General features: G+C 30.4%; 5 protein-coding genes and 3 long non-coding RNA genes across 29 annotated transcripts; 4 read left to right on the top strand and 4 right to left on the bottom strand.

The window, feature by feature from the left end:
• Positions 1-10,479: 10,479 nt before the first annotated feature.
• Positions 10,480-19,462, top strand: LOC100650465 (zinc finger protein Elbow). The gene is made up of 2 exons (XM_003402282.4): positions 10,480-10,930; positions 16,151-19,462. Exons 1-2 carry the CDS (start codon positions 10,868-10,870, stop codon positions 17,570-17,572), a joined length of 1,485 nt encoding a protein of 494 aa, XP_003402330.1. The 5' UTR covers positions 10,480-10,867; the 3' UTR covers positions 17,573-19,462.
• An 883-nt stretch (positions 19,463-20,345) lies between these two features.
• Positions 20,346-29,889, top strand: LOC125387234. Its single transcript, XR_007227815.1, has 3 exons — positions 20,346-23,748; positions 27,322-27,439; positions 29,662-29,889. It is a non-coding gene; the product is annotated as an uncharacterized LOC125387234 (long non-coding RNA).
• Positions 29,890-36,508: 6,619 nt separating this feature from the next.
• Positions 36,509-111,448, bottom strand: LOC100650584 (syntaxin-binding protein 5). 10 transcript variants are annotated; one of them, XM_012318515.3, is made up of 23 exons: positions 110,830-111,448; positions 96,791-96,888; positions 94,579-94,761; positions 94,096-94,230; positions 88,858-88,921; positions 83,684-83,888; positions 79,987-80,062; positions 76,781-76,935; positions 75,333-75,624; positions 74,036-74,279; positions 73,295-73,548; positions 71,375-71,564; positions 65,624-65,908; positions 60,842-61,325; positions 50,996-51,121; positions 50,804-50,923; positions 50,573-50,698; positions 49,412-49,621; positions 48,725-48,833; positions 43,225-43,308; positions 42,802-42,897; positions 41,495-41,619; positions 36,509-40,105 (listed from the first exon to the last, which is right to left on the bottom strand). In XM_012318515.3, exons 1-23 carry the CDS (start codon positions 110,947-110,949, stop codon positions 39,843-39,845), a joined length of 4,044 nt encoding a protein of 1,347 aa, XP_012173905.1. In that variant the 5' UTR covers positions 110,950-111,448; the 3' UTR covers positions 36,509-39,842. The 10 variants fall into 10 exon arrangements, with proteins under 10 accessions (XP_012173905.1, XP_012173906.1, XP_048260566.1 ...); XM_012318516.3 differs by having other exon boundaries at positions 50,996-51,112; XM_048404609.1 differs by lacking the exons at positions 60,842-61,325; positions 65,624-65,908 and adding exons at positions 53,953-54,445; positions 69,433-69,462 and having other exon boundaries at positions 50,996-51,112; positions 110,830-111,447.
• Positions 99,740-100,547, bottom strand: LOC125384751. The gene is made up of 2 exons (XR_007223513.1): positions 100,249-100,547; positions 99,740-100,179 (listed from the first exon to the last, which is right to left on the bottom strand). It is a non-coding gene; the product is annotated as an uncharacterized LOC125384751 (long non-coding RNA).
• A 1,258-nt stretch (positions 111,449-112,706) lies between the features above and the next one.
• LOC100650707 (phosphatidylglycerophosphatase and protein-tyrosine phosphatase 1) lies at positions 112,707-116,396 on the top strand. Of its 5 annotated transcripts, none has more exons than XM_012318524.3 (6): positions 112,729-112,763; positions 113,073-113,126; positions 115,429-115,571; positions 115,667-115,747; positions 115,908-116,141; positions 116,235-116,396. In XM_012318524.3, the coding sequence occupies exons 2-6, from the start codon at positions 113,114-113,116 to the stop codon at positions 116,355-116,357; spliced, it is 594 nt and encodes a 197-aa protein (XP_012173914.1). In that variant the 5' UTR covers positions 112,729-112,763; positions 113,073-113,113; the 3' UTR covers positions 116,358-116,396. The 5 variants fall into 5 exon arrangements, with proteins under 5 accessions (XP_012173913.1, XP_012173914.1, XP_012173912.1 ...); XM_003402284.4 differs by lacking the exon at positions 112,729-112,763 and adding an exon at positions 112,781-112,936; XM_020867637.2 differs by lacking the exon at positions 112,729-112,763 and adding an exon at positions 112,781-112,936 and having other exon boundaries at positions 113,073-113,204.
• Positions 116,397-116,587: 191 nt separating this feature from the next.
• On the bottom strand, positions 116,588-123,103 carry LOC100650828 (alanine--tRNA ligase, mitochondrial). 4 transcript variants are annotated; one of them, XM_048414591.1, is made up of 11 exons: positions 122,996-123,103; positions 122,290-122,463; positions 121,848-122,188; positions 121,454-121,732; positions 121,215-121,359; positions 120,935-121,107; positions 119,206-119,534; positions 118,829-119,090; positions 118,341-118,736; positions 117,847-118,200; positions 116,588-116,907 (listed from the first exon to the last, which is right to left on the bottom strand). In XM_048414591.1, the coding sequence occupies exons 2-11, from the start codon at positions 122,422-122,424 to the stop codon at positions 116,877-116,879; spliced, it is 2,445 nt and encodes an 814-aa protein (XP_048270548.1). In that variant the 5' UTR covers positions 122,425-122,463; positions 122,996-123,103; the 3' UTR covers positions 116,588-116,876. The 4 variants fall into 4 exon arrangements, with proteins under 4 accessions (XP_048270548.1, XP_048270550.1, XP_048270547.1 ...); XM_048414593.1 differs by having other exon boundaries at positions 122,290-122,444; positions 122,996-123,098; XM_048414590.1 differs by lacking the exon at positions 122,996-123,103 and adding an exon at positions 122,593-122,989.
• A 686-nt stretch (positions 123,104-123,789) lies between these two features.
• On the top strand, positions 123,790-137,346 carry LOC100650942 (RNA-binding protein 4.1). 6 transcript variants are annotated; one of them, XR_001099560.3, is made up of 9 exons: positions 123,790-123,997; positions 125,462-125,485; positions 125,979-126,321; positions 126,654-126,968; positions 127,733-127,952; positions 128,458-128,712; positions 129,182-129,238; positions 135,230-135,433; positions 136,588-137,346. XR_001099560.3 is itself a non-coding variant. In XM_012318525.3 (8 exons), the coding sequence occupies exons 2-8, from the start codon at positions 125,465-125,467 to the stop codon at positions 132,286-132,288; spliced, it is 1,209 nt and encodes a 402-aa protein (XP_012173915.1). In that variant the 5' UTR covers positions 123,790-123,997; positions 125,462-125,464; the 3' UTR covers positions 132,289-133,032. The 6 variants fall into 6 exon arrangements, 5 of the variants coding, with proteins under 5 accessions (XP_012173915.1, XP_012173916.1, XP_012173917.1 ...); XM_012318525.3 differs by lacking the exons at positions 135,230-135,433; positions 136,588-137,346 and adding an exon at positions 132,249-133,032 and having other exon boundaries at positions 126,696-126,968; XM_012318526.3 differs by lacking the exons at positions 135,230-135,433; positions 136,588-137,346 and adding an exon at positions 132,249-133,032 and having other exon boundaries at positions 123,791-123,997; positions 125,979-126,261; positions 126,696-126,968.
• Positions 129,397-131,414, bottom strand: LOC125384808. Its single transcript, XR_007223594.1, has 2 exons — positions 130,949-131,414; positions 129,397-129,469 (listed from the first exon to the last, which is right to left on the bottom strand). It is a non-coding gene; the product is annotated as an uncharacterized LOC125384808 (long non-coding RNA).
• Positions 137,347-144,179: the final 6,833 nt, after the last annotated feature.

Genomic DNA, 144,179 nt, shown 5'->3' with positions numbered 1-144,179 from the left:
TAATTATGTTTAATCATTATGTTTAATCATAACCCACTGTAGCTATAAAATATCGTTTTATGTCATATGCAAATGTGAGTCAAGACATATTTAACAATATGCAATACGATATTCTTCGAGGTCAAAAAAATGAGGAAACGTAACTTGCTTTTATTAAAAGATTATCATCGTTAATACTTGTATCGTGAAAGTTGGAATTAATATTTTCACTTAACTGTAATTTTCCTACTTTAAAACTTAGATATAAACTAGACATAAACTTTAAATATAAAATAGGCAAATTAATACATTTTGGTTGTTGATTATACATAGAATGTCCTACTATATAAAATATTGCTTGTTACAAGAATATTTTTAAATTTGTTTACATATTTTTTCATATAAGACGCAATAACATGTTTGGTGTTTCTATCATATGAATTAAAAAGACATATAGAAATTATTTTCTTCTATAAGAGCATCGTAAGTATTTATGTTATAAGTATCAACAAGTATCTGGCAACACATTTCATTACTTATATCGTATATTATGAACCCAGAAAATGTGAAACTTGTTAAGAAAAATATGTATTTAAATTATTCTTGTCATGACTTATATAGCATGCTGCGTAGCTAAGTATGTGGATATTTACTATCGAAGACCGATAACGATAATGTTCATGCGAACCATTTGCTATGTACATATTCGCTATACTTTAAATATGATTGTTCAGTAATTTCAGCGTTTTTATCGATAAGTGAAACAATCTTTTCGTTTTAAAATATCATTACTCTTTCTATTAGAAACGTAATTATTTAATATAACGTTATTTGTATTCTTTGAAGTGTAGAATAATGTTAGTTATTCACATATATATGTATATGTATTATATATCTGAATTTAAAGTACTAGGATGGGTCACAAACACTCATATGCTGCATATTGACTTTATAAATATTGACTATTGTGTTCTATGATCCTAAATACCGTTTCTGTTAATGTCTTGTCTAGCCTGAATAATATTATTTAAATAAAACGATCAATCAAGATTATGTAAATTGAGTAAGATCGTAGGTATGACTTATCTCGGTGAATGTGTAATTTCATGTTTCTGACATACAATAACTACTCGTATCTTACGAAAGTTATCAAAATAAATGGAAAAATTTGGAAGAAGTAATTTTCTAAAAAAAAAAAAAATAAATAACAAAAGCGCAGTAACCGCGTTTATAGTGAATAGGAAGATGAGGAATATACGAGGATATAAATAAATTTTACGGACTAGATATGAGTAAACAATCTACTGGAAGTTATTACACATGTGAAGATATGTGTCCGGAATTAGATAAATTTAAAATATTTATTATATACTTGTCAAATCCTCAAAGTTTGTTTCTAAACTTCGGATGAGAAAAGCATTACAGCAAATCTTTTTCTTATATTTTCACGTAAAATTATCTTCTGCCCGATTGTATTACGACTACTGCTTCATCCTGTATATTGTGAAACATTTATTAACGTAATATATGTTATATATATAATATTTAATAAATGTTATATGACTGTCACTTAAGTGTTATATGATTTTTTCTAAAATGCGTTGTTTGGTATATACGTGTGTGTGTGTTAACAATCTCAAGTTCATACGTTACAATGAATGCTTTATTCTGTATTATAACGTAAGACGGTTGATTTATAGATGGTATTAACATAAATTATTTATTACTTTATTGTATCTACTGCAATATAACATTTAGTACACGCATCCTGTTGATGCAATATTATGATGCATACTTGTATAAATCATTCAACAGGTAGCATAGTTAAGCGATGATCAGGTATACGCCGTTTATATCTGTAACATTTTTAGCAATCCAATAAAAAGTGTCTTCACTGTAAATTAATTATTGTAATAAGCTTTACATAATTGCGCAAAACAAATACGAAAATAACTATTACGAATGTAATTGAGTTAATATATATGAATGTAAGGAATAAATATACTTGTTACAGATCCCATTTCTTATGGGTAAATTTACCGTACGTAATCGTATTATGTATTACTAAACTTATCTTCGTTTGTTATTATATATTACTAAATTTAACTTGTCAACGAAATAATTACTCGCGAGAATGTTTACAATTAATTGTTCAAAAAACATTGATTAATATTATCGACGAATTTTGAAATCAAATAATGCGTGCATGCAGAACTATGGGATTATAAAGTTTGCTTGTTATATAATTGTATAATATTATAGTATAATTATGTTCTATGAACCAGAAGTGGAATTTATCACAGTAATAACAAGTTTACTGTTTACATTCACTTACGAAGTACATACATATTAACGAATCGCGAGTTTATCTTATTTTTCTAAGCAAGTTATTACAAAAACAATTTAATCTGATATTGCGGTGTTTATCTCGATATTACCTACAACGTAGGTACAACCGTATACAAAATTAGATTAAGAAGATTCTATTATACTTCACTTCGATGAAATGAAAATGACCTTGATTTTTATTGAAAACAAGTTGTTTAGTAATTTTTTACATTGTAGTTTCTTATTTGATATGTACTGACTAAATTTTGTTCAGTACATTTCTTACTCTTTTCATCAAGTACAATCCTTTAGGGCTCATTAGCTACGTGATTGATATAAATTCCGTTCGCTCGCAACAATAGTAATGACAATTCACAAATAAATGATAACATCGAGTCGCTATACTTTAAAATATAGATATAAATATAATTAAATTATAGATATTTATATCGTGTGGCATTAAATTTTTAACTTTTCTTTCAAATTGTATTTAAAACTTCCATTGTAGCATTATTATCAAACTTTTTGAATTTTCAAGCTGCACGTTTCAATATCCGTTTTCCTATTTTGGATAAAAAAAATATCGTATGTTATTAAAAAACAGAGATTATAAGTGGTTTTGAAATCGTTAAAACCCTTCATCAACGATGCACAGTCTTATTATAGTTTTGAAAATAATGGACTTTAATAAATGTAATTACACATGTATTTTGATGTTTTATACTTATACGTATTAGAAAATATTTCAAATTTTATTGATCTCTTAATATTTAAACGAATAGTCTCCCTCTATCTTTGTTTGTCTGTCTATCTGTCTGTATCTTTGTCTGTCTGTCTGTTTGTTTGTCTGTCTCTTCCTCTTTCTCTATCAAATTTCGTGCTGATTCAATCGCTTACACACTTCTCTGTACGCATTTATTGTTCATATATATTGAAATATGTTACAATCAACATACATGAAATCTAAAATGAAGAATGACATATGGTAAAAATGTTAGTTTAACACTTTTTTAAATTTCAATATTCATTACGATAGTTATAGATTTTGACTAAAATTATCTTCAAAAATGAAATTTTATCTATGAAATCATAATATATAATTTCCCTTACTTTTTTTATAATCGTGAAAGAAGGCTTCTAGACGAGTTTTTCTTGTATTTCGGAAATTCTTTTAGAGTGCAAAAATAGTAGAATAGTAGTAAAGATTTCCATTAATCGTATAACAAATAACATAGGATAATTAGTATAGTATTTACAGTAATTGTAATAAATATTGCATGTTGTATATTCCTTTTATTATTAGATATTATATTATTATTAGATAGGGAGTTTATTTTATTATTTCTCTTAATAGATGATCCATCAATCGATTATTTTTATCAAGTTTGTAAAATAAGAAAGAATAATTACGATCATATACATCTCTTTAACAAACTGAAAAATTGGAAAATTTTTTACGTATAAAATATATAATTCTGTGTATATATATGTATAATATATGGGAGTATAAAAATGTACAAAATTATAAAATCTGATCCCAATAATATTCAATATAACAGTTTATAAATTATTATGTATCTTTATGACAAGACTAAATGTATCCTCGTAATACCTATGAAAATAAGTATTAATATCGAGTGAGGAAAATAAGTACATATTAATTGCAAGATTAATTATTCGCTGTAATACACTTTGTGGTACAAATGGGAATGGAAAATTTTTACATAAATGAATACATTGAAATTTAGAGTAATATTTTCTCGTTTATACTTTTAGTCTGCAAAAGAATAGAATTTAAAAATCCATTAGTTACATATATAAAATGGAGTGTAAATTGTGGCATAAACCAGGGAAATGACCCATTAATTAGCTACAAAAGTTTGCGATAGTGCAGAATTTTTAAGCGAATCAATTCTAAAGATGTCTAAGTAAATATATCATTTAATGTGATTTGGATATCGTAACATCGTTCCCACTTTCGGTACTATTTACAAGTACTTATGCACATACACAATTTACAGAAACCATTTTGTTACATTTTATACAATTTTAATGCCAGAAATTTGATAAAAGAAGAGGAAGGCTATTTGCTGGTAAAAGACTAAAAACTCTCAAGAAAGAAGAATTAATTTAATAGATCTGTTGGTTTTAAATCGCATTTTTATCTAAAAAGAAGTATCAAGTTATAAACTACTGTCGTTATTTCCATTTTATCTTTGTGGTGGAGAAGGTAACGGAGTGGTTGTTAGGTACGAGCAGTTTCCATGGAAGAGCATTAGCGGCGTTATTAGCGCTAGTTAGAGGATACGCTTTGGTGAGAGATGAGAGCGCTGTATAATTATCCGAGCCTTCCCCTTCTGTCTATGCGGAAGAGGACATGTTTATGTGGCGCCGACTGCCGACTGAAGAAACTCATGGCTCTCTTTTACCATTCGTGACACCAGACAAGACAACGATGACGCGTTCCAACTATGTACATATTTAGCGCACGCCTTTAAATTTAAACGAGCAATCGATAATTTATAATTCTCAAATAGTCGTCTTGTTCTCCATTTCTATTCCTTCTTCGTGATTAACATTTTTTCATAAGGAATTTTTGATCAAATACAGATAATAATATAGCAAAACCATTTGTCAATTAGATAACTCGTTTGTTTATTCGTCTATATCTACTATATCTGTTTACTTTCATTTTTTTCGTATACATTAAATAAAAAAAGGAAACGAATTATACAAAAAGTCAAAAGTACTTAAATTGTAGTATAGATAATCGTAGATACTTTAAAATATTTATATATATATATGTGAATGTACATATTTTTAAAAGATACTCGTGTGGTATATGTATTTGTATAATGTACAATTATATATTTCTCTTTTATCTATTTTTCTATTTTACGACTTTATTACGAATGTTAGTATCTATAAAAATTTGTACGAAAATCACATTTGAAAGACAGATCAAATTAACTCACCTAATAACGCACAATTTCGTGATCGATACGAATTATGTAAATCAACTTGTCTGCATTGCACATGTACGTGCGGTACAATCATATAATTCTGTGAATAGTAATGAAGGGAAGTAACACTCGAATTTCCATGAAACAATTGATATGCATTTCGATGCAGCACGAACCCATCCACGTCCGTGAACATATATACCAGTGCCATTACCACCTCAATCTATTTCAGCCAAATTCATTAATCGCTACAATATGCATTCGACCTGGAGTTACGTATGCATTTAAAACATATTTGCCATAAATTTATTCCAGAATCAGTCTTCCACGTATATGAGATACGTATGTTAATAACATTCAAACAGTATAATTTTGTTTTTTACTTACTGATATTCGAATAAACATATATATGATGAAAAGAAGTTATTGTTGCTTATAAACAATTGAATAAATTTTGATTTGAATATTACTATTAAAAAACACCCGAATCAAATGTTTAAAAATATACTTTAATATAACTGATTTACATGTCATTACCTTCACTGATAATAAGCTAAAAGAAAAATTAGGAAGTTTGTGCCTTCCCCGTTTTCCACAACGCATACAATACACTAATTATAAGAAAATGTTTTAACGTAACATAAGAAAATTCTGTAATTTATGCTGGAAATAAACCATATCACTGTCGTAAAAAATAAAAGAGTTATGAACAGACATAAACTGCTAAATAATGTGCAGAAAGAAACATATATACGCAACGAACATGTTCGAATATTTTGAAACATACCTGCTTTCCGCAGGTAATGTAACATTCAAGATTTTGGATTTTATTACCTACTTTCACCATAAATAGCGGTCATCATTCAAAACCTTCGTGTCGAAAGAGATTGTAAAAGGAAATTGTTTTTATAATGGTCATAAAGCTATAAACTCGACATCTGGATCATTAGAACTATGCCAAACTTGTAAAATATATTGTTTGACCATTTGTCCTTCCTCTTTCTTTTTGATAGACAATCAAAATCACTTAGATATTGAACTATTAAGTGCTGCTATTTATTACCGTGGATAGCAAGTGAGAAACTTCTCATAATTCATACTTATAGTATATTTCTTGTACCAAAAATTAAATTTTAGAGCTGTCTCTAGATATTCCATATTTTTCCAAAGGAAATGTGCATTCTCCTAAACGTAAGGAACGAAACCTATCTCGACCTGTGGCTATATTTTCAGTTATGTCTATTGTTACTTTTTATAATGTTCGGAAACGTTATAGATTTTATTTATTAGACTCGAAATCAAAGATTGTAAACCGCTGGGATTTGCAAAGTGCTTTTTAGTAGAATCTTTTAGAATACTTCAAAATAATCATAAATCTGACAAACTATTTGCTCAGTGTTTTGTTCAAATTAACTGAATCCTGTAAAACCATGGCAATAAATCACGTGAAAAACAATCCAGTTATCACGACTAACGCATGGTATAATAACCATCCTTATGTAAACAGAAGAAAATAAAATTATTACGTGTCATGATAACCTTCATTATAAGTAACTAAAATGAAATAGATTAATATTAGATTACTCTATATTAATGACCAATCGCACTCCATTACGAAAATGTATAGGTATTAACAAATATTTTAACTACGTACTGTTTTATGTACAATTTTGGTGTATGTAAAATGGTAATTTTGTTGTTTCTAAAATGTTTCAAGTAACATAGATTACATTTAATATTTTGTTAGGAGATAATAATTATTAACTTCTTGTATGTTTATTACAATTTTTAAAAGATCGATTCAGGACGTAACAAAATAATCTCTTTTATATCACTGCATTTATATACATATATGAGTGTTTTATAATACGTAAATACGTCGAAAATAAAACGCAAGATAAGGCAAGGCAACAAATATTTATGGAGAGCTCGCACGCGTGCGTTGCACCTTAATTGTATATTTTATGATTTATCACAGAAAGATAATATGTGAAGAACAGAAATTTTAGTGACCTGTTAGTTCTCGTGCTTTTTACATGAAACTTTAGTAAAACCTTAAAGTTCAACTAATTATTATTCCCATATATACTATCCTGGAAGTTCTAGGACCTATTTAAACTTGAAGTAAGAGAACAATCGTAACGGAACAATCGGATTAATACTGTTAACTTCCCAACCACATGATATGATATAGTATATCGTGATACTTTGTATGTATTAATAGCATCTATTATTCACTTGTGTGAAAGGAATCGCGAAAATAATCGCGTTTATAAAACAAGGAATTCGTTCAGTTACTGTATGCTGTATATGCATTAGGCTGTGACGTATTTCATGATATCTTCAGTTGAGTTTTCTTAACAATACTTTTATGTTGCAAAAATTGTACGCAAAAATATTTAATTACATATATTCGCATTAGACAGTAAAAAAGAAATTTCAATGAAAATAATTTATAATATTTTTATATATGTCATGAATCGAAATCGAAATATTAAAAAAGATTAATATTAAAATTTAATAAATTCATGAAATCGTAAAAATTATAAACACTGCACTAATTTGTATATCAATTCGAGTATGTATCCATTCTGAGATTTTTTAAAATATCATTTAAAAAAAAAAGGAGAAGAAATTTCAATAACAAAGAGCAATCGAAATTTAAAAAGGAACTCTTATAGACTCTTATGAAAGGTTATAAGTCTATTCATTATCACCCAATGTGGAACGTGGGAATATTTTCAATTTGCGCATAAATTGCATTATTCCTAACAAAAAGAAATCCGTTAAGCGAGTAGGAGCTGCTAGTAAAAACTATGCACCTAAAAATATTTGATTCGTATGACGGTGTACTTTGTAAACTATTTAATACTTAATGAATTGAAAATTCTGGACATCGGCATAAGCTTACAGTGATTTTAAGGTATATACGTGTACAGATGTTCGTGAGGTGATAACAAACGAAAATATAGATTTCGTTAGTGTTAAAACGTTTGCGGGAGAAAGGTACTAGTAAAAGGAGGTAGGAAGAGAGTAGAGGAGAATGGTGGTGGTAGCGGGGTAGGTCGACGTCGAAGTCGTGGGGGCACCTGCGCAAGTTGACACGTCGTTGGTCGGGTCGCTTGCACCCAGCAAAAGTGTCGGCACAGCGCGAACCGACAACGACCACCGTGTCGCGAACGCCACCGCTGCCGCCGCCACCATCACCACCATCGCCACCACCGCCACTACCGCCAACTCCACGTCACCTTCGTCTCTTTCGTTCGTATTGGTTGGTTGCGCCGTTCTTCCTATTCGCTCTGTCTTTGTCGCTGTCGTACCGATACCTCTCACTAGGGTGGGGAAACCTACGATCCTTTGACTAGCGATGGCTGCGAGTTCAATCTAATAATGAATTTTATAGCAGTTCCATATTTCATCTGCGTTTCAATTGACGAATTTCGTGTTTCAATTGAACAATTTTAAGCTTACGCATATTAGGAATATAATTATCAAAATAGAGATGATGACTATTGTTGTAGCGTGATTGGATCCTTGTAGCATAATAGTATTAGGTTGTCCGAGAAGTATCTTTCTTTCCCAAACGTGTTTTTTACAACAGTGCACTTTCATACAAATGTGAAACCAAGTTTGTGAAATGTCGCGGTGTTTATCTCAAGAGAACAAAATGGATCGTACGTAACTCGACAAAATAATATAAAACAAAAGACGTGCGTCTATTATTTCCTCATAAAACGAAAGAAACTTTTCGGACAATCTAATAGTTACTACCTATACCACAATTAATGTAATAATAGCAAGATAAATAGGATAGCTTCTTAATTTCATCGTGTACAGCTTTACAATAAGTATACTTTTTAATAAATATACAGTAATCAGGTATAATAAGCATATTTGTCATCTATACAAACAGTGTACTAAATGAGGAAAAGGTAATTGTAAATTTAAGGAATAATATAATACCGTTTTAAGTAAGCGCCATTGTAAGCTTTACACAAAATTCTTAAACGATAACAAAATGCTATTTTCTCTCATATTATTAATAAAATAGCTGATAATACGTCAATCATTGTGAAACTTGTAAATAAATACAGGTAGTTAATCATAGTTACATTTAATAATATTTTATTTTGGATTCAAGAAAAGAAATCTTTTAAAAAGTTGCAAACACGAATGTGTTTTGTATTTCATACCTATTCATACAGAATACATATCTAGAAATTGCAATAAAGTTTTAAGTTATTAATGAAATACTTATTACGTATAATAAATATCTATAACACAGTCGATATAGCAAATATAATATATAAAAAATGTAATAGATAATATGTAGACCTGCTAGGAATATATCAATTTAACAAATAATAAACTAAAATCAAAAATAATTAAAAATATTTCCTTAAACACGTTATCCAATTTTAAAAATAACATAAATTATCAATGCTCACGTTATAACAAATTTTGGAAATGCAACAATTACATATAAACATATTTATAACTAAATTTATAAGCTACCTCACAATTTGAGAAAATTATATACAAAGAAAACAAATAATTATAGCTAAAAAAATATTCTTAGGGGAAAGAAATAAACACAAAAAATGTTTTAATTAAGAAAGCAAAATTATTGTGTACAGATTTAGTGTTACTTTTGAATATTCTAACACTTTAATTTATTAAACGCCTAATGAATATTACTATTATTTCATTTATTAAATGTTTGTATTACATATTTACATATACACGATTCATTAAGTATGGTATTACGGATAATACTCTGCTTTAAATAAGGTCAGATCTATTTTTAATATCATGCAATAATATTAAAACACTACTTTCCAAATGGTTACAATTGAGATTGAAATGTTAATGTTATATAATATAAAATAAAGATAGAAATAACCTGAGATTTTCATTTCCTAATTGATCGATAAAACAGGACAAATTAAAACGCGTCGTAGATGGCATTAAATGGGATAGATATCGATATGAATATCGAAAAATTGATCGGAATGAGGTCTTTTTCATGAGAGAGTGTTACTTTCATCGCTAGAAAATCTGGCAAGATATATGGTGGGGGAAACTAGGATGTACCGACAGAGCGGCGAAGGGGTAAGCTTTCCCGGGGGAGCATAGTGTGGCGGGGTAAGTCAGCTGAACGGTCATCGATAGAGAGCGCTGGTGGGGGGACGGGGAGGCTCGGTCGAGGGAACAGTAAGCGATGCGACTCAGTCGCGATTCGAAGCCGGCCGTGGTAACTTGGTATTATATCTTGTGTGCCGTATAGTGTAACGTGTGTCTCTTTTATTTCGTTTCTCGCCATATCACTGTGTGTTGTGTTTCTCATACATCGAAAGAGAGTTGTGTTTACGTTGGAATGAAGCGTTTTAGAAGCCAAATGGCTTCATCTACGTACACTTTCGTTTTTTTGCCTCGACAGATGTAAGGAAGAGAACGACGTATAGCAGTGTTACCAGTTTCCACGGTGTGGTCGAACTTTCGTTCGTCAGTCCTCCGCGGACTGTCGCGAGTGATCACAGTGGTATCTGTTACAAGGAGAATAGTTGTGGACAGAAAGAGGGCGAATATCGTTTAAAATGCTGACTTCCAGCGCAAATCAGTACCTCCGTCCGGAATATCTTACGCCTCTACCTACTACGGTTAGTGTCGTGTTCCTTATTTCTTTCCTCCATTTTTTCTTTGCTCCGACTATATATAGTGATGATTTAGTGTGTCCGCGACATAAATAAACGTGTTGAAAATACCTTATCGGACTTCAACGTAACTTTTCACGCGAAACAAATTACCAATCTGTCTCCTGAATTTGTTTTTGCTCTTTTTTAAACCGTTTTAAAATTACTCCCATGTTTTACATTGTTTTAGATCGTTTTAGACATACTTTGGTCTAAACATGTCAACATATGTGCAAAAGATATGTAGATAATATACGAATGCCAAAATTATTTAATCCATGTGAGATTTTATGAAAGTTGTATGCGATCAAAATGTAGATACTTGAAAAGAAAATTGCATATGATTAAATCGTTAAAATTCTTTGCCCACAAATTAAACGGTTATAAGATACGCTAAAACTGATTGCGTTGAACGATTTAGCGAAGCAGTGACAATGTTACAATAGCCACCAACTTATTGTGATTAAGTTGATATAAGATGAACACATACCACGAAGGACAATAGTTTCGACAGTTCATTAATTCTAGTTGTCGGCCTCTCGTTAATCGCGACGGGAATGTATTTCACGTCTTACGCTTTAACTCCTGTAAACTATTTTGAGGACAGCGAGTGCTGGCAAAGTTTCTGCTTGAACGTTCTCTGATTTACGAGCAATCGTAAATCAAAACACGGTTCGGTAATATGTACAATGCTGCGAGGATAGACATGAAAGAGCATGTAGCATTTACATGTGTGTATAAGTATAAATATGATCGGGAGCTCGATTCCTTTTCCTTCATCTACATTTTTTCTTTCTATTTTTTATGCACGTTATAACCCTGACTATTTACGTCGTCTGTAAGTACGCACTTAATAGTAATAAACCTTTATTTTTTTTATTCTTTTTTTTTTTACTTCGTGTTCCTTTAAGCATAACCCTGACGGTTTAAAATCGTTTCTACAAATACATTATTTATTAAATTCCTTTCGTCTTCCTTCTGCCTTTGTACTTTATGTCGTATTATAATCATCAGACAGGTAACATGCAATAATATTTCAATGAGTTTTCAAACAAACGATTCGTTGTAGACATCATCGTGCATTCTCTCGAGTGCATGATAAAGAGCATGCGTATTATGTTTCAATTGGTATCACGGGTAAAAAGCAACAAGTACTTACCTAATTGGCTCTATGGTGTTACCTGAATAAGTCCCGCGTTTTTATGAAATTTTCTGCAATGCTGCGAATAATCGATGGTACAGAATGTGAGTGTAACAAACGAACCCGATGAATGTTCTATAAACGTTTTTTCCAGTCGGAATTATGTTCCAATAAGTTGATATTTAACGTAGTAATTTTAAAAACTAGATAATTTTTCTGTATTTTCATATTTTCGTAACCACTAACGCACTGTATATACGGTAACATATTTTTGAGCATGAAAGATGTGTTTTATGTTTTATATGTCAAAGTTGAAATGAATCAAACGAAATGAAACGTCGAATGCAACTAGGTTAAGAGGAACTTAAATTTCTGTATTTTTCGTTCTATCGTCGTGAAACTATTACCTACCGATCGATTGTTCGTGTTCTTCGAATAAAAATATAAAAATAAATAAGTCTTTATATGAATTAAGTATTTTGAATTATATCAAAGAAAAAGTAATCTAACTAGACGATAATTTTAAAGAATTAAGGCATGTACAGCGTATAATAATTATCGGTGTTATAAACAAGAAACGAAACAGAAGTGTATAGGAGATATTTGGATTTATTTTCGTTGGAAAAATTTTGTTAGCAATCCTTCGCTGGTAGAGTACGTGGAACAAAGTCCAGTGTAATATTTAAAATTGAGATTTTCTTTATTAAATGAACTTTGCATTATTGAGTGACTTACCGGTTATATGAGATACATCATTACTTGCATTTGTCACCGAGCTACAACGCAAACTGCTTACAGTTGAGGCTAATGCAACATTAAAAGTGATTGGCTGACTTTATAAACATTCGGAAGAAATATAAAACCATTTACTTGGCTAATATATACATACTGCATTATTAAATTTAATATGGTAACGCAGAATTTTGTTGAGATTTAAGTAAAAAGTTTTCGATAGATAGATTTACAATTTGGCGATTATTGCTTGATCTTTAATCGTTATTTTATTACATTATTATATATTACACTACAATATGGAGAGTAGGCATAACGCAAAGATGCAATTTACAGCGGAGAATCTTCTAAAATTTCTTGTATAGACTGATTTAAGAGGTATCCTGTCGGCTTCGTACAAACACTACAATATACCTAAACGAACAAAATTTAGATGTACAAATATTTAAAAAGATAATTTAACCTTCGCATACTAATGGATAGATTATGGAAGATCCAGAATTTGTGGACTATAACGCTCGAAATGTTTATATTTCTTACTAAATAGCTAAGATCATTTCAATATTACGTCTTACATGCCCCGAAGAACTGTTAAAAATATAACTAGAATTATTGGAAAATATGCTACTAAATCTGGAACACGTGAGATAACACGTCACAAACATGTGAAACATGTAACAGAGACGGCCAAGACAAAATTAATAAAGACGGTATCACAGATAAATTAACAAATAATTTCAAAATTTTACTTGTATAGGAAACGAAATGGGTACAAGTCTGGGCAGATGCAAAAGATTATGTTTACAGCTTTTTGTGTCAGAAACATCGAACAACGATGAATGTGTTTTCTTTGATAATACACATTAGGTACACTTTTTTTTTTACAACCATGAAAAACCACGTAAAAGGGAAATTTTTAAATAGTTTGGTTGTATATGATTAATGAGTTGAGGTTGACGATAAAAATATTACTATCGGATGTTCCGTTAACTTGTACCAGAGCAATTAACATATAGCTTTAACCGTAATGCTGTAATAGTCTGTTGCAATTCATGACATTAATATCTGTCGGCATCGCACCATTAGCAGGAGCAACCGCAAACGATGGGTTAGTTGCATGAACGTTGCATTTTAATTACGGTGAACATCTGTTCGATGGACGTATCAACCGCGAGAAATATTGTTCCTCTATACGCTAATTATACCAACTGCATCATCCTAGGCTACTTCCAAGCGAACACTCACCCGGCGCCAATATTAAATTCTCGCACTCGTTCTCCCACTAATCGCGTCTACGCTACGTCGAGAACTACTTATTAATTGGCTACGGTCCTATAGTAAACAGCCATTTTAATTCTCTGCTGTTTTAACAACTTGATCACTGTAGATGAAACAGCCGTAATTCTCAGCGATGCGTTAATAATATATAATTGATGCTTGGCATTTTTGCTGACACTGAACGATTTAAATAAGGATAATTAAATCCTTTACGAAAATATCTCCAGATCTTTACTCAATCATTAATATGACAATTGCAAAATTCAAATTATGTACACGTCACATTTTCATTTTCAAGCGTATTCAGAAAAGAATTTTGCTTTTAGATAATAAACGTTAATGGTATAGAATAATGATGTAACATATAGGTTAATATAAGGATAAATTGAATTGCTGTTAAAGATTGATGCACAGTATACATAAAATAATGTATTTAAAAATACTTTCACTGCAGCTTTTACTTATATAACATATAAATAATTTTTTGTAGTGATCTTCGTATTGCATTGAATGCTGCACACATATTTAAAAATATATACGTATCTAAATGCACAATCAGTATTAGTAATGATTAGATTGTAGATTTTCGTGCAAATCCAAGGTTTCCTTTTAAGGGTATAAATATAAACGTAGAACTACGGTAGAGGGTTGTCTTACTTATCAAGCTTTGTCGAAAGCACTACCTTTTCGGTATTTTTTTTTCTTTCCTTTTTTTCGTACTATGTACATTCTGTACAATTTTGCGCTTTCGAATTTTCTACCTGCCTAAATCCATGAAAATCCGCAGTTTAATATCTCATAAGAGATAACAATTTCTTAAGAACGATTATTTTACGATACTTGCAAAAGGAATATAGGAAGATTAAAGCACAATATCTTATATTTGACAACAAATTTATCTTGTAGCTGAGTAGTATTTGAAAGTAATAGGTGTTATGTTTTAGCATTACAAATTCGTTACGTATATATGTATGTATGTATTATTTGCATATATTGTTCATTTCGTTGTATGTATATTATTTAGCACGAAATACGTGAGAATTATAGAGAAATAAGTAATGACCGCCTAATTGTCGCTAGCATTTACCAGACGTGATTCAGAAATTGATCGTTTTTATCTCAATGTTATTTATTTATCGATACCGCGTTACAGAAACCACAGTAAGAAACAAGGTAATAAATAATTTGATGGTTGATGTTGGTTTGGCTTGATCGTTTGATGAATCATTACGTCGTGACAACTACATATTTCTGTATTTACAGTGTAAATGTTCGTATATATCTGATTGTAATTCAACTTAAAAATAACGTTGTTTCAGAGCGATAAAGAAGATTCTCAATGAAATAACAGCTTAATACGTGCGTAATACGTACGTCTTACAGATATATGTAATTTTATAAGACTTATGTTAGAATATAAAATGATATGTGATAGTTTGATTACTTGACTTTTGATATTGTACTCATCAACCATTACTTTTTATCAGTCGTAAGATTACACGTATGAACGTAACATATTGTCCATGGTTACTTTTCAATCTAAAGCCTCAAGCGAACACGTTATAACATAAATGGAAAATGATCGAAATATAGGTGATATTAAATTATCTTTGAACAATTAAATTACGGACGTAACATTTAATTTAGTAACGGTGCAAATGTATTAAACGTATTCAATATTTATCAAACTCAAAATATATATGGTTTTAATAAATATTTGTTGCAAATGGCGCTAAAAGTACATTATGGCACAGTTACGTGTAAATTCTATGTGATCGTGCATATACATATTTACAAAATATCAATAAAATTAGAAAAGCGATGTATCGCAGCTTTTAAAAGATACATACAAATTATCCGATTATTATAATATAAACATATAAAATATAATAATTATATTTTATAATAATTATAATAAATTAAATTTTATATTAAATATAATAATTATATTAATTATATTCTATATGTTTATATTATATATTCAGTAATTTTTTATATATTTAATAATTATACTAATAAACTATCTGTATTTCCAGCTGGATGCGAAGAAGAGTCCGCTCGCGCTCCTCGCACAGACTTGCAGTCAAATAGGAGCTGACACGCCGTCCAATAAATCTCTGCTGGGCTCGTTGGACAAAGGGTCGAACAACAAATCGTCCAAGTCCGCGGATCAGTTGCGTGAAAAATCGTCACCGACGATCGCGGCGACATCCACAGAATCAACCAAGGCAAACTTTAAGCCTTACGAATCGTGTTTAGGTCGTGAGAAAGCGTCAAGCCCGGACGAACAACGATCCGCCTCTAGTCATTCGACGTCCGGCCGATCGAGAACACCTGGTAGCAATAACAAACGATGTCCGAGCAATCAGAGCGCCTCGTCAGTCCGAGCGGTGACACCGCAAGGTCGTAAAACATCAACGCCGAATGGGGATACAGCTCGGGAGTCACCCGCCTCGAGAACATCAATGACGAATCTTTCATCGACTCAACTCGACTCGTCGAGTTCTTCTCAGCCGGCAGTCGTCAGCAGTCCGTCGTTACAAGCAAAACCTTCTTATAGCCCAGCCGGTGTTCTAGCGATAACGGATCCGTCCATCAAGGATCTTCCGTTGGGAACTTTCAAACCTGGTGTCAGTTTAGCCTCCTCGAGCTCTGGCTATTTAGGTTACAGTCCACAATTACCCATCGATGTGACAGCCACTTCCTTGATGTCTCAGCAGCAGGCGGCGCTAAAGAATAGCTTAGTGGCCGGTAATCCGTATCTGAGTTACGCAAGGTTGAAGAGTTCTTCCGGTCCCGATGCTCTGATGCCCGTTTGCAGGGATCCGTATTGCACTGGTTGTCAGTTGAACTCTCATCTGCTTGCCAGTTCCGCGAGTGCAGTGGTGGCGAATGGAAAGTTAGCGAGCAGTACGAGTGGCGCGGCAGGTTCCTGTCCTGCTGGATGTGCTCAGTGCGATCACAAACCCGGTACAACGGCTTACGGAGCGCTGGGTGTAGCCGCATACGCACACGCACAACTGGCAGCTTTGGCAGCGGCCTCGCAACTCCCGTACGTGTGCAACTGGATAGCAGGCGATACGGCTTACTGTGGCAAAAGATTTTCCACGTCGGACGAATTGTTGCAACATCTGAGGAGTCACACGAGCGTGTCGAATAGCAGCGGAGTTACGGATCCGTCAGCCGCGTTGTCTCTGCTGTCGCCCTCCGTTGGACTACCACCGACACATCCTTTGTTTTCCAGGACTTATCCCACGCCACCTTTGAGTCCACTCGCAACCGCGCGTTATCACCCTTACGGGAAACCTTCACCGTTGTTGCCGCCGTCTCTATCGTCGTTGGGTTTACCGCTTCCACCGCCACATCCGCACACACCTGCAGGATTACCACCGTATTTCTCCCCATACTCGCTGTACGGAGCTCCTCGCCTTGGTGCTGCATCCGGCTTGCCTCAATGAGTCCTTGACCACGGACCTTGCCGAGCAACGACGTCGAAGAATATCAACCGTTCAACTGTGATCCTCGTGCGAGTATAGGGAAGTGTTTGATACGTAAATATGCAAAAAGAACCGAATAAACCGAAGATACGGAATAAAAAAACAGACCAAGCGAGCTGACCTCGTTGAAGTAACCTCGCAATTACGTTAAACAAACAAATTAGTTGCTTACTCTTGTCAACATTTTAGTATCGTAGAATTTCCTTTCTTTTTATATATTTTTCTTATTTTTTCGTTCCCTTACCTCCTTATTATCTTATCTTCATGCTTAAATTTGTTATTTTAATTTATTAGTCCGAAAAATAAGAGACGCTACGAATGATTATTTAACGTGCTTGCTGGAAGGTTGGTGTCATCATCGAGATAAAGAGCCGTACCTTCACACATGTTGAGTCTTCGGTAGGAAGTGCTAAAAAGATTGCAAGTATTATAGTGTACCAATCATTTAACTGTGATTCTTGTGCAAGAATAACGAAGCGTGTAGTGAAGGGGAGCAAATCTGAAAATAACGTGTGCCTGAAAGAACCACTTAAGGCTACTGCATAATTATTAACTGTCGACGCGCGTTTAACCGGCTGTTATGTATTACGATGTGTTACGATGTACCCCGGTACTTGATCTTAATATCACGTTCGCGTACAGTACTATTTTGTTTACATCGCGTTTCAAATATTCCAACGTTCGTTCGTTTTGTATTTCGTATTGTTAACAATACGTCTTCGACACGTTTGAACACGTATCCGCGTGCACGAGTGTATACCTTTATACGGCTTTTTATTATTGTACGATTTCCTTTTCTATGTTACGCTGTCGATGAATTTTTGTTCCCCGGTACGATGGTAATTTCCGATTGAAAATCATTTCCTGTCACATAGTGAACTGAAATATTTGGCTGCACGGTGGCCCGTTCGCTGCACCTGACGTGAACCTCTTAATTTCGAAAAATAAAACAAACGAGTGCCACGGGTAACGTCGAAAAACCAATGTTCAACTGTGATTTCCGAGTGAGAAAGCTACCATGTGCATGAGTGAGATATGCTGCGCTTCCGCTACAGATATGTGTATGCGTGGTTCTAGAATTTATCGATACATACGCGATCACGGATCTTTAACTCCAACTATCAACAGGCGATTATTTTTAATATCGAATATTTCCTCGTGAATCTTATCGTCGACGAGACAGTATTTTTTTCGCGCTACACCTACCCACCTAATATAATTACTCACAAATAGCCTGGAATGTTAAAATCGAATAGATCGGAAATGTTGCGTAACTTTGAAAATAGTACAAAATATGATGATAAAGGATAAACGTTTATAACGTTAACGAGTAAGTTGATCGTTTATCGGCGCAGAATTCCAATGTAAATTTGCAAACCACGTTTTTCATGCTTTAAGTTCCAAGCCTATGAAAATACATAGCTTGAAACGACGCAATAAATTCTCGTCGATCGCGATGTTCCAATTGTACCATGTCCTCCATTATTGCGAACATTCGAATGAATATAACGTAACGAATCTATGTGTAGTATTTATGGATTAATATTCATCACTAATCTTTATTGTAACTATTGTACATTTGTTCATAGGTACGTAGACAGCGCGGCGAATCTAAAAAGGGAAAAGGAAAAGCACTTTTCGTCGGACCGATGGAGCTTAGTGATAGTAAACGCGTGAACGTAAATTCGACAAATCCTCGACTAGCTGACGAATATTGCGTCTATATTTTTGCGTAACCAAAGTTTTAGTGATTGATCGATAATTTAGTACTGTTACGAATTCTTGTATAACGACTTTATGTACCGAAGAAAAACAAATGTATTACAAAATATACAATTTAAGTTACGAATAGATTTATTTTCTTCTATATCAGATATGTACATATATACAAGTGTAAATGTACGTATGTATAAATATATATGTCGGATTGAAGTCAGGATTATGGAGAGGGGCGTTTAATGAATTCTCATTAGAATTAGCCATTGCCGTGATACAATGAAGAGTTTATTAGCACAGGCTTATTAACAAGATTAGGCACTCGTAGCACTAGTGACAATGACCTTAGGTTCGAAACGAATCCGCGATCACGGGATGATAAACGTATGTTCTCGCACAGTTCAAGTCTAACTCTTTGTTAACTAGACGTGAGGTATTCACTGGTTGTAAGATAGTACTGTCACTCGTCAATGAGATCGCACGAAAGAATGACTCTCCGTCTCGATGATGCCGTCGAGGAAAACTATAATGGGTGTGTCTAAGGACATGAGATCCTCGGATTCGTCAAAGAAAGCTTTCGTTCCAAAAGTGAGGAAAATTAGCGCTGTTGCTAATTGGTCGATCTCCATATCGGCGTTTTGAAAGAGATACTGGCCGCCCTTGAGGAGAGGTTGTTGACGGGGGGCATCGTTCGTGGAAGATAGGTTTCTCCTATCTTCCCGTAGTTGCAACAAAGTCTATTTGAATAACTTCGCTTGACTAAATCTTAAGATTTATAGCGGGTCCTCACGTTAGCTAAACATACACTGCAAAGGCATGCCGACACCCGGCGATCATCTTACCCGGAGGACAAACTATTGAAACTATTGAAGTATTTACTGCCACGTGTCGCTACGACTATTTCTTTTAAGGAGAGGTATAGAGTTACTCTGTGCCTTTGTTAGATAAGACGTTCATCCCTTTGACCGCGGCTACGTTCGGCGACTGATTGTCGCCTCGAGCCCAAGCTCATGATCATAAATCTCGAACAATCGGAGCGGCATTTGTTTAATCTAAGTTACAACGTTACGGTATTTCCGCAAATCCAAGGAGGGGTTCCGGTGTTCTTTCATCTCCGACATATACATATATACATATATACGTAAGTATAGATGTGTACACATGTAGCAATTATTACTATTATTAATATTATTATTGTATAATTCTTATCGTTACGATCAATGACTATTTGAATGTGTGGAGAAAATTTGACTAAGAGTACGTAGTCGGTGAATATGTACTAATTAATTTGTATTTGAATCGAAATTTTGTACGTTTTATCTCCCTTATTTTTGGAGCGAACCCCACGTTGACTTGTTGATTCTATTATTATTGTTATTTCGCATTACGTAACGCTGTTTGATACCCTATTGAAGTGAAATATATTAGAACTTATTTCTTAACGGAAAAATGCTTTTGTCTTTAATTGAATTACCTGATAATAACGAAATTTGTAAAATCGAAATACGGTTTACCGTTTCAGAGAGATAGCAATGCGATACTTTTTAAAATTAATTTTGTACGCGTATATAAATTACCTGGGGATAATTATATTCTATATATAAACAAATTTTATGTACGCATAATAACTTTTCACTTGTCTGATATAGTTCTTTTTAAAGATGTTATTACTTTAATACCACGGCAGAATATTTTCCAATTAGAATTTTACGTTACGACCGTTTGATATAATTCGTTTTTATACGATGATTATGTATTTAAGAAAAAGGCTATATAATTAATTTAACTATACCAAACATATTCGTTAATTAACAATTATGTGTCACGTGCAGTAAAATCGAGGAACTAAAATGGTAATATCAAAAATGATAATGATATAGAATGGCTCTCATGATTATTCGTACATCCTTTAAAACGGAGTAACTTTTTTAAAATTAGACAAAACGTCTCGATCTTTTTCTTAAAAGATAAAAGGATTAATTTACTACATGTTGTGTAGACAAATTTTGAAATATAGCAATTGATCGGAAACGCGAAGAAAAAAAGTAAAAGTCGCTTTTTACAAGCTTCTTACTTAGTTTTGTAAAGAAAATTTAAACAACACATGTTGAAGATTCATCTAATCAAAAAAAAATTCAGTTTTAAAGGGATTTTGAATATTCATTTAAGCCACTATATGTACCTATAGTTATAGGTTCCTGTTCTTAATTCTTACATTTTTACTAGTATAAAGAGATAATGATTTTTGATTACTAATTATATATGAAGATAGTTTTTCGAAATTTCGCGTCCTTTTCTAATTCAAAATAAATTTCAAGATATTATATGTCTTTTTAGTTTTTTTACATTGTACGTTCATAATAGGCTACGTGTATCTTCAATAGTATTTGCGAACAACAATGTGTTTAAAACTTGTTTATGCATACCTATGATCAAAAATTGTTTCGTTTCAAGCACTATAAATATTATCGAAAAATAGCAATGAAAAAGATCGTAGAAAATAGAATACGTACTATCCACCGTCGCCAAACTTAAAATTACTGTGTAATTTTATAGGAAATTCGAGTTATCAATCTCAGGGATTGCACATTTATCAATTTTTTCATTATAACCATGTTACGGTATAATTTCAAACTGTATAAATAGATAATATTATTTGATCATATTTAAATACTTGATACTTAGGGAATACACGTGTACAGAAGTCAAATAGATTATTAGCAAATTAACAAACTTCTAAATAAAACTTTGACCTAAACTTTTAATGATTATAACATTTAATATAGATATAGGAAATATATAGTATACGTAAATTTGCCACCACAGACACCCAAAGAAAAATAATTTTCCTCATTGAATATTTATGAATTTTATGACGCATTGTAAAAAGACATCGTCAACTTTAAATAAAATAAATGTTTGTGAAATACAGCAGCGGGTGATGTAAATACGTACCTCTATCTGCAATCTAAAATAAGCGTAATAGTCATGGTTGCTATTACGTACAAATTTGGTAGGATTTTCAAAGTTGAAGAGAACGCTATCGCGATAAGTCGTAAGACGGTAGAGTGTGTGACGGCTGGTAATTTTACAGTCGAATGAAAGAGCACTTCCTTGCGGCTGGGGTACTGGGGAAAAAAATGGAAACTGATGCGGGAGTGTTCAAGCGGCATCGTATACGTTGCGTCCTGTCGGCTCGGGCTTGTCCTTTGAGTGATTTATGGACAGACTACTGTGACTCCGTCTACTTCACCTATTCACCTCGTTAGAAAGGATAATGTATTCATGAACGATCAGACTCGTTCCGGCGTAATATCGTGAGCTTCTAAACTCGACTGCGAAGGTATACTTATAACCGATTGGAACAACCTTTAAATCGAATCGGCCTAGATCTTCCGTGCCTGCTATTAACCTAAGCGAAATTGTAATTTTTCTTCTTTTCATCAAATTCAGATTTCGATTAAAAATCGTGGCAGTTACGTTTGTATGAAACAAAGGGCGAGAATCTTTGTTTGGAATTACGCGTAACAGAGAAACTGTTATAAAGCGTTGTACATGTTTCAAATAGGCGAGAAAAAAAAACGATATAAAGTTATTTTTCAATAATTATTTAAAAACAGTACATCCGTTTCTTTTTTACCTTCGACGGACATAAGAGGCACGATATGCTTTAATATGAAATATGTAGTTAATTACTCTCCTGTATAGGATAGTTTGATAAATAAATATTAATTCTTTTACAGATTGTTATCTATTTTTCTTTTAAGGTCAGGCATTTTTAACAGTAATCCTCAACTATGCACAATTACGACGAAGTACGTAAATAAGTAGAAATAATTAATCAAGAGAATATTACTTAAGATTTTCCATTTTCATCCACTTCTGTCTTGTTATGGAATTTTATATCCGTTTTAACATTGTTATTTTATCTACTATTTTATCATTGAAAAGTTTTATATTTCGGTAACGCTTAACCATCTGACGAACATCGTATTTAACCACTATGTTTGACCAATCGAATAAGTATTTCAACATAAATATAAACTAGGGCTAGAGTCGAATATAGAAAAAAAATAACATTCGTTTGAAAAGCAAAATTTGTTACGCGTTCGATATTAGTTATCGTAGATCAGACGGGCGGTGTTTTCTTTTTATCGTCGAACGAGCGAGCGTTGTTTCCTGTTTGTCAGTGTCTGTCGATTAGTCGCGTCTAATAGCTACGCGTAACGTCCCATTCTGAACGCAACAAGAAAGAGGCTTTGGACGTAACGTAAGGCGAGTGGCTTGTCAAGAGCTTCCTTCCGGCGCTGCAGTATGTTAGAAAGGCATGAACGTCGACGAAGGAGACCAATGCTTGCCGAAGAGTGCTTCAAACGAATTACTTGGCGCCAGAAAATTCACCGACTTTTATTCAGTATACCGTAAGCCACTTACTCTGTTGCTTATTGTCGCTACTAGAGAGCGGATATCTATACAAATACATAAGTACGTGTACTTTCTTTGTTTAACATATGTTTTTCATATTTGACGGAAATAACAGATAAATACGAATATGTTGCACGTTTCGTACATTTTTACATATTTTTATTTTTGCAATAATCTATGAATCGTGACTATAGTCTGCAGGCTATGGTCAATTTACAAGAAGCCTGCTCGGTATAATCTAAATTTGATAGTATCCTAGAACCTCGGTTTGATTAGTAAATATCAAAAATATACTGAGTGGAATGTTCTTAAAAGCTTCTTATGCATTTCCTTATCATGAATTTTCATTATTTTACAGTGAGAAAGCTCGCAAGTATTTTCCTTTTACCACAGCTGATTACAAGATAAGAAAGTTAACTAGAAATGGCATTATCCTGCACAAAGACGCTATTTTCTATCTACTCAGCTTTACAACTTATAAGAAAAGTATTTGTGTATTTGTGATTATTTATCTAACTTGGTGAGCTAAATTGTTGCTTCCGGATATGATATCGTTTCCAAAATAACAGAATCGTTTGATGACGAAGAATACGGTATCGATCATAGTCGAAAAAGAAATTTTCCGTTCTAGCGTACATTCAAGTCCATTTAAAAACCTTTTTAGTTAACATGGCAACATAAGAAGATGGATAAATGTCTTAAAAAATGTGCGTCGATAGAAATAATTACTGAAATTATCGAGAAACTGGTCTTTTAGTGAGAAATTAAAGAGAAAAGTTAAAGAAAAGTTTAAAGAAAATTGCCTATTACCATATAATTTTGAAAATTGCAACAATTTTGAGTGCTAGGTATCCTACACGTACAAACACTAAAAGAAATTCCAACTCGATATTGGAACAATTAAATACGTTCCCATTCTGACCTACGATATGGGGGATGGTCTTTCTAGGCCAATAAATTCATTTTTCAAACCAGTGATATCGGATTACTATCGAAAATCGTAAAGAGACCATTATTCTATATACCTACGTTATAACTAAAATGATTATACGTAAAAGCATATCATAACATTATTTATAAGTATTTCGCAAACATACATATGTATTTATGTGTGCACATATTTTGCATAATTTAGCATATTGTCTACATACTATATGCTCATATTTCTTACATCTTTGCTTTTTCACTACGTAAATATCCGTAATTTATTCGTGATCATTACACGACATTGATAGTTTCTAACACTTTGATCACTTCTCGTCATTTATTAATAATATCGAGTTCTCAAATTCTTGAGTCAAAGGATTTCAAATGTTACATATTAATGTAACGAATTTTCCTAACATTTTAGAACATTAATCTTTCGCATTGGAATTAAATCAAATTGTTAAAGAGTTCAATTTACATTGCATATTTCATGCACCTCTAACAGGTACGTGGAAGACAATCTTCATTGTACAGTGTATCGTACTGATTTTTTGTATTTTTAAATTACTTGTATATTTTCCAAATTTGTCTATTCCCATCGGAAAAATAAGTTTCTAATTCGATAAAATGCATCCGCATCGTATCCTGAACTGAATTCAAGTAAACAAAATAAACGTGAAAAGAGAAAGATGAAGTTTCGTTGTTCATGGAACACAACGATGTTCATTGTTTGTTGATTATCGCACGATGATGTGACATTTGGATAATATGATTTTTCTCAAACACGGACAAAGCGCTCAAACGATAACATAGTTGAATCAATTTGATCATTTTTATCAACAATATCTTTGTTTGCAATCAGCTTAAAGATTTTATGTTATGCTGCTTGGATGACCAACGATACGTACTCGTCGATCACGCTTCGCGATAGTCCTGAGCTCAACTTTTTATCGCTAATCGTGAAAGTAATATATTACTTGCGTATTCTGTGGCTGCAACGAGCAATTTTAACAACGTAGTGCAGCTGCTTCGAAAGTCTTACCTGTCGACTACCAAGCAACTCGTTGGTTAACTCGGTGACAAGAAAGCTGGTTGTTGAAAAAGAAGATTAATCGGTATCTCGCAAAGGGCTGCCGTCGCGGTCAGCACAATAGCCTGTTTGTGCCGCGGATATTACAACAATCATCCGTAGAATGTTAAGCGTTGACGCAACGCTGCGCTGTGCGCGCGCCGTCTTACAGAAAGCAGACCTATAAACGATAATTTAGTTACTTTAATGACAAGATGTAACTCTCTATTTCTATTCGTAATAGAGGCGTTTGTGTTTCTCTCAACGCCTTCAATGACAACTCCGTTCCTGATTCGTGCCCGGTTATACCATTAGGTAATTACTGTCACGATGCAAGGAAAAGGGGAAGAAGGAAAAAGATAATCAAGGAAATCGTGAACATTGAAATAAATCGTAAAACTAAGATAGGAACGAGATATCTTGTCAGAATGTAAGTTGTTGTATCATCTAGTCGAACAAACGAGTTTATTAACCATGAAGTGGTCACAGTTTATGCGCATCATACGAACAATACATTCTACGGTTCATAATAATCCATCAGAATTCAACAAATTCATACGGTTGCAGCGAATACTCAAACTCTTTCCGATTCAGCTTCTATAACACATGTATAATACATATATATATATAATATATTATATAATACATGTATGTATAATACATATGTTATTGAAGCTGAATCGAAAAGAGTTTGCAAGAATTTTTAAAGGAGCAACAGTCAAAGGACGAAGCAAATCTTTTGGAAAGATTGCATTGCGGATACTTACACGGAACCTAGTGGCTCGTCCGTGGAACGTGGAACGCGCACGTACAGGTACAGCAAAAGGAAGACAAACGACGCGTCAGCGGAGCTCAAGTAGAAGAGATTAGTCTCGGGATGATGAACGGTCGACGAAAAACCGCGGGATGTGTCATACTGTACATTATAGGAGGACAGAAGGAAGATCGGCATGCAAGAGGAAAACAGGCAGGTCTGGTAATGGGAGGGACAGGCCAACGAAGGATATCTAGACGGAAAGGAACAGGCAGAGATGTCAGAGAGGTTTCTCGCAATTAGTCAAGTTTTCCCGTGCGCGAGCGACCGTGTCCGACACCGTACCAGCTTATTTATGGGCTGCAGGATACGTGTAAACACGAAAGTAGATGCAGAAGGGGAGGCCCGCTCGTTTCTTAACGTCCTGATGTGCTTGCCTTCGTTCCACCCCACTTCATTCTACTCTCCCGACTTCACTTCACTTCACTTCACTTGACTTCACTCAGCTTAAACCGACTCGCCTCTACTCTTTCTCTACATCCGTTTAATCGTTTATATTTTCCTCCCCTTTTCCTCTTCGTTCGCGCCATTTCATTAATTTTCACTATTAGGATTTGCTTTTCTCTTAAATGTCAATTTTTTTTTATGTTTGGGAAATGGATCGTCTTAGCGATAATCGTGCGAGAATTTTAGAATAGAATGGAAACTTATTTTCTAATTTATCTCATATACGCGATTCTATATAATCGTAATATACGTTATTTGTTTCACGTTAATTTATAGTTGATATCTTTTACATTTTTTTTTTTTTTTTTTTAGACCCTCGAATGATTCTTCATGAAATCAATTTTCTAGGATATAAAACGAACGAGAGACTAACAAAGTAAAATTTGACAAGAAATAATACATCAAATGGACTGAAAACATTTTAACCAAGGTAACTTTTAATGCTATCTTCTTGTAATGATCGTACATGTACATATATCGTAGTATATTTCAACAAACGTTTATATTGAAATTTAGTTTCTTTAGGTTGTACCAAATAAATTTATTTTAAGATGAGTTTGTTTTAATGTATACATCACGAATAAAAATACTTGACGTTATAGATTTGTTATCATTTTTCGTATTTACTACTGAAATTTATATTATCCTTTCTACGTTAGTTCAATACAAACTCATCAATTTTTGCTTGTCATATTTCACTCGGAACACATATGATACGTAAATAACGACCATTGTGGTAATTACGTATCAACTGTTTCTGCATAAATAATACGCGTATTAACTTTACAGCTTCGTGCAAAAGTGCACGTAAATATGTTTATACGAAAGTTTCTAAAATTCAAGAGCAAACTTTACACGTGTTAACATATTTTATGAAGATACTACGTTCAAAAATAATCTTGTCACATAATATCATCATCGAATATATTTGTAGTTTTATTGTTCAAAGTAGTAGAATTTATCTTATTTTATGGTCATTAGAAATCAAACAACGAGTAAACAATAAAACAACAATATTATTTATCCGTTGAGCTCGATCGTGTTATCACTCTTCGTTTTGAAAGGGCCAAAGGCACCCTACTGGCTGTCGATGATTTCACCTCTTTCAATTGTGGTAATCGATTATCACAGCGAATATTTCCGTTCGAGTCGAATGACCACGTGGCATCGTGTAGTATTGTGAGACGCGTTCAGAGCGTGAAATAAATTCTGTTGTATACACAACACAAGTATATATGCAGCCGTAACGATCGTGAACAAGTTTGAGCGAAGAATTGGTCCCAGTTGCGATAGAGGGAGAAGCCTATAGCACGCAGCGATATTGCGTGATCACTTGAAAACGTTCGCCCCGGGTAGCTAACTAGTTTTTAATTTCTTTGTTCTCTGTATACACCTCGATACGTTTCAGCTTCCTTAATGTTTGTACCGACAAATATCCAACGTCAGTCATAGAAATTGCAGATGAATAAATACCAAAGCTTAAATGAGACTTCGTAAACTGATCTGTTGCGAACAATGCTGCAGTTAAATATAGTTTGCCACGTGTACGCGATGACGCGTTATGCTTTCGAGAAGAACTAGTGTTATCTTAATTACATGTGCGTACTCTTTATGGAGAAGATCATTGTTACCAAGGATCGACCGATTTGCTCCGTAGATATGTTAGACATTAGATTTTCAATGAGAGGTTTATATTTTACTCGTTTTCAAATGAACATTAAAATTGTTTTGAGTATTTTTCTTCCGAAATTACCGCAGGCTTCAAATCAACGAACATCGATGGAGAGAGAGAGATAAGTACAAACACGAGTGTTCTAGGAAGTGGCTGTTCTCAGCTCTTTTCGACTTTCTCCTTCTCGAAATAAGACGCGAGTAGTGGAAACGACGTGCTTAATTCTATGGAATCAATTAGTTGGTCGGTTATCATCACAGATCAGGTATAGAATGATCTTCGTATTTATATCACAATTTACTAGACAGCGAGCCTTTGCCTCTTTTTCTAAAAGAAGAAGAAGAAGAAGAAGAAGGAACTAAAAATATGACAAACATCATTATTTAATTTTACAAATTACTATTATTTTTGAACTTTCAAAGTTCAAGCTCGCAGGTATTATTTGATTGTTGAAACAATTTTGAATTGGAAATTTTTAAATTTTTTCGATACTTGAGCAAATATTACTAATACAAATTTTTTGGTATGTTCGTTCTAAATTTTGTCGTACTGTAAGTCAACAACGTTTGCAAAACGTTTCCAAAGTAGTGTGTTTTTATGTTTATTTAATATTACGCTTATCTTAAACGTATATAAATATGCTTTTTAAAATCAATTTAGATATGAAACTGGTGACTAATTTTTATTTCAACTAACGATTGTAAAAAACATTAATAATATTTCGACTAAATTACTTACATGTACATACTTTCAAAACGAAGGATTATTGTAAAATACGTTTGTCGGAACAATCAGTTGGTAATACCCTTACTTTTTTAACTTGTTTACAAAACCTTTTTACAAAAATTGTCTTTTATAGGTAAATACCTTATTAAAAAGATTCAAAAAATATGTTTTATATGTTAAATATGTTATATAAATGACATAAAAATTATAAGTTCCGTATGGACGAACTTTAACTATAACTTTTTCTATGTAAGGAGGAGAAAATGCATTACGCATCGCCATCAATGCTGATCGGTGGGATATGTGGGGGATTCGCCAAAGGTGTTAAACGGCCTATCCATTAAAAATCTCTCCTCAACTTTCTCTCCGAAAAGCAGAATTTGCCTCCCTCCGGTTAGCCAACACGGCTATTACATAACAACCTTAATTATAACTAAATAAATTATATTTGACTTTTAATAATTATTCTCAATGTATTACAATACAAGACAAAAGTAAATATTACATTTATATTTTATATTTCGTTTTGATTATTATATTTAATATTTATATTTCGTACTAATACAAGCTAAAGTTATTGAATTAATATTCCGTGTGCAGTATAAATTAGATAGATAGTGTGTATATGGAAGCGTTTAATAGTTTCAACATTAATAAATAAAATACTAATTTAATTAACTCTTAGCTTGTATTAATTTAAAATATAGACGTCAATTATCTAAGTACATTTATTTCGTTTATTATTATATCGACAATAATTGTTAGCAGTAAAATTTTATATTTTTATTATAGATAATCTTTTAACGAAATATCTCGGTACTTGTACAACATTTTTGCTTTACTCTTTAAAGCACGAAAAGGCTCGGAATAAGAAGAGACAGAGACTAAGAAATTAGTTAATTTACGATCTTTTAATCAACGAAATTTCCTATTTTTAAAACAGATACTTTTTAAAATAGATCTATCCGTAAGATTAGAGTTCGCTATCGAAATGTTTAAAATTATTTATAGTTTATGATTACATATTTTTATTATTCACGTACGTTTTAACCTGTTCGACAAGAACTGCTAAAAGAGCGGAATTTTACTGTTTATGAATTATTTATTTTTTCTTTGCGTAGCGTCGCGTCGATGTAAAGTAGATTGCGGACTGAGAAATGATCACGGCAGGACGAATAATTTATTGCAACAGCGTTATAATTCTATAATCTGAGGATAATGGAGGTCATTAGCGTAATGCTTGTCTTCGAGTCGGATGATCACACTGCCCTGAAATCTGTGATCATTTCCGACAACCCTCGGTATGCTTCGACGCTGCATGATTGCACGTTTATGTGATTCCTGTTATTTTCAATCATTATTTTCACCGGGTCCCCGTTCACCCTCGCCATCCCTCCATCAGCAGGTAATTGTTATAATGAACAGGAAAATGATAGGTTTAGCCTGCCTTGCTTCGTGTTTTGTTTGAGAAACCTCCGGACAATGCAATACATCTTTACAGCAGAGTGATTTACTGAATTTACTTTAGTCTTGCAAATATTTTCTTTCATTTTTATCGTAAATGGCTGCTTAATCGCCAGAGCACTACTACTTTCCCTCTTTTCATTTATTTTATAAATTCATAACGTTCTTTATGGCGAATAACATTTTATTATAAAAAGTCTCTAAACTCGGTAAATTAGAATGTTTAACGATAAATGTCCATAATTGTTTAATCTGTATTTCAATGGCAAGTTTTGTCAATCGGAGTAAAGTATTTTTTTATTATAGTATTTCCCGTGTATTAATTATTATAATTCTCAATATGTCCAACACAGGAGAAAAAGTTTAAGAGTATAGTATGTACGTAACGAGTCACGAGAGAAGTATAATTAAGGGTCTACAAACTCTAACGTGGTAATTATATTGAAACAGGTTAAAAACAAGAAAGCGTAGCATAAAATTATTCAAAGTGATTTTTCGATGGCTAATAATTGTGGTTATGCTAATGCATTAATTTTTGCTGTAGCAACAGCATAAGATACATGTTCCTAGGGATTGAAGACCTTAGAAATCGCCAAGAATGATCAATTACTTATGTATATCATTATAATACTAATATATAATATATACAATATAAAACCAGTAATAATAATTGTTTTTAACAAATGCTAAATGTAACGTAAGATAAATTTACAAATGAAAATTTTTTATTTTATGCATTTCCTATGAACAATTATTAAATATATATATATACATAGCCTATATAACTTACTTTAAAAAGTTACTAGTTTTCTTCAAAGCGTTTAGTATTTTTATGATAGTATTGCATGTATCGATTATTGCTGACGCGTAGTCCCATAAGGAAAATTCGATAACGGTGAGGCGTATAGGTATATTATACCTACATATCTAATAACAAAATTACATTAACAGCACTCATATGATGAGAACGAAAAATACAATACTAAATATTGAATTTAGATATTTATTAAAAACCATAATTTTCTAATGAAATCTAGTCAGTACACCGATATATCGAATAATCCTAGCAACCTAATTTGTCGTAACTCTATTTCAGATAAGAGTAGAAAGTTCATAAAAATATTGTGCATAGTTTAGAAACCTCCATTATCCTGTCAAACAAATGTCACAAATGCAACTATGCATATTTTTTTTTAAAAAAAGACATACAGTTATTTTTATAGAGATTCATTCTTAAGGTGCAGTCATTCCTGTGATCGTATAAATAGTATAACATATAATTATTAAAAGCTCGACGTAATTTCTAATGCTGAATCGTCACGATATTCGTGTCACCAACATGTTATAAACGTATCTCAAAAGACTAGGTGGTAACTTAAAAGAATTCGGTTTATTCTGACAGACATAAGTATTAGGACATTAATGAAAGAATGCACAAACCTGAAAAATCGGGAAATTATTAAAATTTGTAGAAGTTATTGGTCATGTGAAATTTTAAGCTATAAACCCCTGTATTCGATATCATAAAATTAACGTTCTTTCGTATCCCATATTCGTCACTGTCTTTCGTTCGTTGTATATGCCGCGAATAATATTATGATTGGCATCCCGAAAATTTCTCATTTCATCGCAAATTTTTCGACAGACTTTAAGTCAGGAAACTACTAGAAGACCAAGATATCGCTATTAATTTATTATATATTTGTAATATTTGCAAATAATTTCAACAAATTTTTATCATGAGTTTTAGATCGTAATTTTACGTAAATATAAAAGTCTCAACGATTAATCGTTTTCTCGACTATCTAGAATAATTATCACGTTTCGTGTGGAACCAACGGATGTCGTAATACTTAGTGCATGTCGATTTCATTATTTCAGTATTAAAAAAAAAACGATAAATGAAAGCTCGATTTTTCAATCTTGTTGCAAGTAAGTGTCTTCCCGATATGCGGTGAAATAGAAATTAAAAAGAAGAGCCAAAGAGATTCGTTTAAAGAGATACGAAAGGTGTAGTAGGTGTGATATTTTGAACCAAATTCAGGACTTAAGTTAAGCTCGCGATAAAAGCTACTTTAAATAAGGCGTTCTACATATGATAATCGTGCAGATGGGTATATCGATATAGTAGTGGGGTAGGGTTGGGGTTGTGCTGGCATGGAACATATTCTATCAGTTTGATAGCTCTCGGTGGGACACTCGATGGCGGATGAAAGCTAAGGCGGATGCCTTGATATCTAATATCGGCTGTGCACCTTTATGTCGTCGGTATCGGTTTATGTTGCCCCGGGTAATCTTCACCTTTCCACACCAGACTTAAACTTTTCACGTAAGTGCAGCGCTGACTGGTAAATAAAAGTGTGAAAAGTTGCCATGAAGAAAACGCCATGAACTCTTGGGAGTACATAGTTTGTTGCGTTTGTATTCTTTTTCTCACTGTATATTATTTTATGGATGTGTTCCATGACGCGAGAACGACGATCTATACCATTAAATACTTTCATACAATTTCATGTCTCATATCCTCTCCTTCTTACTTAATTAACTATTAGTGTATTTTACTAATTTCCAATCTTTGTGGATCTTATGCGGTATATTGTTCTCTATTTCATTTCTTGATCTATTTTTACTATATGTTTATTATTATATTTTTATATTTACTATATTTTACTATATTGATCTATTTTTAATTAGCTCTTTTTTCAAGCATCGAAAAGAAACGATAATGATATTAATATTAATATCGGTTGGAAAGCCATACGATAATACATTCGTACTATACATGTATATTATTGTGGTATAAATATTAGTAAAAATTTATTTCATGTTTATGAGATTTCTTCGTGGAAGAAATTCAAATTATTAGCTGAAAGGAATGTGAAGAAAATAGAAGAAAATTGTAAGGTAAAAGTAACGAAGATAAAAGAGGTAAGAAGTTGAAGGTATAATTCAGACTAGTTGTCGCGCGAACGAGATGTATCTGGATGTTGAAAAGATAGGTAGTCGCATGGCGAATAATTCCCACGTGCAGTTTAAGGGCTACCTGAGATGACAGGCTAGGGAGAAGCTACAGCAGCTATTTAACATTCCGCCTCATTTCCTGCCGCCTCTACGGCACCGCCTCCTCCTCCTCCTCTTCCCTCTCCAGATCCCGTCCTTCTCCTATTTCTCCTTCTTCGTTCCGGAGGAAACGTTCGCGCTCGATGCGAAAATTGCTTCGCCAAGAATTATTGACTATAAATTACTCGTCTCGCTACCCTAACCTCTTGGTTCCACCGTTACTCATGCAAATGACGGCGAAGCCCGCGGGCCCGTTCGGTGCACACGTTCGCGTTCGTTCCAATACTCACCACTTACTCAGTGTTATGCCGATCCGACGAGTAAACGGAAAACTACCTTGGCAAGCTAACTCTCGATATTGGCCGCGAATTGGCACGCATTTACATTTTATTACGCGTACTCAAGACAGACTGCCGTTTCTCTCGGGCTCTTTATTCGTTTCTTCCCTTCGATCGTTCGCTAGCATCCTTTCACCACCATCCACTACCTTTCGATTGTCATTGCGATCGCGATTGCGAAGATTCTTCTTGTTCCACGAGACATCGCACAAATACCTCAACTCTCGGATATTGCTGTTTAAAGGTTACCGTAAAACGACACCGATCAATTACCAACACAAGTTAACGAATAAGCAAGTAAACGATCACTCTCTTATTTCGTAGCAGCACTTTAGTTTCTTTCTTTCTTCCTTTTCCTTTCTTTGTCTTTTACTTTCTTACAGATTTATTTTAGAGTGACATTGGTACGGCGTATACACGATTTTGATACATTCGATATTCCGCACTACCTTAAGAGAAGGAGGCACAGATAGAAAAAGGCGAGAAAGAGAGAAAGGAAGAGAAGGGTCGGCAGAAAGAGGGAAGGGAAGAGAAGGGAAAAGAATGCGGTATACTGACGCTAAATTGAATTTTTTTCAATTCATTCCACTTCCCACAAGCGAGCTCAAACTCGATGAGTATCTGTACGCGACAGCGGCACCTATTCGCAGTAAATTCTCATTATTTTTAAATTGGAAATGAGAAGTGTACGCGGCGGGTGTGGTTGAGAGCACCTTTGCCGCTGCAGAGTAAAAAAGACAGGAACTCGGCAGTGTATTATTCCAGGCCGATGCCTATCCTAACAGCGGAAGAGTCGCAGAAACTAATTTAATTACCTGGCTGGTGTCAATAACAGTAATCGTTCTCTGTTCGAACCTCAATTTCCAAGGATCTGATTAAATATCGTCCGCCTAATTTTCCATAATCTGCATTTTTAATAACCGTATCTTTCAATGTAAGTTATCTTGCTATTTCGTACACGCGCACATCGTATATGCGAGTCAGATAAATATTTTCGATACGTTGATCGAACTTTGGCAACTCGAATTAGAAGAGAAAAGCTAATCTACGAGTTGTGGAGGTTTTGTCTATTAACTTTTTCGAACACGGGAATTTTAACAGACCAAAACGACTTGAAGGGCTTTGTGAAAGAGAAATTATGTGATCAATATTTTTCGGACTGTATCGGAAAAAGACAGATTCAACTTTTAGTGGTTGATTGTTTATCCGCAAAAATAAATTTTTGTTATTGTCGATAACGGAATATAGAAGCGTTGGTACTGTTTATCAATATTCAAAAATGTTATTCGAAATCATCATTTAAACCAAGCAATTCGTTATACTGCAACTTTAAGTTTACTTATTTTTTCCTAACACAAAATTCGAAATCTCGGACGAAAATTCCTGTCAATTTCTAAAACAATTCGATCTCGTAAAGCTTAAAACTCACTGCATTCGGTAAGGGTAAAAAATAGCAGTTATTTCTAAAATTTGTCTCGAGGAAGTCATTGAGACAAAGATAATCTTTGTGTAAATGGTGAACTGTGATCACTGAATCTTAAAGAAATTTTCAAAAAATAAAATAATTCAAGAATCTTAATATTTTAGCGTTCTGATTACTAATAACCACTACAAAAGATCAGGATCTTTTTGAATACCAATAACCGATGAAGAAATTTCTTTTAGTCGCTTTCGATCATCGTCAATTTTGATTAACATTACGGATAATCAATAATTAAAAGAAAAACAGTAAAATTTGACCACACTGTAGAAGCACAATGTGTTTGATATCTCGCAGAAAACTTTACAAGAATGCTTACTTTAACTCCTGAGAGGTTTAATTGTAACTTACGAGATTAATGTTTCCGGGTTTTCTCTGTTACTTTCAGATAAAATATATTTTCCAAGCAAATAAAACCAAAGCAAAATAAATGCAAGAACTGTTATGAAGAAGTATGATCTATTTGTATATACATATATCTAACTTGTTATTTTCTCGCGTTATTTGTTTAAACATGTAACTAGTCCGGTAGCGTAATTGAACATTTTGATTTAAAACTCGAGTATCTTCGTATGATTTAGGGTGGAGTACAATTTTACTTGTAATCTATAAAATTTGGCTATCAAGCATGGTAAAAGATAAAAATACAATTTCTTATCAAAAGAATAAAGGTAAAGGCATGTGTGTGTGCATGAAGCTAATAAACGATAAGGTTTTTATAAAGAATTATTGTATTTATTAAAAGATACGAATCCTCAATTTGGTTCAAACTCATTTATTAATCGGAGCCAAGATACAGTCTGTCCTCGAGGCAGTACTTTTACAATAACATGGTATTATATTTCTTGAAAAATAAGAATTGTACTAGATTAGTAATAGTATAAATCGAGAGTATTAGATATTTCGCTGCATCTAAGGACAAAATTTCATGTACAATATTAGATTTACAGATTCAGGCCACAGCGTTGAAATAGGTTAGACAGAATAGCCGATGAACATTCGATACAAAGAGTGTAGCGAGTAGGAGAGGTAGCTACCGGTCGTTCGAACATATTCAAACAGAACGAATAAATATCTATATATGTATATGTAATGTACGTTACAAGATGATCGGGCTTACTTTCTTCTGAAAATCAAGTTCCTCAAATAGCTGAAACGTTGGATCGATTTCTAAAATTAAGTACAGATATCTGCGAAACAATGTTCCTTTCATCGAAAAGGGGAACAATCATTTTGTATCGCGAGGAGGATCTTTAACTTAATCGAGCAATAAAAAAAGTTAACTAGCCTTGCAATTGTGTTTGTGTATGAAAATAATTTGACCGATGAAGTATATGTATAGTAAATTGTATTTTCTGGTTCATCTATTGTTTGAGAAGCGGAACGAAATATTATAGATAAAGGTTAAATAGAACTTCCAATTAATAATTATCTTTACTCGTCTGTTATATTTTTCTTTGTTCTAATTTTAAATACTCCCCTTATTACAATAAATTATTTTCAAACACATCTCAACCTGTTTGATATGATAAATAATTCAGAATCACCTAAACAATAGTCTTTATACAACAAGTGTTAGAATATGTTATATTATCAAACACTTAAGTAATAATGTATCTTCTGTTTCTTGTTTGCAACTATTATACATTTAACTACTATTCTATTGTTAGAGCAGTAAACAACTTTTCGTCACTTTCACAAAAGATCCGAGAAGGATATTTTTTTATCCGCATAATACACTATTGGTTTCTCTTCTTTCTCTCTTATAGGATATCGACACACTTGTTAACTTTGTTTATATTAATATATCACCACACGATAGCGATTACTTTTTTTCTTTTTATATTTTTAGAAGATCTGTGGTGTATCGAGCTGCTTGACTTCGAATACTACCGATACTAAGACAATAAGAGCTGCCGCGAAAAAAGATATCAGTTAATAAGTTAAACGAATTAAAGTAGATTAATTCTCGGTTCTCTTGTGTACGTTATACTTGTATATATGTATATCACAATCCCAAAATTCGAAAAACTTTTTGTATGGGTGTTACAACGATATTTTCGAACAAGTCCACCCTGTTTTTTCGTGGACCACAACAGTAGTAATCATTCGATAACAGATACATCTCGTGACAAAAGGTATTATGGCGGTTTAAAAGTTTGCCAGTAAACCTCTGCTTGCGTATATTGTCCGAGGAAAATTATATCAAGAAAATGTTGACTTAACTCGAAGAAATTGCAATCTAATTAATTCTCTGCAAGACACATTATAATATAGTTTTATGCAGGTGATTAGTACCATTAACATCAACTATACAATTATTGCTATGGAAGCAGTACGACGATTCAGAGCCTCGATAAATTCAAATGAACTTATACATACATACATACATACATACATACATACAGCTCGTACGTACGTATATGTATATTATATATTGTCTTTAAGTAATCTAATCTACGTATAATTTTTAAAATTACAGTAGCTCTCTTTCGTTCTCGTCGTTATATACCATAAATTCAATTGAATTCATCATTCACGCTGAAATAGCGTAACTTACAACACGTTATTATACAAACAGCTCTTTGTTTTAACGTATAATACTTTTCCTACTGCATTTGTTCCTTTATGTACATAGCATATCTAGCGATAACTACAATTATAATAACAACTAATATACAACTTATCAACGATGTGACGACACAACAGGTCTATTATAGACGAGAATAGTACGAGCCCGAATATCTGACATCGTGGATAAATTATATATTACACTGCATTCAACGTTTATTCAGTACGCTATTATCTCAATTAATTAATTATCTTTATTGTCAATACATTCGGAACAACGTCGCTGCACCTTCAACAACAGGGTCTTGTTCAAACTTTCTGATTTGGATCTTTAGCGTTGATGAGTTATTCGTGCATCTGCCTTGGTTATTTTCTTCTAAATATGCACATGTATATAGGTACATATGTAGGTATAGTTAGTCACAAAAGCATCCGACCGTGTTACGTATTTGACATACTTTGAATAAAATTACATATTAGTAAAAAAAAGAAAATAATTCGAAGTCTACTTTCGGCACATATTTATTAGTTTATTTCATAGTAATGGACTTATTGTTTGAAAATAAAATAAAAAAAATATATATATATACTAAATAATTATATTTAAAAAATTAAATATGAGATATGTATTCCGGTGGGTAGATATTTTTGTGACATACACATATATATTTCTTGCAAAGGAGTTTTGTTTTGCAAAGTTTTGTTTTGTTTGCGAAGGAGGAACAAACAAAGACAAGGTACCGGTTCACGGGAACGATTTAATGTTACAGGACGTCCGAATGGATTAACGGAACCGATCGGTTAAAAGGCGAATTATTACATAATTATATGTATTGACTCGCATGTAGTTGAATCAGTTTCCTATATTTGCCTAAATACTTATTTTTTTATATCTTATATAACCTATATGAACTAACAATTTGTTTAATTTTAATAGTGGCCACCTCACTTTTCCTGGGTTTTACTATTTGGTTCACATGTTTCGTGCATATCATTCATTTGCCGCGTTATACGTTATGTGTATATGTATATGTATATAGAGGTTATTACACATGTTCGAAATCGCGCATATATATATATATATTTAATCTTACTTGTGTTTATACGTGTATATACGACGTTTTTTTTATATTCTTTGCTGAAAGATGTGCGTGTGTATTACCTGCTTGTAAAAGTATCTCATATATGTTTCCTTTACTCTTATTCCGCTCTCTTCCTCTCATCCTCTCTCGCTTTCTTTCTCGCCTCGTCTTTGAAGCAGACACGCACACACTCACGCATTCAAGTACTCGTTGTACACGCTTCAGTCAACTACACATACATACTTAATCGAATACAGCTCTCACTCTTTATCATGTAACATGTTTCCTGTGTGTGCGTGTAAAGTTCGCAATTACTTAATTGTCGAGTTTTAGTTACGTTCTCCTATTTGGTACGACAGAACTTATAGGTGAAATGTGAACGCTAAATTACAGTATAATTGTACGCTATTCCATATTTGGATAGAACTCGGACGACGTTCTCATAGCTGATACCATTTCTTGTCTTTGTACTTGAGCATCAATCCGTGAGCAGATTGCGAGAAACCCTCAGCTTCGGACATCATGCGTCCTGTTCGCTCCTCCAGTTGCGACAACTTTTCACCTCGCTCGAGAACCATTTGATGAGCCACGTTTACTTCTCCCGTCGCTGTTGTCACACGTTCTCGCATATTTTCCGTTGCTGCGTTCGGTCCTGGTATATGTTTTGCAACCGTACGGGAAGCTCGACCGCTTGATTCTCCAACTGAAAATAACATTAATTCGGCTACTTAATTTATTGATTCTCTGATACGTTATCGTCTTAATATAACGCATAAATATGAAATATTCTTTTTTCAAATAATATTTCTATCATATATTACATTTAATCTTATTAAAATTATATTTAATCAAAATATGGTTATTGCTATTACATACACTTCCCTAAGAAGTAACTATTTTCGTTATTTCTGATTTATAAAAATTACCAGCAATAAAATTCAAAAATTCTTCGCCTAAACCATACTTTTATAGTTTTTCATTCCAAAGCAATTTGTTCGTTCGCTGATATTCGTTTACTCGCTTGTATATACAGTAATATCTTAAATGATTGGAAAGATAGTAATATCATAATAGATAGAATGTAACACCAAATCTGATCTAATCAGATATTGTGATTGACGTATAATAAACAAAATGAATCTCAATCTCGCTAAATGCTATGTAATGAGGTAATTCCGTAACAGTCGTTCTATAATCTTTGAATATGCGCTTAATGGTCATGAATTAGTAGCTAGTGCAATTAATGGCCTTGGTATCTGCATTATACCTACATTAAGCTGAAAGCATTGCATAAAATTGTGTGCACTGCTCTTAAATCGTTAAATTCTATCGCTCGTTCTCCTACCAATTTTAAAGACATTTTCATTATGAACGTATTATATTTTCCGGTAGTTAGACCTCAATTAGAGTATGCTTTAACTGTTTCGTTTTCTCGATTCTTAACATAAAATCTGACCATTCAGACAGTTGGACATAAATTCCTTATCTATATAGCTTTTCCTATGAACAAAGCTATGTTATGTAATGATCGCAATTATGAACCATAGCTAAATACGCTTAATATGACCTCTTTGGCTGAATGTAGAATTGTTAATGATCTTTCGTTTTTATTTAAAATTGTAAATAGTCAAATCTCATTTTCTTAATTATTACAACTCATTTATTTGTACGTTTGTTCAAAAACTTCTACAATGGAATCACATATTTCATTACATTATCGTAAAATCTAAATATGGTTCAACTGATTCAATTAATCGAACACTAAAATTAGTCAATACATTTACGGATAAGATTGATTGTTCCTGTAGCTCTGTTCATCGTTTCAAGAAATCTTTATACATGGAGCTGTTTTCACACTGTTTAGATTGTGTTTTTAGTTGCAGAATTTTTGTAATTGCATTACGTGTATTTAGTTTTATACCGCTTATTATGTAGCTCATTATGTTACTGTTCTTTTACTTTTGCTCTTCTTCCTGTATTTTCTAGTTTTGTTTATTTCTTATCTTATACATAATTGCCTGTACATATTGGATTCATACCCATTCTATTAACAAATAAATAAATAAATAACAAATAACAAAATTAAACTTACATAGCTCTTCTCTATCAAGGCTTCGTGATCCTCCGCCGAAGAGGCCTTTGAAGAAACTTTCTTTAGGTGGCTCAGGCATATCGTGGCCGGTAAACAAGTCTCCCATCATTTCAGTTAATTCACCACTGGAAACAATACATTTAAAATGGTTAAAAGATTCAAATTCAATTCAAGAATTCAAATGTTTTTAAAATTATTCCTACGCGTATGTCATATAGTAAAAATACCTACATACAAAATTTTATTCTTATATTTGAGTTCTGGACATAAAGGCGAAAAAGGTAAATAAAGATTATTTCAAATATCGTTATATTTGTATTGTATCATATAAAAGAAACGATTAGATAAATGAAATTGTTTATAAATAACTGTAAAATACACATGTATTGTGGAATTAAAGCGATTCTTATTTGCTCTTCTATATCATCGTTTTAACGTCTACAAAAAGATACATTTAAAGATTTAAAAAAGCTGAAATGAATAATTTTTATTATTATATAATTTAGAAAGGCAGTTTAAAAATACGTCTCACGGAGCGGATATAGATATATAATAAATATGTACGTACAGTAGTTCTAAAGCATGAAAAGAAAATAGAAACCTACGTGATAATTACTTTAAGTGACTATTTCAACTGATTTTGTCGATATTCTTATATAAAAATATTTAAAAATTTATATTTATTGTATTTCATTATTTTGATGTAAATGATTTAAGAAAGCAACATTTCTTAATAAACAATTTTCAATACACTAATAAACAAACCATAAATAAACGATAAATACACCAATAAAAAAAGAGAATGCGCTTTTGGAATTGCTAGATAATCTAAATTTATATTGAGATATGTTATTTTTTCTATAAATAACTTTGAAATGAAAACAAAACTAGAAATCGATATCTGCAAATCTTTTTCTAAATCTAATTATATAATCTTTTAATAAATTAATTTTCTAATACACAAAAGAAAAACAGAAATTCTTTTAAATGACAAATCAAAATAAAAACACGATCGAAATGTTTTTACTGTATATGTATCATCAACATTGATTGCATGGAAAGTAGTAAAATTCTGAAGTCAAATTAATATATTTATAAGCGAAGAATATTATTTCTTGACAAGATACGAGTTAACAGACGAACTTGAAAACACCGATTTTAGATTTAACAACCTCATACCATAACATTAATTAAATACGAAGGAAGGAAATAATGAGGAATATAAATATTCAACAGGAATAATAAAATTCGATTTTTTAACTTCCCTATTAAATTCGTTGAGATATTATGATAAAATCGAATCATACCAAAATTGACTGGATACAGAAAACTTTTGGATCTCAGTGGGCGACGAGAGATATAAGCCATGGCCCCTATTGCTGAAGCAAAGTGTCTTTGCAATTCTGTAAAAAAGATATACAATAATTAGTGTGATATCTGTTGGATTCATAAAGTTTGTACGAAATATGTAGATGTACTGGGATGATAATATCGAAATTGAAAAAATGTGTGCTTACGTATATATTTAATAAGCTTTATCATATAACGAAAATACTAATAAAAATCGAAACAGCCGTCCGAACGACGTTCAAAGAAGTACCATGAGGTAAAGAAGTATAGGGATTGAGATGATTTATCGGAAAGAAATAAAATATATATGTATAGCACGCAAGGCATTGTATATTGTATAAAATACATATTGTGAAAGGTGTATTTTATAGATCACTTACTGATCGGTATCGCCATTAACAAAGAGTTGATGACCCCATATGGACAACATGGGGTCTACAATGCCATGTTTTGTAGTCTGAAAACTGTTAGAGATTACAGAGACAGGAGAAAAGTGAGCGTTAAGCCATACACGAGTAAAAAGAGATTTTTAGTTCGCATAATTAGCATTAACCCTTAAAACATTGGATCTTTTTATCTTCAAGATATTTCCAACAAATGTATTCCACTTGAATACACGATCGCTGTTTTTTCTGATATGTAAAGAGGATGATGTAAGACGAATGATAGGTAAAAAAATAATAACAGAAGTCGTTGTTTACAAAACTTGCTGCTGTCTAACAATCTTTTTTAATTTAGTGTAAACTATAGTATTAAATAGAGTGAATTTTGTGATAATACTCATATTCTGATTAGTAAGAACATGAATCCAGACTATAAATAATACATATGCAATGCAGATATTAACTTGTACATTGGAAACATGCCACGATCAAGTTTTCGAAATATCTCTAATTTTGACCATTAAATAAATATTGATTGAACAGGAGTGTTGAAACTTGGGCAATAATGTATTTTAAATTTTAAACCATTATATATTGAATATCATTAGATAATTTAACCCTCAATTGGTATCGTTAGTTCAGAAGTGATTTAATGACTAAACAAAACAATAGGCCATTTCATTCAAGAAAATGTATTACTAGCGAAATTTCAGAAGCTGTGAGTCTCAGGCGACCTTCATTCTCGTAATTTAATTTCCCTCCTGAGATAAAGTAACTTTCTCTCGAAAGATTATTTTTTATCAATTTTCAAATAAGAAAATAATTGAGGGTGACAGAGTTAAGTGGGATGTCCTGTGTATTCAAAGTACTTTACAGTACAAAAACATTAAACAAACAATGAGTGTGCCCCAGTCTTATCTCTGAGTTATGGTCAAACTATGTATTCTTCGTCTTTCGCATTTCAAAGCTGATTTCATTTGTTACAAAATATCAATGCAAAATTAGCTTGGCCATCAATCAACTACTATTTATTTTATGATATGTGGAATAGATTGTCTAGTTTTTATCGACCATAGCTTTCGAATATATTTCTTCCTGATATTCAAAGGAAATATTAAAAGTATTTCATTCGTGATAATTACATAGACAACAAATATTAATAATAGGATTTACAGTTACACTAGAAATACATATAACGATTAAATAAAACTATATAAATATATATATAAAATTATATAAATAACGATTAAAGTGGCAAAACCTTATTAAACCTAAAAATGTTACTGAAACGATAAGTTGAACAAAAAAAACTGGATGTTTTCAACAAGATAAATAATTATGTAAATTTCATAGTTTAAATTCTACAGTTTTGTAGTCTAGTATGTATAAGACCGTAGGGATAAGAACTTGCACAGTTTTTACTTTATGTAATAAGAAGTAAAGAGCGAGTACATATTTTATTTGAATTTGTAGGGAGAAAAAAATATTCGACCGATCCAATTTACTGGACTCCATCTCGAATTCGATTCCGGATCGCGTTTGCCGGGCGAGTGTTTTCCCAATTAAGCTATTCGAACTGTCGGTGAATATTTTTGCCTCAATTTTTAAGTCTTAAATTAGGCTGTTACCTACAAATATTTATTTTAAATTCTACCAGGGATTCTTCTATATTCTAAATGGTACATTTAGAAATATTTTGTATATCAGGACCAAAATTTGATACTATCAAATATTAATATCTTTAAAAGAACATCAAAATGGACCATACGATATGTATACATATGTATATGTATTATTTTACATCTTATATTAACATAGTGTACAAGATGAAGTATAATTTTAATTAAAAAATGACACCCCTTCGTGAAAAAATAAAAAATATTCGTTTAACGAAATAAACAGTATATACACGACATCTCACGCAATTGAAACAAGCTGTAACTCGAAAACGGTAAAAGATAGAAAAAGATTTCATCGGACAAAATTAAACTTTGTTTAGTGTAAATATTTTTGAATCATCATAATTTCCTCAAATAAAAGTATAATAGGCTATGAACATTTTTCTACACCAATTTATGTATATTGATTGTATTGTTTTTTTTTAATAATAATTTATATACTACAGAGAGTTTTATACAAAAAAAAAAAAAAGAAAAAAATGAAGGGTACACATATATTTATGAATATTGTATATACATGTACATCTCGAGAAATCTTTCATTCTTTTAAGTGAGTAACAGAATACACTCAATGAGTAACTATAAACATATATACAAAATACTCGAAAATGATTTGTCACAAGAATCATAGCGTTATTCTATACCTCTGGATTGGTGAAGATCTCCAAAAAAATCTTTTTGATTGCATCCAAAATCGGATATTCTAGTCACCATCAGTGTCAAAAGTCTCAAAGGAACCACAGATCTCAATTCAAAATATTGATATTGGAAAAGATGTTAAAGTATCATTAGTTTTCAGACCCATTTTATTTGTAATGTGCTTACATTCTGCAGTTGGATACAGGGGAAATGACAAATATGTTGAAAATAATGCCAATGAAAGACCGATTAAGCTTTGACATCATTTTTCAAGAGAATGGTTCAGTTACGATCCATAATTCCTTTGATAAGTTTGGTTCTCGTGACGACGATGCAGCCAAAAAATTTGTCCTTGAACTTCAAGATCAAGGTCAATCTTGCGGCTATTTTTGGCATACTTTCATTGATCCAAAGGTGTAAAATAACGCTACGTAATGCTCGTGACAAATCATTTTCGAATACCCTGTACCTACATCCAGGGACGAATTTATCTTAGCGTCAATAACAAAATATAAGCGCCAGGCCCCTAAAGTGCTTGTCAAAAAGACTAATAAACGATTATCAGAATTACACAAAATACATTTGTTAATATGCAAAGACTGGGAAATAAATTTTAGCTTGGCTGAAACGATGTCTATTGGATCAACACGTATAATCGTTCGAATATTCGAAACATTCAATGGGCCCATTCCAAAGTGTTTTGGAGAATTTTTACGTTCTATAGAATGCGTAAAAAATAATCGAATCCTCCAACAAGACTCGCTTGCCATGGGAATTTTAAACGCAGTTTTGGACTGCCATCGCATTGTACGTATTTTAATTACTACGCATGAAGTTCACTGTCTAAATGAGTATCATATTCTTACAGATTAGTTAAACAATCCCTAAACCGAAATATTAATTTTCTGTTGGTTTAACGAATATCGATTTAGCCAGGCTAAACTATTTAATATTCGGCTTAGTTTAGGGGCTCCAAAATGATTATTTTTAACTTCAAGCTCTCGAAGGTTTAAATCCACCACTGCATACATCTAATGTTTAAAAAATACATATATATGTATAAGTATATATACACCATTCATTAGTATACTGATAGTATACTAATATCAGAGAAGGAATGCGTGACGTCATTTGATAGCGTTGACGATTCAGTTACCGATTTACATTAATCTTCGGACCTAGTCTACGGCAATTTACTACATGGTATAATATCACGTGGCAAGTCGTTGTATTTGCCTTAACAAACGCTATGATATTCTAATTAAAAAGATACAGGGTCCCATTTAAAAAAATTAACTTGAATTTATATACTAAGCATGTTTGAAGTAAGAACAATTTTTTGATAACTTTAATCCCTCGTGAGGTATTCCACTGTTTCTGTTTAAACGGAACACCTTATATATAGAATATATAACATACATTTCCATCTAAATGGAAACGATGGAATACTAATACTAGCGCGGGATTGAAGTTATCAAAAAATTGTTATTACAAACACTGTTTAATATATAGAGAGACATTAGGTGTTATAATTGGTGTAAATGGATGTTATAAATAACTTTTTGTAACTATATATATATTGTATAGTATAATACATATGTATATTATATATATGTATAATTCAAATTGATATATAATAACTCAATATAAATAAGTAATATATTTCATGTTGCGTAAAACATTTTTGGATAATCATCAATTATTTTAATAATCAGAATATGAATATTCATATTAACGGAAAAGAATATTTAAGAAAACAGAAAAGAACACTATCCTAACAGAAAAGAAATATACTACGTAAGAAGAATATGAATTGAAGATGCAAATTTGCTATTATTTCAAAAGTAAACAGCTGCCAATTCAATAGAGTAAATAGTAGTAGCATAGAACTGTTTCTTGAATTAACTATATAGAAGATATTAAACAGTGCAAAAGAAGTGCTTATATAAAGAATACTACATGAAACATGCTATAAGTGTATTAAGGGTTAACGAATATACGTTAGATATAGTAAAGAAATTACATGCTATAAATATTAATATTGCTTATTATCATTTCACTAAATATACTTAATTGATTATTCTCTATTTATATTGGTGTTAGATATCAAGTAATATCTATACAACATTCACTCAGCTACATAATACATGGTGCATAACGCTATGCAACGAAAGAATGTTTAAGTTCGTATTTCAAAAATATAAAGAGATCGTGGAGTTATTATTCATTGTATATATAATTGTATATATAGATAGATAATAGTAAACATAATTTAAGTATGCCCACTATAGTTTTCACAAATATTTATATCGGTATGTTGAGAAGTACATGAAACGTAAAAAAAAATCAATTAAGTTTTTTAGTAATATATCTGCATACATATGAATAAATCAATAAATTTTCAATTTTAAATTCATAAACAAATAAACTATACTGTACATATATTTAATAAAACGTATAATTCCATTCGAAATCAATATATGCAATTAGTTACATGTTCCATACGTAATCAATTCAACGTATTCAAAAACTAATTAATAAACAAAGTTTTATATAAAAATGTTTATATAACGTTAATAATAAACAGAATATGAGAAATTCGATTATTATATTTGAAATCAAGTAGAAGTTCCCCTTGTATTAAATGATTATTCTATTCATCTCAAACAACAACAGTATTTTCTCAATATACGATCAAAGGATGCAAATATTATAATATATACTTTAATATTTACAATTGTGTACGTTATAATAATATTAGATTGTTTCTTTTTAAACAGCTGATAATGTCATGTTTTGGTGACTCATCGACGATTAATATTTCATTATATTTTGGCTATTTTTTTAAAGCTTCCACTATTTAAAAATATAAACATTTAAACAATTAGGAAATTAGTAGTTAAAGCCGTTACACGTACAATAGTTATTTAGAATAATTATTTTTTTTTACTATTATATACATATATTCCAAAAATAATCAATTAGAAGTATTAGCCAAGAAAATAATATCATTAGTATGAAATGACTTTTATGCTACATTCGACGATGTACATATATAAAATGTTGCAGTCTTGCAATGTTGCAATAATGCAATAGCATATAGTGCATTATATACCATGTGCAATTAGAATGATTATTTTGCCGCAAAGCTAATATAATGAGACAATTGTTATTCTTACCTCAAATCTATAAGCGGTAGAAAATCGACGTCTATAAGCGGCCTCAGACTTGGCAAACTATAAGTAGCTATGTGACCATTTGAAATGTAACATACAAGACAGACATTGTCTGAAACACACAGAAGATTTTGCTCTTTTATCTATATTAATCTAACTTGATTTTTACCAGATGAGTTGAATACTGATTTGCTATTTACTCAAAAATGTTAATACCGACTGAATATAATTCAACATAGAATTACACATATCGAAGTATATTCCAACGATTACATAAAAATGTTCAAAGTATGTTTGTTATACTATGATCTGCGACAACGGTGCACTACATAAGTATATATAACTAGCATAAAATTCCTTCCTTATTGACCCACAATCTTAAACAGATACTAAAATTCGAAGTTGTTGTGAATTCTCTTGATCGGGTGATTAGAAGAAAAATTAAACGTAATTCTGGCATCTTATCACACAACTTTCGGAATTTGAAGTGAAACGTTTGAAATGTGTACCAATATAAAAGCAGGAAAGGACTACATATTTTAAAGATAACTGTATATTGCACATCTATAATTATCATCAAATACCAATTAGTTAGTAATATACATATGTATACTTAATTCGAGAACTTAAGACTTTGTACAAATCTGAAATAAATTGTTTACGAAAAAAAGGGATATTTACGATACATACCTTTCAAAGACGTAATTTCTGCTTTAATCACAATATGACTTTCAGCCAGTTGTTGTCTGTACTGACAATTTTGCGAGGGTAATGCTACAACTCTCGCTTGTTTTTCTGACGCTAATACGACGAATTGGCGGTCTTCGAAGCCCTCTCCGGTAGCTACTTGAGTGTTCGTCGATGGAGAAGACGTTCGACTATTACATTTGCCTTGACTTCCTGTAACGATAAAAGGCGCATCGTGTCACTGGAAGAAAACTGTTTCTAAAAAAATATTTGTAAAAATATTTTTGCCAATGAAAATTCGAATTTACATCAAATCTCACTACTAAATACATCATACTTACAGGGTGTTACGGATAGTACAAACGAGTATAGCTGGATTCCTTGTGAACAAATAAATCAAATATATAAAATAATGATTTTCTATATGCAACTTCGTTGTCGACAGAATTAAATTTGAATATTCCTCACGCACGCTAACACTTTTCGCGTTTGCGACTTCGCCGTACTATAATGGTATAATTAACCTGCTCCTGTATTTAGCATGCTGAGGACACTAACAATATCATGCTTAATCTTGGTGATTTAATCTGCAATATCACTCAACTTACTCTATTGGATTTTTAGTTGATGTCTCATTAACGAATTTGTGTATCTAAAGATTAAATAAGTCACGAACCATTGCAAGAGAGGATTATGCAGCTATTTGAGCAAGTATAGACCCAAAATTCGTTGCCATCGGTTTATGCTTCTATGATTCGAGAAGCAACAATTTGTTTACGGCAAGATGAACGACAATTTCAATGATCTCTTCGTTAATGTAAAATTTGATTTCGCGAAGATGTAGCGTTAATAAGTATCCTTCATAGCATTATCAAAATCCTAACGTATAATGTAATCGGTTAAATTACAAAAGCAACAATTGCATAGACGAAAAATTTTCAAATTTAATTTCCTCGAAAACGAAGCCGCAAATAGAAAATCGTTATTCTGTATTTTCGGTTTATTTTTTCATACAGAGTCCATCCATGTCAGCTTGTACCACCCATTTCGAAACATCCTGTATATTACAAATTACATTATTTTATGGAATCATACTATGTAGATGTCACTAATAATGTAACAATTGCAATATATTATATTAAAAAAACAGGTATCATAACATACTATTGCGTTCTTTACTCTCCATACTGTCGTCTTTCCAGGACTCGTAAGAGTATGGAATCAGGGCACCATTACAATCTAAGAAGAACATTGATAGAATACATCCCTTTAACTTAAACGTAGATCCATCTATAAAAACAAATAGGATAATCATTACATTAGGTTATATCTTGTCTCCTGCGCACAGACACGCACATACATAGAAAGCATTTCATCGAACACAATAACACTTACTGCAGGTAGAAACAACGACTGGATGAGCGTGTCGTTCTCCACGAGCAGGTGTATTAAATATCACCGTTTGTATAGATCCTAAAGATGTACCGATCCAAAGTGTTGGCACAGGACTGGTATCTTAAGAATAGAACAAAGCATATTAATAAGAGCATCGATTAAGAAGCAATTTCGTGTGAAAATGTCACATACCGCTCTTTTTCGTGTAGGAATCTGCGAATGTAAGGCAGCTGATGGTTTCTGTGGTGATATTCTCGAGCGACGACATGCTCGAGCTTCTTGATCGTTGAAACGAACTGTCATATTTGTCTACCCGACCAGCAGTCCCGAGAATAAATGGAAAATTAAATACCGAACACGTAACATTGCCGTATAAATTATGACGAGCATGCAACATCTATCACAGTAAACATCTCTGACAAGTTAAGTTTTCTAACGTAAATTAACGAAAATCGGTAAGAGATTCGGTCAGAGTGTGAAAGGAAACTTAAACGTTTTGGATAGTGACACTAATAACAAGAATAGCAGTAATTACAACAACAACAATAATAATAATAATAACAGCGACAGCAACAACAACAACTATTATGACTAGTACCTCTCTTGATAGGACAGTTCACAAAGTAACATCTTTCATTCGTTTCAACATTCATCAAGTCGATCCGATGTATGTATATCTAGTATGTCGCAAAGTTCGTTAGAATGCCACGCAAAACGAAACGAACAGAAAATAAGGTAACATTGTAATTGTAATTAAGAGATCAGTCAATCTTAAGCGAATATATTATTGGCACTATGTGCCGATTCATCATGCGCAAATTACGTGTAGCCAAATCAACGACGTATATCCCACTTTCATTCCGTTCCCTATTAATTATCGCGTTCAACAAAATGAAATATTAGAATTTAATACTTAAGTGATGTAATTAACATAATACTTGGGTAGTATATTTAAACGGTGTTAGTAATATTAATTTTCATATTTACCTAAAATCATTAGATAAATGGTAAAAGTATAAGGTCGATGAGATTCTGTAATAAGACGCGTACATTTCTAATAAGATTTCCAACTAGGGTAGAAAGTTAAAAAATATTTTACGACATATATTATTCGTTAAAATCTTGCAAATTACAGATTGAATGGAACTTTAAATTATATTTCCATTTTAAACGCAACTAACGACCGGTTACCGTGTCAACCTTAATCGTCAAAATAGATTTTTTATTTTAATAAAAATTATTTTTCATTTGCGTCCGATACAATTCTTGCTCGATTCGTGAAAGGACATCTCGGTCGAAGTAAATTTTTGCCTCTGCATAATATTCTAGTATATGCGTTATTCAGCATTTGATCTTAATATTACCGAAATAAAACGAGTTGCGTCGCTAATCGTTTTCATGAAATTATAGCACGTTCGACACAATCCACACTCCCAAAGGCACTTGAAAGCTTGAACACAAAGAGTGACCTGGTTTTAAAAATTAAAACATGAACTTTAAATAACATATACAATTCACGCTCTAGATATAAGAAGAAACGAAATTTTAGTAGCAAGAATATGATTATGCACTAAAAAGGCATTCCGCGACATCCCTGCGAATTCTACGTTCCAAACGTACTCAGTATACATGTACGCGCGTTATATAGGTATGCACAAGATTTTAATAAAAGTTCAAGCTTTTCCAAACTCGATTTCTTACTCATCGGTATAATAAATAATTCGTTCTTTTTTTACTTGCATTATATCATTGAAATACAGCAGTAACTATATAGTCTGCATTGCTATGTAATTTGATGCGAACAAAATTCTCACATACGACAATACAAATTATGTAGATACTTGTTTTCCTAAATCATAGCTTCATAGTTATAATTTATCATGTAACATTAAACATGTATATGATATAAATCCCATATTTGATATATTTTATATACGTATATAAGACATGTATCAAGTGTACAAAAATTTTTAATTATCAGCTGTTTCCACAGATACCGTTCTCTTTATTTCGATGTAACTTTATACCATAGTAATACTAAAGAAACTATAACTATTTCATCTTTATCAACATCCTGTGCATTCGATATTTCATAAAGTGTACACTGAGCGGAAGAATTAACTCAATGTGTTATCATTAGGCAACATTTATTAGAAAAAAGCCAACTGAAAAATGAGGCAGATAGATGAAAATCGGAGAGTATAGAACGCGGAAGAGTATTTTTTTTATCAGAGGTGCAGTGTGAGAATTAGAAATCACGCAAACTGGATGATGTGCCGTTTTGTGTTTTTAGAGAAAGTGGTTTGACCAAGAGTGAGTGAATAGACCGTTAGGAAAAAAAGACGTGATGCAGAGTAATAAAGTCTGCCGAAGTAATATATATCCACACTCAAATCAGCAAAGACCAGACAGTATTTATCAGACATAGCGAAAAAGAGATACGATAACGAAGACCAATCTTAAAAACAACCATTTTTAAAAGTTACAAGTTTTTATTTATGACTATGATATTACTATAAATTCTGTACGTCGGTCGTCAAGGAAGAAGATAATATCGATTAATATAAGAGTAACGATAAGAAAAGGTACAAGAACATGTTTCAGGGTATACGTTTACGCTGTAATAAATTTGTTTGAAATTATAACGTTATAAACTGTAACACAGTATCGAAACGGTTTCATGAAATTTAAAATTTAAAGAGATTTAAATGAAAAAAAAAATTGATCTAAGGAACCCCGGAATATTAGTTAGATTTGATCTAATTTTCACAAACTACTTATAGATTATTTTATGTTATTATATATTATTACACATATATCGTTGTATCGTTGTATTGTTTTCCCAGAATTACTCACAAAAATTAGTCATTTCTCGATTTTGAACAAATTCACCTTTGAAACAGTTTACTTTTCTGTAACGGTATGGAACAAATCAGTTCAAGAAATGCTGGTCTCCATTAATCGCATTGAACCTACCATAGAAGAATCGTTCTATTAACAACGAAATCAAAGGAACAACGAAACGAGGAAAAAAGCACTCAGAGAAGAATAGACTTATCTCATTCAGTAACATAGAAAACAATCGATGATCTACATAAGTAGTATAGCAATTGTACTTATTAAAATGATAATTCATTGAATAATACTACCGAAGCTGTTATACTGTCTGGTGTTGGAGAGAATATTCTGGTAGTTGAAAGAAGCTTGCGGAGTGGTCGACGAATAGCCTCGTATCTCGGTGTTACGGTGACTAGAGAGTAACGAAGTCGTTGGAAAGTTGTTCAACGACGAAGAGTCCAGCTCATAATGGTTGGTAGTGGTACTCAGACACTTCTGGAGCTTTCTTATACCCTGAGCACGAGACTGACGTGCTTCGATCGTAAGGGATTTGCGAGAATTCGCATTCGAGCCGGCGATATCGTCGTCGCCGCTATTTACGGTATTCTGAACACCCGACCGAGGGATGCAGACACCACTAGTACTAGGTCCTCCACTACTTTCGCTATTGCAACCACCGTCACCAGTGTTACCACAGGGGCTACAGCTATTACTATCGGCGTTGTCACCTTTCTCACCGCAACCACTACCACCAACGACCACCGTACTTCTTCGCGTTACCGGCAACATGCACATCCCGTTCATCTACAAATGAGCGATAGATCAAACATGAAGAAAGTATGATAGATGTGCTCGGCTAAGCAGTCTTAAATCCCACTCTAAAACTCTAGTATTACCTTACAGTAAACGGTTTTTCTTTCACATTCTCCTCCAAGTTATCGCTATTCATCTTTTCAGCCTTTTATATTTTAATTACATGTTAATTCTATCATTAATTACGTTATTTTCTACGGTGACAGAGTAACTTCACCGGAGTCTGATTTTTAATTTACTTAAATGCAGAAATAGTATTTAGGCATGTTTGTTAAGACGTATTAGCGATGTAAACAGAATCAAAGATCGAAGGTATTTAAGAAGAAAAATGAAATTAAAACTGCTTGTTACCTGAACGAATCTTACACGTTCTAGAGGAGGAAAAGAATTCATGTTATATTCCTCGTAGGATAATAATCCAAATTACGGAATAAATAGAGTGATCTCCATACTCTATGAAAACTGGTTATACAATATGTAGTGAGAAAAGTGACATTCCTCAGAAATATTATTATCATTATTACAGCGAAATATCATTTTTATGTTAGCTGGGACAAGTAAAGATATCAAACATTTCAAAAGGCCTTAAAAACTAGTTGGTAGCCTGTGTAAAAAATTACTTTGCTTTCTTTTTATTATATCTAATATCCTGCTTTTAATTTAAAAAAAAATGGTAACAAAAAAATTATGGAATTGTAGGTCTTGTTGTTGCAGAAAGGTCTTAGGGCGATATATACCTGTGTGTTCCGCGTAATCTGAGAATAACAATAATTTGGACAATTTTTAACTAATAGACATAATAAGAGCCAAAGTGTCATAGCAGTATACATATATACATGTGTGTGTGTAAGTTGTGTAATAAATATTTTCACCTTCTTACATATATTCGATACAGACCTAAATATTCCGTACCTACCGGGTTTCATTTTTTCAAGATTTTAGTAAAAATTTATTAGTGTTTATAGAATTTCTCAAGTGAAATTACTATCTAGTACTCTAGTACTCTTTCTTATTAAGTAAAAGTAGAAGTTAGATAAATTTATTAAATAAAAAATGTTATATTTGCTATGATATTTTGACTCTGATTCCTATTTGTCGGTCAGACAATCATGATCTTAAATTTCTCAAGATCCATAAATACAATATTTCAAAAAATTGACTCACTTCTTACTATTTTCATTTGTTGTTCCTAATGGGAGAACTGCCAATCGCATATTCATTTAACAAAATAACACATCGTTCACGAAATGTTTTGTACATCTGATATCGTTCGATAAAATTCCATTAATGGATAATTATTCGGAATAGAGGCAACCTTATCGATTTCGATGACCTTGAAATGTTTTGTCAAAGTCGACATTCTGAACAATACATACTTTCTCCTATACATATAATCACCGCTCGGCTTCAGTTTACAAGCTATAAGCTAATTTATATCTGATGCAATATGTAAGTTATTTAACAATTTATTTCATAAATTATTGTTCTGTAAACAATTCTTCAATGGCGGTAGATATATTTGTTACATTTTTGGCCAATTGAAGAACTGAACAAATCGCAATATTCCATGTATCAATCGATTCATAGAAAATTATTTCACGCTAACGTTATCGGCTACCTAACGCCGATTGCATACTATTCTACCCTAAGCTATAATCCGTCAATTTTTCTTTCTTACCTATACGATACTAAAAATGGTTTTTCCTCTCGTCAATGAGTTAAATTTAGGTTGGACTAAAAAAAAATACGGCCGCCTAATCTAAAATGGAGTGTAATCAAGCTTACATTTAATTGAAGTTTTTTTCGCCAATATCTCGACAACTAAGGCCGAGCGAGGGTTATATGTATAGGAAAAAGGTGTTCAGAATGTTGACCTTGATAACATATATCAACGTCATTGAAATCGATGAGCCTCTATTCCGAATAATTATCCATTAATGTTTAATTTAGTTTCAATTGTACGTTTTCTTATTATTTTCTATAAAATTGTAGAAATTTCTACAGCTTTGTAAAAATTCAACTTAGCACGATCGAAAAATACCTTAATATTATAGATGCGTATCGAGCTAAAATTAATGAATTAAAACGGAGCATTTATAATATTTGCATTACGACAAATATTATTGGTTTACTTGTGAAATGTGAGTATTGACAAATAATTCGTAATACATCTTGAAAATTTAAGCATTAGAAACAAAAAGAATTTTAGATACTTGTAATATAAAGGATAATAAATATTTGATAGTAAACGCGTAATTAATACATAAATATGTATAATACTTATTCGCAAAATGTTCAATGGACCCATACCTGTTGTTTTACAAAAGAATCAAATAAAGAAATTAATAACATTTAATTTAGTGAAACAATGTTATTTTAACTAAATATATAATATAGATATCTTCTGGGCGCATAAAATAAAATTGCAGCAATCGTATTTCACTACGAAAACGAAAAGTTATTCCGCCTTTAACGATTCCATCAGGATTGTTATTTGAAAATAATTATAACAGATTTCTATTAACGCTAAATAAAAGAATCGACTGATCAGTGGGAAAAATGGCGGAAGATATTTGTTTCTTATATCGTGGTTATTTCTAAGATTTGCTATGTGGAATATCAGCATATATTATGCAGAGCCCTTTATAGCAGTCAGTCAATATGGAAAAAAAATTAGAGAAGCACAAGATAGTCAATGATACATTTCAAGGAGAAAAAAAATATAGCAATGATTTCGCGCCCTGTTGTCATTGATGATGCCGTAACCATCCGTGTTATTATTATTACTATTGCTATTGCGTGCAAATGATTAAAAACATATCGAAAAGCTTTGAAAGCGATGTTGTACCGAGAGAAAGGTGTAAACACAACGAATCTTGTGATATGATACCGTACCTTAAACGCATATTACAGTAAAAATAACCAATATATATATTTATATATATAGGTATATATGTGTACACATATGTATGTATGTATATACGGTGTATCAACAAAATTAAAATTGACTCGGGAGATGATTTTGAGTAGAAAATGTAGAAACTCGTTAATGTTTATCAATCGTAACGTATCTTAACTACATAGATTAATTCTTACTTATAAAATCATTAATCGCAACCACATGACTTTTTTTATTATTCATTTAAAGCTGCTTGTTGAGATTTAAAAAAGTTTCTTGAAAAACTAAAATTTTGAAATTTGAAACAAAAGAGCAGTAATTTTTGCACGATTAATGATTTCAGAAATAAGAATTCATTTCGGCTGCCAAAGACATCAAAATTAGGGGAAAGTAACTAATTAAATTAATAATATTTCACTAAATTTGTCATGTACATATGTTCCCGTAACATTTTCTATCTAGAATCTCCCTCTTATCTGCAAATCGAGTGATATGCTTTTGTTCAGCTTTGGTAATACACCCTGTATATAGAAATGAAACAACTACAGATGTTAAATTCTTCATATATATTAACTCTTAATCGATAGTGGTATTAATACAGGTAACTAACGACATACTTAAAAACATAGAAGCAAATATGTACTTGATGTTATCTAGAAATCATCGGTATAAAATTCTGGCAACAGACATACTTTTCTCTCGGTGATCAGACAACTGTCAAAATGTGAAAAACCTTTTTTTTTTTACCTGAATCAACCTTGCTGTCGGGGAAGACCGCAAAACTGATTTGAACCTGAAAAAGCGTTAAAGTAGAATCTCTTCACATTTAATTAGTAGATTGATTACGCTCAAAGATAGATTTGTAGGTTTTAAAAATTGAAGAAAGAATTGAATTTACATAATTGGTTACGGTACATTCGAACGAGTACTCTGATATTTTACAAAATCAGGGTGAATAATATTGTTAATAATGGGAAGTATCTATACAAGTTAAAACGAATTCACACAAATGGGTATTAAACACATATGCGAATATGTATGTAGTCTTAATGTACGTACACTATGCATTCCAAATACTCGTAGATGTACCTAATGTGGATATACAGATATGCTGTTACAAAAACAAATATCTTCTAGTTACGAACAAGGCATATGGGATACAAGCTGTATGTGCACTGATGAAATGTCGCAATACAACAGAATATACCGTTCTGCGATACAATGCAAAAATGTATATTTTTGCTTTTACTTTGCAAAATAGATGTCCTAAAGATATGTATATCACATTTCCCATTGATCTGCCGTTAACTCTTATACATATATCATGTATTATATGTACATACACTGTATTAGTATTAAATTTTAACGAGCATAAAAATATGCGTGCACGTAAATATTTTAATTAACTTTGTACCTTACGATGTAACGTTCTTCGATTCTAGTAGCCACAGACTTCGCAAGCTTTAGATTTTATGTAGACATTAAATTTGTAAGAAACGATTTTTTTAAATAGAAAACGTAGGCACCCTCTGAGTACAACCTGAAATCCTATTGAAGTCGGTTATGTGAAAGCAACGAGTCTGCACTCTTCCAAAACTTGGAAAATCGTTCGTCTCCTAGCAAAATTTCTTATAATCTGGTATATCTTGTAAAATATATAATGATATATCGATGAAACTGATTGACTGACTATTATATTAGACTCTACATTTTCCAATAATTAGAAAAATTCAGAAATTTATTCCACATAACTTTTTACACTAATATCGCAATATCGATGTTATTTATATTATGTAACATTAGACATCTCCTGTTTAGGCTTTATGTTACATTTACTTATGTTATTACGTTGCGTACCTATGCACTTGTATTTGAGTATTTTTAACACTTTAAATCCGTAATACGTTCATTAAATTACGAAAGATACAACAAAAATATTGTATTAAAAATATTCGATTAGCAAAGTTTCGCTGACTTTTATGTTCCAATTAAACCTTTTTACCTAATCTAGTAAGAAAATGTTTTTCACCTCTCGATGGATAACATTATAAAAATCATTCAATCTCTTATTAAACAATATCGTTAATACTATTTCTTAAATCTGTAAAACATGCATTAACGAGTTTAAAACACTTGTCATGTATTTTAAATTGTTGAATGCAGTTTACGATCTGAATTCAGAAAATTTTGCTGAAAACAAGTCGATTTATTTTAGATATTACTATTGTTACATTTAAAGCTACAAATGTCGTGTATAGAAATTTAGTAACCTAATTTATCGTACTTGTAATGGAAAAAATGAAAAAATATGATAGCTATATCGTCTAAACTTTGGGAATGAATAAAGGAAAAATTTGTTTGATCAATGTCATATAAATATATATATACACAGATACATATGTATATATAGTCCGATTGTCAAGTCAAATAATAGATGGTACATGCTCTGCAAGAAAAGGAAAGGGTACTACTTTCTTCATGTGCAGTGTCAACAAATAAAATCCTATGTGGTCACCAGAATCCTATGTGGTTTGCATAAATTACTCATGCATAAATATAAAAAATTATTTGAACCAGTACCAAAAAAAGCTTGGGGTCTAATATCGCAATTGGCTTTATTCTTGCAAGCTTTTTTATCTCGTATCTATTCTCAGATTTATGTGAGTTAATGACTGTTAGTAATTGTTTGTATAGTGAATTTTCAATTTTCAATTTTAAATTGAATCTATGTAAACTCGTTTACTACTTTTTCTTCGATTTTTCGCATTTATGATGACACGCGAATCATCGTATACATATAACGAAAAGTGAATACGGAATATAATTAACGTATAATACATAACGTATTAAGCGCGCGGTAAGCTCCACAAGAATTAAAAAATATGAATACGCGATAGAGATCTGTAAAAAAATGCAAGTAAACGCGGTAGATTGTTATATGGAGTGCGTATTTTAACAAGCAGAATAAATAATATGTTTCACATAAACCTTTGATTCCAACGATATTGTTTGGCGGAAGCTTAATTTATATATGTATATTCTTTTGTTATTTTAGTTTTACACTTATACATATATATATATATAAACACAGTTACTTGTTATTACCTCTAAAAGTTATTTTACATGAATCTACGAGCATCCTAGGCCTTCTTTTAAAACGAAAAAAAGAAAAGATAAAAGCACAGTCGAAATATAGCAGAGCTTCTTTCTATGTAATTAGTCTAGTTTTTGTAGGACACAAGTATACGCTTTCAGTCAATGACATCGCAGAGGCATCTGTCTTTTTGATCGAAGAAGTCAATTGCCAGTGAACGCAATGACGTTGCGATTAAAAGAAAATGTTGTTAGTAAACGAATAGTTCACTCACGCTCACTCTCGAACGCATATATGCTCACATTCGCATGTTACGTTAAACTCTACACGTATCACATTTCTAAATGCACACGGACAACACAAACTCTCCTCTACTCTAATTTTAAACACTTACTGAATCTTCTTATTAGATTGCAGGTGAAAGATTCGGAGGCGGTGTTTGTTTCCTCGCATCTTAGGTCACAAATTGCTGGATCGTTTTTCGCAAATTTTAAATTCGGTACAGATAATAAACGACCTTCCCTTTTCGCTTGCTTCATCTTCACGATTTTCATCAGTCTCGGTGGTTTCATTTCACAGCTCTCGGCTAACGTTAAATTAACCGGCCGTACGGCATCCGATTTCTCAATAACGTTCTCATTGTCAGTGGAAAATCGTAAAATCGATTTATTTTTATCTCCTTCGGTCACCGGACTTTTCGCTTCTTGATTGTTCCTCTTTTTATCATCGCTTAATGGACTTTCACGTCCAGGTATCGAGCCTTCTGATGACAATGAAGATTCGGACACGGTACTTTCAACTGGAGACAGCGAACTCGCGTTTTCGGGTATGTTACAGTAAAAAACGGAAGATTTCTGACTGCTACTATCAGTGCCTACCTGTTAACAATGGGGTACTTGTATATACTTTTTCATCGTAGACCTATCGAGATAAGAAACATCAGCTTTGTGCTAAACAAGCTCAGACGATTAGATCTAAAACTATCAACGACTAACGTACACCCAATTTTCAAACGTTTGTTTATTTTTTTACGTTTAGACAAACATCACGTAAAGCAATCAATAACACTGAAGAACTAACTTATTAGAATATATTAAAAACTTATTTATTATATGACGTCCATAAAAAAGGATTTCACAGTTCCTTAAACTTTTCAGTCTTTTGATTACGTCCTAGTAATAAGTAAAGTTTATGCAACATTCATTCCTAATGCATGAAATAACGCATATAATTTTTCAACCGGAGAAAATAGCTAAAGGACTTTTGAAAAAATCAACGTAAACAAAAATAGATCTCACATATTGGAATCATTAACAAATATTTGATTCGCCCAATATAAACTGTTCCCATAATATTATTTCCTCAACCTTCTGCAAGGGATGATTTCAATTTTTATATTTTCAGTAAAATGAAATTATATCAATTATAGAAAGCAATATATAATTTTGAATAGATATTTGTGTATACTTTTCGGATATTAAATATCGTTTTATTATACATATCTACCTTAAATTTGTAGCATATATTGCAATTATAATTATTCAACCTAACTCAAATTTCCTAAATAATTGAACGAACATAGGCTAGTATATTTAATCTTAGTTCGTAATATCTTTATCTCTATTTTTAGTAACTTGAAGCTAATATCTAATCTCGTAATTTATATTAATCTCAAAGAAAATTATTACTTTCAAAAAAGGAGTAACAAACTTTCTCATTAAAGTAAAAAAATATATGATATAGCTATATTAAATATAACTATAGCGAATTATTTCGAACACAACAAAAAGAAAGCAATAACAAAAGCGAAAGAAAAAAGTAGGTAGAAGGACTAAAAAAAGTAATGATACAAAGAAATAAAGCCACTTTAAGGAATGTGAAGCATATTGCTATACATTTAAAATATATAGGTCCATTTGTGGCTCATGAAAGTATTCGAACACTCTTAGAAACTTTCGTAAATATTGACAAAAGGGAATCCAGTCCCAATGGCATTGATGTTGATAGATGTTGTCAAGGACACTCTCCCGAACAACCTCAAATCGTCATCGCAAACGTCAAAGTCGGGACTAGCAACTTAGTCGCAACAAAATCATGTTTAAAACTTGTAGAATGTTTTAAATATTTTTTGGCAGATCTTGACAAAAAGAGACCCAACTCCAATGACCTTGAATTATTAACAAAAGCATATGTACCACTACTACTACTGTGTACATTGTATTTTGTCAACGTAAATATATAAATACAAACATGGAAGTAGCCGATGCAATAGTCGAATTTGTCTCCCAGCTTTTATTTGAAAGAAGCACCCGATGCGTTGCATCCTCGCTCCACTTGTTCGTAAAGATCCAGTCCAACTCAATTCCACATGCAAACGAAGGCGGCCCGATTTTCGTCTAAGAAACTTTTTTCTTAAAAATTCCTCGCCCACTCGTTTCGCTCACGTGTGGAATTAGTATTGCGTTGCAATAGATTTTTACGAGCGAGTAGAACATGCGGGCAACGCGTACGGTGTTTCCTTACTACACATGAATACATACCATACGTTGCTTTTTGCAAACCTTTTTCGGTAATAACATTTTAAAGAATAACGAGCGATAGCTCTAATCTTTTGCAAATTATTCAGAAGAGTGTCCTTGACAACATATGCAATGGTCAACCCCAATGAGGGGTTGATTTCTTTCTTTTTTTCAATATTTATCGACACTTCTTCCATATGTATTATGAAGATATTTTGAAATCTCACTAACACTGTAACGAGACATGATTATAGTGATTATATTAGTCAAATTCGAACAGATCTGAAAATGAATAGGTACAGAAACCATTAGATATTTATCAGAAGCATACGCTTCGCAAAAATCACTAAAGTATTTGAACAATCAATTACTCGCCATATCAATAAGTCACATAGTTTAGTGTAATCATGTTTAAAGCTAATTGTATTAGGTCGCCCGAAAAGTTTCTTTCGTTTTATAAGGAAATAATGGATACACACATTTTTCGTTTTATATTATTTTATCGAATTACGTATGATCCATTTTGTTCTATCAAAATAAAGATCACAACGTTCGACAGATTAGGTTTCATGTTCGTATAAAGATGCATCGTTGTAAAAGACGTGTCTGTAAAAGAAAGACACTTTTCAGACAACCTAACATGTTGGAAGGAGCGTTCAGACGATCGGATATTGTTGTCAATATTTCAGAATTCTCAACATTACAGGAACATAACCATCAGACTACCAATACATAATGTTGTTAATATAATACAGTCAATATCATTGAACATTGAGGAAACAAATTGACGTATCGTTAATATTTCGAATAAGAACGAGTTGATTCGATGAAAAATATTTTTACTCCACATATTCTACGTCTTCGAAAATAACCCAATTCATCGATAATCTTAAAATAATGGCTGCACAAGCTTTATTTTGATTAGATATTACTAACTCGAAATTGAATGTATTGCCAATAATATTAAATATGTGAGAAAAATACAGTTCTTCAATAGATATTGGCAATATATGCGATGTTAAGATAAAAGGATTCGCGACTTTAAGGGCTAGTACTCATCGAGAAGAAAAAAGATGTCCAATCAACATAGATCCTGCAATCAATCCCCTTTTTATCATTTATGAACATTCGATATTGTGAGTGAATTTTTTCGTGGAACGTAAACGAAGAGATTAACTCAGAAGCAAATTAGCTCAAGCTTGTCAACATAAAATTATTTCTAATATTAACAGAGGTTACTGCATACATATAAAGAAAAGAAGACCTTCTTCTTTATAGTAAATATACGATATGTTTTTCTTTCATTGCAATGCAAAACTCTCATCTGTGTATTATAAATCGTTTGCATTGACAACCTTGAGCTAACGTATTTCTGAGTTGGTCTTTTTGTTTATGTTAAACGAAGAAAGTTACTCACGACATTGAATATTCGTAAATGATAAAAATCGATTTTACGTCCAACTGATTGATTGCAAGATCCATGTTGATTGGACATTTTTTTGTTCCTCTTGATGAGTATTATAAGCCCTTACAGTCTTGCATGATTTTCTTTAAACACCCCATATATCGGTCATCTGGAGGGCCTCTTACATACGATTAATGTTGAAAACCCTAAAATGTGGTATACATACACAGGTATTAATCATCTGAACACTCTATAAGAACACTACCCATGCCATATACTAATTTTTCATTAAGTATATACTTGCAATAAAAGTCTTGCAATTTCTACATACATTTTCGGATTGATTTCAAATTTTGCTACTATAATATAACCACGATAGTTTTGTCATTACAATGTAAACTAAATTTCCAAAGTTTTTATCATATAATGCACATAACATGTTTAGAAAAAGATTTCCGTGTTAAGTATCCAAATACTTTTGTGAGCCTCTGTACATAATGAACCTACTTCTCATTTATGTCGATAAAATGAAATATAGTAACAAGTTTACTATGTATTTTATAAAAGATGCGAAAAACGTTCAAATAAATTTTTGACTAATATTTTACATTTATGTTTCCATAATGTTAGAACATTAATGACATAATAGTGTCTCGTAAATATCGTTATAGAATAATGATTTATTGTTAGAAGAAATGACTTTGTCTACTTTTGTTCTTTAAGGATATACAACAACTTATAAAATTTGAATCTCTGTAGAGTTTCTCATATATGTAGCTATCTTATATTACAATTAAGTTATATACTAAAATAGTTAAACGAATCATTGTAAATATCACATGTAATAATGTGTATGTATTATTTAGTAGAAAGACGTTCATATTAAAAAAGTTATTAATAGAAAAATAACTTTCTTATTAGTATAATGTATTTTGTACCGTTAAAATATATATGCAACGTTATCACCGTATAATCAGCAAATACCAAAGATACTGAAGCTAAAACGTCGAATAACGTTAAAATAAATCTATATATCGTTATAAATAAATATATCTTTCTATAAATATATGATGAAAAATATAATAAAAAGGTTGTAGTATAATTTGTTTTATAAATCTTGAAAAGTCAAATCTTTCGACATAAATGAATTAATTTCAAATGATATAAAGTAGATTATCTCAGCTTACATGTCATAATCTCTAAGAAAAACGAAAGATGTATTCGAAGGATATATCAAAAAGCATACAAGTACCCCATTCTGAGACGTCACCAAAGTCGGCGTGAAAGTACTTTTTATTTTCAGATCAACCTTGCTGAGTTGCCTCTTCAGACTGAATCCCTTCCAACCGTGATTTTTAGGACAGTCTTCTTCGTTCACTGCGCCTCCAGATTTATTGGTTTCATTTACAGATTCCTCTACTGTCCCTTTCTCATTCTTGCTTCCAGTATGAAATTCACCGCGAGGTTGCGAATGTTGAACATTGTCAGCTAGGATTGCTAATAAGCCTTCAGATTCCACGGTAGAGTCTCCATGAGTCTGACGAATTTAACATGTTGGATTTTGCACAATGTATTAATGTGTACTAAATAAACGTTAAGATTGTTTAATTCTAATTCTAAAAGCAAATTAAGTCGTGTATTATATGCATATGATACATAGCATTGTTGTAATTGTATGTTAGTAACGCTTATTCGTATGTCCCGCATTTCGTGGATTTCATAAAATATGACATAGTATAATCTTATAGATATAAACATATTATACGCTACGTTAAATATAATGTACTATATCTACAAATATTTCGTCAGGAATGTACTTTTATAAAAATGATATTAGAATTTTTAGTCACCAAACGAAGAGATATCGCAAACGCATGGTCACTTGTCACTTCCCAAATGAATGCAATTTTTGAAATGTTAAAAATGAAGAGTGCAGACAAGGGAAGGTATTATTTTCATATTTCATAGAACTCGATCTATTTGCGCACTTTAAAATTAATGCAATGAATACCTAAGATGCTCATAGAAACAATATCTCAATCAACAAAGTGCTTTCCATTTTACAAATGCAAAACCAAATGCACCACAAAGGTGCTTTCTCAGAAATTCAAATATATATATGCGGAGTATCGTCAGTATTAATTGGCAGTATCGTTTAAATAACAAGTTCAGTTAAACTTTATTGATAATAAGAAGACAAGGAATGAAACGATTTGAATTTTGTCTATTTAACAATTTAAAACTCAAAATGTGGTAGTTTCAACTTGATTTCTGAATAAGCACGCATTATCGTATAACTTATACCATAGAGGGTGTCTACAATTTTTCCGATACTAGCATAATCCTTAAAATATGCTTATTAAATATTGCATAGTTTTCAAAATAGTTAACACTAACAGACATAAACCATAGTCGATAATATAATTATTTAAATTAAATAAATTTCCGTATACATATACTATACTCAAAAATATGTAAATGTATTTAAAATGTTTCAACTAACCAGTTACGTAATGTTTGCACTATGAAATAATATACATAAAATAATAAATTTGTTTATACCGGAAATTTTAAACATGCACAATTTCAAGACATAGAGACATTTAGTACATAGAACATTATTACTAAAGCTGCTGTAGTCTACTACTTTTGAAAGTATGAAAGATACAAACTTATAACCCATCTTCAATGTGTACACGCTGTTTTATTTGTTTCAATATGATTTTATGTATTGTTTTCTAAATAAAAATGTCCATTTACCTTAAACAAAGTTGTGAGCTTTTATCTTTTATAGTTTTTGAAATATTAGCTGATAACAGCTTTAATAATATAAGATATACCATAAGGCTATCAATCAATAATTAAACTATATTAAGTAATATATTTTGTATGCATTACTTCTTCACCAAAAGTACAATAACGGGAGAAATATTAATAAGCAGAAATCTTATGTGTATAATTTATGTAGGAATCGAATCATAATAAACAAATTTTTCCCCCGAAAAGCTTCTACCAAATATACGGATTATTTGAGCAGAACTACGAAGATATAGTTAATTCTTCAAATCTATTAATGCAAGTTTGCAAATGTTTTCTTTTTTTCATCCTAAAATACGTCTAGCGTACTTAAAATAAACTGTAGCTGCAGTATATTATATGTATAATCATTACAAGCAAATTGAAACATTCCAAAGAATTCTTGATTATCTTTATCAACTGAAATAACATAACTTTTAAGAATTCTATAGAATGCTTAAATTATTTACTTTACTGATTGTATGTATACATATACATATACATGTATATATGTATTTGAAATCACCTGCTATAATCGTCATTGCTTGATTAATGCTGTCATTTATGGAGACGATATACGTACGTAACTGAAACATTTCGTAACTTTTCGTTAAAAATGTACATTTAATAGATAATAATATCATACCATAATGTTTTTTTTATCTGTCAAATAATGAAGTTAAATATTAATCAAAGAACCACTTACTGATATATGACTTGTATACACCTTACCATTCTTTCCAAACTTTCAATACATTGAATTCATGCAGATTATTTCTGCAATTAATAAAATTGTTCAGGATAACATTTTAATGGACTTAAGTGATACAATACTTGAATGTTTAATCAGTAGGCACCGATATCGTTTGTCTTATGTAAGAAAATTAAATCATAAATCGCTTACATATTGTTGTTGTACTTTCTGTTAGGTATTATAGTCTGCAATTAACTCGAATTACAATATAAGCAAGAACACAATACATAGATTAAGTACATTTATAATACTGTTCATGGTTACTACAATCTTAATGAAAAAGTTGTAGGGAAACAAAAATATAGGTACTGTGATTTTGTAGGCAGTTATCATTAAATACTATTATAGCAAGTGTCTTTAGCAATAATTCTGTGCATAAAGCTTAATGCAAATCAAAGTTTCACATAGAGCTATAAAAATAGCACTTTATGTGATGATAACAGTGTTTTATTAACAACGCTCTGAAGCTGAATATTTATTTAAACATAAAAATAAAGGAAGCCCGAACGCCCAAGACTCGAATATTTTTCAGAAACATTTTCACCTTGACTTTTAAGCATTAATATATTACAATAACGAAGGCATTTCTTTTATAAAAATATTATTTTTAAATGTAAATTTCTAAGTTCTGAAGCACAATTCTTTTCTGTATAATAGATTTAAATCGAGCAATATTAAATAGAAAATGTAGGAAATCTTAGGTAATATGAATAACAATGGAAAGAGAATTGCACGCATTTATATATGTATACAATAGTTTATCTGTTATCGGTAATTGTTTTCTATCGATAAATTTTGCAAAGCTAAAATAAAACATATATGTATGTACGTGAACAAACACGCTATAAGAGGAAAACTATTGACTGTACTATAAAAGAATGTGTATTTGCAAACGTGTGAATATAAGATAAATGCTTGAAATTGAAACTGAATCGATTCAATTTGACAAACCAGTGAAAAGTTTGTTCTATTTAATTGTACATTAGAAAAAAGGGACTTTCATTTACTCAACATTCATGTTAACAAAATATAGATTGGCATTGATTGCTCCATGCACTTTTTTAAATTCGGTATAGGAACATTGTAATATGATATGTAGTAATAAATGCATGTTTCATTTATCCATTTTGTACACCTTGTATCGTTGTAACTCTAACTTAATTACTATATAGGTACATGCACAGACTCCATCAAACGTTTATGTGAAAATCGACGCACATGTATGTTTTACTGGATCATTAAGCGGTATACACTCATAATGACAACCATTGTCTAGTAATTTAAACTACATCTTTCATCGTGTTACTTGTTTGTTTTTCGTTTCTACCTATTCGACATCAATTGAACTTCTAAATACGATTGAAAGCTAGTAGTAAAACTGAAACATTATCTACTATTTACTACCTACTTCTGTCGAGTTCGGTTATTTTCGCAATAAAATAATACCGCATATCATCAAACTAAAGTAAAAGTCTAGCTGTTTCTTTAACGAAAAATAGTATTGTTCTTACTTGTTTCAACGTAGGTAGACACATAGTTAGCTAAACATTAAATGCATAATAAGCATGAATATAATGAAGATCAAACGTTTCTTTATTTAAAAAAAAAAGAAGAGTATATATACGACCCAATTTTAAAATTATAGCGCGTTACAAGAATTTAAAAACTCATCTAGCGTCGATCATTAGACATTTTCAGATGCATAACATGAAATTACTTTTGATAAAAGTGACTTACATAAATCTGTTGCAACTAACTTTAACACTCGGCACATGGAAAATGACAAGTTTGACCACTAGTTGCCGATAACATTCTCGTTTGTTACTTAAAATTGAATAATTCGCGTCTAGATACAACTTCCCCTGCTAAACTTTTTACTTCTAAGATTCCAAGCAGAAAATACAAACATATATAGATCCAGTATATAGTTGCGATTCATTTCATTCACAAGCAATTTCTTCACCTAGAAACTCTAATCATAATTTTGAAATGCATCATATGCATATGCTATATGTAATATCATATTATTATTTATCATATCAATTTAATCGCAACAAATTCCTGCTTTTGAACTTGTAGAATTTTTAAAATATTCATTGGCAAATATTGACAAAAAAGGACCCAACTATTAGAATTGGTCCCTCTTTTGTCAATATTTACCGAATGTCTATTGTGATAATTGAAATATTTAATTTGCTGCGAAAACATCTTATCTACTAAAATAAGGTTTCTTCTGCTTACAAATTTTATATTCTTTTGCAAATATTTATTTCTGTAATGAGAACTGAAACAATATTTCAAACAGAAATTACGCAAGCTTCTACGGTTGTCCTTGAAAAGCATATAAGATTATGAACATTTCATTCGTTAAGGAATCGAATATCTAAATTACTTTTAGATTCTTTATCTACATACTTATAAATTTCCGCTATAATATGCATGTGAATATGAAACAAATTTTATTTATAAAGAAAGGTGAAATCCCTTTTTCTAATTTTAATACATTTTTAAAAATGCTTGTGCTTTATAAATTTTCTGCTTGGAATTTATGAAAATAATATAATAGTTATATACTTACTTAACTATTAGAATTTTTATCTAAACGATGGGTTAGTTAAAAGCATCTTATGAATTAAAATAACGCATGACAATAATTACGAGTATAAGAAGCTAAAATAGACGACAAAGACAAAGCTTTAGGTTTTTAACTCATCCGAGAGGAAAAGAGAGATATTTAAGCTTTATCTTACAGTTAGGTTTTAAATATTAACGAATAGAGTAATTATTTGGATATCGTCTACGTTATTTTTATTCGATTAAATAGTTCTTCGGTTTATCGTTGGGTGTTTGGTTTATTAGTTATCATTTTTATTGAAGCCTAGTTAATTTATATTATTTTTATCTCATAAAATGTGTAAAACGATGCAAATAAAGTATAAAATAGAATGATAAATTTGATTAACTATTAGAATATATTAGTTTTTCCAGTAAGTAGGGAATAAGCTTTTATTTTTTAATAAGGAATCTCCTGTGAAAATCAAATGACACCTTCGATATTATTTTTCTTCTGATAACGTTACTAGGAAGCTATTCTTAAAAACACTGTATTATATGATCTACGACTATTATTATAAATTCTACTTTTAATATTTGTATTAAAGCTGAAATGTCGCGATGTTATTGATAACATGAGTTTTTAGTATTTACAAAAAAAAAACAAAAATTAATAATTACAAATTTAGTAATAAATTGAACATTCAAATTATATAGTTTTCTTTACAATCATGCAGTAATGGAGATTATTAGTTTTAATGTCTAGAAAAAGCGAAATGCATATATTTAAATATCAAATTTTCAAGATGTTTCATTGGATAAGGTTAAGGGAAATGAGGAGATTACGATTAAAATATTTAAGACAGCTTTAACTAACAATAAGAAAGAAATACATTTTACCTGGTCTGTGCTAGGACTTCTCGCTTTGTCTTCGTTCTCTCGTTTCAATTCATCCTGACGTTTCGGACTGCGTAGTACTCGCTGACACGGGTCCGTGTTACCACCAATATCCGCGGTGTTCAACACAATCAAAGAAATCTTCTGAACAATGTCTATTATCACTACACCAGACTCGTTCCCATAAGCCATTCTAAAATTAAATAATTTCTATTTAAAAAGAAATTCCCTTTATTCTTTCGAGTAGAAAGCAAACACTGATATTGATGATGCAACACAAAACGAAATTAAATTAAATGTAACAGAATTGTTAAGAATCTCGTATAAATTATCACCAGATCTCTCGATGACTATAGTAAACATCTGCCAATTGTTTCTGGTCTTGCACAGAGCGTTTCACATGCCATTAATTATCATTATCACAACATCTTAGAACTTCCTTTCAATTTTGCAAAAATAGAAAGTTAATTTTTTAGAATTAAAATCTTTTCATATATATTACTTATAAATACATGAAATATACATGTAGAATTGTATACTACAACTTTCTAACGAAGTATACATTTACTTTTATAAATATTGTTATCTTCGTTTAAAACATCAAATCCAAAGAGTATACATATGTCATGATAAGAGATACGGAAACATTAAATATAAATCATATCTAAGAGAAATGGAACTGGAACACTTTAAATATTTGCTTGATTTGTAACTAAGAAGATTAGTAAATAAATAAAGGCTAGTAAAATTAATAAACTAAAATTAGTAAGTTACCCTATATTTATTGCGCTACAAAACACTGTCGGGTTTCGGAAATATTTTGGGCGTTTTTCAAATACATATTAATAACTGGACTGTGGATTTCTATGCGCTTGGCTATAGAAAATTTGGAAATGAAAAATTTCGCAAAATGCACATGATATGAAAAAATATATAAAATATCCAAAGTATAGCGCTTTTTCTAAAATAATTTTTTATCAAGTTTGTATATTTTTAATTACATTCTCAAAAATATGAACTTGCGTAAAAGTCTGCAGTCTAGCAGTCTACTAATAGGTAATAGACAAAGTCTCAAGCGCAATTTTTGATTCTTTGTTTTCATTTCATTTTGTCTTGTAGGAAAATCCCTTAAATTTTCAATAGATATAATACTTCCCGCAAAAGGATTCGTAATCAGGAACCATATGCAGAATATTTCACTTAAAGTTAGAACTTGAAATCTTGCTCAAAATTATAACAGAAAATAATTTAAATAAAAATTAAACGGTTTCACAGGAATAACTTAAGCGATCGAGTAGGATTGATTAGGAATTTCAAACTCGATGAATCTTCAACATTTAATCAGAAATGTGGCTACGTACGAAAAAATGTCATTTTCAATATCATTTATACATTTTCGACTTACTTCTTTACGCAAATTTATTCTCTTTTCGGGTTGTTTCTGCAGTTCAGAAATACTTTATACCATATAAATCTTTACGAAAGTATTTCATGAATTTAGAAAACACTCACAGTATTATTTTTCTTTTTTATGTAATCATACAAAAAACCGAATCTCATAGTACACTACATAGTATACTAAATAATTATTTTTTTAAAGTTACATATCTATAGAACAAATAAAATTTCTAGAGGAAATTGATATAAAAACATGAGAGACAAAGAAAATAAGATATCTTTGAGCGTCGATCAATAAATTATAATGTGAGGCTTTCAGTCGCAGTCAATTGAGTTAATTAAGGAAAAGTAAAGGAAAACACTTTACTCAAAATACTATGTGGATAAATGGAGCCGACGTACCAGCTTTCTTTTCATATATGTTGTTTTGGTCAATCGAATAATACATAAACATGCACTACACAGTAGCTTAAAATTAATACTTTTCAGATCAATGAATCTTATACAGATACTTTAAATACTTACAAACCATAGGAAGAATTCAAACTGAGAGCTGTTATATTTTCAGCTTGTTCTCCGCTATTGGCAATCGTTAAGCAAACCAGGGTTGCCTGAAAGCCTGCAGCCCTCTTCTGTAAACCAGTCTTAACTTTAAGTGGCTGATTCGATTCATTATTTTTTGTCTCGCTACTTCCCGAAGTATTACCAGCTGGAGAATCATGGTCGGATGAACTTTCGATTTCCTTAGCTGGATCAGCTGTTAGTGATATCTCCAAAGTCTGTAGTAAACGCCAATAAATTGTTACTATTTAATTGGTAGACAAGTGTTGAAAGCTAACATTATATTTATGAAAGGAAAATAGTGTACAATTTAAAACAAAGTTAAATACAATATTCTTAAAAGACTTTAGCATTTATACAATGAATTTTAATATCTAAATACGACTTTACATTGAAACGTGTATTAAATCTCGGCATTTAAAAGAAAAAGAGCTTCGGTAAAAAGTGTGTATCTACAGTTCAATAATAAAAATTCAAGCTGGAAATTAAACTTTCTTACATTCGTTTCCAATTGAATGATATAAATATTTCACGTTTACGTATATAGAATAAAATTGCCTTTTCAATGTTCTAGTCATTAACTAATTTAACACTCCAAATTAATGTTATTATAATTATCAAGATTTGTATAATGTAATAAGATTTAAAAACGTGGTTGTCACTAAAGCTCTAAATATGCATACAATTAAAAAGTAAATTACTTACCACGACTTCCGACATACTCTCGACTTTTTTGAATTTAAATAAAACAACGTGTCTTCCGCTACCCGCAATCGCTAATTTTCGACTTTCGGGACAAAGGAAGATGAGTTGTATCGCTAAAGGATCTTCTTCCGAGTCTATACTACGTGTTCTACCTTTTTCAAAAAGTTTCGCTGTCTTCAGTTTATAAAGCACTTGTAATGTGCCTGCCGATGCATCCCAAAACTTTATGCTGCCATCAGCGTGTCTAAAAATACGTTATCTTTATTATTACTACATCATATTATATAAAATCATGTTTCTAATATTTATGCATAAACATATTATAATTGAACTTTTAATGAAAAGAGTTGAATTCTGTGTCGCGGATGGCGACATAAATTTTCAACACTGACTCGTATAATAATTTATTATATCACATGTCTGTTTGCTATTTTCATTGAGTTAAATATAACACTTTCGGCATTACGATCGATTATAAATTGCAGTATAAGAAATTTCCAAAAAATTGATTTTTCGATAAGAAATCAAGATTACTTTGACTTTTTTAAATGATATTGTGTATCTTTTACTTTACACTATCGTGGCTGATATCAAAACGAGTTCAGCGACTTACTATACTACGACCTTGCAATGACCTTAAATCATGAAATGTCGACTTAATCAAGGGAAGCTGAAAGTTATTTTGTTTCGATCAAATTACACATTTTACAATAGTAAGCTTCAACAAAAAAGATGTTAATTATACGCACATTACAGAAGGAGCATAAACAGTGTACAAAAATAAACATACCTTATGTAGTGGTGTTATTTACGTAGTGTCATTCTAAAAAATCAGGGTGACCTTGGACATTCTATCGAAAAGACAATTTTTTGGAAATTTCTGATATTGCAATTTGTGGCCTTTAAAATTAAAAGCTGATTAACTTTTATTCAAAACATTGTTTTGTTAAATTATCGAAAGTGCCTGAAAAACCGTGACAGCAGTTATGTATAGTTGCTGAAAAAGAAAGATCCTTTGCTGCTTCAAATAGAATAACATTTTTGCTACTTTATTACCTTTAATATCGTAGAACAAATTTGATAAAAGTATATCGTTTTAATTGACATTTTATAAAATAATTCTTTAAAAATAACAATATATAGTCGATGAGTAGTACGTTATATACTTGAGAAGATGAAAAGTATGTAACATATTGTTGTAAACAGTGAATAATTTACAATAAATAAACAGTTATATTAGTATACAAAAGGAGTTTGATTAAATTTTGATTAAATAAATATAAATAAAAATATTTACCCAGTTAAAATAATTTCATTGTATCCGCTTGAGCTTGAGCTCCATTCCCCACCGGATATTGGCCAATCCTTTTCGCTAAACCCTGTCTTTTTTTGAGACTTTGATCCAACTGAATAAAAAGCTGGTACTAAATCCGAAGGACAATCAGCAAAATACGCACAGCACGTCACAGGTGACTCGTGTATGTCCATCGGATATGGATTTTCAAAACACGGAAATCCAGGAGTTAATAAATCTATCACAACCAAGTCGTTTTGTAGTAGAACTACAACAGCATACGGATCTTGATAATCTATAAAAATAGAAAACATGTGTAAGATAAGTAAAATCTGAATTACATATATATTACATAGAGAAATAACGAAATCATAACTTTGCCTTATGCGGGGTATCTTAAGTTTATTCTGTAAAATGATACTAGTATATTATCATGATATATATATTCTATGAATAACACTATATAAACTTTGGCTTATAAATGCTTTATTAAAAAGTTATAACTGGTGTAGTAAACAACAATGGATTGAATTTTTGTTCAATATAATAATTAAACTAGCACCAGCCTTAACAATGAATTGATCAAGAGATAAGAATAAATAGGTGTTAAAATTGATACAGGAAGTTCGTTACATTTTACAGGTAAACACCGAAATCAAAAGAAATGAATGTGGAACTCATAATATATGTACTAACTCTTAAAATATACTGAGACGTTTTTTTAAAGAAAGACCTGATACTCTCTACAAAGTGCGGCCGAGTAACAGTACAAACATGCAAGAATTAGTTCCCTATGGAAAAATAAGGAGATAATATAGAATAACATTCTTTCATATGATACATTCGTTTTTAAAAAAATTGAATTAAAAAATTTATCAAGTATACTTGAACATAGCTAATTTCAAAGTGAACAAGAGCAAATGGTCGACAGAGAAAAAGATCGGGAATATAGAATAAAATTTTTCCACAAAACGCTTTGTTCCTGAGAAAAATAATTTTGAAAATTTATCAGACACGCATACTAAGCCAGTTCTTGACTAAATATGTTCAGATCCTATTCTCTTCAAACAGAAATTTTATTCGACAGTTTTGACTTACATGTTTTGTTTAATAGAGAATAACCTCCTGCTGATTACTTTCTTACACCCAATGGCTAATTAATTCAGTTCAAGTATACGTGATAAATTTTCAAATTCGATTTTCTCGAAAACAAAGCGTCATGAATGAAATTTATTCTATATTTTCTTCTTATTTCTTCATAAGGAATCACCTCGTGTCCGCTTGTACGTGTTATTCAACCGCACCCAGCATAAAAAAGGAAATTCTTGCGTGAAAAGAGCAAGAAGTCAACATATACATATGTATTTTACTTATGTAGCTAAAGTAACATATACATATTAAGTATTTTTTATAATAAACTTAAAAGAAATTTAGTAATTTTATTAATATACCACTGGTCCATGGATTTTCGCACAGTGTTATGAAGTCTATCACATTGTGTTCCATTTCTAGTACGGTGGTAGTTTTCCCATGTATCACCGTTATACTTGGAGTTCGGCCAGTTGTGTCATACGCTAAACCACCGGAAAATATAACGTATGCTTCCCTAGATTAATCAGAATGATACAATATAATTCAAATCTTGCACCTTTAATTATTCGAAATACAAGATGTCTTGTAAAAAAATATGTAGCATCTAGTTTAGGAATGAATTGAACATTTGAGAATAAAAAAATACCTATAAATAATTATCCTATTTGACACTGTTTATATTTATAAGTTACAATGAAATTTGTATTCTATCAAACTGACGTTGATTATTACTGTTTCAACAGACACAGACTAGTTTGTATGTCAATACAGACATATACATAATACATTTTTAATAATCCCTTTAACTAAGCTACTGTTAGTAGCTGTTAAAGCCTTTTAACTGTCATTCATCGGTTTTGATAAAGATTGTTATAAATGATTTTAAAAAATTGAGAAAGTTCAGAATAGAAACTATATATTTTTTAATATTATATATTAGGTTGTCCCAAAAGTTTCTTTTGTTTTATAAGGAAATAATAGATGCACGACATTTTTACATCATATGTATACACATATACTCAGATAGAAAGAAATCGGAAAGAATGTAATTTTTACATCGAACTCTGTTTATACGAACCTATCTGGAGACATGTTCATATAACCAAATCATCCATATAATAGAAATCCACCTGTTTCTTCCCACCGTCTGTAGTTTTTCAGTTAAGAGGACTACATGTTCATATAATAAAATTCTACGAAATATTTTCTCTTAAATACAAAAAAATGTTGCGAACTTGTATCGACTGCGAAGCATGAGAGCGTGTCACTTGACGCGTTTCTTACTATTTACTTCTTATTGTTAGACGCTCATATAAGTGAATTGGCGCTCGGCGATAGTACAAATGTTAATAATAGAAGCTCACAATCAGAGGAAGTTGAGTTAATTAGGCACTACTAAAATTTCGATCATATAAACGAAGTTCCATCGTATCTAAATTTATCAGAAATTTTTGTCGATTTTTTAACGTTCAACGCGTATCTTTTTATTCACAATCATCCACATTGAAATTGAAAGACTGAGAACAGCTCTTAAAGTTTGGATTCGAAAACATATGAAATTGTACCACTGAACGAATGTTGGATTTTTGAACGACGAACATGACTGTTCAAACAGAATTTTAAAAAGTCTATATTTCCTAAAAATTGAAATATAACTTTTGTCTAAATTTGCTTGGAAATATTCACCCATCTTATGTAAATTCATTTGTGTAGACCACATATTTAAACTAACTAAACTAACTAAACAGGTAGATTTGTAGGAAATTAAGGAAAATAATTAATATAGATATTTAAACAAATATTCAATTAATCTGTTAAGTTTGAGAATTGATCTGCTAAGTTGATCTAGATATTTACGGACACCCTATATAAGTGGCATGATTATTGCACAAATAACAATTTTTAAATTAAATGGATTACGTACAAATGGATACAAGTGCCGGTGTAAGAAATACGCTGAAACTTCTACGCTAATACTGAAAAAAGACAACTCTGCCCGAGAAATAATAATTTCCGAGATAAAAATTCTTGAATGCAAATGAATTTCATGAACATAAGCAAAAGTTCAAAGGTTAGTATTTAAATTCGTAACCAGCAAAATCATGGCTTCCAACCCACCCACCATTCCTCGTCATATTTTATTTTAAGCAAAATCCCCGATATCGATGTCAAAAAGAGATCAATTTGAGATTAAACGGTCCTATGTCGAAAAATAGAGCAAAATACACGCAACTATTCAACGTATACAGCTTTCACAAGTAAAAAAATCATACCCGCCAACTTTCAAGCAGAATACCTCGTTCTAAATTATTCTATTGTAGTATCATGGCCGAATAGTATCGTAGCCTAAAAGATATCGGGTGAACCATAAACAATGTCGCGAGGAAGTGCCGACAGGCCCATCAATGTATCGTCGGTCCTTCAATCGAATAGTTACGCGGAAAAAAGGCCTACGTGACTCTGGCCACGAACGGTTGCAGAACACGTGCATGGTAGGGCTATAAGAAAAGACAAAGGGACGCTAACGGAGAAAGACGAATTAGCAGTCAGTGTAAGTTGAGAAATTAGAGAGTGTGAATTGAGAAGTCAGAGTGTGTCAACATTGTCGAGGAGTGTGGTCAGTGTGAAAGAGAGCGTTGGAACCGTGATGACGAGAGTTGTAAATGAACTATTTAGTTGTCTTAGTTATAGCATATTACTGTATTTAGTTCAAGTTAAATAACCATCGTTTCCTGTTTAATTCGTTTTAAATAAATTAATAATAAAATCCTACATTATTAACGTGAAAAGATAATAGTAAAATTTTCGCAATCAATTTTTTAAAACTCCATCCAGTACTCATGGTACGAATACGTATATATTACATATGGCCATTACAAAAGGCCAAGTACGTTCTAAAATACTATAGAGTTGGAGTAGAATATCCATAAGTATGTTATTTATTTTTGATAATAAGCATAAAAAAGATGTCATAGAGAAAAATTGTTTGTAATTAGTAAATACTTTTTTCTTAAGACATTAATTTTCGAAATATTATGCTCATTAATGTTCTTCTTTAAAATATTATGTTCATCGTGATGTATCTTTACTTTAATATACAATATTTTGAAAGTATAGATGAATGAAACAAAAAAATAATGCGAGATGAAAGAAGAAATATACATAATATAATCTCATTCTATTTTCTAACAACGAAACTTTCTAAATACAAATCCCCCAGATATAAATTCAATTACATTTTAACTATAAACCGCATGCTGATACTTGACACAATTTATGTTGTTTTATTCTCACATAGTAATAACTAACTCAATATACGAAATTTACTTAAAATTTTTAATTGGATTTTTTAAATATAACACATTGCAGTGTATTACTCATAATATTTTTAGAAATTCCAATACTTATAGTAGTATTACTTATTTAATTAATTGCTCCAAGAAGAAAAAGAAAATTGTTGTGTATAAAATAGATTTTGTTTCTTTCATTCGAATGGCCGAGCTTGTGTGTTTCTATGCATCTTAATCTGTATACCTAAAGTTAACAAAAATTGATTATATCTTACCCTGATCTTGACAGCTTCCATTCAACTTTTTGTATTGGTTTGCAAGGTTCTGGCTCGCCATCTTTAGTAGTTTTCGCTGTAAATATTATGCTTAATAAGTATAATAATATATAATACATAGTATAATAGCATATAATAAAAAGTATATATACATATATATACATTACATTTTAAGATAGGAATGTATATTAGTATAGATACTCTAGTTATCAGTGTTATTTTTATAGATATAAGAATTCTAAACGAAATCAATTTCAAATAAACTATGTACGTATGTAAGTCGTGCGCGATGTTGAATTTCAAGGGTTTATTAATTAAATTTATTGACCAGAGAAATTCATTTTTACATATTATAACAATCTTATTCTTTGAATTATTTATAATCGTCCGCTGTGAGAAAAATAGAGTATTCTGTACATTCTTCTTCAGAGATTTCTCTGATAGTAATCAATACTGCCAATTCATATTAAACGAAAAAAAAATACAATACATAGGAACCAGCGCGCATTTTTTGCGACTTAGTGCAATTTTTTTAAACTTTGATGGCAATTTATAAGCATTCAAAATCATACAATTTAATACATAAAGACGTATCTTCACTACGACGATCGACAAAACCGAGCTTATGGGCAATGGGGTGTGACATCAATCACATCACAAGCTACATCGGAGATAAGACATCAACCCCCGAACTTCGGACACTTTTCCACATCATACCTACACCGAGCCCTTCAACATGCTCAAACCAAAACGCATATAAGCCGAGACTTCAGCCAGCACGGACAGTTCTTGTTCTAACTCTTGTTATTGTACAACCTCTTCTTCCGGTTCAGTGTCAATCTATTCTTGTAACTGTTAAATTTATAATAAAAGTTCGATAAAAGAAAATTAAAAGTTGGGTTACGACTCAGCCTTCTTTTCTCTTACAATCCAAGTGCCGATTTTACGTTACAGGGGATACGTCATCGGCACGTGGCAACAAGCCTCGCGGTGAACCGATCCCATACCGATTTGGACATTAATAAGAACAAATAGCCAAGGAGCAAATCTTTTGTGTATTATAGTAAACACCGCAGTTTATGGTTTTACGGTGAAGGTCCATGACATTAACAAAATAATTACGTTGAACGCTTCATAGGTAGGAAAGCAAAGTTATCTCGATACTAGTATGTATATAATACAAGTATGTCCGAATATATATAAACATGGAAAAACATAAATGGATAAACATAAGTATATAAATCGTATCGCAATAAGAATGCGAACAAATTGAAATAAATTCCAAAGAAAATTATACCTTTGGGAAGACTCTATTTAAACATGTAAAGATTTCTCGAGTTTGTAGTACATAAAGATCAACTTTTATATCTCTGAATTTCTTATAATCGGCTTATTTTGCCTTTCTGATCGTTATCATATATATATAATCGTCATGATATATATATGTCGGATTAGGGTCAGGATTATGGAGAGGGGCGTTTGATGAATTCTCATTACAATTAGCCATTGCCATGATACAATAAAGAGTTTATTAACACAGGCTTATCAACAAGATTAGGCACTCGTAGCACTAGTGATAATGACCTTAGGTTCGAAACGAATCCGCGGTCACGGGATGATAAACGTATGTTCTCGCACAGTTCAAGTCTAACTCTTTGTTAACTATATGTGAGGTATTCACTGGTTGTAAGGTGGTACTGTCACTCGTCGATGAGATCGCACGAAAGAATGACTCTCCGTCTCGATGATGCCGTCGAGGAAAATTATAATGGGTGTGTCTAAGGACATGAGATCCTCGGATTCGTCAACGAAAGCTTTCGTTTCAAAGGTGAGGGAAATTAGCGCTGTTGCTAATTGGTCGATCTCCATATTGGCATTTTGAAAGAGATGCTGGCCGCCCTTGAGGGGAGGTTGTTGACGGGGGGCATCGTTCGTGGAAGATAGGTTCCTCCTATCTTCCCGTAGTTGCAACAAAGTCTATTCGAAGGACTTCGCTTGACTAAATCTTAAGATCTATAGCGGGTCCTCACGTTAGCTAAACATATACTACAAAGGCATGCCGACACCCAGCGATCATCTTACCCGGAGGACAAAATCTGCGTGTGGCGGGCCGCGGGACAGAAACTATTGAAGTATTTACTGCCACGTGTCGCTACGACTATTTCTTTTAAGGAGAGGTATCGAGTTACTCTGTGCCTTTGTTAGATAAAACGTTCATCCCTTTGACCGCGGCTACGTTCGGCGACTGATTGTCGCCTCGAGCCCAAGCTCATGATCATAAATCTCGAATAATCGGAGCGGCATTTGTTTAATCTAAGTTACAACGTTACGGTATTCCCGCGAATCCAAGGAGGGGTTCCGGTGTTCTTTCATCTCCGACATATATATATCATGAATGCATATTCAGAAATATAATTTTCAAAATATACATACATACTTAGAGGTATGTATATTTTGAAAATTATATTTCTGAATATGCATTTTTCTGGTAGTAAATATAAAAGGGTACCGCTACACGAGTACCATTTGGACGGTATAATTAACGCAATTAATAAAGTTTTTATGACATCAACTTGTTAAAATTAATTTAATAGCAATTAGACAATTAATTAATAAACTTCTTAATATTATGTGTAGCATTTAGCATTATATGTATATGGAGTTAGCGTCATAGAAAATATTATAAGCTAGTTTAATATTATAAGCTCTCTTGAAACCACTTTTTCTTAATTAAATGGAACTTAAACTTTTCTGCAGTTCTACTAGGAAACCAAACTTGGTCACCCACATTTCTCTTAAATAGAATGGCAAACATTTTCTTTTCTGTTTCTTATTTATAATCAAGAAGTTACGACGAAGAAGACCTTTTCTCAATAGAAACTTTGAAGAGATATTGAGAGATGTCAAAATAAATGTACCTACACTGGATTGAAAATCATTATCTTAAATGTTCAAAACAATGTCCTTGAAACAATCTTTCCATTAGATTTCTGTTTATAGATCGGCATAAAACATTAAGCGACTCTTATAACAAAGAAAATTATAATACACAATACAACAATAAGAGAATAAGAATACACACTGATTTTGCACCTTTAATTACCTTATTGATGTTATCATAGGTCTTATTTAAAGGCCCAAAGATATTTATTTTACATATTTAGTAAAATAAATTTCAAGCTAAAACATGTTTATGTAAATGTTTCATGTCACCCCTTCGCTTTTTTTTAGAAAAACCATTCTTCATCATAATTCTTTAGTTATGCAGAATAGAAAAGAATGTTTTAATTAAATATAATTAATATTAAACGTAATTAGTACTAAATATCATTAATATCTAATTCCATTAAAACAAGAATGATGTGCCTCCTTTTTTCTCTGAACAATCTACCCAGAAAATATTGTTGCAATCCAAACCGTTAACTTCTCCGTTCTATTTAATTCTAAATAACAGTAACAAAAGATTGAAATCGATATCCAATTTTGGATTAAAAAAAAGAGCTCATTACGCTTTATTTGGCACACCCTATAGTAATGATGGTTCAAAATATTATAAATATGTACCATGTAGATTTCATGTACATACATACATATGCATACAATTCATAAATGTTTAACAAAGAATTAGCATTTCATGAAATGTCGAAACAATAGCAAAAGATATTTAAATAAAAAAGAAAAAAAGAAAATTTCTCACCATGTGGGTGCGTTATATTCGTTGGCTTTACTTGACGCACCGTCCATGTTGCCAAAGAACCATCAGTATGACTACACATAAACTGTTTACCCTCGTGATGCCAAGATATCGATTTCAAAGGTACGTCACTGTGGCATCTGTATTCTGCATTTTTTGTTTTTAAATCCCAAAAAACCATTTGTCCCGACTCATATCCTATCAGCATCTGAAATTAAAGATTAAAAGCATGATGTGTCAGATGTGTGTCTGTGTGTATGTTCTGTGTGTGCCTGTGTGTGTGAGAGAAAGAAAGAGAGAGAGAACAAGAAAATACTTATGTCATAAATAGCTATTCTAAGAAAAATGTTGTATGTAATTTTTTATAATAACACATAATTTTCATAATAAACTGATACAATTTATAATACAAATTACGTACACACAACAAGAACAAATATGAATATGTAGTGCAGAATGGATCAGAAAATTTGATATTACTTTAAATGCAATGAGCAACAATTTCATTGAAACTGTGTGTTGAAATTTTATGTAATTATGAATTGTAACATAAAAATAGTTAATGAATATCCAATTTCAATGCTGCATCTATATTTCTCATTAATGTGCTTTATGATAATTTGCAAAAGTTAATTGCAAATGACTACTATTTTTCAGATAAATAAAATAAGTATTTATTATAATTTTATATCACCTTACAGATTGTTTTTAATTAATTTACAAAAATTCATTATTTTCTATCAACTAACATAAACCTTCGTTTATGTATATCACACTATATATTTGCACTATGTGCAAATTTTATTAAATGTAGATTAGTTATGATATACAAGAATTTATTAATGATGTAAAATTATTAAACAATATAACAAGTTTTACTATCTGATAATGCTGTACAAACATCCCTTTTTATTGGAATTTTTATATTCGATCAATTGGAATGAACAGTGAAATATATATAATTTTTCTTTTTTCTCAATGAAAAGAAATACAATGATTCGATTGAATTCTTTCCTGAATAATAAGTTCAAGCATAAATTAAAGTAGATCATGATATTAAAGAAGGGCAAAAAAGATGGATTTTGTTAATATAACTACTGTTACTTCTACAAAAATGTTCTCGCTTTCTATTTGTGTAAACGATTTTGTGCAATTCGTTTTTTGATCACACAATAAACACTTACAATAGAATTTCTTCGGGTAATTTTTTCTAAACTTCAATATTGTTATGTTACACGTGTTATACCTTTAAATAATATTATAATATATGTCTAACATCTTTCATTTTATAGAGGCGGATCTCTTTTCTATAATACACCCTTAAGTTGATCCTAAATGTTTCTTAAATCATCGTATGATGATATACAAATATAACTTATACACACAAAGAATACATAGAAATCGCAAAGCTACATAAAGATTTCATAAATTGGTTAATGTCTACATATTTTCATTCTGCATTCTGAATATTAATTATTCTTAATAAGCATTCCGTATACGCGTTATTAACCCCTAAATTAGTATTGTTGAATCATAGATGACATATAAAAGCTTAGGTTAAATATTATTTTGGAGTATTTGATATTAATTTGTATTTTGTGTTCTATGTAACAATCAATAGTATTTATCATGTAAAGTACTGAGTATAAATTAATATTAAGTACTCTAAAATTCAGTAACCTAATTCAGCCCTAATTTAAACTATTATGGTTACATATGATCCAAAGATAATTGCAGTTTAAAGCAATTCTTAGTTACAAATAGCAACAAATTTTTTACAAAACCTTCGCTTTTGAGATCAGTCAAATAATTTTAAAAAGTAAAATTTAAAATTCTTTGGAATTTTATATGCAAAAAGCGATACATTAATGTCCCGTTAATATTAAAATCAACAAATCCATTATAAATTTTGATTTCTGTCGTTCTACGAGCGCAACCCAAACCCATTAAATAAATACAGCAAATTCTACTGAGCTAAAAAACAAAATCGAAGCGATAAACCACTAATTCAGTTAACGAAACAAGGTTCTTACAATTTGTTTTTCATTCTGTAAAACTGAATCCAAAATGAATTCGAAATGGTTCTCACAAGGTTTCGCTGTATTTAATTTACCGACTTAGAATATTGATCTTTGGTTTGGTTTATCTTCGAAAGGACATGAAGCAAAGTCAATATTAAACAAGTCTACCTTACTTAATATTAACGGGACTTTGTTGTAGTTTTCAGATAGGTAATTCAATCTTTCAATAATCTAGATGGATAAAATTGAGCGTCTAAAATTCTCCTTTTGATCTGTTATACGAACATTGCACATTACTTTTTTTACTTGTTTGCTCTTAAATTAAAGTACAACTGTTTTTTGCAATAGACAAAAAGGTACTTCATCTCACAAGGTAAACTTGAAACCTAGTCCTGCTGGCCACAGATTTCAATGGCATTTGGTGTAATGATAGTTCTATATGTAAAACATATCTAAACGTATCTGTAATTTTAGTCTAAAATAGTAGACCAATTGAGAAAAATGCATTTAATGTTTGAAAAAATCGCATATTTCCTACTCTCCAGAAATTAGAGCAGGTCATACATTAACGATTGTAGTCCAGCGGCAAACCTAAAAGAGTTCGAATTGCTTATCTCAGGTTCTCATTTAGTTGGAAGAACTTTTTCCAGTACAATTACCTTAAATATTGCAATTACGAAAGAGTGGATTATTGTATTTTTCTTGTTATAAGAATCATTTCTTATTTATTATTAATAAAACAATTTATTAAAAAGAACAGTATACAAGGCGACGGAAAAGATATAGTACTTACATATAATATAGTAGAGGGGAGTATAAAATATGTAATCAATATATGTCCTAAAAGCAATCTTCTTGGTGTAAAGTCAATTTTTATTATCTATTAGCGTTCCATATCATGATCATATTTTGCTTCTGATACAAAGGAATTAAGATAATTCAAGGTTGTATATATAAGATTGTTACTAATATCAGCCAAGATTACTTCATAAACATAAACATGGTACAAATCCTCTGTATTCATCCAGTTTGGTAAACGTTATTTTCAGTTGTTAACAATGACTATTCATTATGTTGTGTATGGCCTTGTTAATGAGAACATGTATGCAGCCCGTTACTTGCACACAGAAAAACATCCTAATAGCTGTATCCCTCTCGTAAATTGATTAAAAAGCTTCACCAACATTTATGTACATTTATGATAGAGAAAAACGTGTTTTGAGGATGGTAGAAGAGAATCCAGAAACAGGTTCCCGAAGGATTTCAGTGGCTGTGGATATCAACGGATATCATATCAACGTTGCGTTGATTCACCAAACTCTTTAAAAACAATTACTTTATCCATGTAATAAAATTGATTTTACAAAAAGGATTGCGGTTTACAATCCTCTATTCTATACTATAAATAAGTACTATAAGCCCTTTAGATATAGGACCCTTTTTTTATCACCTTGTATACTATTCTTTCTAATAAACTGTTTTATTAATAACAAATAAAAAATAATACTTGTAACGAAAAACACATAAAATAATTCCCTCCTCCATAATTGTAATTCAAATTGTTATTTAAATTGTCATTTAAAGTAAGTGTCCTAGAACCTATACGTTTATTTCACATATAGAATCATCACTCAAATCATCGAAATGAGTCAAGACATAAGAATCAAGCCTGAAGTTTCTCTTATTAGTCATCAGTACTTAAATTTGTTTTATCATTTTCCAAGAACTTGCTACATTATATACTCTGCTTTATCGCTATTTCAAATGTGATGTCAAAGGTATTGATCTTTCTGACTGTCGTTTCTTTTAAAAAATCTCTTGGTATATAGTGGACTTTAAAAAAAGTCATTATTTATAAAAGTTAGCTTGAACTTCTATAACCATTATAATTTTAACGATTTCAACAAAGATAATAATAAATTATAATAATAAATCCCTCCCACGACGTTACATTAATATAAGAAAAAGAAATAAAGGTTTTAAAGTTTATATTTGAAATTCATATTTTTACGAGAATATGTATGTAATATGTTTCTGAATAGTATGAAGAAGTTTATTTTATACAGCTAAATCTTTAAATACAGTTCAATATGATCGTAGAAACTATATTATACATATGTACAATCAACATTCCATGAAATATCTCTAGATCGCTAGATTTGCAAATAGAACAACAGTCAAGTGAATGAACGGTAGTAATATAAAGTTTGAATTAGTACCAGAACAACGAATATTACATTTTGCATATAAAACTTCAAAAAGTTTTGACATGGTTTATCCTATCATACATATATACATATATTAATTCTGATATTAATGATGAACTTGTGTAAAATGTATAAAAAGATGAGTGATTATGATCACGAGCTAAATTTTTGTTAAGCTCTTGACATATTCTGTGACTAATGCAACACCACTATGCTTTATTGAAGCGATACAAAAGTAATGGGAAAATTGAAAAAAGGGTGTGATATATGTGAGATACAATACGATACGATAAATACCATTTTTCAAAGATTGGATATCGCAAGAAAGATTGGACATAGCAAATACATACATACATTCACAATTTAGATGTGTACATATCATTATTTTAAATAAATATTAATGTCTAGACAACGAAAAAGAAAATTAATTCAATTGTATAAAGAAAAACTGAATGGAAAATTTCGATTAACCGGAAAATATATTAATTTGTTGCGAGTTAAGGATAGTTTTATATGAGTAAAGTTCAAAGAAAATTGAATGTGATATGTTCAGCAATGAATACTGAGTGTTACTCTTTTACTTTAAGCGTGTAGAATGAATATGAAGATAATAACGATCCCATTACTTTTACATCTATACGACACACGTATTAGTAACACATTAAATGATATGATTCTATCAGAAAGAAATTACTTCGTTAAATCATGTTGTACGACAATAATAGCATGCACGCATGCACACACACAACATGCAAGCACACATCTCTGAGTCTTGTTACAGATAACACCTTAAAGAATATTTATAAAAAATGTTGAAATGAATCTTGAGAATATCCTAACATCATGATTTCATTTCATAATTTGACATAATATTGAAGAATGTAAGGTATGATGTCATGGTAAGGATGGAGAATAATGCAAAATAAAACGTACTCAAAAACACGCGTACCTTGCTCAAATCTAAAGGATTATCACTCAAGTGTACTACAGCACCAGGATGGGTCTTTCTAGATCTGGAAAATATATATACATATATTATATACGTGTGTGTGTATGCGCGCGTAAGCGCGCGCGTGCATGTGTAGTTGTATGTACGTGTTGTTATATTTATTTGTACAGTATTCGTATACGTAATCTATATGCCTATATCTTTGTATTATATTCATATACTTTAACATATGTATATCAGTTTTTAAAAACGTTCGAATATCAATTTTATTATAATTCAACATTTTTCCTCAACTTTACTTAAATCCTTTTAAAATTACTAATATACTTCGATATTTGTACAAGTTAGTACGATATACCTATTGTGATCTACGAAAATAATAAGCTCGAAAAGATAAAGAAATTTAAATGAGAAATTAAAACAGATGCACCAAATACGATGAAAGCTGTGCTCGTGTGTAATGCGTAACATATACATAATAAATGTCGTCTTATAAAATCCTAAAATAATAGTTTGGAAACTAAAGCAGACGAATTAAAATATCCTATAACTATAATAGTGTTGCATTTATCGAGAAAAATTTAAAAATAAAATCATAAGCGGAAAGAATTGATAAGACATAAAAACACTAACACGTCATAAATTATACGTAATGAATAAATATAGGAAGTTTAAATTTAAGAATAACAGATCAGATTTTACTTTCAATATTATCATTACTATATTACACTATAAGTGTATTTCCTTATATTCTTAGACTGCAAATCTTGTCTATCTAGATATTCATATTATTCCTGCTATAAAAAAAATTATTTTATTACAAATATCAATGCGTCGTATATATAGCTTAGGAAGAAGCTTTTCTAAAATATTTTACTGTTCATTGGAACAATTTTCAATTAATCAATCTACAATTAAATGTCATAATTGTATTCATTTGTTTAAAAACTTTATGTATCTTATAAATAATAAATAAATTTTAGAATGAATAAATAATACATGTATTAATTAACATGTAATAATACATGTGTGTGGATTATATTTATATACTTTTTTTTTATATATGTGTATTTTATTTTCATTAGCAATCAGAATATAATGTATTCTATAGACAAATATGGTGTCTTAGAGAGCTGCTATTCTTAAATCTCGGTTATTTTTAATAACATATTTTAAAAATTCATTCTTCTATTTAATGATTTAACAAGAATATTCATTACTGACATTTTGTTTTCTTCCAACATTAAGAACTTGCATCTTCTAATTTGCTATATATTTCAGTACTTTTTATGTTTAACCACTCTGAATTTACATACCGATGAATAGTAACAATTATCACTATGAGCTAAGCTATAAGCTATATGTTTATATCTATTAGAATTAAAATTATAAGCTATATAATATATTAGAGCAGCAATTCTTAATCTTTTGTTTAATAATCTTTCGTTGAATCACCTTCAAATAATTCTTTGTTATCGCAGGTCCCCAAGACATAGTTCAACATTTTAATTTGTAATATGTCTCAAATAAGTATATTTAAAATACTCATTAATTGCTCATCACAAATAACTTCCAAATTTGGCGAGAAGAGATTTAGTATAAATAAATAAATATGCATATTCCACAGATTAAGAACCGCTATATTAGAGCTATAATTAGAAGCTATGATAAAGCATTGTACATATTTTTTCTTTAAAGAATATAATATTTACGATTAAAATAAATAAATAAACACTCCATAAGAGTAATAAAGATGAATTAAATCGTAAACTAATTTCTTAAACTCTGCAAAGTTGGCTGATTTGATGAAATTCTCGTACAAAAACATTTTACTTTTTAACTTTACTTCCTAGTGTAAAGATACCTTTGTAATAACTTCAAAGATCGATCGATTTTAACAATAATTCCATGATCTTTTAATTTGATCGTTTAATGTACTAACATCAATGATTATATCTACGTCCCACCACTTCCTTTTGTGTAAAATTTCTTTTTTCCTGTTTTACAATTTGATAACGAAGAAACAATTGATATCTTGAGATCTAACAATTGATAACTCTTTGCTACTGGTAAGACTCTTCGTAAATATACTATACGACACACTGATACTTTAGTTGCACAAGATTTACAGTTAAATTCACATATGTATCGTATGCAATATGTTATATTTGATCTTGAAATCTGATTTTTACGAATGACATTATTTCCCATCCTTCTTGGATAATGAAGAGCCCTCTGAAAAATTTTACATAATCATTACTTATATTATATTGATCATTTTCTTATTATATACTTCTAACAATTTGAATTTGTACACTCATGTTATTTTTCTATTTATATATAAACCCTCTCGTCTTTCAGTAAAATTTCAATGACCAAAAATTTTAAGATCGATCTTGTGTATATTATTATTCTTCATATTAATGTTCCCTTCATACATTCACACATTATACATATACACACATTCTAGTATGACGTACTTATGATTGCAGATCAAATTCCTTAATTCTAATTTCACTCATCTTTTTCGAAATTGCTCCAATTGGCATAAAGCGGCAACAGTTAAATTAACGCGTGTTATAAAATTTATTAATGTTAAAATATAGTTACCTTTCAGGAAATTATATTAATACACTGCATATTATGCGCTCATATATGAACTTCAATAATCTAAGAAAATTGTGTTTTGTTTCAAGTTAAATAATTAAATTTTCACCAGTTATTTAGAGTGTCTGCTCAATATTAAGTGTCTTTCTTAATTTTTTCGAAATTATTTATTTTTTATCGTATTATACCTACTTATATTCTTTCCAATATTCCAAGAATAACGTAAGTTAAACGTAGATATTTATACGAAATGTAAGATAACACTTCTGTTTTACGTTGAAGTAATCAACACATTAACAAATTATTATATACGTATAATAATTTTCCATTCAATCATTTATACAATATATGTAATTGTTACAATTCAAAACTGCATATGAATAATTTTATGTATTTAATTTACGAGATATATATTTAATATTCGTATCATAAGTTGTCCATTTAATATATAAGATGGTCCATTTATTTATGTAAGGTCAGCTAAATATCCCTTTGAGTTATGATGATGTAAAAAATATTTTTTACGTAACGTGAATGGTATCAAAGAACTAATATATGATAAGAATATTTTTTTCCAGGGACAGTTTTTCAGAGTTTTCATGATCTTCGACGTTTTTATTTGCATATAACTATATATATGTTTTATTGCATCATGTAACTTATTGAAAAATACGTTAAAAAATGTAAATAATATAACCCTGAAATGATCTGGATCTCCAGAAATTTTACGTAAACTTTAACTTCTGGATTACAAGCTTTAGCCAAGACAATCGAGAGGCTATAGATGTAGATAAATATGTTTAGTATCGCAATACTGATGATCCCTAACGGTTTGAAGTACTGGTCATTTTTATTCCATCATTGTGTCAACGTACAATTCACAATAAATTACTCGATGATATGATATTCATTTGTGGTGGAAGTAATCAGTATTCAAGGGAAGCAATTCGAACAAATTCGAGCAAAAACAATTTCCTGATCGTAATTCTCCATCGCATTGTACATATGTAGAGGTGGTCAACAATTTTCATAAAATTGGTATTCCCGTGAAAAAATATGTGAAAACCAAAACTATTAGAAACGAAAGAAATGAAAGAATTATTGTAGATACAGTTAACGAAAATCCACATGTGAGTCTAAGAAGACAATTTCAGCGTGAAAGCGGTATTTCCAAAACGGGCATAATATGGATGCTTCAAGAAGAAAGATTTCACTCGTATCATCTATCTTTACACTTTACAGGTTCTTCATGGAACAAATTTCGTAAATAGTATGCATCTTTCTCAGTGAGGTTTGCAGTAATATGAAAATTACCAATCATTTTTTAAAAGCGTAGATATTACTGCCTGACGAAGCATCTTTCACCAACCATTATCAGTTGAATCTGACAAACATGCATTACTGGTAAATCAATGGATAAAGAAAAACTGTGGAGTGCAAATGTTTGGGGCGGCATATTGAATAACCAAATAATTAGTCCTTATTTCATAAGCGATACTCTAAAGAAAAGTATGCATTATTCTTACAAAACAAGCTACAAATGTTCATATATGATATGTTATTAGATACCTGTCTAAGAATGTGATACTAGCATGATGATTGTTCGGTTTATTCTACTCTGCCATGTCAAACAAATTTTAAATTCAAAATTTCCAAATCGATGGATTGATCGTAATGGAATTGTAACATGATTATCGCGTTCGCCAGATCTTACACCTAGATATGAGGAGGAGGGTGTTAAAACAAACAGTTTATAAAGATTAACCAGCTACACAAGAGGATACGGTGAACCGATTAGTTACAACTTGTACTGCTATTAATTCTGAAACAATCGGAAGATCATTACAATTGGTTATTTCTCGTTTCAAACGATGTATGATCGTACAAAAACACTATTTTGAATATCTACGAAGATGATTACTTGAAGGAAAGTGTATGCTGTTTTGCACATTTCATGATTAAGTCTTCTAAATATTCTTAACGCGATAAAAAATATTTGCTTCACATTCTCAAGTTCAGACGTCTTGGCCAAAGTCTGCGATCTCGATAGACATAAATGATATGTAAAACTTCAATTTTTGGAAATAGGTCATTTCAAGGTCACGTTATTATACATACCCGAATGTATTTTTTTACCAACCACACGATGCAATAAATCAAAATATATATATAGTTGTATGCATAAAAAATATCAACGACCTTAGAAGCTCTGAGGGATAACCTTAGGAAAAAATATTCTTGCCGGATATCGGTCCTTCGATACCATTCACGTTATGTAAAAAATATTTTTTGCATCATCACAATTCGAAGAGATGTTTAGGTAACTTTACTTAAATAATTTAATAAATTTAATAAAATAATTTAATAAAAAGACAAATTCTATCATAACCGCTTTTAATGGGAAACCAAACTGTTCACTTCTAAATCGGAAAATAATCCAACTATCGGAATAAGTAAGAAAATATGTATAGGACTAAAGAAAAATAAAGACAGTTTGAAATAAGACGTACATAATTGCAAGTATATGTCGCTGCCGCTGTTTATTCTACACATGTACGTATGATACTGTTCATAGTTAGGATATTAATCATATTTAGCTTAAACTACTTAGACAAACATTTGCGTACTTACACTTCGATAGCCTTGTTCCAATTAATTACATATCCAGAAAGAACAAACGTCTCGATATGAAGTACATGAATATTCCCTCGTTCCGTACCGACATATAACCATTTGCTTTGTAGCGGTAAGTGGATGCATGTTATTCTGTTTGAAATAGAATGAATTATTCGTCATTATCTAGAAAAATCTTTCAAACATGAAAAAGATTTAAATATGTAACACGAAAGAATATAGGAAATTTATTGTCTAATGGTTAGGTGAAATAAGAATCTATTTGTTTTTAAAAGTAACGAGTTACCAGTCATTTAAAAATAATAGTCAGTAATAATTACTTCTATCATCTATATTTTATTTATTCTCATGTATTTTATATAACAACTGAAAACGAAATAAAAGGCAAAACTAATATCGTTGGTGAACTATTAACGTATGCAATAAGAAATACATCTATATTATGAAATGAAAATCAAATATATAAATGAAAAGACTGACCTTTCTCTTTGAAATTTGAGACTCTGCACAACCTGTGGTATTTTCTGTCGGAAATTCCATAGATGCAAAGTGTCATCTGCGGTAGCGGAAACCAATGCTCCCTCGTTGATTAAAAACTGTAATTGCACCACTGCTGTACATCCTTCGTGTCTTACATGTGCATCTACACCTGGTCGACCCAAACTATTTTATCATGTTTTAGTTAAGGAAAATCAAAAATATCCATTTTACAAGCCTTGTTAGAATCTATTTTGTCACAGTTTAATAAATTGTAAATGAACAATATTTTGTATTTATCTTATAAATTATGATTAGTAGATACATTTAATAATAAAACTCAATAAAACTCAAAACTAATTAACATAGCATACTTTTTAAAAACAGTTGGAATAATTGATATAAACATAAATCTGAAACACATCTGGCAAATTTCATTGTTATAAATTATTAACATTTAATATAATATATATAAAATAGCATAAAGAACAAATTATCTATGAAACAAATTCCTACAATAATAAATTAGAAGGTTTTCTATAAAATTTAACTTAAGTCTCTCGAGTGAAAGATACCAAATATTGGGAAAAGCTATATAAAGGCGATGACAATGTGTACAATGCACAAATACAAATAGTACAAATGTAGCAGATAAAGACTCGTGGGACTAGGGAAGAACACGTTTCCCCTTCAACCTACTAATCAGGGAAAATGAACTAACTCGTCACTCGGGTTTGCCAATCTCTTGAACATGATAATTTTCGTATTTTCAAGTCCCCTGTCTTTCTATGTGCCGTTCCATTTCTATAAAAAGTAAATTACATTATACTTACATTTGCAAGAACTAAGACCGATTAAATAATCATTGATTTGTCGTTATTAATTATAATTCCGTAATTGTACAAACTTCTGCTTACAAGATAACTCAATTAATAAGTTAATTAACAGAAATATACGAAATATATTGTAAATAAATCAAGTTATTCTCTGTATCTCTACATCATATCATTTCTAGCACACCATGCAATCATTGATTTTCTGCATTCTTCATACATGCACAATCGATTCTTTGTAGAGAGCGTTCAAAGATTTTATTGAGCAATAAAGCGCACCGTCAGATGAAAGTAGTTACTTTGTAGCAACTGCCTGTCTCGATAGCAACTAGGAAGCTTATCGAGCTGTGATGAGCATTCACTACATGGTAAATCTTTAGTCAGAATAGACCAATAAAAGCAACCACGTGAAAGAACACATGGTTGACGAACCATAAACCAACTGTACGGAGTAATTAATCCAATCAAATTGGATAACTTTACTCGGTATGATTCTTTAACAATCTTATAGACATCTTAATAAATCACTAAAAACGTAAATGTAAGAATTAATCAAACGACAAGATAATTTTCACAGAGAGAGATTCAAATGTCTCTTAATCATTTTGCCGTATGGATATTCCTTTTGCTATTTTCAAAATACATACGTAATATCTTAGTACTGTATACAGCTATGTTAATAGAAACATACCTATCCAAATTACAACTTCAACGTATTATGTCTGATTATGTTACAGAAAGATTCTTCATTACTTATATTTAATAACCTTCCGTTGTATTAAGGCTTTTTTATATGTACTTTATAATATAATTTAAATAATGTTGAGAAACGGGCTATTTTTTTAAATATGTAAGTCTTTAACTTGCTGTTTACATTATAAAACACAATAAATGCCATTTATCTTGAAGAGAGTTTTAAATAATATATTTAGTACATTTACTAAACAAGAATACCATAATGCAATAAAATATAGTTTTGTGAAAAAAAATTTTATGAAAATATAAAAGCGAGTTATTTTTATTCTAAAATTCAAAAGTTACTCTTTGCATTTTATAATAGATACCATTTGACCATGTATATTGTATATCATAAGATAGAAAATTTTAATTTAGCATTTGTCACTGATAGTATACGTTTCCTTTTTTAAACTCTTTCAAAGTTATTTTGAGAATAATTTATCATAATCTTTGCAATTATCCATTATTAATATAGTCTGTTTTATAATTAGTCCTCTATTTGGTCTTGTTAAGAATTTAATCACGTAGAAAGCTATACCTGATTGGGTCGTATACATTTTGTGTTATTACACTAGTGGGTACTCCTCTCTTCTTTTCCTTTTACCTAGTTAAATTGATCATATTAAAACATTATGAAAGGATACATCCTAAGAGATCCAGATTTAGTGCCAATAGCAAGAAGTCTTTGAACTGGATCGAATGCCACTGCTGTCGGCTGATGTGGAAAGCCATGTCTGAATGTCTGAAACATAAAGGCATTTGTTTCAATTCATGTTTCCTGCTTTAGTCAACTGAAAGTCTATTCAACCCCACCAAGGACTGCAGAACGATATAAGATAAAAGATAGCATTGTTTCTCTAGTCTCCAATGTATATATTTAACTTAGACTATACAAATATTCATACTATAATTTCAATACTGCTAATTCTGCATTTCATTTGTTTTTCATATCGACTATGTACTTCAACGAATCTTACATTTAGTTGAAATCATCAGGACGTCTATATGGTCAGTTACAAAAAGATTTGAACACTGTACAATTTTAAATTTCTGAGCTATACATTTTCAATAAATGTACAAGGATCAGTAAAAATATATTACATTATGTTACATTACGCTATATAGATACGCTATATAATAAAAAACTTGTGAGTTATTATTTATTGTCATCCAAATATTAAAAGAAATACTAAAAAAGAGCGAACTTTATTTCACAAAAAATGTCAGACACAAGATATACTGCCAGTGTTTATATACAAGACTTGTAAACAATGCCTCGTTTGACCTCTGAGCACATCGGATTGCAAGTGTGCACTAACTTTGTTATCAATTTGTTCAGAATGAGCCGCAACAGCCGATATACAAGTTGAAATACGATAATTAGTAATATTTCATTACGAAAAGAAGCTCAATTTATGAAAGAGCGAATATACTAAAGAATAATTTTAAAAACATTTGGAAGAAGAATAAAAACAAATCAGTAATGATTATTTAAAAAAAAAAAACTTATTTCCAGTATACTAAAACGTTTGCATCATGTTAATGGTGTCACCATGACAAACTTTCGTGAATAATCATTATTAGTTTTATGTTTTTAATTGTTGTTCAGTTCTATGTATATAATTAACATTAGTACCCGAAACTTCTTGACATAAGATATAAAGATTCATTCTTCTTCACTGTTTCTTTTAATATTTAGACAACAATAAGTAATAACTCAAAAGCGCTTTTCTACTGTTATCTATATAGAATAGAGTAATATAATGTAATACATTTTTGTTGGTCCTTGTATATTTATTGAAAATATAGAGCTTAAAAATTCAAATTGTACATTGTCCGAATCTTTTGTAATCCTTTTGTAACCTTAGTATTTCAAATTAATATTTTATAATTATAGATATAAGTTATAATATTTCAATTTTGATATAATGTTTCTTTACATATGTACGTACAATGTAAAATTACCATGACAGAGTTATACCTAGTATGTGTGTAGCTGTCTGAATACAAAAGAGTACTTATACAGAGTTTTGAGAAGGCATATAAAAGGTTTTGCAAAAAGAGAGTCTGATACTCTGTATAAATTTATACATTTGTTGAAAGTAATAAAACATAGCTAATCATCATAGATCCACATACTTCTTTAGATATATACTCCTTCCGTGTTTCATATTCGTATTAAATAACATTTTATTTGTAAGTTTACTACAATATGCATCACTCACGATGTATAATATGCATCACTGATGATGTATAATATGCATCACAGACAAAACTCTTTGAGTATCCATAGTCCACAGTAAAAAATTCAAAAGAATCAAATCTGGTAATCGAAATCGTCATTCTGTTGAACCTCTTCCTACCATCCATATATTATCAATTATCTGATTTAAATATTGTCGGATTGACATGTGTGTCGGATCTAAAATTTGATGTAATATTGAAAGGATTAATTTTAGAATCTATGTTGATTAGATATTTTTAATTCCCCTCGATGAATATCTACTATAAACTTTCAAAGTCTTCTTTTATAACATTCTGTACGAAGATTTAGACTGATAGGTACGAGATTATGTTGTGTTAGCGAATCACGATTTCCGGTCCAAGAAGTGAATAGGAAGGAAGTTGTTTTCCTAACTTTATCACTGATTCAGAGTACATACTAGTTATGCAATAACATGATACATGTATGATATGTATATATGTTTCTACATTCTGCCTCTCTTAAATCATATACCTTATATCTATCTCTAAATCTATATCTCTAAATATATTTATTTATATATATTAATTTTTTATTCATTTATGTAGTATATTTACAACAGGAAAATCGATCGATTCACGAAGAAAAAAGTTTCGTTCTTCTTCATTTTAAATACAAAGACAGCCTAGGAATATTCTTCAGAACATACTCATTAGAATCAAATCAACTTCCCACAGAGAGTTTTAATTTCCTTACAAAATTTTGTTCGTTATTATTGGAATTACTTCTTTCAGATGTTTCTGTCCTATATACATTCGCCAATAGATTATCGATTATTGTTTTTATAATCATGTATACATATTTTCACACACATAGTGATTATTGCATTGCATTATTCTCGCAATTATACTGAGGAATGTATACATAATAACATTAAGAACCTCATGGAAAACACATTCTTAGGAAATATGTAATAGAAATCTGTGACTAAATTGTATTTCATTTTCCTAATACACTTTAGAACATAATTTCCTTTAATCCATTTTGAAAAAAGATATCTTTGTAATGTTTCAAATTTTCTCTGTCAAATGTCAAAAATACAAAAGAAATGAATACCAAGATTTAACGCCGAAGGTAGAAAATAAGAAGTGTACACAGTTTAGTTGCTCGAAATTATCAACAGATATTGTCATAGTTATGTAAATATAATTATAAATATCTGCAAATATAATTACAATTTTTAATATCTAATAATTGACAAGCAATGACGTATACGGCTAATGGACAGAAGTGGTGATTAGATTGAAACTTGAAACTCTCTTAAACTTAAGAACCTATCGAACAGCGAACCATAAGTACAAGGTGGATTAAAACTAAGAATAGGATTTAAGACACAAATAACTTTCTTATTTTACAACATATTTGTACAATATTGCTAAATATTTAAAGCTTATAATAGTATGGAGTTTATGTATGAGAGTTAATAATATTTCTTCTATGCCCTCTGTTTACTGTCTAGCAATGTCAGGCTTTTTCGATAGCATGTTTCATAACAATGTTTAATGTCTGAGTATTATATAATGTCCTAATATTCCAGTTTCTGCAAGAATGTTTTCCTTGAGCTCTTCAAATGTACATGGTCTATTCACATGTACCCATTCCTTTAGATAGCCCCACAGAAAGTAATGGAAAGCCGAAAGATCGAGCGAACGTAGTGGCCGATAATGGACTTATCACTTTGATACTAAAAGTCTACTATTTTTACGTGTTGCTTCTCAGTGTAACTCATCATGATAAATCTCCTAAATCTCAGTTGTAACATATACGAACCTGTAACATGAAATCAAAAGAAGAATGAAGTTATTCTTTTCTCAAATCCTATTCTGAACTTTGGCCTACCCTGTAGAATAAGTAAGTACAAACTGGTACCAATACAACGTAACCCTTGTCCGTCACGACGCGACGATGTTCCCTGACAAATTAATGAAAAGCAATTGATTACTGAAATGATATGTGGTTATAAACATGTAAAAATAATCGTGAGTTAATCGGATTAAAGATAATCACGAACTTAATATCATCGATTTGACATCAGACAGTCGAACCAAAGAATTCGTATTTGATAAAAACTATTTGAATATTGAATTGAATTTGTAATTTCGATTTCTATTTATATTTTTTGGATAGGCGCAGCAAGAACAGATTTTGATATAGTAAATTCCCAGGGTAGAGAGTGAAGAGTAATGATTGGTTGATTTAGTTCTAAAGGAACCCCCTACAAAAATAACGAAGATAAAACGACTCAGTACACAAGCGTGCATTCGCAATGAGCACTAAAAATGGGAACAAGTCTTTGAATTTCGGACAGCCTGGCTGTAATTAGGATGCGCGATGCTCTATTGTACAGAAAATTAAGATAAAGACTTCGCAGAATGTTTGGATGGCCGCAGGATAAGATGTTTCAAATCAAATGCTTGCCCTCCGTGTTATCAGTAGCTTAATTTGTTGCTACCTCTGAATATTATCAAAAATTGTTTAAAAGATATAAGTTCATTATAAAGAAGATTTTGACAGTCCGAAAGGAGTACAGATTCTAATTATAAAAGTCTTTGAATAGAGAAATGTAATTGATGCTGATTTAATTACGGTCTAGTAAATTTTGTATAATATATGGAAATTTCAGCTTAAATCTTATTTTATGTTTATTATCTAACAAATTGAATAAAGCGAAATAGACTCAACGCAGTAACATGTAATGTATATAAAAATCTTGAAATTTATTCACTTAAATCTTTTTAAGCATTCTGTGCTTTCAGTTCAAATTTGTTATATCAAATATACGTACATATAAAGCCGTAAAATAAAGTTGAATAATTCAATTATTTTTATTAAAATATTTTGTATAAATGGCATGAAACATTGCAAACATACCGATATAAATAATAGATATTTTCACCGCAGAAATACGAAATTATCTACGATTGTATGTAGAAATGTATAACTTCGTATAATTTCAACTTTATTTTTAATACATTTTCAATGCTTTCTATACAATTGTTAAAATACCTACTATTAGCTTAATACAAAACTCAAACGATATATAAGAGTTTATAGATGTTACTTTGTGATTCCTTTAAAAAATGAAATAAAAGAACTATCCGTTATACGGATAAGAAACAAATTTGGGACAAAGTAGAGTTAGGATTAATCTGACGCCCTAAAAGACAGATATACGTTAAAATCGATTCTGATGCAGCACTACTGCCTTTCCACTGGTCATGAAAACTGCCCTCGTTCCATTTCAACGGAATGGAGAAGTAGGTTAAAATACAGCAATACGAAACTTATGAACACCCGCCTTCCTTTATATCCGATTTTAACTTTCCGGAGGTGGTCTCTGGTCAATTTCCGACAGTTCGTGTTACGATCTTGCGAGCACATAGACATCGAACCTTAGCATCCAATGTACCCATATAAATTGGCATTCTATAAAATTATCAAGGCGTTATCAACCCAAAAGAAAAAAGATAAGCTTCGAAACTATGTTTCCCTGAAAATCACACCTGCAAAATAATAGAAAGTTCAAAAGTTCAGAAGAAATAAAAATAAAATTTTATTGGTATAATATATCAATATATGTAATATTGAATTAATATTAAACTAGTTAACATATAAACGCAGCATTGTTTCGAAAACCAAACTTACTAGATACTATTACAGCAATAGTAACGTATTGTTAACGATTAGTTTAGTCGCATATTTAATTATTAGATGATTAATTATTAAATTTAGTAAAATCCATAATATTTGAAATTGATTTGAAATTGGTTATCACTTCATATATATACAATATGGCACGATAATTCATATTTGATGTAGGTAACTTAAATTTAGATTAATAGGATTTATTATTCTGAAAACTGTGCTCATTTTTTATGTATTTCTATCATATTTGCAGGGATGTAGGAAAATTGAGGATAGCACAATATCTCACAGATATACTACAAATATAAATCATCCGGTCACCTGCCTTAAGGCCTAAATAATTTTTCCGTAGTCCTTATTATGTTGAGACGAACTAATCTCGCAACAACTATTTACATAATGTAATATCATATACTACTATTTTAAAGAAGAACAAGAAAGCAGATTATCGTATTAGGCTAATACAATAGTTTCATCTGTCTATTGTTTTTTGTTATTATCTTATATTATTTATATTATATTAACGATCTTACTAAGAACATTTTCTGTAGTCAGAGGTCATTAACTGAGCATTTGAGAATTATAAAGCAGGAAGCAAGAATTATAAAGCAAGTAGACATTCAATTCGTGCAGCAAATTGTATGCCTTACATTTTATATATTCCTGCATCATAAAAGTACTTTTAATGAATGAACCATTGATTTAAAGATCTATATGTATTCTTGTGTAAGAAACTTGTTGATATTTTTATCGACAAAAGTATATATACTGCACTCATTAAAATTTCCGGCAGATATTTGATACATAACAATGAAGTGTGATAATTCTATATAAAAATAACAGAACTTCAAACACGAAACACGTTACACATAATATGTTACACATTCATCATACTTTTATTGGTCTGCTTTTAAATGTAATATTACTTTTTAAGCACTTTGATATGCTAAGCTAAATGACTCACGTAATTGAGAATAGCTTTATCTGTGATTTAGCTATTGTCAGATTAAAAATAAAAAAAACGGTAGGAAAAAAGTTAAAAAAAGCAATATACTACTATACTATAAGGATATCTTATAAGTGTCTTTATTTACTGATAGAATAATACTGATTAAATTATAAGACATAAATTATAAATTTTCTTTGGTTAAATTATAAGACATTTAAATTACATATTTAAATAGCAAGCTGCAAGTATTTCATAAACTGTTTAATTTTCGATATTTTGATACTTTGTAGGACACTCATACAGAAATGCATAGAAATTAATTAATTAATTCTATTTTCTAAGGTCCTATGTTACTTTAAAACGTATCATAATTTTGCATTTCACCATCGCATAAAGTTGCATTTTATTGGGAATATCTTTATGTGTACGTAACAATTTCAAAACTCAAAATGTTATAGACTTTTGTGATAATTTATACGCTACTGTGAAGATTTGTATGAGATATTTTCTCAGTAAGGGACACAGTACAATATGCATTTCTTAACGACACGATATTCTTATATCAACATGAATTATAATAGTCATGATATACATATAAATTAAGATAAATTTTATTTATAAATGGCCAAAGATTATTTTTCCAACTTTTCTTCCAGTTCCACCTTCCTCTTCCTAGAATAGCACCAATGAATAAAAACCTGATCTGCATAGAATTTCCATGGTTTATTAGAAATTGAGATAAGAAAAAAGTGCTCTCTCACACACACACGTTTCTGATATTTATAAGTTCGCTATTCTATCACTAATCAAAAATACCAATCGCTCTGTTTAAATTGTTTATTTACGACGATTTTTAAAAAACCCTTTTTACAGTTTTTCAACTTGAATTACGATAGCTTTCCCGATTGTGTTACATGTACATACTCGACTCAATTTAAATGGTTCAAATTTTGCTGTAGTGTTCTACAGAACGGTGAAAAACAGGTAGAAATTAATTTTATAAAGCCTACCAATCATGGTATGTACCTGTCCAAGGTTAAATATTTTCCGCGTTAAAAACGTTATGCAATAACGTAGCTGTACTTCGTATTCCATAGGGACTGTGTATTTCAAAGTCTATTTGGAACATCCTTTTGTGTTTCATGTCACATATTTTATCATAAGGTATGTATTTTAAGATATAGCAAAGAAATACTTCTCTATTTTATAAGAAATGTATTTTATAATATGTAATACATACATACCTATAGGTATTGTGAATTGCATCGAAATACTTCAATTTGTCATGGACGTTTCATGGATAAAGAATACGTTTGACGATGGTTGGTGTTTTTCCGCAGAGGAATGTATCAAATCATTCATTACCAATCAAATTTAATAAAATATGGCTTCCAAGAGGTGTCGCTACTCCAAATATTTCGCTTTTTATTAAACGGCATCCGCAGCCATTTCAGGCATATTCTAAAACTCTTATAATCTTATAATGCTCATTAATTCTACTAATTATAAGTGAGTATAATTAGTTCTATCGCGTTCTGCGGCCGCAATATCTCTGAAATTAATTTTTGGTTTTTCCTTGTTTTCAAACTAAAAGAAAAAAATGTACAATCGTAAAAAGTAAAATTCATTCTGTATAATTATATAAATAAAAAAAAAACAGTTTACTTTTATGTTAAATATCATACGTTTGATAAATTACGATTGTGTGGTTTAGGAATTCTAAGTTGGTTGGTCGAAAAATTGAAGAGAATTTCAGAAAAGCTTCACCAGAAAATCTTAGAAAAATACAATAATGGACTAAATTCATATGTTATTATTAACTGCAGATCCCGTTATAGCACAGTATAGGAAAAAATTATAACAAAGAAAGCAAGTAACGCCATAAATATTGCAGCCCTTAATAAAATCAGAAGGTCTGAATTAGACCGAAAGATGAATTTCTTCGTACTTTTGACAATGCATCGATTATAAGTTATTTATTCATATTTAATATCATATATGAAATACGAAATAATATATCAATATATGAAATTTCTTTTAATAAACTATTATATGCACATTTCCTTCAGACTTGTTATCTATGGCACGACTCGTGTAACGATTACGCTTATATTTTATATTTAATTATAAATCACTTAAAATATTTAGTTTAATTAACAAGAGCAAATTAATTTTTTTATAGAAGTATTATTATTATCCAGACTTGATTGCAAAGATATTAACCAATGAATGTAATAAAATTTCTCATCTAAAAGCTTCTCTAACTAGATTAATCCATATAAGATGATTCTATCATATCGTACAATGCAGAGAAACAAGCTGTATCACGTAATTGGCATTTCTCGACGGCTATTGCTTACTCATCTATTTAGATGTCACAGTGCTCGCAAGACGCGAATATTTAGACTATCACTACGTGACTGCTCGCTATTCTGTGCAATTGTTATGTAATTGGAATACAAAATTGCTTTTATTTTTTTCACTCATTGTAACTCGGATCAGAAAAAATATTATCAGTTCAAAAGTATAGTAAGTAAATAGCAAAGTAAGTGATAAAAAATCTTTTACAAAATTTCATAGTAGATACTGCGCATAAATATGGACTATATATCATAAATATTTCAGAAATAACGTTGTTTATACATTGTTAATGCAGATGTAAATAATAAAGAATTCATTTTCAATAATAGATATTATCATGTGAATCACATAAATAGAACAATAGTTATATTTTTAAACACTTTCAAATCTAATAATATTCATCAACAGTACAGTTTATATCTGAGACAGCTAAAAGAGTAGTAAAGACACAATTCTCATAAGAGAAACAAAGGCGAAGGCCAAAGATATACAATTTAATGTGTAAGACTGGTCAAAATAACGTATGAACCACGTTTAGCAGTAAAGTGCAACATCAAAACCATTAAAAAACCTAAGACTGACATACACTTATATCCTACTTGACTTTTTTTTTAAATTGTTACTACTTTTGTACTGCAGTAACGTGGAGTTGCTTATCTACAAGGAAGTGCACATTTAAAATGATTAGTGTAGACCTAAATAAAAGCTTTTAGTCGTTGTATTATAATACCACTGCATTGAATTAAATTAAGTAATTTTTAATAAACCATAGGAAAAGTAATTTCTTTTAAATCTAATAATTGAATCAAATAATAAATTTTGATATAATTGTAATTCCGTTAATCTAACACATAGTCTCCCCATGTCTAAAGTTTTTCAATCTTGCAAAAATTCATGTAATTATGTAGCATTGTATACAATTTAGTAGATTTAGCAATGGAATCTTGATTTATTATTAAACATTACTATTGTACCTATAAAAATATAATAACTCGAGGACATAAAATAAATAAACGTTCCATCCCCAAATTCCTACTTTATTATTGTTTATTCATGAATAAGATCTGGCATTGTAACAAATTTAAAAATTTCTCTATATCCAAATTTTCGTAAAAAACCAATTGCTTAATATAATTTTGAAATATCTCATTATCTATAATTATCTAAAATGTAAATTTCTATCTACCATGAAATATAAGGATGTTAATTTAATAACATAATATTCTATTTTTCTCATTAATTGTATTAATAAAACAATATTTCACTAAATTAACATCGTAATGTAAAGTATTATTATGTGCACTGTGAGAATAAAGTTACGATAGATCTACTATCTATATTATACCACAAATGTTATAAAAGCTTATTATACAATTTAAAAAATACTGTCTATTCACCGACATATACGAGAATAATAATGATCGTATATGTATGTAGTTATTTGAAACAATTTAAAGGACGTTTTAAAAAAAGACTTTTTTCTGAAACTATGTTAAAATCATTAGAACATGTCGTTAAAATTTCTGAGATATATTTTCTCATCAACTCATAATTCTATATTTGTTTACAGAAGTCATGCGGCTTTTAAATGTAAATCTTTATTTTAATAAAAAAAGTATCTTAACATTACACTTTCAATTAGTAACAGCAATTCCGATACGTAACATATGGTACATATGTAAAATTAATATATGTATGAACTTCTAAATTCATTTTCTTGCTTTCAAACCAAGCTTTTAAAAATACATACGCACTTTCGTAGGCAATATTGGAAAGTTTAAGAACGAAGCAATTAAGCTTACAGAATAGTGTATTGAATATTTTATATACTTTTGTGACAAAAGAAAACCTCCTTAACTGTTGAAAATCAATGGATTTATTCAATAATCTCTATTTATCATATCACCGCAGATTCAATAACTAAACAACGAACAATATGACTTATAATTGTATTTTTAAACATATATAATTACATATACGACCAATATGTAGGTAGATATGTATGTAATGTATTGTAGCAAAATATTAATTTAGAGATTTGACCGAGATAAAAGAGATATTAGGATTAGAGAATGAAATGTGAAAGTATTTCGATTGTCCATCTTACGTAGTGACAATAAAATATGATTAAGAGACTCGTAACTTGTAGTATTGAACAATTTGAAACACTGAAGTAAGAAATATTGAGAATAAGCGAAGGAATACAAGTAAGGGAAGATTCAAAGAGGCTTACGGAAATGACTGTAACAGGAGATGATACCGAGGGAACGTTAATCAAAATCAAGAACACGGTAAAAAATAATGAAGCTACGACAGCTTCACGAAGAACTGAAGGAATTGAAATTAAATACAATAAACAAAAAGAAAGAACTAAAGGAAAGATTGAAGAATTATATACAGAGGGAATTGGTAAAAAAGAGACAAAATGGCATCACGCAACAAGTATTCTTGTATTTTTTGTATCATTACTTTATTTTATTAGACATTATTTTATTGTTGCGTAAAAAACATTCCTGATCCCTCATTCAAAATCCCATCATATTACATATTGATGTTATATCGTATTGTATCGATACATGATTATATGTATAATATTCTATTATGTTCAACGCCTCCTACTGAATTTTCATCTTACCAATGAACAGTTTATGTAGGTGACACGATTGTTTTTAAAGGCAGATAAACCGATATGCATGACGTAAAGGAATTCGTTTCGATACTGTTATCGACGCAGCGCATTGAATCTCGACCTGCACATGCTTCCATTAAAAGTAACCTCCTTTATACGTGTATGTGCATTTTGCAACATTTGTTGCGCTAGTTTAAACATCACTTTACTTCTTGAAGCGTGAAATAAAGAAAACGATTTGCGGATTTGTATTAAAACTCAGGCGCCGATGAAAATACCAGAAAAGAATGAAATATGTAGCAAAACACAAGCAGATCGCATTTATTTTGATTTAACGACAAATCGTATATTGATTTCTTTTGCTGAACGAAAGCCATAAAGCACCACGACGACAGGAAACATTTATGGTTTGGCCATGCTTCCCACTTTAAAGAATTTTATTCAATACAAGAAACAATAACAAAAAAGCTGTAGAAATTTGCGAAAAACATAATTCTTTCTTATACTGAAAAGGAATATATTAATCGCTAAGCATGTCAACGTTTTAAATATTCTTCCATACTTTACATCAGACAATAATTCACGTATTTACTTACATATGTTTTCTATCTTTTAGATTTGTTATCCATACATAAAAATGAAATTTTTTAAAATATTAATACAATAAAAGATATTAGATTGTTCTTTTCATCATAAAAGGAATCAACTAGGAACTATGAGAATGTAAGTCTGAAAATAACAATTGTACATTTATTCTTAAGATATCTATATTCTTTGGGTATTTCTCTATTGGTTAAAATGTTCTTGAAAAGGGTATGAGTAAATCGTTATTAACGCGCGCAATTTTTAATTCTAATTTTATGCTCCTGTTTTTCTTAAATCATTATAAGAGTACATATCTTTGTTTGTTGAAATCAAAGCAAAATTAGAATATATAATTCGACGACCGTAGCAAGATTAATCATATCGTATAAGAAAATTTATATAGTATATGTAAGCGTAATTCTACCTCTATCTACATAATCAGTTGGGCGTTTCTGTCGTCTCGTATAAAAACAAACTTGAATACATTAATCCAATGTTTCACGATTGATTACTTTTTATATATGAATTTATTGTAAACAAAAAAATTTTTTAAATTCCATCTTTTTAATAATAATCCTATGGAAACTATAATACGTGATAAATGGTTTATACGATGATAATTAATTTCACTTTCCACGAGTACTGAGTAACACAAGTTTTTTATTGAATAATTATATTTATCTATATCTTAATAACTTGAATTTCATGCTCAAAAAAGGATATCTTATTTATTATTTTTATTATTTAATACGATTTCTTAACTCGATTTGAAAAATAAAAAATTGTAAAATCCTTTGACAATATTAAAAAATGATCTTCAAAAGATCTTGAAGACATAAGCATCAATGCTACTGAATAAAATTATTGCAAGTCTATAATATTCAATCTCCCCCCCCCCTCTCTCTCTCTCCCCCGATTAAGATGCCAGATGATATAAATGCTATAATATAATACTAGTATAATAAAGTCAAAAAGCATCATTATATCCATTTGGCAATTTCTCTTAAGTCACCTTCCACTTTTCTTTAAAAAATTATCTTTATTCGCACTATTAACAATTTTGAAATCAATATTCATATTTAACTATGTCACGTTGATATGCAACCCACCAATGTTACTCTGATAATGTATTACATGTACTTAGGATAAACTATCGCTAGATATGTATCGTGCAAGTGCATATCGTCACCTTTTTTGCATGGTGTAATCCTCTCTTACTTAGAACGTTAAGGTATTATAATCGATTAAAATGCCAAATGTATCTATTGAATAAAAATGCAATTATAAATATTCCGAAAAGATTAAATATCACATTGTTCTTTTAAATTATTTGTAATAATTTTATCCGTAACAGAATTCATAATAATCAATTTCTTAAGTCCTACTAACTGATAATCGTAATTATAAACGAATCGAAATTTTTTATTTTGAAAAAGTTTTGATACTTGTAAGATAGTGCAAAGAATGTATCTTATACACGTCTACATTATTTTCCTTTCCTTATTTCTTTATTATAAAATTCTAATTGATAGAGCCTTATCATAATTCATATTATATCATAATTTACAAAAAAATTCACATTATTTCTAAACCAGAAATACTTTTGTACTTATTAGTGTTTCATATACATATACTTATATATATCCATACATACGTATACACTAGAATTTATTCCTTTATAACCTGTATTCAATGCTATTCATCGAAATTAGACGCATTAAAGAATATGGTGATAAACAGAACATAGCAACAAATATATTTAGCTATTTTGCATCTATTTAAATTTGTAGCTGTATATTTGCTTAAAAGTAATATATTACAATAAAGATAATAATAATATTAGTAATTTCAGGAACACAATATAATATGTATGGTCGTTTTTAATTTAAGATTATTTTTACGATATTTTGATTCTACATTTATATTACTAATAGCGGTGATATCATAGTATGTATTATACAACATATATCCACTGTGATAACATTAGTGATATTATACTAACATATTAATTTCATATTTAGAAAAATGGCTATAGTTGCCAATAAAAAGTCAAACGATAAAAAACGTAGTATGCAATAAATGCTTCTAAATTGGGTCATTCCACTTATAAACCGAAAACAGCTTTTAGAAAAAGATAATACTATACATTCAAAATAACATAGCATATTTTAATCTATTTTAACGCTAATACATGTAATTTGAAATAGATGTGTAACTTATAAGTTAATAGCTATAGTATATCGTTACTGACCTTCTTTACTTGAAAATGTTCTGGCCGCAAATTTTCGACGATTTCCTGATCAGGTTTGACGGGTTGCGGTACCGATGATCGGAACCCGTCGAGCACGCCTTTAATTGTAAACTTCTTCATTACGAACCGAAGATAACACCTAAAGGATCACATGTGCAGCAGCAACACAAATTCAAGTCTTCCTAAAGTTCCAAGTCAAAATACGTAGTTTTGAGAAAATGGAATTAACAAGAAAATTCGAAATTTCTTATAACAAAAATTTTCAATATGTTCTATTTAAAAGTTCCTTTTTCCGTGAAAAACTAACGATGACATCTTTGCGGATGAATGGAAAGTAACACTCATCGATATTTCGAGTCTTACGGGACCTCTTCTACATTTTGACAGAATAACGATAACGTCGGAGAGGCACTTCAGCACATTTCGAGATCGTAGTACTTTGTGTAAATATAGACGCACACGTTACCGTAACCGTTTGTCGGCGCGTTTTTACAAATGCTGCGTGACCAGAATTGTTTTCGTAGTTAACAGCAATGCAGTGTTGTTTAATCGTGTCAGGATCAATAACTGGCAACAGGCTCATGTGGATTCTTGCATGACCGCGAACCTACCCTGTGCGCAATCGTGAACAAACCTTTATGGCAAGTTTTTATGTCAAGTTCGTATCATCATAAAGGTAGCCCAAAGTGTGGTACAACAATAGATAGTTACTCTCGGCATATTGATCTGTTTAAATTAACTATTAATAGCAACTTATAAATCTAAGTTATCAACAATAAATTAAATTTCGATTTACAGTTATAAGTTTCACATTTGACTATTTAGTTATAAATTGAAGCGTTTAACGAAGTTGTATTTTAGAATATTGGATATAAAATGAATTAAATAAATGTCAGCGAAATTTGTTTGTAAGATTCATTAATTTTAAGCTAATAAAGGTTTTCCATGCATTCTTCCAATATATGTATCAATCGTAAATTCATTTTAATTGGATGATAATTCTTAGATAGTATATGTGATAACAAATAAGCACTTGTATAAATATATATGAATAATAATTAAATATTATCATCTATGTAAGAAAATAAGCAATTTCTTTCTCATTTTTAAATTATTTATTTTAAAATATTTCTATGTACGATACGCTGAATAAAGTAAATTAAAATCATAGTTATAAATTCTAAATGGCTCTTGATACTACCAACTTTATGAATAACCTAGTGCTTTTTCTAGTACTTTTACAAAATATATCTATATTATATCTGATTATATTTATATTTGAGAGAGATGAGACAATTTATATTTATATTTGAGATGAGACAATAAACGTAAATAACACATGATTGTTATGACTGCAACTATTGATTGTCGACTAGTGAAACTCGAGTGTCACTGGTAGAGGGACTATAGACCTTTTTATGAAATTTAAACCTGTTATCTGACTTTTGTTAAATAAAGTTCACATACATATAATATATATAATGACTTTAAATTGAATCATTACAAAGTTTATATCGCCTAAAGCAACCTAATATTTTACAGTACTAATAATAATAATATTTTATAACAGAATACAATGTTCTTTACATTGAAAATTGATAACATATATTACGATAAAGGAAACATTTCTAAAATATTGTTTTTGTAACCTTTCTGATCTAAATATAATCAATTCAATTAACTTATATATAGTAATATATGTGTATATATATAAACTTAAATGTAACTGTAGAGAAAATTTTCTCTTATAGTTACATATATGTAATATATTTAATTATAATATAATATATTTATTTGATATACAAGTGTATAGTATATTATATTATACAAATATATTGCAAAATAAAACAAATTTAAACATTCGTTTAATAAAATGCTAAATAATTAAACTCCTTTGAAATATTTACATATGTACATTGTATATACAGTATTATGTAAGTACAATATTAATTTTTAAGTGAATTACAGAATATAATCAGATTTGCTTATATTCAACCTTTTACATACTTGAACATTTTGAACTGCTTATATAATCACTATTTTAAATACATATTATCTGCAATATAGAGTATTATATGTACATAAAATGAATAGAATTCAGTATAAGGTTACCATAATTTTTTATATAAATATTTTTAATTTAATGCGTACACATTACTATATAATTAAATTGCGACATTATGTACTTACTAATTAATAAATATGTATATTTAAAATATTATGCAACATAACTATTGTTTCAGGAAATTCTTAGGAAGCATTGTATAGGTTAAGAAGTTTCAAAATGATTAGTCCAGGTAACGTAACATCCAAATTTCGTGATATTTTCAACATACCAACAAAAGATATATTAAGATGGTTCCCTGGACATATGGGTAAAGGCTTAAAAAACATGCAAAAACAGTTAAAAAACGTAGATTGTATCATTGAAGTTCATGATGCAAGAGTTCCAGTTTCTGGACATTATGCAGATTACAGTAATACATTGACTGGATTAAAACCTCATATTTTTGTATTAAACAAAATGGATTTAACTGATATGAAATTTAAGAACTCTATAGTGGAAAATTTAAATCAAAAGGGATTATCTAACATATTATTTACTAATTTTAGAAATGTAAAATGTGAAGGTGTTAAAGAATTATTACCTTTAGCACAAAAATTAATTAAGGAATCAAATCGCCATAACAGAGCACACGAGTTTTCATTTCAAATAATGATCATTGGCGTTCCTAATGTAGGAAAATCATCACTTATCAATCGTTTAAGAAATAATGTTCTTCGTAAAAGTAATGCTGTGCAAGTTGGCGGTATTGCTGGCATTACACGATCTGTATCAACACGAGTGAAAGTATCAGAAAAACCAGATATCTATGTTCTAGATACACCAGGAATTTTAACTCCCAAAGTAGATAATATTCATACAGGCTTAAAATTAGCATTAGTTGGTTGTATGCAAGATCACTTAATAGGTCCAGAAATATTGGCAGACTTTTTGTTATTTTGGCTAAATAAACAGAAACGATTTGAATATGTTGAAAAATTAGAATTAACAGAACCACATGATAATATATCGTACATTCTTACATATATTGCAGCAAAATTGAAAAAGACTTTAAGAATAAAGAATTATGATGGTAAAATAATTATAAAGCCAGACTTAAGGTTTGCAGCAGAACATTTTCTTTCTTTATTCAGAAAAGGAGAATTAGGCTATTATTGTTTAGATGAAGATTTATTACTGTCAAAATGAAATTTAAATATAAAATATATAATTACAAACATATTGTGTTTTTTTTTAGAAATTTAAAAATATTTCCAACTATATATATATATATCAAAACAGTGTATCATAAGGTTTCTGCTTGTGTACAATAAATCTTAGTAATTTTGATATTTAAAAATAAATTTCCATAATTCTATATATATATAATAATGATCAGAATTGCTATTATTATCATATAATTATTCCTCTTTATTCAAATATGGAACATTATAAACCATAGCTAATGTATCTACATACGTATATACATTGCATGTATTTGATTAGTAGTTAAATATATATAGAAAAAATTTAATCTTATTAATAATTATATTAATTAAAAAAATAAAAAGTGATAAAAGGCTATTAAAACAAAGTAATATTATTTTTGATAAATATCAAGAACTATAATAAATAAAATAATTCCATTATTTAAATGTTTCTTTAATAAATAAAAAACGATAACAATATTAAAGAATAATGGCAAATACTATATAATCTTGATTACTATTGGAGAAAATATAAAAAAGCTACATTATATACATTATGTCATATATAAACAGAATGTGTGCATTAATAATATTTTAATCAGTCTTCTATAAAATCAATGGGATTTTGAAAAAAAAGTATAGTTATGTACATGTAATTGTAGGATAATTATAACATAATGATAATCATAATTAAATATATATGTATATTATGAAAGTAAGTCATTTGATATCGAAAAATTCTAAGTATTTTTATTATTTCAATATTATGAGATTGAATGTTTTAGATTCAGTAGCAACATTTCGAAGTTATAAGTAGATATACGTATTTATTTATTTAATTATAAATTTATATCTTTACTAATTTTCAAAATTTTTATGAAATCACTTCAAAACAAATTATTTTTGATTATACAAAGTATAACGTACATTCGATTACTTTAATTTGTTTTAAACAAAAATTATTTAGTCTATTCATTTAAATAATTTAAGGTTTCTTCTAATGATTATTTGTACTACATGTTGTACTATATGTTGTTGTTTATTAAACGTGATTGCTTTAAAAGAAAATGTATGAATCTTACTACGTAACTAGCGTAAACCGTTATGTTAACATTCACTCCCTTCTCATACTGTAAATTCTGTTACTTTCACCTTGCGAACTATTTACAATATCACGACCAGTTATAAAGTCTTTGATAAGATTTAATAAGATTGTTTAAGAAATATTTAAAATAAAATTGTAATAAATAAAAATGATACTATATACGTTTATTATATTTAACACGAAAGTTAATGTTTGATTTATATATATGTAGTGACTACCTTATTAACGAATTTAAATTATAGTGGCAATGTTTGCGAGGTTGACATTTTATCCAACGCTTCTCTATAATGTATTAATGGAAAAAATTTCGTCAAGAAATTGGTATGATAGAATTGATGACAATGTTATATTAGGTGCTCTACCATTTCGAAGTATGACCAAACAGGTATATTACATTATACATGCTATATAATTTGAATTTATAAAATTGCAATAAAAATATAATCTAATTGCGGAAAAATAAGATTTTTAAAATTTTAGTTAATAGACGAAGAAAATGTCCGAGGTGTTGTTTCAATGAATGAAGATTATGAATTACAGCTGTTTTCCAATACTGAAAAGGTATATATATATATACATATATGTATACACACATATGTATATAAATATAAAGATACATATATAGGAACTATTACTATATATATTTAAATAAAAATTTTTAAGTTAATATATGAAACAACACCGACAAGATCGAAACATTTGATTGCACAATATTTTTTAGGAATGGAAAAATAATAATGTGGAATTTTTACAACTATCTGTAACAGATATTTTTCAATCACCTTCACAAGAAAAATTACAACTTGGAGTAAATTTTATTAACAAATTTCGTGATGTTCCGACTGAATTAGATAATTCTACTAATGCTGATAAAACTTATCCTAAAACTGTTTATGTTCATTGTAAAGCAGGAAGAACACGTAGTGCAACATTAGTTGGATGCTACTTAATGATGGTAAGATAATTATAAACATATGGATTTTTTATAGAATTTCATATATCTTTCAAATTGAATTAAATTGAACGTTATAAAAATAATTCTTGTTAGAAAAATCAGTGGGTTCCAGAGGAAGCAGTAGCATATATGCAACAAAAAAGACCTCACATATTATTACATACCAAACAGTGGAATGCATTAAGACTTTTTTATAACAACCATGTAAAAAAATAATACATCATTTGGATAAATATACAGTTATTATTAAACTAATATATATATAAATAAAATTTTATTTGTTACAAAATATTTATGTACAAGTTAAAAAATGTTTATTACTTACTAAATCCCTAATTCTCTGTAATTAATAAAGATACAGAAGTAATAGACTATATGAAACATAAAAATATAAAATTTTGCAGAATAATAATTATAATAAAATAAAATATAGGACAATTTATGAAAAATAAAGCACCTAAATATGCTTGTTGTATTATAAAACTTCACTGAATAAAAGTACAATATTATTGCATATAATGATATAAAAATTTTATCTATATATTTATATATAATATAATTTAATCTAATATACATATCAAGAAATGCAAACATTAATTTAATATATATTTCATTTACACATGGCAAATTAATTACTAGATATTTATGCATTTATAGAAAATTTAGAAATGCAAATGTTTGTACAATGTACATAATATAGAAAATTCTATAAAATATCCTTAAACCCCAAACATCTCAATCCATCCCTTTTTGTTTCCTTGAATACCTATAATTAATATATTGGAAATAGTATTAACAAAATTGGAATGGAGTACTTCAAAATACTATTATTAATTTAAATGTAAAAGAATTAAAACTACAGTAATCTCTAATGTAATATCAAAAATCAATTTTCCAAGATTTATATTGATGGTGATAATGACACATTGAAAACATTGATATTAATTGACATTTGAAAACTGATATCTCTCATACATATAATACACATTAGGGTTGTACCAACTAATCGGTTAAGCTGACTATCCGTCCATTTTTATAGTTGGCGACTAGTCGGTAAAAAAAGCCATTTATCGGCCTTAAATTTTTAGTATCATAAGACATAGAAGTAAAACTACAATAAGCTTTCTTTACTGTCATTAGCATAATGTTAATATTTTTTAATATGTAGTATACATACCTATGAGTACATATTTGCATGTAACCTAATTATTATATAAAAAATTAAAAATAATAATTAGTATTTATTGAAATAAACTAAATAAGTAGGTACCAATTAAGTAGGAACATTGATCATTATTTCTTAATTTTATTACAACAGAAAACTGTTTAAAATGAAGAAACATGACGTAATAAAATAAATACAACAAACAATGTTAAAAAATTTTCTCTTTGGATTCTTAATATTAAACAATAATAAATTTGACGCGATTTATAGCGGTGTTTAAAAATAATCAGCAGAGATCACAATCGGGAGTTGACTAATTGGTTAATGGGCTAGTCGGCCAAAATCTTAATCGTTATACGATTACGTCTCTAATACACATAATTATTTCTTTATTATCATTAATTATTATCATTAATATATGATATCCTATATTAATATATCTTCAATGAATGTTATTCAAGGTAATATTTGGAAATTAATATTATAAAAATTTAATTGATAGATTCTAATCACAGTTATATCGCTATGCATAATACTTACTTTTTTATTTCTTGCATTTGTATGTGAAAAATTTTATTTAAATCTTCCAATTTCATTAAACACTCTTCTTTAATGAGATATGGTATTGGTATTTTATTGGCATTTTTTATTTCACTCTCAATCTCTTTACTAATTGTTTTAAATGTTTTACGTGTTACTTTTCCATTTTTCAATTTGTTTTCTAAATCCAAAATTTTATAATGAATATTTTCACCTGCCAATTTGGCAGACCTCGCAAGTGATCCTACAGTTGCTTCAAGAGTAAAATTTGATGCTCCTTTTGAGAAATAATTGAGAAAACAAAAATATTTTAATTCTCCTGTCTTCAATACATGTGTACCACAACATGCTTCTCTAAATGAAACATATACATGGTATCAGTTATCATCAAATAAAAAAATATTTAAAGAAAGAATTTTTTTCGAAAGTATTTAAAGAACTACTATGACTTTTAGAAAACATAGCTCTTCTTATTATTTTCTAAGAATACTTACTTTGATCTTAAATCATGAAAATTAATTTCTATGAGCCTAATATCTTTATAAAAGTAAATTTCTCCTGGTATTAATGTTACAGAACTTTCTGCTAATAATTCCAAAACATTTAATATTTTTGTAGTAACTGGGACATTAGCTATTATAACATTATTTATAAGTTCTTCAATTTCTTTCAATTGCTTAAAAGAAAGATCTTCTCCAAATGAATTAAATTGACATTTTAAGCTGTGTGGAATAATAGTAGAATTCCGTAAATAAACTGCTTGCATAATTTGTTGTATTGATGCATGTAATAAATGTGTTGCAGTATGATGTTGCATTACTCCTATACGAAATTCAGGTTCAATGGAAACCAAACAATCATCTTTAATTTTTAGTTCTTCAATCCATTTTCTATAGGAACAAATTTTTTCTTTACAGATTTTTGCTGATACAATATTAATAACTATAATATAATTATGGTAAAAATTAAAGTAAAAACTTACCTCAAATCAGTTTGTACAAGTTTTCCATAATGTATAACATACCCATTAATTTTCTTCACATCATATACATTAAAATTCCAATTTTTTGAACAGATGGTAGCCTTGTCTGATATTTGGCCACCCTGTGTTGAATAACATAATGTTTTATCCAATATAAGTCCAATTTTATCTTTATCTGCATTGTAATTTATAATTGTGTCATTAACAGTTGAATGTATATTTTTGTTTGTATTTTCATTTGCTTTGTTTATTATTGTATTATCTGAAACAAAGGAATTATGTACTCTTTTACTATATTATTTGAATTTAGGTAATACAAAATCAGTACACACAAACGTACACACGGACAAGGAGAGAGATTAATGATCAATCTTTACCATTTATAATTAATGCCATAATTTTACTTTCAATTTTAGGAAACTCATAATTATTTCCATTAAGAACATATTTATATTTAAAGCTGTCATCAGTTTTAGGTATACAATTTTCTTCAAGTATTTCTAAAGATTTCTTTATGTTTGTTATACTACTCTTTTCAAGGCCGATTCTAGATCGATTTTTGAGACATTCTAATTCTTTCTGGAAAGCTACTTTATCAAAATATAGAGATTCAATCTTTGCTAGTTCAGTAATTGTTTCTACACTTAAACCATATGTGTCATATAACTTGAAAGCAACACTTCCTGATAATACATTACTTGCTTCTCTGCAAAATTAATAATAAATTAAACAACATGTACTTTTTTACCTATAATGGGTGATCTACATAAAATACATTTGCTAGTCTACATAAAGTAGAGTTTCAGATCTGTATTGATCTGTATTGAATAACAATTGGCGAATATAAAAGCTAAGTTTTCATAATTAAATAATACCTTATTATTGGGTTGTTGAATAAGTCAAACTTTTCTGAGATCATGTTTTTGCCCAAAGACAACAAAAATTCTACATGGATGAAATAATGACATTACCCAATAGATGGCAGGAGATTGTTGAATAGGATGGTGTACATTTGGTTTAATTGTAGTATTGCAAGGTGTCAGAATATAGTTTATAATTCATATTAGAAGAGATTTAAAATTTATCCAACAATCCAATATGCATATAATTATCATATTCCTCACTAGTGCTGTTAATAAATTCATCTATATGATAGAGGATCAATAAAAAATGATCCACTATCATTATTTTTGCTCTACAATCCTCTATAACCATCAACATAATCTGTTTGCGACATTACTTGTAATTCTACCTTTTGACATTCTTCTTAATCAGGACGAATTTAGCAATTCTCATATAAAATGTTACAAATTATTATCTTGGAAACTACTACATTTTTTTAATGTAAACAGATGACTCTATCAATATATTAAAATTAAAGTAGAACTTTAATTTATGTTTTCAGAATATATATTAAATATCAGAATATATATTAGGTTCTATTAGATAAGTATTATGTTGTCCATTTTGTTCTATTTCTATTATTATGATCATACATAGTTCAATAAAATAATATAAAACAAAAAATGTTTTACATCTATTATTTCCTTACAAAATGAAAGAAGCTTTTGAGACAACCTAATAGATTTTACTTTTGCAAATATTCAAAATATTGCTTGTTCAAAAATAAAGTCTACTTTTTTGTTTTGCTGCATGTTCCAGACTTGATTTTTATTAAAACATTGTCACGAAAAAGATTTGAGATAAATATTGTTTTTAAGTAAACTTATAAAATATAAAAATGTGCCATCTCATTTAAATAAATGAGGGAGTATTTTGCCCCTTAGGAAATCAGTAATAGTCTCATGTATTTTATAAAAAGAACGTAATTAACCATTTATTCTATGAAAGAATCTAATGAATCAAACTTACAAGTGAACCAAGTACTGTTTGTCTTATATTCAGGCTGCAAATTATAGATACAGATTGCTGCATGAACTCCTTGCTTCATGAACTGCTCTTTCCAAAAAATGATGGAGATAGTTCCAATCGTAACGTAAGCTAGAATTTCAAACTACAATACAAAATATACTAACTCTAATAATTTATAAAAGACAGTTTATATTTTGCGTAGACCACCCTATATACTTATACACAGACACATACAAGTTATTAAGTACATGTTGAAGGTACTTGTATCCATCTCCAAGTCCAGGAGTCAGTTGTTCAGTAATCGAACTCAATTGAGGATATGTTTTAACAAGTTTTGTCCACTGTTTATGACAAGTATGCTTTAATTTTTTATATAATTCTTCTTCAAATTCTATTATCTTTTGCACCTAAATATAATTATATTACATAATACATTACAAAATGCTATATGATAGACAAATAAATTATAAGATCTTACACTACCTTTCTTATTATATTTTTTACTTTATAGTACCTTTTTTAAATTTTTCTGCAATTCTGGATAAACATCACCTAAATTTTCTACTACAATATATGAGAGTTCAGAAAGTATTCCCTGTTTTTTAAATACTTTTTCACTAACATCAATTGATTTTCTTATTATTTTCCTAAGTTTATTACTGAAAAGATAAACCCATAGTTACATACAACTATTATATACATAATTATGTACATAATATATTAATTATAATTATTGTATTTAGAATAATTTACCTTTGTTCTGGTATAACTCCGTCTGCTAAAGCTACAGTAATCATTCTGCTATGATCTGCCAAAATTCTATATCCACTATCAAGTTCATTTTTGTCATTATAAAATTTACCTTTATATTCTGGTGCTTTTGTATATTTTTGAATAGTTTTAAAAAATGGTTGAAAAATATCTGTATCATAATTGGATTGTTTTCCTTGTAATACTGCAACTAGTCTTTCAAATCCCATGCCTGTATCAACATAATGTTTTGGTAGAGGTACTATTGTACCATTTGATAATCTAATGTAAAATCATAACAAATTGGTATTTAAAATAATATAGATATTATATTATACAAGAAACATGTACTTCAAGCTTGATAATAATAATTCTTCTATATTGTTTTATTGCATACCGTTCATATTGTATAAAGACTATGTTCCATAGTTCAGTGAGATCTGTGTAACCCTTGTTAATTTGCATACACCGATTTTTTAATTGCTTTGTATGATCTATATGTATTTCTGTACAAGGACCACATGGTCCTGAAATACCCATTTCCCAAAAATTCTCTTGTAATCCAAATGGAAGAACTTTATCTTGCCTAATGCCTATACTTAACCAAATATCTTTACATTCTAAATCAGGTTCCAATTCCATTCTTTCATCTCCACCAAAATATGTTACATATAAACAGTCTTCATTAATACCATAATGTTTCGTTAATAAATTCCAAGCATAACGACAAGCTTCTTCCTACAAACATGAATTTATATTGAAAACTAAAACTGATAAAATATCTTTTTAAAATAAATATTATATATTTATTTTATAATAAAATATTTTTAGAAACTTACTTTAAAGTAACTCCCAAAAGACCAGCTTCCTAACATTTCAAAAAATGTGTGATGATAGCTATCATTTCCAACTATATTCAGATCATTATGTTTTCCACTGATTCTTATACATTTTTGTGAATTTGTAACTTTCATTGCAGGCGGATTGTAATAATCTAAAAAAATTCCTTTAAACTAAAAAAAATTTAGAAGTTTTATAGATATTTGATACTATGAAACAATATAATTAATGAAAATTAATTATAAAAAGTAATAGTAATTTGTGATAGATTTATTTTTTATAATTCTAGTTTTGAAACATACTTGGTTCATGCCAGCATTAACAAATGCTATTGTATGATCATTATATGAAATAACAGGGCTTGATCGAATAAAAGTATGCCCCAAATCTTTTTTAAAATAGTCCAAAAATTCATTTCTGATTAATTTTGCACTTTTTTGTATTGCAGATACAGTACCAGAACTATACATTCGTACTGATAAAATGTGATTCATATCTTTTTTATTTTAAGTATTATTAACAACCTTTGATTCAAATTAATTAATCTATTAACTTAAATAACTATAATTTAAAGATATTATAAATTAATAAGTGTATATAAATGATAGTATAAATTGCTTAAAGCATAGTATATTATATAAATTGTGAGTTAGATTCATGTAGGCTTTTACGCGATCATTATAACAGGTCTCAAAGCTCATATACCTGAAACTACGAAAAACCGTCCAGAAATTGAGTCGTGACTAGTCGTGAAAAGTTAACATGTAAGATAGGAAGGTTCTCATTCTGTGCATGCGTGACATACTATTAATGTCTCAGACAGAGACAGAGACACTCCACTCATCTCTGTCTGTCTTGCAAAAACGCGGACTTTATTGACTTCCCATGTTGATTTTTCATGATTAAATACGATTCAATTTTCGGATGGTTTTCCTTAGTAAGTATCGAGATCTGTTTACATGATCGTGGGTCCTTATAATAAATATTCCGATCACGGTCATATAAATAGATCTCGACCTGCTAGAGAAAACCGTCCGAAAATTAAGCCATGAAAATTAAGCCATAGAAAACAATGAAGATCTCGTTCTTGCGAGACAGACAGAAATGAGTAGAATGTGAATATCTCTGTCTGAAATATTCATAGCATGTTACACATGCGCAGAACAAGAACTTTCTTGTCTTCCATGTTAATTTTTCACAATTCAATTTTCGGACGGTTATCCCTAAGTATTGATATACGAGTGTCGAAGCATGTTTATATGATCGTGATTTCGGCTATTGAAACAGTAATTTTTATCTGTATGATAAAAGCATATCCTTGAGTTAGAGTTATATTATATAATTTCTAAGTTATGTTATTGTCATTAATTATGTTATAAAAATTATCCAGTTATAATGTATATTTTCCCCATATAATAATTTGTTTCTTAAATCGCTTAAGTTTTTTAAGTAATTAAATGTTATGAATTTATATTTTTCACAAAAGAATATTTATTCATGAAAATATGTCTTACAAATAATCTAGTGACTTTGTCTTTAAATGAACTAAGGGTGGCAAGTACGTAGTATAGAACTCATTGCTTGCCGTCAAAAGTGTTCAAGGTGGAAATCGTTGACGCCATTTCGTATCTCGTTTCGCTGAAAGCGTCACGAAAGTTTTATCCCTTTTTACTTTAATTTAATTTCGCCAAAACGTCGCAGCCACATGTAAGTAGTAATGTGATATTGTAATAAGATATTTGACAATTAGAAATATTTTTGAGTAATTTGAAACTTAAGTGGGATGAAGAGATTTACATATCGTCAGTTACTAGGGCACGCCAAGGGCCGGTTGTTTTTAGATATCTTTTTTTCTCGGTTACAAGGTCGTATTTCAATTCTACATTTTAAAAATTCGATCTATATAATATACTTGTTTTGTACTACTTCATTATAATAATTACAATCGATGGGACGAATGAAATTGTTTTCCTTTCTATTGATAATATCTGATAATTTTCATGGCCTTGAACAGTATATAAGCGTCTTCTACGTTTACCGGAAAAAATATCACAATTTTTCAAATTTCATTCAATTTTTTTTTCAGCTATTTAAAGTTTACAAAATTTTTATAAAGCAACTCCCTTTATTTTTATTTGTTAGAAAATATATAAAATTCTTTTATTTGCGTTTTAAGACACCTGTTCTTACACAGTTATAAAATGTGTAGTAATGACCATGTAAGTTTGATACATTTTTTTTAATATTCTCGAAATGTAGTTTCTCCATTTTAGGAAATTTCAAGGAAATGTTAATGCTTACATGTAACCATTTCTTCCTAAGGTACTAATTTTTAAAGTATATACATATAAGAATTTAGATGTTTATTATTTGCTTTTTTCATGACATTAATTTTTTTATGTTATTCTGTGTATGGTTTGATTATTAAATCCAAACAAAATGCACATATACAATTTAGCAAAATTATATATCCAAAAAGGTAATAGTTTTGAAATCAAGTATAGTGACTTATATTTATTTATTTATTGTTTAATTTAGAAATAAAATATAATGTTGTATATTTATTACATCGTACTTAATGTACAATGTTGAATAATGAACCAATTAAAGATATTTATATGTATATAATAATTATATATATCACATTAAAAAACATTAAACACGGATTAAGTACATTATACTGTTATTTAAAATAATTCGATTTTGGAAACTTATTTTTTTTTTAGATATTATTGCAAAATACAAATAATATTGGAATCAAAATATAATTATTAAATGTTGCTGTATATATTAAAAAATTATATTACAAAGCTTTTATAACTATATTTTGCTTAAGCATATCACATAGAATGTAAATTTTTATTTGAAATATAACTTATTATGATATTATTATTACTATAAAAAATTGGCCACCTTGTGAAGATAACATAAATTTTAGATATACTTGATTTAAAATACTAGTGTACAGTGCGCATAAAAATGCATATAACCATAATAATGCAATTATAGATGTAAATGATTGCAAAATATTATTTCACAAATCATATTTCAAATCATTATTGTAATTAATAGATTAAACTATTATAATAAAATATAAAAATGTAATTATTTAAAAATGAAATAATAATACACATAAGACTGTAATTAATCATATTATTTTTTTATTTTCAGAAAATGGTTTCATCTAATCAACCGGTAAGAACAATGCTAATAGTAAATAGTTTTCCATTTTGTATTATTTGATGACCTCAACGTTTATTTTTCATGTACATTACTTTTTTCAAATAAATGATTAATATATAAGTTGAATGGCATAATTTGTTTATAGGTACATAAGGTATTGTGTTTTTGTAATTTTTTTATATATTCAAATCTTTTATAACTTAATCATTTACAAATTTTAGTTAGATTAAATATCAGTTCAGTGATTATTATATATAAGCTCAATGATATATTATTATTATTATTATTATTATTATATGATTTTTGTAATAATAGCAAAAATTTTGAGCAAGATAAAATCTCAAACAGACACCATACTTTCTGCAAACAGGGGTATGGTCGATTTTAGAGGTACAAAATGAATCTAACATTTTCTTTATTAATTGGTATTTATAAATGCATGTATTATATTTACATAAAGAGATTCATGAATAAGTGTTATTAACTGTATGTTTCAATTTTACAGAGAAAGACAAAAATATTTGTGGGTCGGTTACCAGAAAATTGTCGCAACGATGAGTTGCGACAATTATTTTTACGTTTTGGTGAGGTAACGGAATGCGATGTCATGAATCGATATGGGTTTGTCCACATGGCACGTGAGGAAGATGCAGCTGCCGCAATCAAAGCTCTTCACAATTCAAACTTCAAAGGGGCAACAATCAATGTGGAACAGTCTACAGGCAAATCACGTGGTGGAGGAGGAGGACGCAGGGATGGAGACAGAAGAGGTGGACCAGTGAGAGGTGGTAGGGGGGGACGAGACGGTGGTAGAGACGCTCGTCCTGGACCATACAATGATAGAAGAGGTTGGTAAATTTATTTTTATGATATTCTGTTTTGATATAACTATTTTCTCATTGCCTATTATGCTTCTGTGTAATATTTAATAATTAATATAACAAACTTTTATCATTTAAATATATACATAATTCATATCTTTTTAAAATTTATGAGAAAAATTAGAATACATTATTTTACATCAAAGCTAATAAACTTTTTAAAATTATAAATATATAATGGGACATAAATTTATGAAATGTAACATAAAGCATTTTGCAATGAGAAAATAATCAATTAAAGTAAATATATTTTTCATACAGACTAAAATACAAATTGGATATCTCGGCATGCTTTACAGTTCTTCCGATCCAACTCGTTGGTTACGATGGATCTGCTGCAGGTGGCGTCGCAACGGGGTACACCGATTACAATCGTGGCGCTGGAGACTTTAGTGGACGTGGAGCTGATTTTGGGACTGGATACACTGATCGTGGAGCGTATGGTCAAAATGTGGGGAGCGCGGCAATGGGTTACACTTCTACGGCACCTGGAATGGGAGGAGGATACGGACCAGCAACTGGAGCTGTTGGAGGATATGGACCAACTGGAACAGCTGATTACGGTCGAACTGACTACAGTCGTGCTGCAGATTTTGGAGCTAGAACAGATTACGGTAATGGCAGTGGTATGTGCTTTATTTAGCCAGGATATTGTAATATTCATAATTAACCCTTTATATTATTCTTCTTAAATTAAACATTATTTTCATTTACAATATTATATTTCATTTTATTTTCTGTATTTATCTTTGAAATTTGAAATACATATTTTTGATGTTCAGATTGTACTTTTACATATTAAAATTGCTTTCATTATAGATCAATTGTAGAATTGTTATTTACAAAGAAAGATAAAATAGCTCCTTTTTTATTTGACATACATATACTTTGTATTATTAATTATTATTATTTTCATTTTTTTTAATAAGACCATATAATATATCCATTTTCAAAGGTGTTTTTAAATATAAATGTATAAATTTATTTTTTTTTTTAATAGCACCTAAATTAAACATACCTTTGTTGCAACATATCTTTTCATAAATTCATAATATTTTTTATTTCCTTGTTTTTAGACAATTAAATGTATGAGATAAAATAACATATATATATATTTATATGTATATATATGTCATTCTATAAATACTGTTTTTACCATTTTATTTATGAAAAGGGTTATCATGAATGTTACACTGTTAGATTTTTGCTCTGGATACCAAAGTTGAATGCATGAAATAAGATTACATATATTCATTTGAAGTGTTACTATCAATTCAGAGCTATTTGTGAATACTAAATATCTAACAAATAGGATAGATTTAGCCAGGCTGCAATAAAAATAACTATTATTCTGATATAGAGTGTATACATTTTGCAGTAGTTGGAGGTGGGATGACTGGGGACTTTAATCGTGGTGCCCCAGGTCCAATGGATTATGGACGTACAGATAATTTTGGTGCAAATCGTACTGTTGATTATACAGCTAGAAATGATTATGATCGAGCTGCAACTGGACCTATGAGAAACGGTGGTGGTGCAGTTGCCACTACTGGGTATGGGACGGGTTACACAGATGTAGGATATGATGAAAGTCACTGGTAATATATTTCATTCATTTTACAACACTAGATTTAATTTTATTATTTAATATGAATTAGTATATTAATACATTGGTAATTTTTATTAATATAATTCAATAACTATATAATAGTAACATTTAAAGTAGTAAATTAGATATTAATGATTTGGATTAACAATTATTAATAAAATTGACACACATTTTTTTAAATTTTTTATACACAATACATATTGGTTCTAAATATGTAAGGACAAAAAATTTAACCTTGAAGAAGTACAGATTAATGTTAACAATTTAAAATAAGTATGCACTGTAAAAGAATAAGTCTCTTGCAGCATTTTGAAGTACTTTAGCATAACAATTATGTGAATTGAAACTTTATTTTTATTCTAACCTGTAATGCTTATACTAATTTAAAATTTGCAAGTGCATTACAAGATCAATTAATTATGCTTGAGCAACATTTTGGTGCATTATAAGGATAGAGTGAAAATAAGTTAACATATTCCAATTGTGTATGACAGGGGTTATCCGGGCGGGCCTGGGGATATGATGGGTGGGCCCGGGGGGGTAAGTCAGGGAGCTTCGATGGCCTACGACAGGAGGGATGGTCCCCCTGTTAATGATATACCTCCATTTAACAGGCCAATGAGTACTGGACCCAGCTACAGCACTGGGGCACCTAGTTATAGTACTGGTCCTGGACCACAAGCAGACATGTTTAGTAGAAGACCTGGCAGTGCTGTCCCTAGTGGTGGATATCCACCTGTTGGTGGAGGGTAAGTAGCAAAGTTACATTCATTTTACTACTTAAAATATCAGTACATAAATATTAATTAATAATTATTCTCCATTACTTTTATTTCTTTTATATTTGTTGCAAATAGTTCTTTTTAAATCTTTGTTGTGTGTTTGTAAAACATTATCATGTACGAAAATAAAATTATTTTTGACAAATCACCAACTTGAAATAATCGTGGTTCACTTAAGGTACATAAATATTCTTCTTTTTTCAAAATTCCACTTATTTTCAATAAATCTTCTGCTGTTTCATTCCTACTGTAATCTAAATTAGTTCATTCAATTTTATATTTATTATTTCTTATATATTATTTTTTGGTAAGGTATTTACATATTTCAAAATGTCTTTTCCATACTGAAATATTTAGAAATATTCAATCTGACTGATCTCAACTATTATTATTATTATTATTATTGTTATTATAATAATCTTAATTTTTGTTTTAGCTATACCGAAGGGTACGACAGACCAGATGCATATGGTCCTCCACGTGGTGGCGGACGGTAAGTCTTATTGTTGTTATTATTATTATTTAATATGTTACACTACTTACACCAATGCGTTTTCTAAAGTGATACTGATCACACAGCGTTAAAGAGCGATATTAACTTATGCGAATGATCGTTCATTGTTCAAGCGACCACGCTCTTTTTGCGCAATGTCATTTCGATTGATTGAACACTGATCTCAGTGTGCTTACGTTTTTATGCGGATCGAAATAGGTTAAACATTTTCTGTAAAAGTATAAGGTGTGACACTTAGCGCGAGAATATAAATATTTCTTGATCATAGAAAGCGTATATTTGTGCATATAACGGCACAAGATTGATTTCTATTGTCGATGAAATACATTATACGAAATAAGTCATTCTGCGACTTTTCTAGTGTCGAGTGTAAAAGAGAACAGAGGTAGTAATATATCTATTAACTATTATCTATAAATTTATTGATTTTTTAATATAATAGTATAATGATAGCGAATATATTCTATTTTTAAATACTCACACGCGCACACATTTTCTAAGATAATAATATCATTATAAAATTACTTATGCGAAGTAAATAGCTCTGTTACTTTGCTCGTATACGTATAAGAAGTTTTAAACTTGAGGTTCAATTTAAAACAGTTATTAAGTATTAACCCCTTCCCGTACTTTAGCGAGTCAGACTTGCGATGAAATCCCAGAATATCGCGAATATTCATGTTTGGGCCAAAATCTTCATCGCAAGTCTGACTCGCTAAAGTACGGGGAGGAGTTAATTATTCAAACACTCATATATACAAAGTTATAAGTTCAACAAAAATTAAATTAAGATGAAATATGAGGTATATACTTGATATTTTATAAGTTTGATTCATAAAGGATTTATGAAATTCTAAAAAAAAATTTGTTAATGCAGTGCACATGTTAACTCTTGCATATGTTTGTACTAATCAAAACATTGTTACTTCGAAAACGTTCAATCCAAATTGATCTGAATCAAACATAGTTCGAATATCGAAATAGTTTAATTATTCAGGCAAGATTGCAAGAAAATTCGATGTCTTTTATTGATTTAAACAATTGGTTTATTTGCATTCATACTATAGGAATGAAAATAATAACTCGAATCAAGTGCCTGGAAAATAATTATTCTCTCGTTACATATTCATCACGAAATAATGATTGTCAATATTGATTTGAATTTTCAAATAACTCGGAATCAATCAAGTATCTAACAAAAATATCTAATCAAATATAAGGATTTCAGTTTCTATTATTGAAAAGATTATTAGGTAACGAAATTTTGTTAAGAACAATGTAATGTATCAGTTAAGAGATCACAAAAGGACTCATTTTACAATTATTTATCCAGTTAATATTACAGACTATTTTATGTTTCCATGTCAATAGCTATGAAGCTATTCTTAAAAGGAATGAGTTAAAATACAGAGAAATATTTAATTACATTCGAAAGAAAAACGGTATTAAGTTCGTATTTTATACTTGTCTAGAGAAAATCATTTTAACTTAATGCTACCTCTCTTCTTTTATGTACTCTGCGGTAAAAGTTACGCGAAATCAGTGTGTACGTGATTCGAGATATTTGCGATTAATCGAACAACAGTTCGGTAGAATGCTGATAAATGAACCGTAATAATAATACGTTACGACACACTGCGCCGTTAAACATGTATTCTGAATTCTGAAGATGCATGCTATCGGTCTTACCGTGCCTCGAAACCTCATCGGTTTTCATTTTTTTGAAAGAACACCGTACTACGAAAAATGCGTGAGAAGAAGACAGCCCAGCCCGGTTTGGTTGTTGCACGAAAATTGCGTTGCGTTCTTTTGCTATTGCGTCTTTTGCCAAGATTATTGCAAATGATCGAGCAGCTAGAGGAACATTTTCAATGATCATTCAGAATATTTATTTTGGAATGCTCGAGCACATACTTCGGAAATATTCGTGAACGTTTGAACTGTCGTCGATACGCTTTTGCGACAATAGCGAGAAACGCCTGGCTGTGACGATAAAGCAGCTTTAAACATGTGACAACTTATCAGACCTGAGTCTGATCGGTATTTCGCTTATATATATGCAGTCTTACGGTACCACACACATTAACGCTTATCTTGTATTTATATTTCAATTTTCAAATGATAGCTTTTATATACTCTTATATAATCTTCATCACATCACTATAAGATTACTATAAAGAATACAAACGTTATTCAATTTAGTTTTTTTTCTAGGCACTATACTTCTACAAACTTCAAATTGTTCAGAAATTAAGTTATACTTAGCATACATTAACATAATTAAAATTAGAACAATAAATTCTTAACAAAATGACAAATATTTTAACATTTCTTTGTAGATATGTTTGGCAAATAATTAATATACAATATTAATATACAAAGTGTTTAATTGTTTCAAGTACCTTTGAATTTGGGAAAATACATTGATAATATCAAGACCATTATTCTATTTCAATCTATTTTCATTGTGTGATAAAACATTGTATACATTTTTTCTTTTTTTTTTAGCCTTTTCTTTTTTAATAACTATGGGCTGCATATGTTAATCAAATGTCTTCAGTTTTGAATTATAGCTTGAATTTTATCCTTGTTTATATTTGCTGATGAATGAAGTAACAAATACAGAATACCTGACTACATATATTTGTCACATAGAAAATATTAGCTATCGTATAAAGAACAAAAGTACGAAATTAATAGAAATGATTGATAAATATTTTATCCAGGTCTGAAAGTTGTATGTTATCCGGCAAATGTGTGTTACATGCGTTGCGAGGAGATTCGATCGATAAAATCTATACGTAGTATGATATTTGGTATTGAAAGGCGGCAGTGTGAAGGCAGCACTGGCCTTTCTGTAAGAAAGAGAAGGAATTTTTGGTAAAATGTATTCGCGCATATCAGTGTTACATCTTATACTTTCCAGCTTGTTGCGCCGCAAGGCGATGAAGAAATTAATACTGCGATTTTTCATTTTTTGACCTTTTAGCTTCCCAGGTCCGGCAGACGCGATGCCACCGAGGTACTAAAAGCGTACTAAAGCAAATACTAAGCGCATGCGAAAAGGCTCCCTTAAAAAAATGCCTCTTTAGTGGTGGTCATTCGCTTACGGAATCGAATACCTAGGAACTGCCCTGCGTCTGACATACAGAGTCCATACCATTACATACAATAATATGTATAATGATATAGACACGATATAATGATATAGATACGATCTAACGTTTAACACACTAACTTAAGGTACGGTAAGAATAAGAAGTACATCAATGAGCAACATAATGAATGGCTAAGGAGATAAGCAACTATGATCACCTGAAGAGAAAAAAAGAAGATTGAATTTCTGATTGAAGTAAACATTATAACGTAAAATCAAGGAATTTTATATATCGTTCATTTTTTCCAGCAGATAGTGGATATATTCCTTTTGTGCGATTTGTGTTTCGTAGTTTTTTTCTGATATTTTCCATGTTTTCTCTCGTAGTATATACAATCCAATTTCTTGAAATGGATTGAAGCATCTTTTATCTATCTTAAGTCACATAATGATTACATATTAGTAGGATAGATAATTTCGTTATAAGTTTGTAATATTTAGCATCAACAAAATGGTGACTTAGGCTATTAAACAGGAAATGCTGTATAATCTTTTTTTACACGTAAGAACTTGGATAATGTTTTAAATGTTCATTAATAAAGCAAAGAAACGTGTTTGCAGAAGTTATCAATGTACCTCACAGAATGAAAAATAAAATTCAAACGTATGTCTTTAAGCCTCTTAGCTTAAATATTTTCAAGTACATACTCCTCGTAACAATTTCTTTATATACACCTTGTTATTCACATAGTCTCTGTTTGAATCTTACGCAAAGTAATTGAAGATTTTATTTTTTACCTTCGACTATTCACTACACTTTTATTTATACTTTTCAAGTAAACTTCTCTTCACTAAAGCTTTTTCTGCTCTTCGTTGAAACATGCGACGCTGACAAGTGGATGTTAAAAGGAAGTCATCGAAGAAATTTATACGCAAGATCAAGTGAAATATGATTTACTTGTTTCTCGTCCTTCGGCGAAGCAACTAGGTATTAGCGCGCGTTCATACGTGGTACACATAATTATTATTAGAATGACGTTTTGCATTGCAAAATCGTCCTTTCTTTCTTTTTGTCTTCCTTTCTTTCTTTCTTTAAAGCGTCCAAAGTATAGTTCAGTGTAATTAAATATTATCAAATAAATATATCACAGATTTTTAGCGTGCAAACCAAAATACAGATATATTTTAAATTGAGATCAGGTGTTTATAGTATTCTTATTGTTGTATTAAATATATGTAAAAAAATTTCTGTACAACGTAGAATTGCTGAAATTTAATTAGTTTTTTATTATATATATTGTATTTCTATATATTTCCAAAATTACAATTAATATATATGTATTATAACGCGTATTTTATTATCTATATATTTTATTAATAACAAAATTTAGAAACATCTGTTTATGGAAACATAATAGTCACAAAATGATTTTGCAAAATTTTTATTAAATTTGATCGCTTCTTGGTATAGTTTAAATAAATAAAGTAATATGAAAAACCTGAATGAAAAAATATATTCTGATTCATCGAAGATATTATAAACTTCTTGATCTCAATGCTTAATCTAATGCTTTTAGAAATAATAAAAGCATTTCAAGTTACATTTTACTTGAACATAATATTTTAAGAAATATGAAAATGTAAAAGAAATGTACGTTACATGTATTTATTAAACTTTTAAAAATACAAAAATGCAGAACGTCATTTAGCATTTGATGGAATCTACATGACTTGTACTTAGACAGCGTAATCTTGAATTATGCGACGAATCGCGCGTAAACACAGCGCACTCTAATCCTGGTGGCATATCAACGTCAGATTATTGAAGAGACGATATCAAGTCGCTTACCTATGCGTGTGGCCTGTAGATGCGACTCTGGTGAATAATGCAAGCTTCGATATGCGGATAACGTGCTACAAATTGCGTTTGCGCTCAAAGCTGGCGGTGCTTTGAATTTAAACAGAAGGTATGTTCAACGCGTGCGCCATTTACTCTTTGCTCGTTAAAGCAAAAAAAATAGTTATAATGAAAAAAACTGAAAACAGAATGCGCTTATTGCGCGCATTATCTATTGTCGGTTATTGCGACGCTGAAAATTTATGATAAAAGACTACGAACAAAAATGTTCCTGCAATCGTCGATTATAATACCGTTGCGAAGATGCTGCGATGGCGAATGCTTTTAGTATTTAATTCTAATTCCATCTCTTAGGAAATCATCGAGAAAGATTATCTTTTTTATTTATACGAGTCATATGTTCGTAGGTGGCACGAGTCAAATTTATTTTATTCCGAACGTAACCCGTGTACACTATACGTATTCTCGATAGATATCGATAAATTCTTTATCTATTTCTAATGCTTCTTACCCTTTTGTGTGATTTACTTGAGTTATTTTTCAAGACGTTCTTAGATAAATTATAAACGAATATCTAAAATATGCATATAGGGAATAATCGTTATGTTACCTTAAGTAAAGTATTCTTTGTTAATTTATATATTTCTAACATAACGTGTTATTTATTTTGATTATACTCTATTTGAATTGACTCGATAATTTGTCACTGATGTAAATTCTTGGTTAATTATTAATTTTATGAATAAAAATAAGTGAGATTTTCAAAAGTAAATTAACATGCTGACACAGTATTAGATCTCAATAAATACTTTACGAGACTATTTGATATCTACAACGGATGTAATGGGATGGAATTAGAACTAAATTAATACGAATACAGCTTTTACATAAACAAATCATATATCAAAGAATACAAAATTTTATCTAATTTAAGATTTTATAACAAAATGTATGCTCATATCTACGCAGGCTTGGAAAATGTACTATGCATCAAATAATATAATCTTTTTGATAGATTACAAGCGGGATGACGAGACCCTGGACAATGCGATGAACTCAGATTGGAGGTATGAATCCTAATAATATGAAGAAGCCCTTCCTCTACTCAGATCGATGGGTCTTTTCTCTCAAGAGAGATACTTGCAGCAATGTTAAACCAACGAAGACACAACACAGGAAGAAAGAAAGAATTTCTGTTTTGACAACATATGCTGAACATGTAAGATGTAATGACTAAACGTACTACTTTTAAAATCTATTATTTTTATACTAAAGTACTATATCATTTTATTCGACCACATAATTTCATTTCATTAATATTTGATATATAAATGAACAATTAACTTTTATATATCCAAACATTAATTTTTTATGTACGGACAGTTCTGTATCTACATGATTTTCATTCAACACGATTGGAAAAAATCCAATTCACTTCCACAATTGATTGGCATGCTACAAAGAGTGTCTTCTTAAAAATGTCAGTTGAAAATTCATTCTTTGTATTAGAAACGTTTTTCGAACTTTTTTCTTGCATTTTCCCTCTGATCTTGTTTTATGTTTTTCTTGGAATTTAATTACCAGTGGTTGGCTCTTCTTTTTTTCCTTTTATTCTCTATTTTATGGAAAGATTCCAAGGTCGCTTAAATGCATTCGATTACGAAAAATTCTCCACAATTCACGTTTGTCAGTCATGTTCATTTCGTGTTTAAAGTTACTGTTTAGTCGAGCAAAAGTGAAGTTCCTAACGTGTATAAAGAAACAGATAAATAGTAAAAAGGTGATGCACCAGTTCCCTATATTCTATGGTCTTAAATAGTATTTTTGATTATTGTCTAAATTCCAACTGATTTTTCAAAAAGTAGTATAGTAGTTATTTAAAATGTAGGTGACATAACCTTGTTCGTTGTGACTTGATTGATTGATCCTTTTTAGGTTACCAGCATCTTTTTGTAAAGTTCATGAACAAATGATTTGATTGGGGGCACGTATCTAAACCCTATATTAGAAATTTTGTGGAAACAGTGTATCAGAATATTTATTTACGCTAAAAATATGCATAGAAATTGTAAATTCTTCTGAGGACATCGTTAGGACCGGATACATAAAAATGATGTTTCTAAGGTGTTCGTGAGTCGCGAAAGTACGATACCTTCTGACTTATGAAAGACTGGTGTCTAAGAATTAAATAAAAATCTCTAAATCTAGGATTTAATAGTGGTTGTGTTGATAGTATAATCGAGAATGTGTTGTATATTATATGATAAGTGAGGCGTGGTACCTTCTGATAGAACAGTAATAAAATTTTATTGTTGAATTTTTGACAGTGTATCAGTGGATATACTTACGTACATTCTCCTTTCTTTCCACCAGTTCCATTTGCAATCTAGGAGGATTGGATTCTTGGATTTGTAGTGGATACCTTTGGAAATTTCCAATAATGGAATAATCAGCAAACTAGTATATGATCTTCCAGATGAGCCCACAGGTAGTATAGTATAGTACCATTCAAAATATCAATTATTTCATCAAGGTTCTTCAAAGTATGAGTATGACACACCTCAAACGCTTTTCTTTCTTATCTCTCATTTACTTAAAAGGGAACATACTTTGTGACTTTCAAAAAACAAATATTTTTATTAGCTTATTTAAACGTACATAGAAATTAATAGAATATGGCAGATATTTTATTTTATTATTGAAAACAAATTCAAATTGTCAATAATTTTTCACGAAATTTGATACATACATATAACTGATGGATTTTTGGCATGTCAAGTCACATTTTTTATTAAAAATTTCAAATTTTTATTAACTAATGAAGGAAACAATTTTTACGTAAAATGTCACGGTTTCGTGAAAAATAGCATAATTTTGTCAATTTGCAAAAATTTAAAAATCGGCCCTACTAATACAATAGCGTATGCGATAGAATCTAATAAAATTCTTTCTTTTTTTCAAATTGTACGATTGTGAAGATAAATTATGCTAACAGCGTAGCAGTGCAACTTTGTTCGCACTGTAATATATACCAAAATTAATGCGTCATTCATATTCGTTAATATATAAATTCGGTATTTTTTAAGTAATATGTACGGTATCCTCTCTGTAATAAAAAAAATAATCAAATCACTTCGTCTATTTTTCTTGAATAAATTCCTGACAGAGTCCTTCCTTTTACGAACTCAAATATATACATATGTATATGGCGCGATTGTAAGTGTTATGTGTCATATGTTAGAATTGCCGATCAAAAATGAAAAATATGGTAAATGTTGACCTTGACATATGTTGTCAAGAACATTCTCCCGAGTAATCTCCAGAAAGTTTTAGTCGTTACTCGTTATTCTTCAAAAAGTTATTAACCCTTAGAGTGCTGTGGGCGCATATAGGCGTCTGGCGAAAGCTATGGGTGTGGACTAAGGTCATATATATGCGTTTTCTGTAAGTGCCCGGCATGGACTAAGGACGCGTGTGTGCGTTTTTCAATTTTTCCGAACACCTACGCAGAAGTAATATTATTACGTTTGTGTGAGATAAATATAAATGCATTCCTTAGTAACGGCAGTAAACAAAAGCCAATAATGCCTCGTTATAACAGTTGTCTACCTGTTTCGCGGACAGTCGCATCTAATTATCAAGAAGAAAATGTGTTGTTTGTGTGAAAAATAAGGGAATGCAGAAAATGCGATGTCGGATTATGTATCAATAATTGTTTTGAAATTTTGCACACACAACTGAATTATTAACTTGTGTTATATTTACTAAATTTAATTTTCTAGTTTATTGTTTTCTAGTTTATTACCCAAATTCTAGTTAACTGTAAATTTCAATGTTTATAATAAATAATTAAAAATAACTAAAAAATAACGCTCTTGAATCATTTAATCTCGTGTAAAAGAATTACTATAACTTATTACGATCTGCGCTTTGAATAGTCAATCAACAGAGTTCAGTCTAACGAAAAAGTATTCCGTCAACAGCGATCGTCAGCGCTAGACGCGCGCCGTCCGTACGGACCGCATAGGCCGCGAGTATTCAGCACTCAAAGGGTTAATAATAATATATTACTACTACTATGTACATTCCATTCTTCCTATGTGTAAATACATGTGACTGCAGACATGGACGTAACCGACGCAATAGTCGCGTTTATATGTTAGTTTTTATTTGAAAGAAATTTTCACGCGTTGCTCGCTTACAGTTGCTCATAAAAATCTAGTCGAACCAGATATGTGCCAATTTCACATGCGAGCAAAGAGGATCCGATTTTTAGCCAAAAAGCTTCTCTTTTTTTTAATTTTTTGCTCGTTTCCTTGATATTGCGTTGAATTAGATTTTTACGAACGAGTAAAGCGTGCGGTGTTTCTTTACCATATATAAATACCGATATATTGTATTACTGGCTGGATGCCCTTTTGTCTACATTTATCCATATATAAGCTCAGCAGAATTAAGATGTGAATAGTAAAAATCTAGTTGAACAAAAAGTAGGTTTATAGAAATAGGATTGAATATCACAAGGCCATGACTAATATATAAAACAAAAATATGACAAAGAGAATCATCTTCCGGCATAGATTTTTTTATTATATCATATAATGCCAATAATGTGCACCTTTAAATTTAAAGAGTTATAAGATCAATTCGTAACTTATATAAAAATTTCTTATGTACATTCTCAACTATAAATAAACATTAAATTTTCTTTTCTGGAACTATACGGAGATTCCTGGTAAACATGAATTGGTCTAGGAGAGCAGTTATAGAAACTCCAATTTTTAAAAAAATGACGCCGTTGAAAACATTTCTGCAAATATCTAGATGTTTGCATTTTGCAGATAATAATTCGGCTAACAATACAGATGAATTATGTAAAATAAAACTTGTGGTAAATTTTTTGAATCAAAATTCTTTCGATTCCTTGATTGAACAAAAAAATACTTATTAACACTTATAATGCACTTTGTTTTCTTCCATATTTAAGAGCGTATAAAACTAACAAAAATTATTATATCGTAATTTTTTTTTCTGAAGATGCCTGAAATCTCAAATTTTAGAATATGTACATATGTTCTTTGTTTTTAATCGTTCTGATATACTCAGATCTATTCTAATGCTACCTACCGAAAATCGGCACAAACTTTCCGAGCGATCCAATACTAATTGAGTAGCAATGAATATGTAATTCTGTTTTACAACAACATTACAATTGATATATCTACTTTGCATAAAAATGTCATCGTTCAATCATTATATTCGAAGTATTTACTCATAAAATTAATAACGTTTGACTAGCCCTCCTTTTAACGTACTCTACCGATCGTTCATAAAGCATAATTAAACACAGATGTAAAGATTAAAGAGCTACATAACGGCGCACCACAAGCAGGTAAAAAGTTCCTTTATGTCTCTCATCCATCATTACGGTAGCTCGTAAAGGTGTTTGGATTTTCCATAGAAAGCATTTACGTATATGCTATATATGTTATATAAAATATTTGGAAGTTTCGAGTGTCATTAGAATGCTAATGAAATTTCATGCCTGACATGACACATATTAATACGTTTATGAAAAGTGCGAAAAATTTATCTAAAATTCCATGAAAGTGCTCAACTGCTTTTGTTTATTTTCGTTAATGTAGAAGATTATTCGTTTGCCTGTGCGATCAGTTGCGATGTAATAATCTGCTGTCGTATTGTTCAAGGAAAACAGTGTACAAAAATGTAAGAGATGAAGAAAATTTAACCCTTAAACTATAGAGGTAAATATTTCATGTCCAAGTTATTTTGACCGAGTTGAATTTCTCGCAAGGGAGCAGGTTGAAAACCTTTCCAGCCTCCCGCCCAAAAAAAGTTATTTATTAAAAGTTTTATGATAACCTTAATCCAAAACATTTGAAAATATCATACGAATTTTTTGGGATTTTTCTAACAAGTGTTACCTAATGAAAAATGCATCGAACACGAAAGTCAGAGTTAGAGTTATAGTTAGAGTACCGTAAAAACGTTTACTGTCTAAGGGTGAATTTTTGACATTTTGAATTTTCCCGAGAACGGAAGTCGTTTATTAGAATCTTTCGTATTCCGGATGTTCGATCACCGCAGAATAAATTTGGTGATCTGAAACTCGAAGTCGCAAGTTATTATGTCCAATGTATTACGCGTAGTTTCCTATGCCGATATGTTTACTGGGACCATTATTTCTACGGTACGAGTGCTTGGAACCCTAATGTAGGTCATCGGGGTACGATATATTCGCGAAATAAATGTTTCACTCCGAAAAACCTCATAATTGCAGAAAAGCGAAAGACCTATATGACTTCCTCTTTCACAAACTTAAGTCATCTCAAATAAAACATTAACTATTTATCATATTAGATTCTGGTTACGCCGAATACATATAACGTGTTGAGAATTGTGTATCATAATCGCTGAAAGAAATATGTAGGAACACTTTCATTACATGTAAAGATGATAAAATAAAACATTTTTGTATTTATTTAATATGTGATTTACAAGATACTCATAGATAACAATTACATATACAAAAATGCTGCTACGCACATACTCACACACGCACTATATGTTTATCACTATTGCGCATCCGATTCGGCTGTACCGTACAAAACGTTATTTTTTATTGACAATGGAACACTTCACGATTTTACATGTCATCCTTGCGGCAGGGGCCACACTAACAGTTCTTTGCATCATTCCATTTTTAGTTTTTTTTTAACTTTGTTTATTAATTCCAGGTTTTTTACATATTTTTCTTTTTTACATGATTTTTTTTCCAGAATAAACGCCGAATTCTAATTGTAGGGTGGTACAGGCAAAAGTACCGATACGCGACGGTACGACGTAGCCATGCATTATTACATTTTTTTTTTCTTTTTTTTAAGATTATTATTGTGCCTTAAATTTAAGCCGCCGTTGCGCTGTGCTTATGTACGATATTTTAATTTATGTCCTGAAAGCCTGGACGCAAAAACAGGACAGTTCGCTAGCCTATTAGGGTGGGGATGGGAGGGGTGGGGAGGGGTGTTCTGTGGGATTAGTATAATATTTGTTTATCTATTTACATATTTACATATTTATACTTTATTCGGTGAGCGTTGCCGTTCTGTGGTTCTTTATCTTGTTGTTTTTTGTTATGGGTTCCGTATCCACCAATATTTTTTTGTGTTTTTTCTGTGTTTGTCTTCTGTATCCTTTTGGGGGAGGGCCATGTTATATCTCCACCTAGTGTCTGCAGTACGGCCATCTAGGTTTTCCTCGTATTGTATAGATTTAGGGATGTTGTTAGATATAGGGTTTTTTATGAGGATTGCCGTTCCTCCTCCTTGGGTAGCGTTTGGTCTGTCGTGTCTTATTATAGAGTAGTTTTTGTAGTGCACTTTGTGTCTATAGTTCAGTTTTGTTTCTGAGATAAGTAGTATGTCGGGGGTTTTTTTCTTAATTAGGGTTAGCATGCTGTATCTTTTTTGGTTTGAGATTAGAGAGTTGGCGTTTATTGAGATGATTTTCAGATGTTTAACTTTTATCTGATTTGTTTTTTGCTGTAATTGGTGGACGAGTGGGTTTTGGCTAATCTTCGTCTACATTTTCGATGATGTTGAAGATGGAGTCGATTCTTTCTTCATGCGTATTTAATGCCTTTTTTATTTCATTTAGTTGTGTTTGTTGGTCGCTTAATGCTTTTAGAATGTTTTTTTTGAAGTCTTCAATGACATTTATTATGCTTAGTTGGGGTGTGTCTATCGTTGGGTTGGGGTTTTGTTTAGCTCGTGCCGCTATATTTGTTACTTGTGGGCTTGTCTCGCTTATACTTGTTCCTTGTTTTACTATGTCCGCGAACTTTAGCTCGGGGACGTACTTATGGCTTATTTTGGCGATTCTTTCGGTTTTTGTTGTTCTTGCTTTGGTGATTTTTTCATTAATCTTTTTACGTAATTCGGCGAGTTTTGGGCATCCTTTGTATGATGCAGGATGCCCGAAGTTTTTGCAGTTTACGCAGTAGATTTTTTCTTTGCTTACTGCGACTTCTTTTTTTAACTTGCACTCGCCTGGTCCGTGCGGTTCGGTGCATTTTACACAGCGGTAGTTTAGGTTGCAGTTTTGTGCTGTGTGGCCTATTCGCTGGCATTTGTAGCACTGCGTGATGTCGTTTTTTTTTATTTTTTCCCATGCTATTTTCAGGTAGTTCAGTCTGTTTATTTTTAGAAGATTCCCAATGTTGCTATCGGGGGAGACTTGAATTATATAGATTGGGAGCAATATATTATTCTCCCTTGATTTTCTTGTTAAGAATCGAGACACTTTGGTGAAGTTAACTTCTTCTATTTTTAGGGCTTTTAGGTCCTCTAGTATTTCCGCTTCTGTGTAGCTGTTTCCTAGCCCTTTTAGTAGGTACGTGTGGGGTTTTTGAGATTTTGGGGTATATGTGAAATAGGCCGTGTTGGCTGCGGTCAGTATTTTTTTTGCATTCGCGTAGTCATTTAGGTTTTGAAGATAAAGCACGTGCTTACCTGAATGGATTCTTTTGATATGGAAATTCTTGATTTTAAGGGAATTTTTCATTAGTGCTATCGTGTCTTTCGGGTCTTGTAGAGTTATGTTGATAGGGGGTGGCCTGGCTCCTTTTGCCGATGCGGGGGAGTCTGCCTGGTCTTCAGCGGGGTGGCTGGGGGGGGGGGTAGGCCCTTATGCGTCTGGCTTTTCAGTGGGGTTGTAGATTGTGGTGTTGTTTTCTTCGACGGAGCGGCGGGGGAGGTGCTTGTCCGGGCGACATTGTTTTTGTTCGCGGTTATCGGTGATGTGACCAGGAGCGTGGGCTGTCTGGTTGCTTTTTTCCTTAGTAAATCGTTTTTTTTTTATGTTTTCGATGATAGTTTTCTGCGGTTGCGATGCGCAGGGGTCTTGAGATTGGAGGGCTTCGAATCTGTTTTTTATTGGGATTGCCATTGGTTGGGGGCTTCTTTTTTGTTTCATGTTTTCGTTTTTTTCGTAACGCTCCTCTTGAGAATCGCTTTCTTCTTCTTTTAAATTTTCTTGACTGATGTCTTTTTTGTTCCTGCTTACCAGGTTTGGAGGCGGATTGAGTTTCCGCGTCTTTTGTGCAGCAGGTTTTATGCTGCTATCTTTAATTATCTGTTGCTTTTCTATCTTCCTTTTGACCCCTTTTTTTGTCGGGCTTATGGCGGATTCTGCCTCCTTGGTTTCAATTTCATTCCTTTCCTTTTCTATTTTTATATTGTTTGTAGTGTGAGTGATGTTATCACTATTTTTTCACTGTTTAGCACTCTTTTTGTTTTTTTTTTCGCTCTCTCACTGTATACTGTACACTGTATAGCTTGCCGCGCTCACTGTTAGGGCCCCGCACTCACTGTTAGGGCCCCGCACTCACTGTTAGGGCCCCGCACTCACTGTTAGGGCCCCGCACTCACTGTTAGGGCCCCGGCACTCACTGTTAGGGCCCCGCACTCACTGTTAGGGCCTACGCCTGGTAATCCCTTAGGGCCGAGAGGTCCGGCCTGCTCGGAGGATCACCGGCCTGCTCGGAGGATCACGGTCAACTGTTTTCCATTTTTAGTATATGCACTACCAAAGGAAGTACCTTAGATATGTATTGTTTCCCGTGTATAATATAACGTACTACCTTTGCTAAAACTAGCGAGAAAGCAAATGTCTTATAGGTCACCTAGCGACGAGTCGATGTACTACAAACGCAAGAGTACTTATTATTTACTACATTAAAGAGCTACATAACGGTGCACCACAAGGAGATAAAAAGTTTCTTTATGTCTCTCATCCCTTTATTATCATACCCTGCCCTTAGTGAGTAGTACTTAATAGCAACATCTAATTCATGTTTTCTACCTGTTTAGGTTATATTCATTACATGTTATTCGCCATGATTACCGTATTACTTTTTGTGCGGTAATAACGTGTAAACGAAGTAA

The sequence above is a fragment of the Bombus terrestris genome, chromosome 3, assembly GCF_910591885.1.
Source record: "Bombus terrestris chromosome 3, iyBomTerr1.2, whole genome shotgun sequence".
In the NCBI taxonomy this organism is placed as follows: Eukaryota; Metazoa; Arthropoda; class Insecta; order Hymenoptera; family Apidae; genus Bombus; species Bombus terrestris.
This window is presented reverse-complemented; position numbering and strand designations above follow the sequence as displayed.

Bases quoted from the DNA above. Each gene is read 5' to 3' on its own strand.
- LOC100650465 (XM_003402282.4), top strand. From the start codon at position 10,868: ATGCTGACTTCCAGCGCAAATCAGTACCTCCGTCCGGAATATCTTACG. The intron at 10,931-16,150 runs GTTAGTGTCGTG...CTGTATTTCCAG, and splicing joins TTACGCCTCTACCTACTACG to CTGGATGCGAAGAAGAGTCC.
- LOC100650584 (XM_012318515.3), bottom strand. From the start codon at position 110,949: ATGAAGAAGTTTACAATTAAAGGCGTGCTCGACGGGTTCCGATCATCG. The intron at 88,922-94,095 runs GTAAGTACGCAA...TATATTTTCCAG, and splicing joins TGGAACAAGGCTATCGAAGT to ATCTAGAAAGACCCATCCTG. The intron at 41,620-42,801 runs GTATGATTCGAT...TATTGTTTCCAG, and splicing joins TCTGTATCCAGTCAATTTTG to TGGTGAATTAACTGAAATGA.
- LOC100650707 (XM_012318523.3), top strand. From the start codon at position 113,114: ATGATTAGTCCAGGTAACGTAACATCCAAATTTCGTGATATTTTCAAC.
- LOC100650828 (XM_048414590.1), bottom strand. From the start codon at position 122,784: ATGAATCACATTTTATCAGTACGAATGTATAGTTCTGGTACTGTATCT. The intron at 121,733-121,847 runs GTATGCAATAAA...ATTTTACATTAG, and splicing joins GTCTTTATACAATATGAACG to ATTATCAAATGGTACAATAG. The intron at 116,908-117,846 runs GTAAGTATTATG...TATTAATTATAG, and splicing joins CAAATGCAAGAAATAAAAAA to GTATTCAAGGAAACAAAAAG.
- LOC100650942 (XM_003402286.4), top strand. From the start codon at position 125,465: ATGGTTTCATCTAATCAACCG. The intron at 125,486-125,978 runs GTAAGAACAATG...TCAATTTTACAG, and splicing joins TGGTTTCATCTAATCAACCG to AGAAAGACAAAAATATTTGT. The intron at 126,322-126,653 runs GTTGGTAAATTT...CATGCTTTACAG, and splicing joins ACCATACAATGATAGAAGAG to TTCTTCCGATCCAACTCGTT.